This window comes from Oncorhynchus mykiss, chromosome 10 (assembly GCF_057628025.1).
Source record: "Oncorhynchus mykiss isolate SJ-2025 chromosome 10, ASM5762802v1, whole genome shotgun sequence".
Classification (NCBI taxonomy): Eukaryota; Metazoa; Chordata; class Actinopteri; order Salmoniformes; family Salmonidae; genus Oncorhynchus; species Oncorhynchus mykiss.
In genome coordinates, this window is record NC_143031.1 from 38,711,271 (window position 1) to 38,855,449 (window position 144,179).

General features: G+C 41.8%; 1 protein-coding gene across 3 annotated transcripts; it reads right to left on the minus strand.

The window, feature by feature from the left end:
• Positions 1 to 32,372: 32,372 nt before the first annotated feature.
• On the minus strand, positions 32,373 to 111,874 carry LOC110533842 (ephrin-B1). Of its 3 annotated transcripts, none has more exons than XM_021618384.3 (5): positions 110,708 to 111,874; positions 71,781 to 72,058; positions 43,305 to 43,397; positions 40,042 to 40,179; positions 32,373 to 37,305 (listed from the first exon to the last, which is right to left on the minus strand). In XM_021618384.3, the coding sequence occupies exons 1-5, from the start codon at positions 110,824 to 110,826 to the stop codon at positions 36,923 to 36,925; spliced, it is 1,011 nt and encodes a 336-aa protein (XP_021474059.1). In that variant the 5' UTR covers positions 110,827 to 111,874; the 3' UTR covers positions 32,373 to 36,922. The 3 variants fall into 3 exon arrangements, with proteins under 3 accessions (XP_021474059.1, XP_090042682.1, XP_090042683.1); XM_090186556.1 differs by having other exon boundaries at positions 111,463 to 111,855; XM_090186557.1 differs by lacking the exons at positions 71,781 to 72,058; positions 110,708 to 111,874 and adding an exon at positions 43,557 to 43,602.
• Between the last annotated feature and the right edge of the window lie 32,305 nt (positions 111,875 to 144,179).

Consider the following 144,179-nt stretch of genomic DNA (forward strand, 5'->3'; position numbering starts at 1 on the left):
GGGGGACGTCGCAACGGAAGAGCCTGTTGAAACCCCCTCGGATGGTTACGTCGGCAGACCAGTCGTGATGGATGGGCTGGGCTCCGTGTCAGCAGTAAAAGTGTCCAGGGCAATTGGCAAAATAGGTATTGTAGCCCAAGAATTGGCTGATGGACCTCTGCGGCTAGTCGGGAGATGTGCCTAGCTCGAGGCTAGCTGCAGGCTAACTGGTGTTTGCTTCGGGACAGAGACGTTAGCCAGGAGAAGCCAACCGGATAGCAGCTAGCTAGCTGCAATGATCCGGTGTAAAGGTTCAGAGCTTGCGGTAGGAATCTGGAGATGTGGTAGAGAAAAAGCAGTCCTATATGCTCTGGGTTGATATCGCGCTGTGCGGGCTGGCAGGAATTGACCAGGCTGAGGCTGGCTGATGTCCGAGTTAACAGTGATGGCCTCTAGCAGTGGCTAACTGACTACTTGTTACGGTGCGTGAATGAGGACCCAAAAGCGAATTAACTTAAACAGAGCTTCTTTAATTACCAAACATAGGTAGGCTCAGACGGACCGGCAGATTCCGACAGGACAAGACAAGGTTACAGCAAACATGACGACAGTCTGGTTCAGGCATGAAACACAACAAACAAGAATCCGACAAGGACAGGAACAAAAACAGAGAGAGATATAGGGGACTAATCAGAGGGAAAAAGGGAACAGGTGGGAAAAGGGGTGACGAGGTGGTTAGGAGGAGACAAGGCACAGCTGGGGGAAAGAGGGGGAGAAAAGGTAACCTAACAACGACCAGCAGAGGGAGACAGGGTGAAGGGAAAGGACAGAGACAAGACACAACATGACAGTACATGACAGTACCCCCCCACTCACCGAGCGCCTCCTGGCGCACTCGAGGAGGAAACCTGGCGGCAACGGAGGAAATCCTCGATCAGCGCACGGTCCAGCACGTCCCGAGAGGGAACCCAACTCCTCTCCTCAGGACCGTACCCCTCCCAATCTACGAGGTACTGGTGACCACGGCCCCGAGGACGCATGTCCAAAATTCTACGGACCCTGTAGATGGGTGCGCCCTCGACAAGGATGGGGGGGGGGGGGGAAGACGAGCGGGGGCGCGAAGGACGGGCTTGATGCAGGAGACATGGAAGACCGGGTGGACGCGACGAAGGTATCGCGGAAGAAGAAGTCGAACTGCGACAGGATTAATGACCCGAGAAATACGGAACGGACCAATGAACCGCGGGGTCAACTTGCGAGAAGCCGTCTTAAGGGGAAGGTTCTGAGTGGAGAGCCAAACTCTCTGACCGCGACAATATCTAGGACTCTTAGTTCTACGCTTATTAGCAGCCCTCACAGTCTGCGTCCTATAACGGCAAAGTGCAGACCTGACCCTCTTCCAGGTGCGCTCGCAACGTTGGACAAAAGCCTGAGCGGAGGGGACGCTGGACTCGGCGAACTGAGATGAGAACAGCGGAGGCTGGTACCCGAGGCTACTCTGAAAAGGAGATAGCCCGGTCGCAGACGAAGGAAGCGAGTTGTGGGCGTATTCTGCCCAGGGGAGCTGTTCTGACCAAGACGCAGGGTTACGAAAAGAAAGACTGCGTAAGATGCGACCAATAGTCTGATTGGCCCGTTCTGCTTGACCGTTAGACTGGGGGTGAAAGCCGGAAGAGAGACTGACGGAAGCCCCAATCAAACGGCAAAACTCCCTCCAAAATTGAGACGTGAATTGCGGACCTCTGTCCGAAACGACGTCTGACGGAAGGCCATGAATTCTGAAAACATTCTCGATGATGATTTGTGCCGTCTCTTTAGCAGAAGGAAGCTTAGCAAGGGGAATGAAATGAGCCGCCTTAGAGAACCTATCGACAACCGTAAGAATAACAGTCTTCCCCGCTGACGAAGGCAGTCCGGTGACAAAATCTAAGGCGATGTGAGACCACGGTCGAGAGGGAATAGGAAGCGGCCTGAGACGGCCGGCAGGAGGAGAGTTACCGGACTTAGTCTGCGCGCAGACCGAACAAGCAGCCACGAAACGACGCGTGTCATGCTCCCGGGTGGGCCACCAAAAACGCTGGCGAATGGAAGCAAGCGTACCCCGAACGCCAGGGTGGCCGGCTAACTTGGCAGAGTGAGCCCACTGAAGAACGGCCAGACGAGTAGGAACGGGAACGAAAAGAAGGTTCCTAGGACAAGCGCGCGGCGACGGAGTGTGAGTGAGCGCTTGTTTTACCTGCCTCTCAATTCCCCAGACAGTCAACCCGACAACACGCCCCTCAGGGAGAATCCCCTCGGGGTCAGTGGAGGCTACTGAAGAACTGAAGAGACGAGACAAAGCATCAGGCTTGGTGTTCTTAGAGCCCGGACGATAAGAAATCACGAACTCGAAACGAGCGAAAAACAGCGCCCAACGCGCCTGACGCGCATTAAGTCGTTTGGCAGAACGGATGTACTCAAGGTTCCTATGGTCAGTCCAAACGACAAAAGGAACGGTCGCCCCCTCCAACCACTGTCGCCATTCGCCTAGGGCTAACCGGATGGCGAGCAGTTCGCGGTTTCCCACATCATAGTTACGTTCCGACGGCGACAGGCGATGAGAAAAATACGCGCATGGGTGGACCTTGTCGTCAGAGAGGGAGCGCTGAGAAAGAATGGCTCCCACGCCCACCTCTGACGCGTCAACCTCGACAACGAACTGTCTAGAGACGTCAGGTGTAACAAGGATAGGAGCGGATGTAAAACGATTCTTGAGGAGATCAAAAGCTCCCTGGGCGGAAACGGACCACTTAAAGCACGTCTTGACAGAAGTAAGGGCTGTGAGAGGAGCTGCCACCTGACCGAAATTACGGATGAAACGACGATAGAAGTTCGCGAAGCCGAGAAAGCGCTGCAGCTCGACGCGTGACTTAGGGACGGGCCAATCAATGACAGCTTGGACCTTAGCGGGATCCATCTTAATGCCTTCAGCGGAAATAACAGAACCGAGAAATGTGACGGAGGGGGCATGAAAAGTGCACTTCTCAGCCTTCACAAAAAGACAATTCTCTAAAAGGCGCTGGAGGACACGTCGAACGTGCTGAACATGAATCTGGAGTGACGGTGAAAAAATCAGGATATCGTCAAGGTAAACGAAAACAAAGATGTTCAGCATGTCTCTCAGGACATCATTGACTAATGCCTGAAAGACAGCTGGAGCGTTAGCAAGGCCGAAAGGAAGAACCCGGTATTCAAAGTGCCCTAACGGAGTGTTAAACGCCGTCTTCCACTCGTCCCCCTCCCTGATGCGCACGAGATGGTAAGCGTTACGAAGGTCCAACTTAGTGAAAAACCTGGCTCCCTGCAGGATCTCGAAGGCTGAAGACATAAGAGGAAGCGGATAACGATTCTTCACTGTTATGTCATTCAGCCCTCGATAATCTATGCAGGGGCGCAGAGACCCGTCCTTCTTCTTGACAAAAAAAACCCCCGCTCCGGCGGGAGAGGAGGAGGGGACTATGGTACCGGCGTCAAGAGCTACAGACAAATAATCTTCGAGAGCCTTACGTTCGGGAGCCGACAGAGAGTATAGTCTACCCCGGGGGGGGGGTGGTTCCCGGAAGGAGATCAATACTACAATCATACGACCGGTGTGGAGGAAGAGAGGTGGCCCTGGACCGACTGAACACCGTGCGCAGATCGTGATATTCCTCCGGCACCCCTGTCAAATCACCAGGCTCCTCCTGTGAAGAAGAGACAGAGGAAACAGGAGGGATAGCAGACATTAAACATTTCACATGACAAGAGACGTTCCAGGAGAGGATAGAATTACTAGACCAATTAATGGAAGGATTATGACAAACTAGCCAGGGATGGCCCAAAACAACAGGTGTAAAAGGTGAACGAAAAATTAAAAAAGAAATGGTTTCACTATGATTACCAGAAACAGTGAGGGTTAAAGGTAGCGTCTCACGCTGAATCCTGGGGAGAGGACTACCATCCAGGGCGAACAAGGCCGTGGGCTCCTTTAACTGTCTGAGAGGAATGTCATGTTCCCGAGCCCAGGTCTCGTCCATAAAACAGCCCTCCGCCCCAGAGTCTATTAAGGCACTGCAGGAAGCTGACGAACCGGTCCAGCGTAGATGGACCGACAAGGTAGTGCAGGATCTTGAAGGAGAGACAGGAGTAGTAGCGCTCACCAGTAGCCCTCCGCTTACTGACGAGCTCTGGCCTTTTACTGGACATGAAGTGACAAAATGACCAGCGGAACCGCAATAGAGACAGAGGCGGTTGGTGATTCTCCGTTCCCTCTCCTTAGTCGAGATGCGGATACCTCCCAGCTGCCTGGGCTCAGCACCCGAGCCGGCAGAGGAAGATGGTAGTGATGCGGAGAGGGGGGCGACGGAGAGCGCGAGCTCCTTTCCACGAGCTCGGTGACGAAGATCAACCCGTCGCTCAATGCGAATAGCGAGTTCAATCAAGGAATCCACGCTGGAAGGAACCTCCCGGGAGAGAATCTCATCCTTTACCTCTGCGCGGAGACCCTCCAGAAGACGAGCGAGCAAGGCCGGCTCGTTCCAGCCACTGGAGACAGCAAGAGTGCGAAACTCAATAGAGTAGTCTGTTATGGATCGATTGCCTTGACATAGGGAAGACAGGGCCCTGGAAGCCTCCTCCCCAAAAACAGATCGATCAAAAACCCGTATCATCTCCTCCTTAAAGTCCTGATACTGGTTAGTACACTCAGCCCTTGCCTCCCAGATTGCCGTGCCCCACTCACGAGCCCGTCCAATAAGGAGAGATATGACGTAGGCGACACGAGCAGTGCTCCTGGAGTAAGTGTTGGGCTGGAGAGAAAACACAATATCACACTGGGTGAGGAACGAGCGGCATTCAGTGGGCTCCCCAGAGTAACACGGCGGGTTATTGATTCTGGGCTCCGGAGATTCGAAAGCCCTGGAAGTGGCCGGTGGATCGAGGCGGAGATGGTGAACCTGTTCTGTGAGGTTGGAGACTTGGGTGGCCAGGGTCTCAACGGCAGGTCGAGCAGCAGACACTTCCTGCTCGTGTCTGCCTAGCATCGCTCCCTGGATCCCGACGGCTGAGTGGAGAGGATCCGAAGTCGCTGGGTCCATTCTTGGTCGGATTCTTCTGTTACGGTGCGTGAATGAGGACCCAAAAGCGAATTAACTTAAACAGAGCTTCTTTAATTACCAAACATAGGTAGGCTCAGACGGACCGGCAGATTCCGACAGGACAAGACAAGGTTACAGCAAACATGACGACAGTCTGGTTCAGGCATGAAACACAACAAACAAGAATCCGACAAGGACAGGAACAAAAACAGAGAGAGATATAGGGGACTAATCAGAGGGAAAAAGGGAACAGGTGGGAAAAGGGGTGACGAGGTGGTTAGGAGGAGACAAGGCACAGCTGGGGGAAAGAGGGGGAGAAAAGGTAACCTAACAACGACCAGCAGAGGGAGACAGGGTGAAGGGAAAGGACAGAGACAAGACACAACATGACAGTACATGACACTACTAGCTAGTAGCTAGTTAGCTGGCTAGCTCCTGATGGGGGTTCCGGTAGCAGATCCATACCACATTGGGTGAGGTGGGTTGCAGGAGAGTATGTTCAGTCCTTAGATGGAAATTGAGATCAAAAATATAAAAAATATAGACGAAATATTGAATGAAGAAAACGATACATACAACGGATCGGACAGGACAAGACAAAGCAGATTTCCGACTGCTACGCCATCTTGGAACACACGTGGTCAGATTTGATTTTCCAATAAGGCTGAATGGATGCATTTTGATTGTTCTGCTATATCTCTGTTGTAAATGCATGAGGTTGCATCACTGGTTTTGTATGCTCTCTTATTATGACCTTTCCCTACCAACCAGGGAGAGCCAACACAATTGCTTCTAGGCCCATTCCATCAGGGAATGTTATTAATACACATGCTCTGTTATATCTCTTAGCAGGCTATTAGGAAAGAATGTATGTAGGTTTAATACTATCCATACATATGGGATAGTCATTTGTGTCCCATGCATGAGAGTCGGTAGAGCTTAAAGCTAAATGCAACAAAGCTGTCCTGGTCCTTCTCTTCCGCACCATAAAAACCCACGCTTCCTCCCTATACGTGCTCCTCTAACAGTCACGTCTCTCTCCATGACTCTGATGACTTTCTTGTGTTCTCGTCCTGAGACACACATCTAAGCCATTGTCTCCGACCATTCCTACACGCACTTCATCTTATGGATTCCTGAAACCTTTGCCAAGGATGTTTCTACCCGTCCTTCCGCTTGTTCTTGTGGCCATAGCTCACTTTAGATCCACATCTTGATCTGGAGACAAGGATCGTTATCCTCTCCTCCACTGGAGGGTTTGGTGTGAAGATGTCCACTTCATATAGCTGTAACTCTAGGTATTGTAGCCCAAGAATTGGCTGATGGACCTCTTCGGCTAGTCGGGAGATGTGCCTAGCTCGAGGCTTAGCTACAGGCTAACTGGTGCTTGCTTCGGGACAGAGACATTATCCAGGAGAAGCCAACCGGATAGCATGTTAACATATGACTGTTGTGTCATCATATACTACTGTATTTCCAAGCTACCCCAGTTTAAGCATGTCTACTCTTCTCTTACCATTCAAGTTCAAACATGAAGACTTTTTGCTGATTTTCTCCCCCACTGTGCAGCCAGAGCTTTTGGAGACTTTGCAGACTTGGCTTGCCTCTGGCCTCCTCCAGACTAGAACATTATTTATCACAGTGGTGGTGCCTGCAGGAGCTGCAGAGCTACATACGCTTCTTTTTAATTAGTGAATCGCCCCTGTAATGTGAGAGATAGGGAGTGTCCATTTCTGTGGGGCAAATAAACACAAATTGGTTTCTTGTGAATTTGTGTTGTTGTAACCATGAAAGACCATGAATACTGTGTCTGTACTGTAGCCTTTAGGACATTATGATGTTGACATGGCCGTTTCTAGCATTTTGGTGGCCCTAAGTGATATTTGGTTGCCGCCCACTCCCAACCCCCTCCACCGCTCCTCGTCGGCAAAACATTTTAATGGCCCCCTCTTGGCGTCGGAGAGAATAATATGCAGCTTTCAAGTTCATGTCCTGCAATTCTACGCATTTTTTCTATGGGGCAGAAATAAGATTTTGCAGTTTTAAAATGAATTACATGTGATTCTACTCCTTTTGCCATGGGCAGGAGAGAGAACTGCAATTTTAAAGCAAAATTCCTGCAATTCTACACATTTTGATACGGGTTAAAAAATGTAAATCCCTTTTTGAAGCAAATATTTTGCAGTTCTACACATTTAGCCTTGGGATGGAGAGAACATTTAGCCTTGGGATGGAGAGAACATTTAGCCTTGGGATGGAGAGAACATTTAGCCTTGGGATGGAGAGAACATTTAGCCTTGGGATGGAGAGAACATTTAGCCGTGGGATGGAGAGAACATTTAGCCGTGGGATGGAGAGAACATTTAGCCTTGGGATGGAGAGAACCTTTTGCAGTTTTAAAGCGAATTTCCTGCAATTCTACACATTTTGCAATGACTTATGCCATGTTTATATGATATCTGAGTGAGAGTGACTAACAAAATCAATGCGGGCTCCCTGGAGGGCAGGGCCCCTGGGCACGTGCCTTGCATGCCCCGTCAGTAATTTGGCCTTTATTACTACAATGTTTAGATAGCTGGCTGGACTAACTTACCTAGCAATATATGAAATGTTAGCTAATTGTCACTGTCAGTGACTGACATAACAAGAGTAAAAAAAAGTACTTATTTTGTACATCGTGTATTCTACTATCCTAACTAACATTAAGTTGAGACCACGACTGACTTCCTAAAAAAAATGTTTGGAGACCCCTAGCGGACGCACTTATGTCGCTTATGCCTAGAAACGGCACTGCCCTTGTATGTTGAAATTACATAGTGCTGTACGTGCAAAGTGTACAGAGTGCATAAGGAGTTTAAATATGACCAGCATATGTACAGTTGACACAATTTAGACTACAAACATGTGCTCACATGTGCGTGATTGTGTACAGTATGTGTGCACTGTAAATATATCTACATATTGTATGCACAGATGAACAAATCCTGTATGCAAACAACGTATCAACCCGATGCAGGTTTGTAGGTAATCCAATGATACATTTTCATGAAGGTGAGGTGTTAATTATCAAATTGAAGTAATTGTGGAAAACAATTCCACACAAGCCTTTGGTCTTGCCTCAAAAATGATCCTAATGAAAATAATGACTGTGGTTGTGAATTACGTCTGTGGTCATAATATGTGTGTGCCACATGAAGTTTGTGGAGAGACTCATAATAAATGCTCTTGGCACTTTCATCCACAGAGATTTATTAACAGCCTACTTTATGTGAAAAAAAATCCCATCTGTTGTTTCAAAGGTGGCAGTCTTAAAATGCCTTCCAGGGATGAGAATAAAATCTGTTCATATTCATCAATATTATATGAGTTAAAGCTCACTCTTTAATTTATCCCAAGTCAAACTACCGTATAAGGAATTCACTCATTCAGATACACACAGTCAAGGCTCATTCATTCATTCATTCAGTTGAGTGAGGCGCTTATGATTTTACTCACATCATTTGTGTTCATATGAGAATGAACCACTCATTTTATCTCACATTTACTTATATTCACTCTTATGGCTCCCTATTTTTTGAATGGAAAAAAATCAGAGCTCTGCACCAGTTCAGATGTTATCTGCTGGGTTGTGCACTGCAACTTCTAATGGGAGGGCTGCTAAAGTCATCATGTGTGATATGATATCACTTAATCTCAGCCACATGTTTTTTTAATTCCACCCCCTACTCTGCATCCAGGGCCTGAGTGCTCTGGGATTGATGTGTGAGTACTGTTCTATGAGTGCCAGAAACCCCTGATATGAAAACTTGCACTGTTGGATAGCAGAGCAATGTCGTATGCCACAGTCATTCTGATAACATACTTTAATACATTTATCTTACAGTAAGTAACTCATTTATCTTACAGAAAGCATTATGAGAAGAGGTTGGGAGTTTAAATGAATCTCATATCTTCAGATTTGCCCACTACAGTGATCTGAGGACGAACGAAAGGTTAAGTAATTTACACATTTTTAATGGCACTGTTTAATTTAGCAGCTACATAGAGAACAGTTTTGAAAGGATAATACTGTACATGGTACAGAAATATTTATCAGGTTTATCTGGTGACTAAAATTTAAGGAAATACCACGTTTTAGGGGGATTGCATGCCTGATAGACCGTCTCCAGAAATAATTCTGTAGCTTTCAACTAAGTCTCAGGAAGCCTCATGGCCAACAATTCAAACTATTCTGTTTTGATTTTGCTGGGCAGTAGAACATTAGAATGGCTTGGAGAAAAGATGGTGCTCCCCGCTGTATTTGGAACTGATCATGGATCATGCCAAGGCTTGACACAGTGGAAAGTAACACTTACTTGAGTTTAACTGGGAGCTATAAATCTTTTTGGGCATATATTTATTTATTGTGGTGGTTGACTCTTGAATTCCACCCATTTTATTTAATAAGGTCATAGTTAACATAGTACTAGTTCGCTTTGAAGAGGCATTTTGTGTCCATGTAAAACTGTCTGTGAACTTTAAAACCAAAGTGTCACTTTATACTCTCTATGTACTATCTGTTTGAAATGACAAACGGGTGGCATACATTTTTTGAATATTTTCACTAATAAAAGTACACTACTTACAGGAATATCCTCTCTAAGTTGATTTTCATACGTTACTTCTCAATATATGATATGGTATAAAAACATTTTAAAATGTTAATACATTTCACATGCTTTAAGCCTATCACCCCTAATAATCTATAATACTTGTGCTCCTTTTTATCTCTCCAAAGTAAAATAAAGATCTGGTGTTTGTTCTTGGAAGGCTATAAAATACTCTGGTCTCTCCTGCTGGTGTATAAAAAGTGGGAATCTATTTCTGGCTGATGTATATAGATCATTTAGAACACATGGTGACAGAAGGGGAGCAATTGTGACAGACCCTACACAAAGCATCCATCTTGGAGGAGGTGTGAGTTATGTTCTACATTATGGTATTTTGTTTACCTAAACACTACTATTGTCTTCAGCTAAGAAACAAGGACAGACAAAGAGCGACAGGAGAAATTAGGATGGGGCCTTGCTCAAGGGCACATTGGCAGATAGTTCAACTAATCAACTCTGGGATTTGAACCAGTGACCTTTCAGTTACTGGCCCAACGCTTTTAACCGCTGGGGTTGGGATATCATCCTCTGCCTCTGCTTGTGAAAGATCAGGAAAGATGCAGTAGCAGCAGGGGACACCCAAATGTTTTGAAGCCCCATATGGCCAGCACCCTGACAAACCAGAAAGGGCATACATTACAACTCCTACTTCTCTCTTACACACAGACACAAAAATGCACACATGTGCACCCAGAGAGAGCGAGAGAGAGAGATGAAAAGAGAGAACGATGCTAGTGTCCCAGCACGTCTGAGAACAGCTTAATTAAGTGTCATTCTGATCCTGCGTGGTAATCTGTGTTTTAATGTCATATGTACAAATTGGAAGGTGAAGCAATTTGGCTAAATCATGTGGTGGCATGTGGATGTCTATAATCCTGCCAATGCATCACCAGCCGGTGTGCTGTAGCTCACTAACCAGGATAAAGTACAGATTACATTATAATATGTGCAGACAGGGACCTCTGGAAATTATTGTGTGATACAGTGCAGCAATTTGTGGGCTGTGTCACAGTATTTCACACATTATGTGAATGTCCCAGATAAGCTGCTGTCTGTTGATTCAAGCAGGCAAGGTACAGACGAGAATGTTTATGGATCCTGTTCAATCTGATATGCATTGTAAAAGGATGTACTGTAGGTGAATAAAATATATTATAAGAAAGAAAGCTGTGAAAAACTGTGAAAGAATTTCACACTTATTACACACCCTGACATATTCATACACATGCACGTACACGCACAAACAGGCCTACTGAACAAGAAAGCTTGTTTTCCATCCCCTCAATTGTGGCTGAAAAAAATGGCAATTTGTTCTTGGTCATTTTTTGCTCTTTCTTCTCTGCCCATCGTTTCTCCAAAGGTCCCTGACAGACATATTTGTCTTAAGCCAAGGCTCTTTGGCTCCTGTCATGAGTAGGAAGGCAATATTAAATCTGACATTTCCAAACATCCTCCCTCCTCACTGTGTGTGTGTGTCTGTGTATGCACGTGTGTGCGACAGAGAGAGAGAGAGAGAGAAAGAAAGTGACACCGACAAACTTCATAATGCATTGGGGAGAAGGCTGTTAAGCAGGAAGACCAGGAGACTAAGATAACTAATGGGAACGTTTTCACACACTGGGACATTTAATGATGTGTGTACAGATGTATGATCTTAATTTGACCAGTACTGCGACAGCAAAAATAATTCTCCAGCATCAGAATTGTAATGTTTTTTTATTTGAACTTGCTTGACCGGTGGATAGGCTATTCGCTGGCTAAAATTAGGCTACATGAAAAGTGCAATACTGTTAATATAATTGCGTGTTAGTGCGGGTTTTCAGGGAATTTATGTAAATCACAAAGTCCATTTGCATTTCCTGCAAAGCAGGAAAATTCTCAGAAGCAACAGAGTGATCCAATTAAGATCATACACTTGTATTTGTTCTTTAAAAGTGTCAAAGCTTGCTTAATCGTAACAGGTGCTGGAGGGTTGAGTATGTGTTTCCTATAGCCTCAGGCTCTCTGCGGGGGAAAACTCTCATGAATAAGCTGTTTGAGGTTGGTTTTACTGCACAGAATAAGTATGGGATATTTAGCTACTGTACATAATTCCTCCCAAACCAGTGAGAAGCCTTGTAATTGATACCAAATGTTTGTGTGTAGAAAGGAATTGATTGAAATTGTGAGGTTTATTGAGCTGCTTGGCTCTGTGGCCTGGGAATGTCAGAGGTCAAGTCTAATTGTCTGCAGATGTATTCTTGATGCAGGGTTCAAAAACCAACTAAATGCCCTTGCTTTTTAGTTGCATTAAAATAATCTAACACTGCAGAGAGAGAGATAGAGAGAGAAACTGCAGTGTTAGTTGTTTATATGTGAACCCTAGAGGGAAACATTTGTGGTTTATTTAGGGTCATTCAAGGTTTATTATCTTCTCAAACGCTCACACATTCAGCCTTTAGGACTGTATAATGTAAGACCACACCTTAGCTAAAGGCTTGAGTAAACACTACTTGTATTTCTCAATGTCTGGTTGACTTACAGAAAAAGCATACTGTTCGGAGTAAATTGCCATTTGTTTAAATATTCTGAATAACATGACAGTCCGCTCTCTTGGCAGCGTTGATTTGATTTCTCAGGATGTGTACTTTATTGTCAGGGGATTTATATTGTACCATAAACACTGCCGTTCCACTGTCGTCTGCAAAGGACCTCCCATCTGCAAGTAACTTTAACACTAGTATTTAAGTTATGAATACAGTACATGGAGATTACTCAGAGCAGAGATTAATGGGACGTGGGACAGACTTGCTTTCTCTTTCCAACATGAATATTTACTTTATCTTCATTTTCAGGCAGAGTGGAGATGATACTGATGCTATCCTGACAGGGCTGCATATGGCTATTGTTACTTTCAAGTTTCAAATTGTATTAGCCGTATATACGGCATACGCATGGTATAGATTGTCCAACAAAATGTTTACTTGCAGGTTCCTTCTTGACAATGCAGCAACAATAATAAATAATAAAATATAAGAATATGAACATAAAGTAAATGGCTCAGTGGAATAGAATAATACATTTTAGCATAAGCATAATACAGGAAGGCACAATTTATAGTCCAAAATTGTACATGTGGGGCCTCCCGAATGGCACAGTGGTCTAAGCTGTGCCACTAGAGATCCTGGTTAGAGTCCAGGCTCTGTCATAGCCGGCCGCAACTGGGAGACCCATGGGGCGGTGCACAATTGGCCCAGCGTCATCTGGGTTAGGGGAGGGTTTGGCCGGCAGGGATGTTCTTGCCCCATTGCGCTCTAGTAACTCCTGCGGCAGGCCAGGAGCATGCACGCATGCATGGTTGCCAGGTGTACTGTGTTTCCTCCGACACATTGGTGGGGCTGGCTTCCGGGTTAAGCGGGCATTGTGTCAAGAAGCAGTGTGTCTTGGTTTGGTCATATTTCAGAACACGCACGGCTCTCGACCTTCGCCTCTCCGAGCCGTATGGGAGTTGCAGCGATGAGACAAGACTGTACTTGATACCAATTTGATACCACGAAATTGGGGAGAAAAAGGGGGTTAAACAAAATTTTATATATAAAAAATATATTTAAAAAATGTTAGGCAAAAAATTACAAAAAATGTAACCTAAAAATACTACAAATATAAACATTCATACAAAAAAACAATTGTACATGTGTATTGGGGAAGGTGGGGATGGTGGGCAAGTGTATAAATTGAGCAGTATAATAAGAGACTGGTATTTTGGGTATTTTGGGTATTTATTAGGATCCTTATTAGCTGTTGCAAAAGCAGCAGCTACTCTTCCTGGGGTCCACATGAAACATGACATAATACAGAACATTAATAGACAAGAACAGCTCAAGGACAGAACTACATAACAAAATAAATTAAAGGCACAAGTGGCATACATATCAATACATACAGACAAACTATCAAGGTCAAATAAGGGAAAGGTGTTGTGTTGTGAGTTGTTGCTTTATCTGCTTTGTGAAACCAGGTTTCTGTTCATTTGAGCAATATGTGAGGGAATGGAGTTCCATGCAATAATGGCTCGATATAATACTGTACTCTTTCTTGAATTTGTTCTGGATTTGGGGACTGTGAAAAGACCCCTAGTGGCATGTCTGGTGGGATATGTGTGTGTGTCAGAGATGTGTGTAAGTTGACTATGCAAACAATATGGGATTTCCAACACATTAACGTTTCTTATGAAAAGAAGAAGTGATGCAGTCAGAAGAAGTGATGCAGTCAGTCATTTAGTTACCTCAACTTGTTCAACAGCCACACCATTCATTACCAGATTTAGCTGAGGTCTAGAACTTAGGGAATGATTTGTACCAAATAGTTTTAGAGATGTTCAAGACCAGTTTATTACTGGACTGAAACTGTTTGTTACAGACTGAAACTGTTTGTTAAGGGTTTCTGTGACTTCATTAGCTGTGGTTCCTAATGCATATATGGTTGAATCATCAGCTTACATGGACACACATGCTTTGTTTAATGCAAGTGGCAGGTCCTTGGTAAAAAAGAGAAAAGAGTAGAGGGCCTAGAGAGCTGCCCTGCGGTACACCACACTTTAAATGTTTGCCAAAGAGAGGATTCCATTAAAGAAACCCCTTTGAGTTGTATTAGATAAATAGCTCAGAATCCAAGATATGGCAGAGGTTGTAAAGCCATAACATGTGTTTTTTCAACAACAGGTTATGGTCAATAATATGAAAGGCTGCACTGAAATCTAACAGTACAGCTCCCACAATATTCCTATTATCAATTTATTTCAACCAATCGTCAGTCATTTGAGTCTGTGCAGTACATGTTGAGTGCCCTGCTGAAAGTCTGTTGTTCATTTTTCTTCTAGGCTCAGATTAAAGATATGACAGAGTCAGCAATCATCATTAATAGTTTTCCATCTAAATTGTCAATGCCAGGGGGTTTGTCATTATTGATCGATATCAATAATGTTTCCACATCTCCCACACTAAATTTACAAAATTCAAACCTCCAAAGCATGTCTTTCATTATTAGTTTTTTTCTGCATGAATACGATGGCTCACTGTTTGTTGTTGGCATTTCCTGCCTAAGTTAGCCCACTTTGCCAATGAAGTAATCATTAAAATAATTGGCAACATCAAATGGTTTTGTGATGAATAAGCCATCTGATTTGATGAAAGTTGAATTTGTCTTTGTGCCCATAATTTCATTTAAAACATGTCTGTTCAATCTCTCTTTCATATCATCCGAGATCCCTTAAGATTGAAAGCTGCCGCGGTCATCCCCCTCTTCAAAGGGGGTGACACTCTAGACCCAAACTGTTATAGACCTATATCCATCCTGCCCTGCCTTTCTAAAGTCTTCGAAAGCCAAGTTAATAAACAGATCACTGACCATTTCGAATCCCACCGCACCTTCTCCGCTGTGCAATCCGGTTTCCGAGTTGGTCACGGGTGCACCTCAGCCACGCTCAAGGTACTAAACAATATCATAACCGCCATCGATAAAAGACAGTACTGTGCTGCCGTCTTCATCGACCTGGCCAAGGCTTTCGACTCTGTCAATCACCGTATTCTTATCGGCAGACTCAACGGCCTTGGTTTCTCTAATGACTGCCTCGCATGGTTCACCAACTACTTCTCAGACAGAGTTCAGTGTATCAAATCGGAGGGCCTGTTGTCCGGACCTCTGGCAGTCTCTATGGGGGTACCACAGGGTTCCATTCTCGGGCCGACTCTTTTCTCTGTATATATTAACGATGTCGCTTGTGCTGCTGGTGATTCCCTGATCCACCTCTACTCAGACGACACCATTCTGTATACATCTGGCCCTTCTTTGGACACTGTGTTAACTAACCTCCAAATGAGCTTCAATGCCATACAACACTCCTCCAACTGCTCTTAAACGCTAGTAAAACCAAATGCATGCTGTTACGTTCCCCAGTTTATGTGTTGTAGTTTATGTATTTGCATGTATGTATTTCAGGATATGGCTTCCTGAATTCTCCCCAAGCAGCTGATTGGTCAGCCCCGTTGATGATTGGAGCTGACCCTGCCCCCTCGTCAAGATGCAGCTGTCTCCAATTACCAATGCCTTCTGACACTATATAAAAGCCAGTGTTCTGTTCAGAAGAGAGATCATTGCTGGGAGGTCATTGCTGAGAGAAAGATCATTGCTGAGAGAGGAGGCTGATGGCTATGGGTGATATACTGTGTTGGTTGTTCTCAGAGGGAGATGATTAGTGTGTCCTGTATTGGTTGAGTGAGAGGGCTGATTGGTTATGTCTGTTGTGTGTCAATAGGACGCAGTGTTTTGATTATTGAAATTGTTTGTGTTATTCTGTTTCATTTGTTCCCAGGGGGAAGGGGAAGGCACCTAGGGAGTGCTTAGGCAAGAGGCCCGCGGGCATACTGTACATATACCCGTAGTATATTCACTGTCTAGGCACAATAGGTAAGACCTGGGCGAACCAAGCCCTATATTTTGGTTAGGGCACCAGGTGATGCTAAATTAGGTAAGTAGTGGGTGGGGAGGGGGCTTTGATATTTACTTTCTTTGCTTTGGTTCCATCCAGCCCCTTTTCCCCATATTGCCGCGTGACGGAATAAATTCCTTGTAAACGGTACCACTCTCTCTGCCTTTGTCATCCTTACTCGCACCTACAGTCCCAAACCTCTTTCACGTCATGGGGAGTTGAGTTGTAGCAGGGTTTTTGCGTTCCCTCTTCACAGAGGCGTGCGTAACACATGCTCTTCAACCGTTCGCTGCCCGCACCCGCCCGCCCGACTAGCATCACTACTCTGGATGGTTCTGACTTAGAATATGTGGACAACTACAAATACCTAGGTGTCTGGTTAGACTACAAACTCTCCTTCTAGACTCTTGTAACTAGGGGGCACTATTTTTATTTTTGGAAAAATAATGTTCCAAATGTAAACAGGCTATTTTGTCAGGACAAGATGCTAGAATATGCATATAATTGACAGCTTAGGATAGAAAACACTCTAAAGTTTCCAAAACTGTAAAAATATTGTCTGAGTATAACAGAACTGATATTGCAGGCAAAAGCCTGAGAAAAATCCAGTCAGGAAGTGACTCCTGTTTTGAAAGCTCTGCGTTCAATTCAAAATAGTGTCCCTATTGAGCAGTGAATGGGATATCAACCAGATTCTTTTTTCTACGTATTCCCCAAGGTGTCTACAGCATTTTGACCTAGTTTCACGCCTTCATGTTGAAGAATGAGCGTAAACGACTACATTGCGTAAGTGGCCGGCTGAGTGCTCTCAGAGTAATTATTGCGTAATAGACAGAGGTAGCTATTTTTCCTCCCGGTCTTGCTGAAAATACAGCTGTCCCGGTTGATATATTATCAAATAGATATTTGAAAAACACCTTGGATTGATTATAAACAACATTTGCCAAGTTTCTGTCGCTTTATTATGGAGCTAATTTGGAATATTTTTCGGCGTTGTCGTGACTGCAATTTCCGGTTGAATTCTCAGCCAAACGTGAAGAACTTAAGGAGCTATTTCGGCTACAAAAATAATCTTTATGGAAAAAGGAACATTTGCTATCTAACTGGGAGTCCCGTGAGTGAAAACATCTGAAGCTCATCAAAGGTAAACGATTTAATTGGATTGCTTATCTGATTTTCGTGACCAGGTTGCCTGCTGCTAGCTAGGCATAATGCTATGCTAGGCTATCGATAAACTTACACAAATGCTTGTCTTGCTTTGGCTGTAAAGTATAATTTCAAAATCTGAGATGACCGGGTGATTAACAAAAGGCTAAGCTGTGTTTCAATATATTTCACTTGTGATTTCATAAATATTTTCTAGTAATATTTTTTGTCCATTGCGTTATGCTAAATAGTGTCAGTTGATGACAATTCTCCCGGCTCCGGGAGCGGTAGTTCCTTCTCTAATCCAAAATTAAATCTAGAATCGGCTTCCTATTTCGGAACAAAGCCCCCTTCAATCACGCCGCCAAACATACCCTCGTAAAACTAACTATCCTACCGATCCTCGACTTCGGCAATGTCATTTGCAAAATAGCTTCCAATACTCTACTCAGCAACTCAGCAAACTGGATGCAGTCTATCACAGTGCCATCCGTTTTGTCAACAAAGCCCCTTATAGCACCCACCACTGCGACCTGTATGCTCTAGTCGGCTGGCCATTGCTACATATTCGTCGCCAGACCCACTGGCTCCAGGTCATCTATAAGTCTTTGCTAGGTAAAGCTCTGCCTCATCTCAGCTCACTGGTCACAATAACAACACCCACCCGTAGCACACGCTCCAGTAGGTATATCTCATTGGTCATCCCCAAAGCCAACACCTTTCTGCTCTTTTGCACACACATTTTTACTTGCACATCACCATCTGCTCATCTATCCCTCGGGTGTTAATTTGCTAAATTGTAATTACTTCGCCACTATGGCCTATTTATTGCCTTACCACCTCACGCCATTTACACACACTGTATATAGACTATTTTGTTTTCTATTGTGTTATTGACTGTACGCTTGTTTATTCCATGTGTAACTCTGTGTTTGTGTCACACTGCTTTGCTTTATCCTGGCCAGGTCGAAGTTGTAAATGAGAACTTGTTCTTAACTAGCTTACCTGGTTGTATAAAAGCACTCTTTTTTTCATAATTCTTTGTATCATTGATCTTGGATTCACAATACAGTTTATTCTTTTGTTGAGTTTAGTCACATAATTTCTCAATTTGCAGTAAGCCAGCTGTGTAACCAGACTTATTAGCCATTCCTTTCCCCCCATCTTTCAACCATAGTTTTTTAGCTTTAGAACAAAGTTATTCAGCATTAGTAAAAATGTGATCAATACATGTGGATGATCTTGTTCCTGTAGTGTTTGTAAACACTCTGGTAGGTTGATTAATAACCTGAACCAGATTACAGGTACTGGTTAGTGAGAAGCTTCCTCTTGAGTGGACAGCTTGATGAAAAGCACGCCAAAAGAAAATACTTCAGCAGTGCCAGGTTAACCTGAAACCACAGTTGAGTAACACTTGCCATAATCTTCTCTAAGTATTACTTCTGGGAGGGAGGATGGACAATGAGCCTGTCATAGCTGATGTAAGCAATATCCTCACGCGCTCTGGGCTTTCATGGCTGGGATAAGTTCTTTCCACTTCTGGTGCACATCTTCAGGATAGTCCTCATTGAGGAAGATATATGTTCCTCTCAAGTTCTTAGCTATTTTCAACACAGCTACCTTGTCCTTGAGCCTCAGGAACTTGACCACTATCGGCCTGTGCCTGTCACTTGGGCCGGTGGTGGGTTTTCCAGACCTGTGAGCGTGCTCCACCTCAATATTCCTGTGGTCCATCTTCAATCTCAGAGATCATTTCCATCACTTTGTCCTCAGACTCCTTCCAGGTCTCATGTGGAGATTCTGCAATTCCGTCCACAACCATGTTGTTCCGCCTTGATTGTCCCTGGAGAGTCTGATTTCTCCATAATTGTTATCATGGATTCACACACAGAACTGATGTCCTCTCTCAATGACTTACAGATTGCTGTCATCTTGCCGTTCTCCTATTTCAACTCATCGAGCTTACCCTGGGAGAACTACAAACTGTTCTTCAGGTCCTGGACCTCTCTGGTCAGGCTGTCCATTCCACCATTTTCTTGTGGTTGTAACAACTTGTAGAACTTGTTGTTTGTTTAAAAGATCCCTCAGGGCCTCCCGGGTGGCGCAGTGTTTAAGGGCGCTGTACTGCAGCGCCAGCTGTGCCACCAGACACTCTGGGTTCGCGCCTAGGCTCTGTTGTAACCGGCCGCGACCGGGAGGTCCGTGGGGCGACGTACAATTGGCTTAGCGTCGTCCGGGTTAGGGAGGGCTTGGCCGGTAGGGATATCCTTGTCTCATCGCTTACCAGCGACTCCTGTGGCGGGCTGCTAACCAAGGTTGCCAGGTGCACGGTGTTTCCTCCAACAAATTGGTGCTTCCGGGTTGGATGTGCGCTGTGTTAAGAAGCAGTGCAGTTGGGTTGGGTTGTGTATCGGAAGACGCATGACTTTCAACCTTTGTCTCTCCCGAGCCCATACGGGAGTTGTAGCGATGAGACAAGATAATAGCTACTAACAATTGGATACCACGAAAAAGGGGTAAAATTGAAAAAAATGAAAGATACCTCACATGTGATAGTGACACCACTGTGCTCAACGGTACTCCCGCCAGCTTTAGTCTTTGTAATGGTCGCTAGCAACCGCCGTTACTCCTCACAGTTCCAGACAGGGCAGGTCACAGGGAAGATTGAAAACAACAACAAACAGCAGGGATCTAGACAGTCACAAACTCGGGACAAACCGCAGTCCCAGCCACAATGGCTAACCGCATCTCGGGCTGTGTTCAAGCCATCAAGAAAACCCTACTAGCTTGATAGGCTACACCAAATAGCTCCTCAGACCCGACCTTGGTCGGCAGGATCACTAGACAGAGAGTAGCTGTCCCAGCAACTGATGCCAACTGCGTCATGGGATCCAAACTCAAAGGTTAGCTAGCTACTAAGAAACTTACCAATACACTTTCAAAACATCAAACTTTCCAAAACAACAAACCGAGCTCTCCCCTTGTAGCAGCAGTTGTGGTGTGGGTGTGTGTGTTATTAAGGACACTTTTTAAAAATGTTATCCTAAAATGACACCCAAATCTAACTGCCTGTAGCTCTGGACCTGAAGCAAGGTTATGCATATGCTTGATACCATTTGAATGGAAACACTTTGAAGTTTGTGGAAATGTGAAATTAATGTAGGATAATATAACACATTAGATCTGTTCAAAGATAATACAACAAAATTATGTTCCATCATCTTTGAAATGCAAGATAAAGGCCATAATATAATATTGCAGTTTAGATGCAATTTAGATTTCATCCACTAGATGACAGCAGTGTATGGGAAATGTCTCAGATTGATCCTGTGAAGCATTGCAATACTGGACAATATTTAGTGTCAAGTCTGCCCAAATGTGCTGAATTGGTCAATTGATACATTTTCAAGTACATAACTATGGTAATACAAAATGTAAGTTTACACTCTACCAGGAATGTCATACATGAAGGATCATTAGCTTATACACTAACTTTCACCCATCTAGATGACCGGGCAGGGTAGGTGTGGAGCAAGAGACAGCAGGAGTTCAAACTGTAGAACCCAGTTCCTACATTTGAATATAAAAATTGATATTATCCCAAGAAAACTATGTAACATTTTATATCTCAAACCCTCAGGATGACAAATTAGAGCAAGATTACTGAATATCAGTACATTATTTACCTTCAGAGGTGAATGTAACAAATCAGTTGCTGTGATAAGTGTGTTGTTGGTGTGCACTCTCCTCAAATAATAGCATGGACAGTTTTTCACTGTAATAGCTACTGTAAATTGGACAGTGCAGTTAGATTAACAAGAATTTAAGCTTTCTGCCCATATAAGACATGTCTATGTCCTGGAAAGTTTGCTGTTACTTACAACGTCATGCTAATCACATTAGTACAAGTTAGCTCAACCGTCCCGGTATAGGGACACCGATCCCGTAGTTAAGAGTGAGTGTATGCATGCAAGGTGCGGAGAATCAGAGCAGGTAGTCAGTCCAGTTCAAGTGTTCAGCAGTCTGATGGCTTATAGATAAACTGTCTTTTGGTATTAACATGCCTTCCTCAGGCACCATTTCGAGTAGATGTCCTGGATGGGTGGGAGCACGGTCCCAGTGACGCTCTCGATGCTGCATGAGTATTTGAAGAGGAGCCGTGGCGGCATGCTGAATTTCTTTAGCCGCCTTAGGATGTAGAGACGCTGTTTCAACCTCTTGCCAAGAGTTGTGGTGTTGTTGGTCCATGACAAGTCCTCAGTGATGTGGACACAGAGGAACTTAAAACGTGTGACTCTCTCTAATGCTGTTCCGTTGATGTGGATAAGGGTTTGTTCCCTTCTCTGCTTCCTGAAGTCTGCAATCAACTCCTTTGTTTTGCTGATGTTGAAGGAGAAGTTGCTTGATAGGAAACAAATTGTTTCTCAAATATTATAGTATATCAAGTCCGTCTTTACTCCCTCCCTCAATGCCAAGCAAGACACATGAAAAAAATCTGATATGAATTCTCTATATTCCTTTTTAAACAACAATATACTGTACACCTTGTTGTACAAAAAATACACTGTACTACTGATGGGGAACAGGTCATAAACACATGATGTATGCTTTTCACATTGCTATGTTCTTTGATCAGACCGTGACATTTTGTGTATGACTAATACAGCTATATTAAGAGTCAGAGGCCCCTTGCTCTGGCTCTGGGGTAGAGGCACCGTTGAATGGGCATCGGTCCAGGTCCTAAAGCCATGACTGTGCCTGATATTCAAATTACCAGTTCCCTCTGCTCTCTCTTAAGATTGTAGGATAGCATTGCTTGGTCTTAACCAAATCAACTAGCCCCCCTTGACAAAAAAGCACATGTACAAAATCCCTGACTAAATGATTCCAGTCTTACTGTAGAAAACATCCCAAAGGTAGATCCAAAATGTAAATAATAACATATTAAAGCCAGAGAATGGATTCTTTCTCTTCCTGCACAGAGACTTAAATTAGAAGCAATGATTCCAACCACAGGAAAATAAACCTCTGAAGAAGGATGGACAATCTCTGTGGTTTCCACTCATTGTCCAACATACTGTACCCATGTTTCCACTTTACTACGTATTTCTAAATGCAAATGAAGGTGTCACAATAGACTAAATAGTTAACCTTTTCCATCTAGATCTTGTGTGATGCCCGTCAGATATGGGTAATGTTGCCTTTGTGGCAGTGAGTGGGACTGCTGAGGTTGTTAGTGTTTAGATGGTATTACAGTCTACTTCGCCCCTGCCTCTGCCCCTACCGCCCCACTGTCTGCACATGGCTCCTAGATTTAGGTCATGTCTCAGATGGAGGGGCTGCCGCTCTGCACTTTTCACATGACACAATTGATAGTGAGTGAACTGAACTGTGCACTATGTACGAGGGTGAGTGGATTTCGGGAACAGTTATGCACTGCTCAGTCTATGAAGCGTAACAAGACCCCATCAAAGGCTTTTTATGAGTTTTGCAATGTTTTCTTTCAAACTTTACCACAGATAAAATATTGAATTAGTTATTGACATAGCATATGAACACATGTATATGCATTGCTTTTAAAAATGATGGGCATCTTTTATATCGGACCACTGCACTTAAGTGTTACCCAATGTCTGACTAACAATGACAAAAATAATGCCGTAAGTAGGCCTACAGTGAAACATGGAGAATCATGTAATCATTGGAATCATGAGACTAGCAGTTTAAATCATTTATCAAGTGCAATTTGAGATCAAGGGACAGGGATTAGAGCACATGTTTGTCCTTGTTGTCCTCAAAATATATTGAATATGTATTTTTTGAATACATCTTTAATCCTGTACCGTGATAAAGTAATCTAATAGGCAAAACTATTCCATCACAATTAAATATTTTATTTTATTGGTGTATTCAGTATGTTTGATTTCAGTATCGGGTGTGTTTTGGCTTGTATTGATATGCGGGAGGAATTCCAGGCATCCCGTAATTAAGGTAATAGTGTAAAACAAACCACAACCTGTCTTCGTCTCCACACTCATAAAAACAATCCTGTGGCTGTTCCAAACACGTATTTCAGCCAGCCTGTCATGTACCCAGTTATCAGATGGCCGGAGGAGGTACATGTAGCCAGCAAAGATTTGAAACTGGCAGAAAAATGTAATGCTCTCAGCCATGCACCTGAATACATGCCTGGTAATTTCCCAGGTTGTAGGAACATGAGCTGCCCCTGCTTTACTTATTTAGCTGTTTAATCTGCACCCCAATATGAATCTTTAACATGAGCATATCCTGTGTTGGTTGGTCTTCAGCCTATACAGTGACAGTGTGTGTTAGGATCCGGTCCGGTGCATTGCCCTAAATGTGGATTGGTCTGTTGAGGCTGTTTCCAGGGGAAATTAGCTCATCCGGAGCAGTGGAGCCTCAGACTTGCCTCCAATTGGTTCTCACCTGTGATGTTACTGGAGACACATTACTTGTCAGGAAATTACAGTAACTGCACTCATTACAACATCCTGTCCTGTGTATCTTGGATGTCTGTGTATCACAAGTATCCAGCACATGAAACGTTTAAATTGCAGTTGATGTATTCAGTTGCTGAAATGTTGGTTTAACTGACATAAAAGGGCAGTAATGCCAATATATAATTGTTTAGGAATCTCAAAGTACAATGTAATGGGGGTCAATGAGACTAATTTCCTAGTGGCATCACCATCAGTAAATTAAATGCATTTATTAAACCAGGAATGACTAATCATGACTGCATCTCTTTATTTAAAGACACCTCGGTTTGCTGTGTATGAGCGTGTTTTAAGATCACCCCTAGCATACAGATTGCTGAGTGATGTCAAGAGAGGGTGAAGGTCGAGAGTCGGCCCTTTTCATGTCACAGAAAGTGGTTTATTTTTCGTTCCAGTCGCAGCACAAACATTCATGATATGCATGCGAATTCACAGCGATGGGGAGATCAAACAGTCCGTCGTGAAGGAGAGAGGGGGAAACTACTTTTCCTCATGACAGTATGATGCACTGCAGAGTGTCTGCAACATAAACATGGCCCAGAAAAGTAATTTCACTCTGAATTTGAGCACCGGTCTGACAGCACAAGCCAGATAACCAGAATTTGTGGGCAGAGTGTTATCTCTGCAGGCAGTGTCAGGAAATTTACTGCTGAAAACGTTCAGCGGTAATCCATTTGTTGCTTACGGTCATTCCTAAAAGAGTGTTTCTCCCACCTCACTGACCATATCTCTGTCTCTCCACTTTGGCTTGATGCTCTCATCAAAGATGAAGAGAAATGTCATCTACACTATATATTACAGACATGATACAAAATCATGCATGCATGGCTTACAAGGTGAACAGTATATGAAAGTAATAATGTTTAAATAATAATAATAATGTTTAGTTTTCATTATTAAAGCTCTAATGTTAAAATAAATCAAATAAAACATTATTTGTCACATGCGCCGAATACAACAAGTGTAGACCTTACAGTGAAATGCTTACTTAAGCCCTTAATCAACGGTGCAGTTCAAGAAGAGTTCAGATAATATGTACCAAATAAACTAAAGAAAAAATAATAAAAAGTAACACAATAACATAACAATAACGAGGCTATATACATTGGGTACCGAGTTAGTGTTCAGGGGTACAGGTTAGAGGTGGACCGATTAATCGGAATGGCCGATTAATTAGGGCTGATTTCAAGTTTTCATAACATTCGGAAATCGGTGTTGGAGGCTGGCTGTTGTCGATGTGTTCCTGGTTCGAGCCCAGGTAGGGGCGAGTAGAGGGATGGAAGCTATAATGTTACACTGGCAATATTAAAGTGCCTATAAGAACATCCAATAGTCAAAGGCATATGAAATACAAATGGTATAGAGAGAAATAGTCCTATAATTCCTATAATAACTACAAGGAACTACCAGCTTTCATATGTTCTCATGTTCTGAGCAAGGAGCTTAAACGTTAGCTTTCTTACATGGCACATTGCACTTTTACTTTCTTCTCCAACACTTTGTTTTTGCATTATTTAACCAAATTGAACATGTTTCATTATTTATTTGAGGCTAAATTTATTTTATTGATGTATTATATTAAGTTAAAATAAGTGTTCATTCTGTATTGTTGTAATTGTCATTATTACAAATAAATTTAAAAAATCGTCTGATTAATTGGTTTCGGCTTTTTTGGTCCTCCAATAATTGGTACCGGCGTTGAAAAATCATAATCTGTCGAACTCTAGTGCAGGTTAGAGGTAATTGGTACATGTAGGTAGGGGTGAAGTGACTATGCATCGATAATAAACAGTGAGTAGCAACAGTGTACAAAACAAATGGAGAGGGGTCAATGTAATAGTCCGGTGGTCATTTGATTCATTGTTTAATTGGGGGTAGAAGCTGTTAAGGAGCCTTTTTGGTCCTAGACTTGGCGCTCTGGTACCTCTTGCCATGCGGTAGCAGAGAAAACAGTCTATGACTTGGGTGACTGGAGTCTCTGACAATTGTATGGGCTTTCCTCTGACACCGCCTATTAAATAGGTACTGGCAGAAGCAGGAAGCTTGGCCCCAGTGATGTACTGGGCAGTACGCACTACCCTCTGTAGCGCCTTACAGTCAGATGCTGAGCAGTTGCCATACCAGGCGGTGATGCACCCTTTTGAGGATCTGGGGACCCATGCCAAATCTTTTCAGTCTCCTGAAGGGGAAAAGGTTTTGTGCCCTCTTCATGACCGTCTTGGTATGTTTGGACCATGATAGATCGTTGGTAATGTGGACACCAAAGAACCTGAAACTTTCGACCCGCTCCACTACAGTCCCGTTGATGATAATGGGGGCCTGTTTGGCCCGCCTTTTCCTGTAGTCCACGATCAGCTCCTTTGTCTTGCTCACATTGAGAGAGAGGTTGTTGTCCTGGCACCACACTGCCAGTTCTCTGACCTGCTCCCTACAGGCTGTCTCATCATTGTCTGTCATTAGGCCTACCACTGTTGTGTCGTCAGCAAAATTAATGGTGGTGTTGGTGTCATGTTTGGCAACACAGTCATGGGTGAACAGTGAGTACAGGAGGGGACTAAGTACACACCCCTGAGGGACCCCAGTGTTGAGGATCAGTGTGGCAGACGTGTTGTTGCCTACTCTTACCACCTGGGGGCGGCCCATCAGGAACTCCAGGATCCAGTTGCAGAGGGAGGTGTTTATTCCCCGGGTCCTTAGCTTAGTGATGAGCACTATGGTGTTGACCGCTGAGCTGTAGTCAATGAACAGCATTCTCACATATGTGATTTTTTTGTCCAGGTGGGAAAGGGAAGTGTGGAGTGCGATTGAGATTGCGTCATCTGTGGATCTGTTGTTGCGGTATGCGAATTGGAGTGGGTCGAGGGTATCCAGGAGGATGTTGTTGATGTGAACCATGACCAGCCTTTCAAAGCACTTCATGGCTACCGACGTGAGTGCTACGGGCAGTAATCATTTAGGCAGGTTACCTTCGCTTCCTTGGGCGCAGGGACTATGGTGGCCTGCTTAAAACATGTACACTACTGTTCAAAAGTCTAGGGTCACTTAGAAATGTCCTTGTTTTTTAAAGAAAAGCACATTTTTTTGTCCATTAAAATAACATCAAATTGATCAGAAATACAGTGTAGACATTGTTAATGTTGTAAATGACTATTGTAGCTGGAAACGGCAGATTTGTTATGGAATATCTACATAGGCATACAGAGGCCCATTATCAGAAACCATCACTCCTGTGTTCCAATGGCACGTTGTGTTAGCTAATCCAAGTTTATCGTTTTAAAAGGCTAATTGATTGTTAGAAAATCCTTTTGCAAACATGTTAGTACAGCTGCAAACTGTTGTTCAGATTAAAGAAGCAATACAACTGGCCTTCTTTAGACTAGTTGAGTACCTGGAGCATCAGCATTTGTGGGTTCGATTACAGGCTAGGCCAGCATCCCGGAGTCGCCTCTTCACTGTTGAATATTGAGACTGGTGTTTTGCGGGTAATATTAAATGAAGCTGCCAGTTGAGGACTTGTGAGTTGTCTGTTACAGACTCATTCAGGGAGAGGTTGAAAATGTCAGTGAAGACACTTGCCAGTTGGTCTGAGAATTCTTTGAGTACACGTCCTGGTAATCGATCTGGCCCCACAGCTTTGTGAATGTTGACCTGTTCAAAGGTCTCGCTCACACCAGGTAACGAGAGCGTTATCACACAGTCATGCAGAACAGCTGGTGCTCTCATGCATGCTTCAGCGTCAGGGTAGCCTAGTGGTTAGAGTGTTGGACTAGTAACCGGAAGGTTGCAAGTTCAAACCCCCGAGCTAACAAGGTACAAATCTGTCGTTCTGCCCTGAACAGGCAGTTAACCCACTGTTCCTAGGCCGTCATTGAAAATAAGAATTTGTTCTTAACTGACTTGCCTGGTTAAATAAAGGTAAAATACAATTTAAAAAGTGTTGTTTGCCTCGAAGCAAGCATAAAAGGCATTTAGCTAGTCTGGTAGGCTCGCATCACTGGGCAGCTCGTGTCTAGGTTTCCTTTTGTAGTCTGTAATAGAATTCATGCCCTGACATATCCGACGAGCATCAGAGCCCGTGTAGTAGGCTAATCTTGCATTGACGCTTTGCTTGTTTGATGGTTAATTTGAGGGCATAGAGGGATTTCTTATACGCGTCCGGATTAGTGTCCCGCTCCTTGAAAGCAGCAGCTCTAGACATTAGTTAGATGTGGATTTTGTCTGTAATCCATGGCTTCTGGTTGGGATATGTACGTACGGTTACTGTGGGGACGTCGTCGTCGATGCACTTATTGATGAAGCCGATGACTGAGGTGGTATACTCCTCTGATACTTCCTGCTCCTGCTTGTAAGCAGGAATCAGGAGGATCGAATTATGGTCAGATTTGCCAAATGGAAGGTGAGGGACAGCTTGTATACATCTCTGTGTGTGGAGTAAAGGTGGTCTTGAGTTTTCTTTTCCTCTGGTTGCACATGTGACATGCTGGTAAATCTTTGGTAAAACTGATTTAAGTTTGCCTGCATTAAAGTCCCCGGCCACTAGGAGTGCCGCTTCTGGGTGAGCATTTTCTTGTTTGCTTATGGCCTTATAGAGTTGGTTGAGTGAGATCTTAGTGCCAGCCTCTGTCTGTGGTGGTAAATAGACAGCTACGAATAATGTACGTAGATGAGAACTCTCTTTGTAGATAGTGTGGTCTACTGCTTATCATAAGGTACTCTACCCACAGGCGAGCAATACCTTGAGACTTCTTTACTTTTTTAATATTAGACGTTGCGCACTAGCTGTTATTGACAAAAAGACACACACCCCACCCCTGGTCATAGCTTCTCTGTTCTGCAGATGCTTTGAAACTCCCTCGAGCTCTATATTGTCCATGTCGTCATTCAGCCACAACTCGGTGAAACATAGGATATTACAGTTCCTAATGTCCCATTGGTAGGATAAACAAAAAAAATGAACATATTGCACAATTGATTACGGCCATGTAAAACGTTGGCCATCTTCTTCAGCACCATTTTATTTAAATAATCAATTATTTAAATAATCAAAATAATCAACTTCTACCATCTTCTTTATGTTAGATGGGTTGCTTACTGCTTAACGTTGCTTATTGATTGTGCCATATAAAGGTTTGTACTTTTTCCCCTACTATGTTCAGCATGGAATACCACGTTGGTCTTCCTGTGAATTAAAAAACAAACAAACATTTTAACAGTAAAATCAGACCTTGATCTCATGAATGCAAGATAATGCGTGGCCCTCCTGAGGGTGAACAGCCTTGGTTAGATTTTTATGAACACATAGATCTCTATATTATAACTCTCACATTTAAGTGATGGGTTGGGATAGGTGGAACCCTTTATCTAATGGGAAGTCTGCTGCCTTACTGGGTCACATGGCCCAGCACTGCTTTCTAGCTCTGCTGTTCTGTTCCAAGAGGAACAAATTAAAGTTGCAGGGAGGAGAGGAAAGTTTCCAAAGTTAGCAGCGTTAGCATTCACTTTTCTCTTGAAGGCGGTGCATGTAATGATTTTTTCCCTCCAGACAGTTTTCTTTCACTCCATGAAGCAAATATGGAAAAGTTTATTTTTTTATATTTATGACAAGATATTTGCTGACAGTGGCACTTATGAAACTTTTTGAGAAGTCAAAGAAATATGTGCTGAATTTTCTTTCACAAACTGAGTGTCTGAAAGAGTTGAGGATGAAACATGTATTGGGGAGTGCCTGGAACATCTGTTTAAGAACCGATTCAATGCCTTATACAAACATTTAGCAAACCGTGTGAGAGACAGGATACTTCCAATTAATACCACCAAATACATGTGTTTGACTGAAATTCTGTTTGAAGTGACGACAACTAAGAGCTTGCTGTGGTTGTGTTTGAGATTAAAATGACCAGCAATATCTAAATAAATGATCGCTTTGAAGAGTTGAATTTCTATAAATTCTGGAGGACTTCAGGGAGCTAATAGGGATCACTGCAACAACACATGATTTGTTCATTTGGATCAATCGCCAGTTTGGATGTCAAAAAGCCAGGATGTCAAACACCAGGATGATTCAGCAGCAGAGATATCCACAGTTAGAGCTCAACCTGCAAATACACATGTATTACAAGACCTCCTGCACTAACTCCAGCCATGAGAGCAACATTTGCTCATTAGATGTGTGCTGGGAGCTGAGGCTCGGAACAAATGGATAGCATCAACAAAAAAGTCAATGGAGAAGAAATGTACAGTCGTGGCCAAAAGTTTTGAGAATGACACAAATATTAATTTTCACAAAGTCTGCTGCCTCAGTTTGTATGATAGCAATTTGCATATACTCCAGAATGTTATGAAGAGTGATCAGATGAATTGCAATTAATTGCAAAGTCCCTCTGCCATGCAAATGAACTGAATCCCCCCCCAAAAACATTTCCACGGCATTTGAGCCCTGCCACAAAAGGACCAGCTGACATCATGTCAGTGATTCTCTCGTTAACACATGTGTGAGTGTTGACGAGGACAAGGCTGGAGATCACTCTGTCATGCTGATTGAGATTGAATAACAGACTGGTGCTTGGAATCATTGTTCTTCCTCTGTCATCCATGGTTACCTGCAAGGAAACACGTGCCATCATCATTGCTTTGCACGAAAAGTGCTTCACAGCAAGGATATTGCTGCCAGTAAGATTGCACCTAAATCAACCATTTATCGGATCATCAAGAACTTCAAGGAGAGCGGTTCAATTGTTGTGAAGAAGGCTTTAGGGCGCCCAAGAAAGTCCAGCAAGTGTCTTGGTGTCAAGAATGGCAGCAAAGAAGCCACTTCTCTCCAGGAAAAACATCAGGGACAGATTGATATTCTGCAAAAGGTACAGGGATTGGACTGCTGAGGACTGGGGTAAAGTCATTTTCTCTGATGAATCCCCTTTCCGATTGTTTGGGGCATCCGGAAAAAAGCTTGTCTGGAGAAGACAAGGTGAGCGCTACCATCAGTCCTGTGTCATGCCAACAATAAAGCATCCCGATACCATTCATGTGTGGTGTTGCTTCTCAGCCAAGGGAGTGGGCTCACTCACAATTCTGCCAAAGAACATGAATAAAGAATGGTACCAACACATCCTCTGAGAGCAACTTCTCCCAACCATCCAGGAACAGTTCGGTGACGAACAATGCCTTTTCCAGCATGATGGAGCACCTTGCCATAAGGCAAAAGTGATAACTAAGTGGCTCGGGGAACAAAACATAGATTTTTTGGGTCCATGACCAGGAAACTCCCCAGACCTTAATCCCATTGAGAACTTGTGGTCAATCCTCAAGAGGCGGGTGGACAAACAAAACCCCACAAATTCTGACAAACTCCAAGCATTGATTATGCAAGAATGGGCTGCCATCAGTCAAGATGTGGCCCAGAAGTTAATTGACAGCATGCCGGGGCGGATTGCAGAGGTCTTGAAAAAGAAGGGTCAACACTGCAAATATTGACTCTTTGCATCAACTTCATGTAATTGTCAATAAAAGTCTTTGACACTTATGAAATGCTTGTAATTATACTTCAGTATTCCATAGTAACATCTGACAAAAATATCTAAAGACACTGAAGCAGCAAACTTTGTGAAAATTAATATTTGTGTCATTCTCAAAACTTTTGGCCATGACTGTACACTAAAACACCCAGTTTTTTTCTCTCTCTCTCTCTCTCTAAATCAAACTACCAAGTTCCAAACTGCCTCTGGAAGCAATATCAGCACAAGAACTGCTTGTCGGGAGCTTCATAAAATGGGTTTCCATGGCCGAGCAGCCTAAGATCACCATGGTTGATCATGGTTCGGGCTAGGCCCCTTCGTTCCAGTGAAGGGAAATCTTAATGCTACAGCAAACAATGACATTCTAGACGGTTCTGTACTCCTAACTTTGTGGCAACAGTTTGGAGGAAGACTCTTTCCTGTTTCAGAATGGCAATGCATGCATACGTGGACCCACGTGCATACGTGCATGCGTGCATATAGCGAGGTCCATACAGAAATGGTTTGTCGAGATCGGTGTGGAAGAACTTGACTGGCCTGCACAGAGCCCTGACCTCAACCCCATCGAACACCTTTAGGATGAATTGGAACACCAACTGAGAGCCAGGCCTAATCACCCAACCTCAGTGCCTGACCTCATTAATGCTCTTGTGGCTGAATGGAAGCAAGTCCCCGCAGCAATGTTCCAACATCTAGTGAAAAGCTTTCCCAGAAGAGGCTGTTTATAGCAGCATAAGGGGACCAACTCCATATTAATGTCCATGATTTTGGAATGAGATGTTCGACGAGCAGTGTCCACATACTTTTGGTCATGTAGTGTAGCTATACCACTACATTTATTTTGTTCAGCTAAGAAATGTGGCAGTCAAGATATACACTCTGAATTGCTTTTCAATAAAACCCATATCAGTGCTGCCTTGCGTAAGACACATTCTACTGTGCATGGTTCAATGCACCATCTGCTACATTTTGAAATAAAAGACACCAGATAAATTCCATAGGAAAAATTTATTTATCAATATGCAATATCAGGATTTCAAACTTGGCTCATGGAATTTCCATTCCATAGTAACTGGTTATGTTGAACATGGGTTGAAGCTGCGTGTGAATGAAAGGCGAAATATGAACGCGGAGCAGATACAAAAAACACAAATGCACTGGGATTGCATACATGTACATTGAAAATAATACTGTATCATGAACAGAAATAGAACAATGACAATAATGACACAGAGCAGGGAAAGTGAGCAACCAGTCAAACTGAACAAGCCAGTACTGTTTAAACTGTGATGAGCAGGAAAACCAAAACACTGTATTACTACTCTAATAACATGGAGCTGTATAAGTTCATGTACTGTACTTCCACTATCATGTCGCTAATCACTGCTCGAATATTTTCCTTTGTGAGCGGCCTGGCCACCACACACAGCACAGCAGAGTCTGGCTGAACTTGGCTGTGTGGCGGCTGATAGCTGAAGAAATGTCTGGGGCTTGAGCTGCTTTATCATTAAAGAGAGCCAGAGATAATATTGTGATCATCTGCAAAGGTCAAGAGAGCATCTCCATTTCACCTTGAGGGCTGACAAAGGAGTGAGATCGAGCCATGTATGCTGGCATTATTTATTTCCTAAAGTCGCAAGCTCAGCAGAGCTCCAAGCACGCAGCTCCCCCTTGGACTCTCACAACTAGAGATGGAATGACTGTATTTAGGGAAACTTGCCCAGAATAATATACTTCCAAAGAGATGCCCGGAATAATGTTCTGTTCATCTGAATATTTTATATCAGCATGGGTTTATTTATTTACCTATGGAGTATGTTATTATACTCAGATGAATCTTGATCAAGGCATTAGATATTTAACTGGTTGCTGACCCTCCCCTGTTTTACGTTCACTAACAGTTCCATTGATTTCAAGGGGTGACAGTCACAGAGAAAATTGATTACATGTATAGTAGAGTGTCTAGCCCTTCTCTAGGTTCTCAATCCAGCACCCACAAACAAACAATCTGGGACAGCTAGAATGAAACTAAGGGGGGGGGGGGGGGGGGGGGGGGAATCTCTCATGCTGAATGTATATGGTGAACCATGATACGATGTTCTTCTCTCCTTGCAATGCCTGACACTTAAACACTGTCTCTAAGAGATGTGTCATCTATTATCGGTCTCTAAAAAAAAATCAGGATTTATATGAAATGTATTTCCAAAAAGACACCTATTTACAAAATTCTGCATACAAAAAAAACAAATATGTTCATAAATGGGGCTCTATTAAATGTAACTTTTAAATTGATTTTGTTTCACATATTTACATTATTTTAGGCCACTGAACCAACCAAACAATAATAAACAAGCAGTAAATGTATGTCACTTCTAGGACCACATGGTGTTTGTGGTAGTGTTAATTGAAGACCATACAGTGGTGTAGACATTATCCTTCCAACATTTTGACGATTATCATTGTATTCAACTATACCTTTACCCAATGACAAACCACACACAATAACCACACAATGTTTGTTCAATATCTGAAGAATTTGGATTCTGTTGGTCACCAGTTTGTCATTGACTTCATCTGAGTTTTTTTTTTTTTTTATCACTTATTGAGTTGTGCCCTCGATAAAACTTAGTTACAGTATTGAACAAAATATGTTTAAAAAAATGTAATGCCAAATCATGATTACAGTCATTTTACATATGTTGTAAACAATGTATTTTTTCAATGTAGGTGTCAATGTACAAGACACTAGGAAGGCAATAGTACATTTTTTCTAGGTCCTTTTTAAGCCAAACAAATGTGAATGTATCAACATAAATCCAGACTGGGAAAAAATAAAATAAATGTTTTGTTATAAAAGAACAGGCAGTCTGCTATAGCCCTCAAAGCAAACAAATATGTCTGTGTACAGCACAGGAGGTTGGTGGCACCTTAAGAATCTGAAACAATGCCAACAAACTGGTCGCACATGTCCTGCTCTTGCTGCTATACTTCTTAATAACTTTAAATAATGTCAATGTTATCAGCATTAAAAATATGCCAGAATAACCTCTACTGTAAATACAGGACAGTATCTATCTTCTTTCACAATAAACACAGACAACTAAACAACGGGACAAACTTCAGAACATGGGGATAAGATATTGACACAGAAAATACTGTACGTGTAATGATTTGTGTTGAAAACTATTTGGTACCAGTGTAATCTTCCCTGGTCTTTGAGGTTGCCATGTGATAGGAATTGTAAGTCATTAGTTGTCCTCCTGAAGACACCAGAGATGTTTAAGCGCCACCCCGTTGCGGTGGTAATAACTCTTTAGGAATTAAAAAAGCCTTTTCATGAGCAAGAATAGTTTAAGATAAAAATGTTCTGTATTGCAATTACGTTTGTACAACCATTTGTAATGTAGAATCATTATTTACTTTAAGTGTCTACTCTGTGCCTCATCTGCGCTAAGTGATTTTGAAAGGTTTGGTTTTCCCACCATCGCACAGCTGAGGAGAATAGGGACTGGAGCTGGTTGCCAAACTCTTTCTATTATCATTTATTCTCCTGAAACTAGCTTTTATTGAGATGCACAACACACATGATTGACATTACCTGCACCCACTTCTCATTCTGAGCACATGACTGATCCAGGCACCATGTCTACAGTATGTGACTATGAATGAATTCAGATCCAAAAGAGAATGTGGAAAACAATAAAACCATCCTTAGCAACATCCCTATCCATTCCATTGTCTCCGGGTGCAGAACTAACACTACAAATGTCATACCATTCGGTGAACACCACTCATTCCCTCCAAAGCCATCCAATTCTTCTGAGAGCACGACCTTTAGGTAGGAGTGAAAGGTTTGATAACATCTTAATTGTGCCCACACTTTTTCTGCTCATACAAATCAGATCTTGTTATTATTTTTCACTGAAGGGAAAACTCAGGCCTAATTTAAGAGGAGCAAAACCCCTTGAGGCTTCAGATACAGAAGTGACTTGTCAATTTGAAACAACCTTTGTTTTCTTTTATTTCAGTCATGATGGCCTCTCACCATGATTGAGTATGAGCTATTTGTTTTTTATTCATTTATATCCAGGGTGAGGCAACTTCGTTGCTCGTTTTTTCCCGCCACAGTTGCATAACTGACTTTGCCTGTTCAGACAAGCTTAGAAAAGTAGAAGAGGAGACACTTATTTCACACAAGTATGTCACCTAGATGTGTGTTTTTTTTTAAATACAGTACCAGTCAAAAGTCTGGACACAACTACTCATTCAAGGGTTTTTCATATTTTTTAAAAATGTTCTATATTGTAGAATAATAGTAAAGACATCAAAACTATGAAATAACACATATGGAATCATGTAGTAACCAACAGGACAATGACCTAAAACACCTCCAGGCTGTGTAAGGGCCATTTGACCAAGAAGGAGAGTGATGGAGTGCTGTATTAGATTACCTGTCCTGCTCAACCACCCAACCTCAACCCAAGTGAGATGGTTTGGGATGAGTTGGACTGCAGAGTGAAGGAAAAGCAGCCAACAAGTGCTCAGCATATGTGGGAACTCCTTCAAGACTGTTGGAAAAGCATTCCAGGTGTAGCTGGTTGAGAGAATGCCAAGAGTGTGCAAAACTGTCATCAAGGCAAAGCGTGGCTACTTTGAAGAAAATATATTTTTATTTGTTTAACACTTTCTTGGTCACTACATGTGTTATTTCATAGTTTTGATGTCTTCACTATTATCCTACAATGTTGTAAATAGTAAAAAATTAAGAAAAACCCTGGGATACGTAGGTGTGTCCAAACTTTTGACTGGTACTGTGTGTGTGTGTGTGTGTGTGTATATGTATGTATGTATATGTATATATATATATATATATACACACTGTATATATATATATATATAAGAGAAAGAGTGGCAAAGTATCACTAAAGGACACATGAAAAATATTAATATTTACCATAATATTGTATGTATTAACTAGATATACAGTAGAAAATAAACAACGTTGAAGGAGCAGACATTGGTGAAGAGGGAGCTACTGTAGGTGACTGATAAAAAAGAATAGTGCAGGTAAAACATATTAAAGGGAAGTGTGTTATGCTATATCATCACACTGTGCCTTTTTCTGTCTCTGAGCAAACCATGAAGGCTTCATTACAGGAATAGAGCCCATGAGTGACAGCCCTATCGCGGGTCCTTTGTTTGTGTAGTATACCCTGTTTGCAACTTGTCTCCATTGTCAGAGCAAAGGCTTTTCTACTCCATAGGCTTGACCATCTTACAGTCCTCTCAGACACACAGAATAGCAAAACTTGGGTGAATTCAATTTCTAGCAAGAAGCAGGAAGAGAAGACGACACAAACCCTCCAAAACCTGCCCTTTGGCCTATCTGGAAACAAACAATTATTCAACTACCGTGTCCATGACAACCTGTTTTTTATTTCTGTTCTTGTGATGCTATTTTGAACATCAGATGGACAAGGTAGTAAAAGGTAGGCCAGAATTCTCCCCTACAAGCAAACATCCTAAAGATAGTCTTTGCTCAGACCTTGTAGTAGATGTTGGCTGGGCTTTGCGGGGGCATCTCCTGGACTATATAAACCGGATGGCCGTAGTCCCCGCTCACCTTCTCGTAATGGGGGCAGTAGTTGTTTTCTGTAGTCCGTAGAGGGATGATGATGTCACTGGGTTCTGAGCCAGCGTTCCCAGAGCACTTGGGGCTGGCCAGCGTGCTGAGTGACAGAGCGGTGGTCCGCTGCTGGGTGTGCTTGCGGTTCCTCTTCCTCAGCTTGATCAGCAGGACGATGAGGATGATGATGATCAGCAGGAAGATGACGCATCCCGCCCCGATGGCAGCAAACAGCGCTGGCTTGGAGGCAAAAATACCCTCTGCTGAGTTGGACTTGTTGTCCTGGTTCATGGTGTCTGTGGATGGAAAAATAAAGAAATCAGTTAGCAGCAGGGAATGAACAAGTGGTGGTCTGCTTGGCAGCCAAGTCAGACAAAGCTGTACTGTTGCTGATCAGGATAGAGGTGGAACCCTGCAAGGGTGCAAATGGGTTCTCAATGAGAAAAAGGCTTCTTCCATTATTTCTCTGAATTGACTGAGTAGCTAGGGGCTTCCTGACTGTGTGGCCTTTGTGAGCGTGTGGGGGTGTCCGTTTTCCACAGATGATAGCTCATTTCTTCTTGGCATGCATCCTGAGAGCGAGTGGAGGATTAAACTGTGTATGTTTAGCCATATGTTATAACTCCACATGAGGGGGTAAAGGAAGAGAAACTGTTTAAACGTATATAACCGGCTGCGAGGGAAAAGAAAACAACACCAGTCCCTCTATTAGACACAGAGGATGAGGATTGAGTCCAATTAGAGTGGCATGCCTATTTCCTGTGTGGTCCTGAAGCCTCCCTCCCTCCCTATCCCTTCCTCCCTTCACTATGTATACTTCACTGCATCCCAGCGCTGCCTGCCTGGGAGCACAGCTTCCGCCGCTGTCTGCCTGCCTGCCTGCCTGCCCAACGCTGCTGCTGCACTGTCAAATCAGAGGCTGCTAGCTGCATTTACACTGGGGGTAGAGGAATGGATTCCACAGTGATCCCAAACATAACCAAATCACCACTAGAATTATTCCCAGCTCTTATTATTTTCTTTCATTTTGCAGGGTAAGACGGCCCTGATGAAAGGGGAAGAAAATCCCATTTCAAAGTTGACAGATGGAAAACAGTCAACTATTGATCTTACACGAGACCATAGAGCCCAATGTGTGTTGAAGGCAATGGAGCTGATCAGTGTCTGTCAGTCCCCACTGCTTTTATTTTCCAGCATGTCGAGTGAACAGAAGACTAGTTTGTGAACAAAAGACTAGTTCGTTCTCGCTCATATTAATGAAGTCAAGACCACCTGCCGGTTAATGAGCATGAGGACGTTATCGTGACATGGAACATTAGCTTTCCTCAAGATCGTCTGAACGATTCTAAGACACTAGAATTATTCAAATTACTTCTGGGTGAACTCATTTTCACATTTGCACCTAACTGTAGACCCATGCCAACACTTCAGAATGTTCTGAATAATTTATAGAAATCTATTCTGGCCATCTCTCTACCCAGTTTAATTTAGATGCTGAGCATGAATGACTGTGAGTGTTATTATAATGTGCTTTCCTCACACTCTGCTGAGACCTTTTCTGCTTCCAAAGACCTTAATGGCTCAGGAAAAAAATGTGCATACAAATTAAAACGAGGTATTACCTCTTTGTATTACAGAGGCAAAACAACATTTGATCTTTCCACTGAATGAATGATAGGCAGAAGGAAGCAGCTTGATAAAAGCCTTTTTCTGCCATAATAAGCAGATACAGATAGTACCTGTGCTCCTCTGTCAAAGCTTCAACACCACAAAGGCAAAGCATTGTACCGGATATCTCAGTATATTTTCACTTTAGTGCAGAGGGATAAACCTCCCACCAGTATCTCTGACTGTTTAAATGCTGAAGTATTTGTAAATTGAAACGTATCATTTTGCTCCTGCTGGCAGCTCTGACAATAATCCCATGCATTTATTTTGTCTGTTGTCCTGATTGGCTTTGGATCAGTTGTGCCCATTTAGCCGCCGTTCAGCATTCAGCTGTGCATACAGGCATGATAAACTGTGCACCTTTATTACATTCCTCTTCACCTGTGGTATGAGAGAAGTCAGACGCAAAAGGTTGTTAGGCGGAGCTCTCATGTGCAGGTAAAGGAATAGGACAGAAACAAAAGTTCAAAGTAACACACCAAGAAAGATGACTGTCAAACCTTCACATTGAAAGAAAATCCCACTGTGGGAGACTTGGCAGCTCTCCAGGATGAGAGGGAAGGCCATTTTGTTTGTCCTGCAGCAGAGCCAGAACTCTAGGGCCCAAATGAATTTCTAAACCTATGTAAACTTTAGCATTTTCTGTCTCCCTGTGAAAAAAATACCATTCTGGTGACTGAAATCCAAGCAAAACAAACACAAATTGCTATATCTAATGTGCAGAAACCCTGCTGATGGATTTATTAGTCTCTGATAATTGTATCATCTGCGGCTAGATCTCAGCCGAGCAGATATGGTTTTAATTTTTCATTACCACACTTGAACACTGTGTCTATCTATCCACATTACTACTCAGCATAATTAAAAAAAGTAGATTAGTGTAGCTTTCTCAAACCAAAATGGAAAAATATAATACTTTTGTGCCTGTGTTTGTGCATGCATGTGAAACAGAGGATGCTGGTGGGTGGAGCTACAGTATAGCAGGACAGGCTTATTGTAATAGCTTGAATGGAATAAATGGAGCGGAGTCACACATGTGGTTCCCATACGTTTGATGTGTTTGTTAGTGTGCCCTTATTAGTTCTAGTCTTTACAATGAGCCAATCCTCCTATAGCTCCTCCCACCAGCCTCCCCTGGACTGAGAGAATATGTGTGTGGCAGACGTGGGGAAGCATTGTACTTAGAAAATGCAGTTACAAATGGTTTCACAATGTGGGATACAGTATTGGAAGTAAAACCATGACCTTTTGGCATTGAAGGTTACAGTCCAATCCACTGATAATGAGGACTAGAACACAAAACAGGGAAACAGGGCTCATACTGAGACAAATATTCCTTTTCCCACAAGTTTGAGCATCCTCACCTTTGTTGCCTGGCTCCACAGCCTCACCACTGCCCCCCTTTTTCTTATATGGGCTGGTGGTTGTCTCCTTCACAGTGTTGTCCTGGTCTTGGCGTGGCTTGTCTGTTATAACTGGGTCCGGTACAACTGTGTTTGGGTCTGCAATTTAGATGAAGAAAGTCAACAAAGTTAGATTCTAATGTGAATATTGTAAATTCTGTTGCTCTTTTTATAATTTTCCATTAAAGATTTGAAAATGGAGTTTGGAATGGGAGCCATATTTATCAGTTCCTTTGAACTCAATTTCTTCAAAGTAGTCGATGGCACACTTTTCAATTTAAAAACGGACAAGTTATGATGTCATATTTTGAGACATGCATGACAGTATCTGCTATACCTTGCCAAATTAAGATATAATAAATTATGTAACTTGTCTCCTGACAAAAATGCATTTGTTACTTTTTTCATGGTTCCCCTGAGTCTCAACAATGTCATGCAGAAGTCTACGGGGATACACTGGCATTAAGGGAGATTTCATTGACTGGAATATTATTGAAGTTTACTGCCCCTCCTTCCAAGAGAACTTAGAGCTCTTGGAATTATTTTACTGTAATAGTTTATAGAAAATATTCTAAATGTCCAATTGTTCTATTTTTAGAATGGCATTTTAAGAGCCCTAATGGTGGTGTTTTCTCTTTGGTTATTAACACAGTATTTATAAAGGCATAGCTACAGATATTCATTAATTTAAACCAGCTCATTTTGCTGCTACAGTGTGCTATGTATAACCTAAACTGCACCCTTAGTTTGTCTGTTTGATTACAGTTAAGAGAACTATTGTTCCAGACGCTTTGGTGGTGTGCAGTCTGCTACTGCTGAGTGCTAGTTTCTAATGTGCAACACAACAAATGGATATGTCAACAACCACTAAAGAATCTCCATCCCAAAGACAATATCACACATTTTAACATGACAGCTTGTTTTATAAAGACATTACACACCCCATACTAATATAAATGTGACCAATTCACCTGAGTTTCAAACATCGACAGGCTTGGCTCTTTCTCATTATACTAACATTTTGAAAGCTTTGTCTGCAGATAAGAGAGAGTCCATCAAAGCCATCAGCCTCCCTTTAAACTACCCAGCATACGGTGCCATACAATCTCATTTCATGGGTGAATAGTCATCTTATAATTGCATAAAATTCAATGTTCATATACAAATCAATAAATTAAATCTCATAGTGTGCAGTACTACAAGAGTGACTCAGTATGAGGAAGTGTATCAGCAGATTAACAGTCTACTATATATCCAGATATTGGTCATATGATCGTCTCCAATCATTGCCATTTATGTTAACAAAGGCATTTTGTTAGAGATAAAGTTCTCTCCATGAAAAATATAGGAATGACTTTAAAAAAAAAATTACAAAAGGGTTTATAGCTTACTGTATGTATCCTCTTCTGATAATATTACATTTGTTCATGTTGCTTTGTGTGTTGTTAACAATCATACTTTAGTGACCGTTGCCCTGGATGAGTCAGTGTAATAAAAGCAAAGAGACGATACCGTTTCTTCCTTCCTTTATTGTATGTAAACCGTTTCTCTGTGTCTACAATATTTGTGGCAACAGAGTTGCTATGACTCAGTGGCTGAAAATAGGACCCAATCCTTCAGCAAACACGCAGATGAATGTACTATGACCTAGGATCGGTAACGTCATTGCTCCAAATCTTAAAGAAATAAACCGTTGCATTCCAATCGTAACTACCTGCACAAGACAGCACAGTTAATGACATCTATAATCTTTTTACTTCCTAGCTTCTAACATAATGGGCATCTTGTGCATTAAACACAGATTTACGCAAACAAGTCTTGAGAAAGACAAAAGGAATGTCAAGCCAACTATGATAATTATTATCTAAGGTCAGCTATTCAAATAATCCCTATCTGTAGAATAAGAGTCTTATCGGCAGACCCTCCCTTTGTGGTTTGTTTGTTTTGGATGTGTGGACGCTGACTAGGGCAGTGATTAAGACTGACCCTGCCACTCCTAGCATGACGGCAGGCCAAGCAAAGGTCTCTTTAGAGACCTAGCTACACTCTTCGAAATAACCTAAAAGGGTTCTTCGGCTGTCCCCATAGCAGAACCCTTTTAAAGAACCCTTTCCAAGTTTAACTATTTTGGGTTCCATGAAGAACCCTATCCACAGAGGGTTCTACATGGAGCCAAAAAGGGTTCTCCTATGGGGAGAGCCTAAGAACCCTTTTGGAGCCCTGTGTAGATGAGTGGGCCAATATATCAGTGAGGATTTAAGGAGAGGGAGAGTGCATGTGCTGACTGATGCATATATATGGAGAACCTGGGTTTTTCCAGGGGTCTCATCTGTTCCACATGGCTGATGGTGCGTGTGGTAAACGTCTTTATTCCTTCATCACATTGATTTGTGTTGAATTGGTTTGTGTTGGCCTCATAATCCACTGTCAGAATCATTATGTATTGAGACAAATGCGTATACATGTTGCACAGTGTTATTTCTAAAAGCTAGTGGGGACATGCCATGGCAGATTAGACAGCCCACACCACACCAGTGTAGAATGCCTGGAAACTCTTGCCCCACTTATCTCAATACATTGACATTATGTTAAGGCTGCTGCCTCATTTGGAAAACAATGTTAACACTTATTTGAGTTTGTGACACTGTGAGAGACAAAGTTCAAATTTAAGAGTGACAGTGTGTGAGAAACCTGGGCTCTTCAGGCAAAGCAATCTCATTCATGTTAGACCAACAGACAGGTAGGATAGGACAACAGGTAGTCCATAACATGCTCTATGGAATGTCCTCTATGTTTTCCACAGCTTTAATTTGTCATTGTGTGAGTGAGTTCTTTTGGTATGTGTGAGAAAGTGTTTCAGTGTGTCCATCTGTATTTGCACAATAGCTTTTCTTTGTTTCATCTTTCCCTTCTCAAAAAAGAAAAGTAAAGAATGGAGTGAAATGTGATGTCTGAGGCCCTTATTTTATGAGGGATGAAGTCACTGGGCGACTCTCCACACACTGTGAGCAGCGGAGTATCCCACTGTAAAAACCCACGCCCGGGGTGTCTGGCTTTATGAACAATAGCTCATGAAACGCTCCTCTTGCACTGCAGTCATGACAGTCCCCATACAAAGCTTTCATTATCACTCATCCATACTTATATCCTGCCTGGCTCTATTGTGACTGCCTTTTACTACTTTTCTGGCATTCCTGCCAGCCCGCATCGAGATGCTTACTTACCCTGGCCCACTTTCATGACGATCTTCATGGAGAGGGTGTTGCAGACCCCTCCTTCCCTGTTCTCTAGACCCTCCAGGGTCCCATTCGACGTGGCTGTGATGAGACAGGAAACAGTGTTGGCACATAAATAATAATTACAGCCACTCAGAATTAATGTATGGCTTGATTGTTCATTCATGAAGAGAAAATATATTTGCTTCATAAGATACAATCTAAAATACTTTTTAACATCAAGCTGTAAATATTGCTTACAACAGGTTCATTTTCTAAACCGCACACTGGTAATGTCCGCTCAGGCTGTGGAACCATATAAAAACAAGGCTCTATTATTTTTGAAGGTGCTGCTTATATCTGCACATAGGGAAGGAAATGGATGATGAAAAGTGGTGTCTCCTCCTACTAAGACATGGCTGTGATAGTAATCTGATCCCAAGGGAATGTGGTGGCCTTCAAAACACTGCTGAAATCATACATGTGGAGAGAGGGAGGTGTGCACAGTGCACAGTCCAAAAATGTATATGTGGTAATCACTTTTACCCACTTCCTCCTCTATCTCTCATTCTCCTCTATAACACAGGTTTTTATTCTTTCCTTTTTGCTGAAGCAATGTACCAAACATTTGGCAAGGCATGTTATGCCAGAAGCAATTATCGCAAGCTGCAAATGCCAGGGGCTTAGCTTTCTCTTTCGGCATGTCCTGTAATTAGAGACTGGGTGGCACAATGGCCTGCAGCCCTTATCTCTGAGGGGCTTTCCTTCAAATCAATATCCACTGAGGGGAGCTGAGGAGGCCGGGGGACAGGGGAGGCCAATAGGATCTCTGTCGCCCTGTGTTGCTTCTGTCAGCTTCGCTTCCCAAGGACTTAAGTCACAGAAACGGGGCGCAATTGGCACTCTCTATTCTAAGTTGGGACAGAAAAGACCAAGGAGTGTGAATATGGATCGGGTTCTCAATAATGCTTTCAGCCCATATATACGAGGAGGTGGTTTCCATGCCAGTGAAAGCTGGGGCCCGCCCTGCCCTGTGTGATTCTTTTCAGACCTGCTCCGTGGGTATTTTTACCTCCAGAAACCTCCACTTTTTTCTCCATCTGCTCCATTCTCCCCCTCACATGGCACTGAAGGGACGGCCACCTTATTAGCTGGTCCAGATTCCTCTCTCATTAAGAGTCATGAATGAGTTGCCATGTAGGAGAGTGTTTGACTAATAAGGTCCCTCTCCAGGAGAATCAAAGCCCCTCTCAGTGGAGCCCAGGCACAATGGCGGTGGGCCGGTGAGAATGGGGCATGTGGCGCTGCTCCAGCAGAGGTATTCCACCACACCACTGGCTCAAATCACCAACCGCTCAACAACACAGAATGGGAGGCCTGTGAACCTGATTTCACTCTTTCTTTCCCACATTTTGTTTTTTCATTCTTCAAGGATGCAATTAGAAGACAGAGGACACACAAAACCGGGCTCATGACAAACATTTTGGATTAGCTATTTCTTCTTATGGAGCAGCCAGATAGAATAACATGAGAATTTGAATTATTTTGTTTTACAGGCAAAGCTTAAAGGAGCTTATATTGATGACATTTCACTAATGACACCCTGCATATACTGACAGCCGTACAGTATGGCCAATCAAGAGACATTATAATGGAAAGGGATTCATTAAGTTAAGGAGCTTGAGAAGTACAGCGAAAAGCCAATCTCATTGACTATTGGCCAATGCAGGGAATAAACGTGGAACCTAGCCTCGTCTACCTACAAGCCGCGACCTTAGCTGATTACATTACCTGACTGTCTCATTCACATTGCATGCTACATCATGCAGGGTACTTTCTGTAACTCTTTTACTACTACTACTACCACCAAATGAGACTTCTTTGTCAGTCGAGAGAGGCTCCAGCAAACTAATGTTGGGTTTAAATAAAAGTGACAAGCTAACCTTGAACGGTTTGATGGAGCAAGAGAAGCAAAACCCTAGACACAATTCATTAGTATTTTCTGATTGCATTAACCACCAAATAGACTTACCATGTTTCTCAAAAACCAACTGTCTCATACATCCTATATCTGTCCAGTATTCCACAAATAGAACCCCTCATTTGACAGATGCCTTTTTAAACTTTGTCGTTGAAAAAGTGGGCTTGTCTTATTAGGTTTTGAGCACTCATGAAATGAGAACGGATGTGAGAAAAACATGAGCAATCGATAGCTTACAGCACTTAACCCCAAGAACAAATTGCGTTACAAAAAAAATTGAACGGATCCTTAACGCTCTGTTAGTGGAAAGTTGAGGCAGTGAGTGGGAGAAAGCCCCGCTGCCGTGAATGATGTCACAACTATTAAGATGCATGGGCCTGGGAGAGGTGCCAGGCTCCGACCGAGTCGTCATGCACAATGTGAGCATGCCACCGTGCCCGCGAGAAGCAGGGCAGAGATACAGACAACTATCCAACAAGGCCTCCAATTATAGGCCACTATGTTGCCCATCAGAGAAACACTTAGATTCCAGGACAGGAAATGACGGCATCACTGAGAAAGGATAAGGGAATTTTATAACATGCATTGCAGTTGTCTGTTATTATTGTAAACACTGTATAATTGTTTGTCACTGCAATGAGTAAACTCATAGTTGGTTCCAGGACTGTCAAGGCCAACCTTTGAACTGGGAAAACATAATTTAACACAGGATATGAAGCAGGGTCATCAGCAGTCCCATCTCTTCCACAGCTGCTGAAACTGACTTCTGTTTTCAAGGGAACTGGGGGTCACGTTTCACAACTGATGGGGCTCTGAGATGTTGGAAAGATATCTTTACCTTGCAACAACACTGGTCTCTATCATTCAACTTCAACAAAGCTACTGCACTCGTTCCATGAAACGGAGTCTGGAAAATAGGTATTCCAATGTAAAAGTCTGAAATAATAGTCAACTCTAGAAAAATTCAAGGACAATACTCAAACTATTCCGTCTGGGGGGTACTAGGAAATTGTCTTTTTTTTGTCCCCAACTATACTGTAGTGTACCAAAAACATCTGGAGGACATCTTGAGATTTGAACCCAGCAGATTAGTTTAGGGACCGGGGATACTTTTTGCATGACAGCCTGTATCGACAAAAAGTTCCCTTCTTACCCAATAGATCAATGAGTTATGTTGATAAAAACACCTTTCGGGAAAGGGGGATACCTAGTCATTTGTACAACTGAATGCCTTCAACTGAAATGTGTATTCTGCATTTAACCCAACCCCTCTGAATCAGAGAGGTGTTATATGTAAGATTACCACCTCAAATTATCAGGGCAAATGTTTGTTCATTTCTAAAGAATGTGGATCATATAGTGCATAGTCCAGGTCTGAGAATTCTAACTTGTTCAATTCAAGGTATGTTTATAAGACTGAGATGGGACCTTTTGTTAATATACGGTGCTCAAAATATAAATGACTTACTGTATAGCTACCAATTATAAAAATCCCCTTGAGAAAGTGGAGCCTTTCTGTTTGAATCATAGCATGGTTGTTTGGAGCCTTACCACTGGGGGTAGGGAGCCAACAGACATTAGCACATAATTCATTTGGCAAGAATAAGCTCTATATGCTATAGTGTGTGGCTCTGAGGGAGGCTTCTCTGAGGGAGGCTTCATGACTAAAATAAATCTTGTGCCATTCTAGGTTTCTTCCTTTAGCACCTCTAATTAACTCCAACATGTTTCCTCTTGATTATGGTTTCTTTCTTTGCTCCAAGGACAAATAGCATGGTCTCGCAGGCCATCATACTTGTATGCAACTGCAACAGCACAGATACTGTGCTGCTTGTGTAAACATAAGCCAATCTGAAGGGAGTCTTATTCACTCATTGTAAGACATTGTGGGTGAGGATATGAAGCAAAACAGTTTGTTTTACAATTGACATTCTCTGTGGTTTGTCCTCATTTAGCTGACAAACAAAATGCAGACAGTATTTCCAAACTTAACTGTCATTTCAGTTTGTAGGACGCTATGGATGTTCCTCTGAGTGCAGCCAATACCACATCCCCACATACTCACCAATGCACACCATGTTTAGAACCAAACACGATTTGTCCAAAAAATTATTCTCTGTACTTAGATGAAATGACAAAGACATTCTCCAAAAACAAAAGACCAAGCGCATTCAATTTTAATTAATGTGCTCTGCAGCATGCTTCTGTAGAATGCGTAGACAATACCTTGTACACAGTCCTGTGCATGTGTTCACTGAGCAATAGCATGTACTTATGCATGCATGACTCAACATCTGACATACAAGGACCCTCTGTACTGTAATTAAACATGAGCAAAATCTATACTGTATACTCATTATTCATTTTTCAATTATATTTTATTACATATTGATTTAGCAGTATTACAGAACTTGCCAGTGTACACTACATCAGGCCCATAATGTTAATGCCACGGCTTCTGTATTCTTTCCCTGTAACTCACTGTAACTCCTAGTGGCATCTTTGCCCCAAACACCATCTGACATGTCTGAGCTTTGCCCCGTCTGACAAAAATTCATGTAATCTGTTTCAGTGGAGACAGAACCTTCCCTGACGCGCCACTTTAAAACCTTGGGACAAATGGTAAGAAAAAGGCACAGAGAAAACCACGCAAAGCACCTTTAAAAGGCCTTGATGAGTGATAGGCTTAGCGGGATAGAAAGGGTTGTTGTAAACTCAACTCCCAGATGAGCACTGATAACTGTGTTCCAAGGACTATGCCAGGTAGCCACCCTGACAGAAACTGGAGTGGGATTCAGCATTCTGAGACAAGGCCACAGCTACTCTCTGACCCACATCATTTAGACACACAGGGGACACTGGAGACATTGCAGCTAGCTATTCTGTCCATAATAGAAGGAAATTATAAAAGTCTTGAAAAGTAAGAAACTGTGGTATGTTAGACAGTTTAAAATTATATTTTGACAATGTCAATCGCTTGTGAAATAGAGAACATTTTGGACTCACTATCTTTAGCGAGAAACTGGGTTTGGTCTGTGTTTATGGTCAGTAAGATAATAAGATACAAAATATTTGGGTTAGGAATAGAAGCAGTTGTTTTAGGGATTCAAGGGAGAGTGGCTAAGTCCCAAGGCTGCCCCATCAGATCAGGCACAGTTGACCTGCCTGCTGACAAATTAAGCTGAGGGTCTGGAGTGGATATTTCAGCGCTGCTGCAAGATTACAGCACACTCAGCTCCGCCAATGATATTAAGAACAACCTTTAAATCCCGGGGGCCAGCTGCACCATGGGAGCTAAGAGTCTCAGAACAGGAGGGAGGGGGAACTCAGCCCAGCCGCCACCACTGTCTCCCACCTACCCACCTCACATCAGAATGAGACCACAGGCTCACTACACGACATCAGAACCAAAGCAAGGCTTTCACGAAAATGAAGGGAAACACATTTTTTATTTTTCTCCCACTGAACCTGTCAGCTCTGTGAGTGTCTCTGTGGATGCTAGGGTGGATGCCAACTCACAACATTGCGATTACGAAAATTGATTGCTCCTACAGACTGTGAGTCACGTGGCTGTGGCTTGATATATAAAGCAGGCAGACAGGCATCGAGGCATTCCGTTACTGTTCGATTGAACATTAGAATGGGCAAAACAAGTGACCCAAGTCTTTGAGAGTGGTATGACTGTCTGTGCCAGGCACGCCGGATCCACTATTTCAGAAAAGGCCGGCCTCCTGGGCTTTTCACGCACAACAGTGTCTAGGGTTTACCGAGAATGGTGCGACAAACAAAAAACATCCAGTCAGCGGCAGTCCTGTGGGTGATAAAAGCTAATTGATGAGAGGTTGAAGGAGAACGGCAAGAATTGTACAAGCTAAAAGGCGTGCCACAAACTGACAAATAATGGTGCTGTACAACAGTGGTGTGCAGAACGGCACCTCGCAACGCACAACTCCTCGATCCTTGTCACGGATGGGCTATCACAGCAGACGGTTCCACTCCTATCAGCTAAAAGAAGAGGCTTCAGTGGGCACGCAATCCCCAACACTGGACAATTGAGGAGTGGAAAAACTTTGTCTGGAACATAACAGTTAGTTCAGTTTACTTGAGTGTCCTCCACAGTCCCCAGACCTCAACCAAATAGAGTATCTTTGGGATGAGATGGAACAGGCTGTTCGCAGTATGAATGTACCGCCGTCTAATCTGCAGCAACTGCATGATGCCATTGCGTCAGCATGGACTAATATCCCTGTGGAACATTTCTGACACCTTGTAGAATGCCCCAAATAATTCAGGATGTTCTGGAGGCAAAGAGGGTGGTCCGACCAAGTACTATATGGGTGTACCTAATAAACGGTCCAGTGGGCACCTGAGAGGTTGCCTGTGGTTGAACAGACAATTAAATGTGGGTTATGAGTGGAGACACGTGCTCAATATTTACAAAACAGGGTTCTGTATTTCTACAACAAGATTCTGTAAACACTCCAGGGTGTAGCAATAATGAAAAGCCCTCAGATGTGTGTTTTGTGTAATGTAAATTGAAAAGTCAACATTTAATTCCGTTCCATATGACTTCATTAATGTATTGGGTTGGTTGCCTGAGCTTGACAGGGACCAGTAAATGACTAGTTTTACCCAAATCCCCAGTTTAATGGGCATAACTGTAATTATACACAGAGCACAGATCAAAGCTGTAACCCATGTTTAAAGATGATGCACAGGCACAGTAATTGTTTGTCTTTGGGGAAGCGGCGTTTCTGACAGAAATAGTGAGTTGAAAAGACCCCAGTCGACTCGTTCTGGGTCACTCCCTACCACTGTTCACAGAAACCTAAACTCTGGTCCCGCAGAGTGACAGAGGAGACGATGTCTGGAAGGCTCTGCCGGGATCTTCCTGCAAGCTGGGAGTATCTGATTTCACTCGAAGGAAACTACAGAGATAATATACAATCCTTCAATAGACACCAGAAGGGTTTTATTGGGAAACTACTGAGCTCAGGAAACAAACATTTGATATGCTGAATACCACTTTCAAAGATTCTTTATTCTCAAGGTCATGCTAAAAGAGGGATTAACAAAGAATACAATAGTTGAGAGGGGATGTCATTTTTTATTCTTGTTCAAACTGATTCACGTACAGTGGGATCAAATAGAATAGGATCAAAAGAGTTTCAGAAAGCAATTCAAACAAAAAGCTTGACTTGAAGAGGACGTAATGGTGACATGTTTATTTCAACTATTATTTTCTGTGCACATATTTTTATTTATGCTACATACTTTCAATGAAATCTCTCAAATTAAAAATGAAACAACCGGTTTTCAGATTTTTTTTAAGGGGGCAGAATTTAGGTATGCACAAGTACCCCTACACAGTCAAATCATAGGAGTTAATTCAACTCCTATGGATTCAAATGTAACAGTATTTTTGGATTTATATTGTCCCACCCCCATTTTGCTAAATCCCCTCTGGTCATGGTGTTTTTTTCTTATTTTTAACGACACTAAATGGAGTAAATATTCAACTCTCAGAGAGTTTCTCAAAATGAACTTAAATGACAATTTTACTCTTCTCAGTATTATTTTTAATCAACTCCCTTGCTATGTTACATTTGCCTGTGTTAACAATCAACTACAGCTTAGTACATTTTTATTTCAGTTTACCTCCTTTAAGGGTGTAAAGGGTGTATAAGCGTGTAATTTTGAGAGAAGAAAATGTATGTGTCACATTATGGTGGTTTGCAAAGTGATATCCAATCTCTGTTGGAAGCCAACTTGCTGGAAGAAATCCATCACTTTTACATCACTCACAACTTGCAATTAAAATCCCTATCAGGGTAGGGAAGAAAATATCATACATGAAGGCTACCTACACCCTTCAAACTCAACTATAGACCTCGAAGCGAGTTCCACATAATTTTTTATCGTTTGCCTCTAATCGGGGACTGATTTAGACCTGGGACATCAGGTGTGTGCAATTCATTATCAGGTAGAACAGAAAACCAGCATGCTCCAGACCTTGTAGGGTAAGAGTTGAGTACCCCTGACCGACACCATGTAAACTGGAACAACTATCTCACTAACTAACAGTTGCAATTAATCCAACCAGTTCCAGATTGGATTAGTTTAGAAAAATGTGTGTTTCTTATCTTTGTGTAGCAATAGATAAAAACAATAAAATGTAAATGCAAAAACACAGATATTGAAACAAACAATTTGAAAAATCAACCTGCAACAGAGCATGCTGGGAAATATGACAAGGCCCCTCCCACATATGTGGATAACTCAATAGATTTAACTGTCTCTGGTTACTCTTAATGGAGTTAAATGTACTCTGTCCCAATTAACCATAATTTATCAACATTAGGGAGCGTATCACTCCCTTGAGGGTTAAGATGATTCCCAGTAGAGTCAATTTAACCCACATTTTTTAACACTGATTTCAACTATCCTTGATTTACTTGATTTTATTTATTTTCCTGTAGAAATCTTGGTGTAAAGGTGGAAATTGCACATTACGAGAATGGTGTAGCCTCACATATCGCTTTTCTTCCAGAAGAGAAGCTTGCCAGCATTCCAACACTGGAACTGAACTGCTTTAATGTCCATCCATTCTCCCTCCCATAGGCAGATGTGATATTTAGTATACTGCCAGTTGGATTTTATACTATCTGAACTCTTTTTTTCATGGGGACAACTGACATTTTTCACCCCCCATCCTATATACAGCATGATGGTAGCGCCATCCTGTGATCATACAGCAGTTCATCTTTAGTACCATAAGGGGTGATACAAACATAAAAAGGATCCAGATTATTGTAGCTTTATCATAGACCTATATTGCTTTGGTACTAACTCAAACCCCTACAGTACTTCATCACAATCACACACACACACACACACACATTATCCACCGATATATGGGTTCTTCAAACGTTTGAGTTCTCCCTCCTTGTCTCCAGCTACTGTGCTGCAGAGTGTTTGTAATTCGATTTGAACTCTGGCAAATTGTTTGATGGGAAACACAAAAAAGTAATACGGTCCTGCACCCGGCAGGAGGTTCATTGAACCAATATACTCCACTAATTTTCATAGACAGCAGGCGGGGGGGGGGGGGGGGGGGCACAGTACAGGTGCATCAAAGCTGGGACCGCGAGACTGAAAAACAGCTTCAATCTCCAGGCCATCAGACTGTTAAATAGTCACCACTAGCCGGCCTCTGCCCAGTACCCTGCCCTGAAATTGAGTCACTCTCACAAGCCACCTACCACCCTGTACTCAACCCTGCACCTTAGAGACTGCTGCCCTTTGTACATAGTTATTGAACACTGGTCACTTTGACAATGTTTACATACTGTTTTACACAATTTATGTATACATTATACATCAAGGCTCACCCTATATAACTACTGCTGTTCACACCTTTTCTATTCATACACTGTCCATAAATGTCTATACACACCATCATATACAGTTGAAATCGGAAGTTTACATACACTTCTGTTGGAGTCATTAAAACTTGTTTTTCAACCACTCCACAAATTTCTTGTTAACAAACTATAGTTTTGGCAAGTCGTTTAGGACATCTACGTAATTTTCCCAACAATTGTTCACACACTAAATTGACTGAGCTTGGAAAATTACAGAAAATTATGTCATGGCTTTAGAAGCTTCTGATAGGCTAATTTATATAATTTGAGTCAATTGGAGGTGTACCTGTGGATGTATTTCAAGACCTACCTTCAAAATCAGTGCCTCTTTGCTTGACATCATGGGAAAATCTAAATAAATCAGCCAAGACCTCAGAAAAAAAATTGTAGACCTCCACAAGTCTGGTTCATCCTTGGGAGCAATTTCCAAATGCCTGAAGGTACCACGTTCATCTGTACAAACAATAGTACGCAAGTATAAACACCATGGGACCATGCAGCCGCCATGCCACTCAGGATGGAGACTCGTTCTGTCTCCTAGAGATGAACGTACTTTGGTGCAAAAAGTGAAAATCAATCACAGAACAACAGCAAATGACCTTGTGAAAATGCTGTAGGAAACAGGTACAAAAGTATCTATATCCACAGTAAAACAAGTCCTATATCGACATAACCTGAAAGGCCGCTCAGCAAGGAAGAAGCCATTGCTCCAAAACTGCCATAAAAAAGCCAGACTATGGTTTGCAACTGCACATGGGGACAAAGATGGTACTTTTTGGAGAAATGTCCTCTGGTCTGATGAAACAAAAATAGAACTGTTTGGCCATAATGACCATTGAAGGAAAAAGGGGGATGCTTGCAAGCCGAAGAACACCATCCCAACCGTGAAGCATGGGGTGGCAGCATCATGTTGTGGGGGTGCTTGCCGCAGGAAGGACTGGTGCACTTCACAAAATAGATGACATCATGAGGCAGGGAAATTATGTGGATATATTAAAACAACAGCTCAAGACATCAGTCAGAAAGTTCAAGCTTGGTCGCAAATGGGTCTTCCAAATGGACAATGACCACAAGCATACTTCCAAAGTTGTGGCAAAATGACCTAAGGACAACAAAGTCAAGGTATTGGAATGGCCATCTCAAAGCCCTGACCTCAATCCTATAGAAAATGTGTGGGCATAACTGAAAAAGCGTGTGCAAGAAAGGAGGCCTACAAACCTGACTCAGTTACACCAGCTCTGTCAGGAGGATTAGGCCAAAATTCACCCGCTTTGTGGGAAGCTTGTGGAAGGCTAACCGAAACGTTTGACCCAAGTTAAACTATTTAAAGGCAATGCTACCAAATACTAATTGAGTGTATGTAAACTTCTGACCCACTGGGTATGTGATAAAAGAAATAAAAGCTGAAATAAATAATTCTCTCTACTATCATTCTGACATTTCACATTCTTAAAATAAAGTGGTGATCCTAACTGTCAGGAATTGTGAAAAACTGAGTTTAAATGTATTTGGCTAAGATGTATGTAAACTTCCGACTTTAACTGTACATACAATGAGTGTCTTTCCAAGACAGACTGACCAGGTCAATCCAGGTGAAAGCTATTATTCCTTATTGACGTCACTGTTAAATTCACTTCAAAATCAGTGTAGATTAAGGGGAGGAGACTGGTTAAAGAAGGATTTTTAAGCCTTGAGACATTAATTGCGCAAGTGTGCAATTCAGTGGGTGAGTGGGCAAGACAAAATATTTAAATGCCTTTGAATGGGGTATGGTAGTACGTGCCAGGTGCACTGGTTTGAGTGTCAACAACTGCAACGCTTCTGGGTTTTTCACACTCAACAGTTTCCTGTGTGTATCAAGAATCGGACTCCACCCAAAGAACATCCATCCAACTTGACACAACGGTGGGAAGCATTGGAGACAACATGGGCCAGCATCCCTGTGGAATGATTTCGACACCTTGTAGAGTCCATGCCCAGACGAATTGAGGCTGTTCTGAGGGCAAAATGGGTTGCAACTCAATATTAGGAAGGTGTTCGTAATGTTTTGTACATTCAGTATTTATATTTATTTTCTGAACTCTGACATTGCTCATTCAAATATTTCTATATTTCTTAATAATTTTCTTGAAATGTTTTGGCTTCGCATGGATTGTTTTGACAGGTATTACTGCACTCTCGGTGCTAGGAACATAAGCATGTTGCTACACCCACTAGAACATTTGCTAAATATGTGTACGCGACCAATACTATTTCACAGCCTCCCAGCAGAGTGGTCCTGACTATCTCCTTATATTTTATTTATGTTAATTAATGGATGCTTAAAGGAGAAAAACGGCATCTTAACTTGCTCTCTAAAGTCTCACAATCCATTCTGTACAGGATTGACAGCACTGGGACTAAACAGCCTCCTAAAATCCAGTAGATGCCTGGATAATTTATGCATCAGTGCAATGAGATAGCAGTGGGACACAGAGGCAGATATTGCAAACCTTATCAGGCCTTTATACACTGGACAAGATGGAGCTGCTCCCAAACTGGTATAGGGAATTATTACATGATGTGTATAACCTACATTACATGGTTTGGAGGTGTGTGTATGTACATCTGTACTTGCTTGTGCGTGTTGGGTGGGCGTGATAGATATGTTTCACATTTGTTTCTCATTTTCCCCATGTTTTCTATTTCTAATAAAACAGTGCATTTTAAAGGACAAAGTAGCTGCTAGGGCTGATCCCATTTAGTAGACTGGTCGATTGTTTGGGCGATAAGAAATGTTGGCCGACCAACAGCCTTAGTCGAGCAGTAGCAAAAAATATAAAAACAGTACCAGTCAAAGGTTTGGACACACCTACTCATTCAAGTTTTTGTATTATTTTTATTTTTTTTACCATTTTCTACATTGTATAATAATAGTTAAGACATCAAAACTATGAAATAACATATATGGAATCATGTATTAACCAAAAAAGCATTAAACAAATCAAAATATATTTGATGTTTTTGAGATTCTTCAAAGTAGCCACCCTTTGCCTTGATGATAGATTTGCACACTCTTGACATTCTCTCAACCAGCTTCATGAAGTAGTCACCTGGAATGCATTTCAATTAACAGGTGTGCCTTGTTAACCCTTTCATGTGTGAGTTCCAAATATCTCTAACGGTTGCCCCAGCGTTATTTTTTTTTTATGCACATGATTTTAGAACGTTCTCTTCATTTCAGAATGTGATTGTTACGCAACAGTACATTTAATCCGCGCTGCCCTCAAACCAAGGAACTTAGCCTGTTTTTATTTATAGGCTGTTTCAACTTCAATTTCAAATGATTTTCTAACAAGTTTTATTTTCTAAGAACAGTTTGAATTGAGGTGTGTTCCACCTCCTCATTCATTGACATAAAAATAGTCCTTTTCACTTTTGCGGACAATTATGTTTTGGGACATTTTTGACCCAGACAAAATTCCCCAGGCACTTCCCAATTGTTTGCATGCATTACGATTATTGCATAGATTGTAATGGTCACATATTATGTGTGTAAAATACTTTTTTGAAGGTTGTACTGATTATGATGATCTAAGCTAATTCCAGCTGTGTGTAGCCATGTTTGTTGACAAACAATGCATTCTGGGTTTCACGTAATCGTCTGTTGGACCAAATATGTTATAACAAAATGAGGTGAGTAAGGGTTCACTAATTTTTTGAGTAAACTTCCGGAAATGAATGGTGGGATGTGAACGATGGTGGACGACACCCTCCCTTGAACATGCAAACTATAAACAGACCAAAAACATAGTCTCCTCTTATTATCTTTGGTTTCTGTGAGGGGAAAAAAGCATGGCAGCGCGCAGAAACTACCCATCTTCTAATTACTTTCAATTTCTAGAGAGTGTTTTACTCAATTATTTTGATCAATGGTGAGCTCACCTGTGATGTGATTAATTATAAACAGTCATTTCTATTAGCTAATTCATATTGTAGTTTGTCAGCGAGAGTTATACAAACATGACCGCTTGTGTTACGTCAATCTTTCCTCAGTTAGCGCTAGGACAAATGTAGCCTACATTTCTCCGGTTTGGATAATTGTGTTATGCTGTAGATACTTTTGTGAATGTCTGAACATTGCATCCAAAAATAAACTGCTCACATTTTGGACATAACTTTGTAAGGACTGTGTTTGTGCAAAATGGTTCTGAAAAATGTGTGGCCAGCTCAAATGCTGATTGTTGCGTCATTCGAAACTGGCTGTTCTAAATAAGTGTTCTAATCACAACAGTTTGATCGTACACTACAGGGCCCACTGTAGAACGATCACACCCGTGTGTTGGTACGTGTGAAAAGGTTAAAAGCTCATTTGTGGAATTTCTTTCCTTCTTAATGCGTTTGAGCCAATCACTTATGTTGTGACATGGTAGCGGTGGTATACAGAAGATAGCCCTCTGGGTCTTTCAGGAAAGGAAGAGTTATCTCTGCTGCAGAGGATAACTTCTTTAGAGTTAATTGCACCTCAGATTACAGCCCAAATAACTGCTTCAGAGTTCAAGTAACAGACACATCTCAACATCAACTCTTCAGAGGAGACTGTGTGAATCAAGCATTCATGGTCAAATTGCTGCAAAGAAACCACTACTAAATGTCACCATTATGAATAAGAGGCTTGCTTGGGCCAAGAAACACGAGCAATGGGCATTAGACCGGTGGAAATCTGTCCTTTGGTCTGATGAGTCCAAATGTGAGATTTTGGGATTTTTTGTGAGATGCAGAGTATGTGAATGGATGATCTCTGCATTTGTGGTTCCCACCGTGAAGCATGGAGGAGCAGGTGTGACGGAGTGGGGGTACTTTGCTGTTGACACTGTTGTTGATTTATTTAGAAGTCAAGGCGCACTTAACCAGCATGGCTACCACAGCATTCTGCAGCGATACGCCATCCCATCTGGTTTGCGCTTAGTGGGACTATCATTTGTTTTTCAACAGGACAATGACCCAAAACACACCTCCAGGCTGTGTAAGGGCTATTTGACCAAGACAGAGAGTGATGGAGTGCTGCATCAGATGATCTGGCCTCCACAATCACCTGACCTCAAGCCAATTGAGATGGTTTGAGATGAGTTGGACCGCAGAGTGAAGGAAAAGCAGCCAACAAGTGCTTAGCATGTGGGAACTCCTTCAAGACTGTTGGAAAAGCATTCCAGGTAAAGCTGGTTGAGAGAATGTGGCTACTTTGAAAAATCTAAAATTGCTTAACACTTTTTTGGTTATTACATGATTCCATATGTGCTATTTCAGTTTATTTCTTCACTATTATTCTACATTGAAGAAAATAGTACAGAATGAGTAGGTGTGTCCAAACTTCTGACCGGCACTGTTTCTCACAAATCTATTGTCCAAGGACATGCTATCATCTACTCTACAGGGATATTAAACACTTTGAATTATTGTTCCAAAAGGGACTCATATGATATCAACATATTTCTTTTTTACTCATATCATTGACATAGAAACCAAATCATGGCTCCAAGAAGCATGTCGTTTGTCATATTTCAGCAACATTTTTCTAATCTTAAACAATTCCTAGAAACAGCTTAATAGGATGAAAGGCAGAATGCCCACTGTGTTTGCTTACAGCTTTATCTCAGACATAATGAGAAAGGTAGACAACAGGAATATTTGTAAGGGCCCGTGGAGAGGCGTTGGAAATAAAAAAATTCAGAGCGACTAGCAATATCCATATTAGCACATTTATTTATTATAGAGCAACAATAGTTGTGGAGGAAAAACATCCTCCCAACGAACCTTCCTCCTGGTCTTTGATGTCTCAGCCAAGACAAATGGCAGTAGATTCGGGCGTGCCCTGTTTTCCTCACTGTACTCCCTGTCTATGATGGATCTGACAGTACCAACACCGACCTTTTCATAGTGCCCTTCTGATTTCATCGATTGAGGCATGGTTAAAGTCAACAGTGACTTATGAAACCCTACCACAAGAAATAATTTCCACAACTACCGATCCTTTGGCCAGGACTGAGATGGATGGTTTACAAAAGAGGGCTTTCACATCCAGCTTGAAATCCCATTGGCAGCAACACTTTTCTCTGGTCTGATAATGATTGCTCTCATTTATTTTAATGATGTACACTGAGTGCACAAAATATTAAAAACAACTTCCTAATATTGAGTTGCACCCCACCCTTTCGCTCTCAGAACAGCATCAATTCATATTGGCATGGACTCTACAAGGTGTCGAAAGCGTTCCACAGGGATTCTGGCCCATGTTGACTCCAATGCTTCACACAGTTGTGTCAAGTTGGCTGGACGTCCTTTGGGTGATGGACCATTCTTGACACATGGGAAACTTGAGCGTGAAAAACCCAGCAGCGTAGCAGTTCTTGACACAAACCGGGGCGCCTGGCATCTACTACCATACCCCATTCAAAAAGCACGTAAATATTTTGTCTTACCCATTCACCCTCTGAGGTACACATACACATTCCATGTCTCAATTGTCTCAAGGCCTAAAAATCCTTCTTTAACCTGTCTCTTCCCCTTCATCTAAACTGATTGAAGTGGATTTAACAAGTGACATCAATAAAGGATCATACTGTCGCTTCACCTGGTCAGTCTATGTCATTCATGTTTTGTACACTCAGTGTATAAGTGAACACAACTTCTGCAGTCATTTTCAAATGTCTGATTAAAAAGTCCACTATTGTTCAAAATTAGATTATTGCAAAATAGTGCAGTGTAACCTACCATTTACAATGGCGGAGCGTGTTCTAAGACCTGTCCAAGCAATTTTATTTAAATGGAAAAAATCATGATCCAGGATTGTAGGACAGTTCGTTGGAACTGCAAGCTTGATCTGACACTGCGAGATTTCTGAAAGAGCATCAACTTAACTACAATCTCTCCTCAGGGATGTGAGAAAGTCCCTGAAAGCATTAATTGGTGTAAAATTGGTCTTAGTTTCTGCTGTACGCACAGGGAGCGGACTCATTACCCTACATAACACACATCACTACATCCCATCATGCCTCACTCTATGGCCCCCAAAGGTCAAGGTGACTACCTTAGGGATATTGCTATGGCAACAGGTGGAGGATCTGATCCATGTGGGGGCTCAGATGGTTCAGTGTTTGAATAAGCAGAGGCTGACCAATGACTGAAAAAACAGCTACACTCTGAGAAGGCAAAGGTCAACTTTAATCATCTCCACAGCTCCCCACAGGAATCTCATAAAAAAGTTACACAAGTTCATTCTCATCTCCACCCCTACAAAAGAGAAAGGTGAGAAGAGATTAAAAGTATTTATCTAAAACAGTATTTAACCCTCTGAAAACTGATATAAAGACTAGTAAGTCATATTGAAAGTAGTTTGCTGATTGGGCACTTTGTAAGAAGTTAATAAAAACTTAAAATAAAACGAGCTAAGATTGGATATTTACCAAGAAACAAAAGGAAAGCTTTGCCTACGATCTCGACAGCACCTAGTTAAATAAGATAAAAAATCTAAAGCATATGCTTTGTTGGAACTCCAAAGCCTGCGATTAAATGTGTTGTCTGCAGAGCGAACAATTAATATGCTTCTAAGCCTAAGCGCTCATTACATTCACATCAAGGCAGTAAACAAGTCTACAAAAACAAGAAAATGCAGATACAGTAGATATACAGTACATTACTGTACTGTGGTATGCAGCATACCACCCTGCATACCACTGCTGGCTTGCTTCTGAAGCTAAGCAGGGTTGGTCCTGGTCAGTTCCTGGATGGGAGACCAGATGTTGCTGGAAGTGGTGTTGGAGGGCCAGTAGGAGGCACTCTTTCCTCTGGTCTAAAAAAGAATGTCCCAATTCCCCATGGCAGTGATTGGGGACACTGCCCTGTGTAGGGTGCTGACTTTCGGATGGGATGTTAAACGGGTGTCCTGACTCTCTGAGGTCATTAAAGATCCCATGGCACTTATTGTAAGAGTAGGGGTGTTAACCCTGGTGTCCTGGCTAAATTCCCAATCTGGCCCTCAAACCATCACAGTCACCTAATAATCCCCAGTTTATAATTGGCTCATTCATATCCCTCCTTTCCCCTGTAACTATTCCCCAGGTTGTTGCTGCAAATGAGAATGTGTTCTCAGTCAACTTACCTGGTAAAATAACAAATAAATACATTACTATGTAACACACTTTTAAACTTTTCACACTATCTTTTATGAGACAACTGCAGGGTGGAATGCTGGTATGCTGCATACCACAGTTTAAGGCGTTTCATGTCACAGACTCCTCTACGACTGATTTCTATTTTCAGTTTATTCACCACACACTGCTTCTGTCGATAAATCAAGCCTTTGACACTGTGGGTCACACAGAGATTTATGAGTTTAGTCACCACCTCACACCATTTGAATAAACCTCTGAATAGGATGTTCTTCACACTATACTAGCGACCACTGTGGAAAGCCCCTTGGTCCCCACCTCAGGGAAACGTGACCCTTCTGAAATGGCAGCCACTACGAAACAAAAAATGAACCTGGTAATTATAATTTTTCATCTGTGGCATATGAAAAATGTTTGCTCAGGCCGGCTCCAAAAGCTGTGGCTGCACTGCGGTACATCAAAGCCAGGGATATGTCCTCAAAATCAGAATCATATGTTCTTTATTCCAAAGTGACCGGCTATTCAACTTCCTTATGCATTCTAGTCAGCTCCGGCTCCGATCTCACCCTCAAGGTGCAGTCTAGGCCAGCGACGACTATCAATAAATAATCAGAGGCACTTTTAGAATGAACCAGGCCCTAGATTAGCATTTCCCAAACTACACAGCTGATTTAAATAATAAACTCATCATCAAGCTTTGATTATTTGAATCAGCTGTGTAGTGCAGCGGAAATGCTGCCCTAGATAACTAAGCCATGCGCAAAGGTTCTACACTCCAGTGCCATTGTTGTGATATGTGCAACACAATACACTTGATAGGCCTTACATTTTTCATTATGCCTTCTCAATTGAAAATGTGGATCTATTCCTGATGAAACAAACCATTAGGGGTATCCAGGGACCAGTTGAACTAGTGATAAAAAGAGAACCTTTCAACTGTACATTTCCTGATCTTCGTTTTTCAGTCTGTTCCAGATTTATAATACTTCTCTAGAGAGGATGACACTAGTTTCCAGGATCATGTTTTTCACATTATCTTCTCTTAGACAATACCAGGCCCTTTTTTATTTATTCTCAGGCATGTTTCTTTCCAGATTTACGCTTTTAAAAAATTAAAAGCAAAGCCAATTCATTTGACGCCAGATTCATTGTGAGCCAAATCACGGTTACTACACTGTATGTGACCTGACACATAACCACAAGTTTCACAAAATAAACATATTCTGCATATTCTTCCATAGCCTTCAGTCCGCACTGTATGCATATGAATACTGGCCCAGTTGTTTCTCTCTCGGTGCATCTCGACTCGTGTGCAATGAGAGACTAATTGGAAGGTCTTAAACCGACTCGTAGACGATGGAGATGTCGTGGTGTGTCAAAAGGTAAGATGGAGCGCGGCAGATGACATCGTTCCTGGGGCTGTGCTGAAGATTAGAGAGTCAGCTGTCCGAGGGAGCCTCCATGACAAATCTCCCCATTCCCCTCCTGCATCCACTGTGCTCAAGGGGGGAACGTTGCTATATCTGGCCCAATTACACTGTGATTCCATCCTCCTCAGTGACAAGGCTCCTGCAGCTCTCTGCCTGCTTCCTGATTAACCTGATATGAAGGAGACCTCCAGAGGGGGTTAACGCCCGGGCATGGAAGGTAGCAGAGAAAAATCAAGAGGAATCAGGACAATAGAAGAGAGGCAACATGGGGAATATACAATCGGACAGATCGGTGCGGTCGGTCATAAAGATGGAGTAATGCCTGAGCAGCTGTTTGGCTGTGTTTGTGTTTCACATCCATTTGAATTACTAGAGGAAGGCTTTTGAGTCAAGCTCAGTTAGCGACCTTGACCAGTAACAGAGACCAGTTAACTGGATACACAAGTAAGATTTGACTAGTCAGCGTGTTGAACCAATGACTATGCATCAGTGATGTTCCGCTTGAAGTGTAATTTTTGTGCAATGCATTCCAATGTTGCGAGTCCTATAATCAAGGTTCCCACTGTAACATTTTAGAGAAGTTATGTCAGTGAGAGACGATGCTAGCGGAACACGATGAAAGAGTTTAATTGTTATCGGGCCCAGGATTGAAGATTTTCAAAGCTACAGTGGATTCTGCAGACGCAGTGCTTTATGAGCTGAATCTAGCAGAGGGAGATTATGGGAGAAGTAAATGCACTACACATGGTGTGGGAGAGCCATGGAAGCAACACCTCCTGAAAGACGCTGCCTGCAAAGGCTTTGTTGTGTTTTGCTGTAACAGCATGGGCCAGATCAAATGACTTGGGAGACATAATGGGATAACTAGTCACATTTGAATGCTGAAAAACATTTAAACAGTTTGTTAGCTTGAAATGGTACTCATTATTTCATGTAATTTGTTCAAATCTATCAGTCTTTGAAAATCTTCATGTATTTCTTCCACAATACCTCTCATGAAAAATATTTGCCTTTATTGAACTTACACTCACGGTTATCTTTTCTTACCAGCACTAACTTTGTTGATAGCTACTTTGAGAATAAATGTACTTATTACTATGACTGATGTTTGATTGTTTCACCTAACTATTTTAAGATGAATGCACTTCAAATTGCTCTGGATTAGAACGTCTGCTAAATTACTCTAATATAATGTAAAATGTATGTATACTACACTGCCCTGCAAAGGAAAAACTTTGATCTGTTGTAATCTGATTAGTGTGGTATTTAGTTTCCTGAGACAAGAATGAGCCAGTTGATCAGAACATATCATGGAATATCAGAAATGACTATGTCTAGATGGAAAAATACTTCGAATTCAGATTTTGCAGTAACAATAATTACATAGTTACTGTGTTTTGCCTTTGTAGGGCAGTACAGTTAAAAAAAGGTATTGTTTATATTATCTTGTAGCATCTCCTTACTCAGCTTTTCTTGCACAAATGTCCTCGTCTGCCCCTGCAATACACTGGATGGAAATTCAGGCTGTGGTGCCAATCAGATCAGTTTCCAGAGACATTTAGTGGATTATGTCCATTTCCTGCCAACAGCCCACCCAACACACACACACACACACACACACAAGAACAAAAAAAACACATACGCATGCAGACTTACATACTGTATGTGATCAAGCCCCCCCCCCACACACACACACACAGACAAAAATCCCCAATCCCCCAACCCAATTGGAGTGGCAGCTGTCAAAATGCGTCACCATCAGGCATGGCGGGTTACAGGGAATCAGTGTGTAGCTGACAACACAGCCAGACTGGTTTAGTGCAGGCTAAAAAAATTATCCCTCTCCCAATAAATAACCTACTGTACATAGACATACACATCGTTCATAGCAGGGGATGTGTTGTCTTCTGAAAAGAGAACAAGATAAATTGCATGGAAGAACTCCATGCTAAGATGGATTTTTGTTTGGAGGATTGTTTTCTTCTCTGGGAGTATAATCACTCCAGTATGTCTGTTTCTTTCTCCTGCAGTTCTGTGGCCCTGCTGCCAAATGGTGGTCAGGTTGGAGTTGACATCAGTGGGTTATTACTGACACCCCTCCTGCTGAGACTCGATGACCCTCTGCACAGGGGCACATGGGAAAAGACCCACACCACAGGGGGAGGGTGTCGGTGACCACCACAGGCCACCACAGTCACTCTGTTTACTATGGGGCTGAACTATGCAGTGCAGCCAGCGCAAGAACTGACTCCCAACACACAACATGTGTACGAACTATACCAGTGTGCATACAGTCAACAAAGATAATCCTCTCCATGTCAGTGTAAACACGAGGGAACTATGCCAACGAATCAGTTGGATGGGCATTTGATTTCAAAACGCGGGCATGTTTTTTATTTTTCTACACGGGACATTTTTTTAAAGGATGTTACAGTAAAGACCATAAGCGGCATCTGAGTTTCAAGTTTGGGGAAGCTTACAATTTATACATTTATACTGATCTGAATGCCAGGTAAGAGTTCCATATGTGCATTTTTGTGGAACTGTCATTTCATGAATAAAGTTTTTTTGTTTTTCAAAATCATTGTCAGGTGTTTAATCATAAAAATCTTAACTAAAATGATACAATTCTAAAAGTAAAAATGAAACTATACGAGAGCACCAGCCTCTGCCATATGGACACTGATAAACTGTGATCCGTTGGCAGCTAAAGAAATGAGCGCATGGAACTCCGAGATAGTTGATGATGCATTGGCCTATAGGCTAAGTAAAATACATACAGTACATTCGGAAAGTATTCAGACTCCTTGACTTTTTACAAATTTTGTTAGGTTACAGCATTATTCTAAAGTAATGACATTGTTTCCCCCCCCCTGATCAATCTACACACAATAACCCATAATGACAAAGCAAAAACAGTTTTTTTATTCAGAATAAAAACTGAAATATCACGTTTACATAAGTATTCAGACCCTTTACACAGTACTTTGTTGAATCACCTTTGGTAGCGATTACAGCCTCGAGTCTTCTTGGGTATGACGCTACAAGCTTGACACAGCTGTATTTGGGGAGTTTCTCACATTCTTCTCTGCAGATAGAAGAGCAGGTAGCCTAGTCGTTAGAGTGTTGGACTTGTAACCGAAAGGTCGCAAGATCGAATCCCCGTGCTGACAAGGTAAAAACAATCTGTCATTCTGCCTCTGAACAAGGCAAGTTAACTAACCACTGTTCCTAGGCTGTCACTGAAAATAAGAATTTGTTCTAAATAAATAAAGGTTAAAAAAAATGATCCTCTCAAGCTCTTTCTAGTTGGATGGGTTCTGGCTGGGCCACTCAAGGACATTCAGAGACTTATCCTGAAGCCACTCCTGTGTTGTCTTGGCTGTGTGCTTAGGGTTGTTGTCCTGTGGGAAGGTGAACATTTGCCCCAGTCTGAGGTCCTGAGTGCTCTGGAGCAGGTTTTCATCAAGGAACTCTCTGTACTTTTCCCCGTTCATCTCTCCCTATAGCCTGACTAGTCTCCAAGTCCTTGCCGCTGAAAAACATCCACACAGCATGATTCTGCCACCACCATGCTTCACCGTAGGGATGGTGCCAGGTTTCCTCCAGACGTGACCTTGGCATTCAGGCCAAAGAGTTCAATCTTGGTTTCATCAGACCATAGTCAGAGAACCTTAGGTGCCTTTTGGCAAACTCCAAGAGTGGTGTCATGTGAATTTTACTGTGGCTTCCATTTGGCCACTACCATAAAGGCCTGATTGGTGGAGTGCTGCAGAGATGGTTGTCCTTCTGGAAGCTTCTCCCATCTCCACAGAGGAACTCTGGAGCTCTGTCAGGGTTCTTGGTCACCTCCCTGACCAAAGCCCTTCTCCCTTGGTTGCTCAGTGTGGCCGGGCGGCCAGCTCTAGGATGAGTCTGGGTTGTTCCAAACTTCTTCCATTTAAGAATGGAGGCAACTGTGTTCTCGGGGTCCTTCAATGCTGCATAAATGTTTTGGTACCCTGACCCAGATCTGTGCCCTGACAAAATCCTGTCTCTGAGCTCTACGGACAATTCCTTCGACCTCATGGCTTGTTTTTTGTTGTTGTTGCATGCACTGTCAACTGTGGGACCTTATATAGACAGGTGTGTGCTTTTCCAAATCATGTCCAATCAATTTAATTTACCACAGGTGGATTCCAATCAAGTTGTATAAACATCAAGGATGATTAATGGAAACAGGATGCACCTGAGCTCAATTTTGAGTCTCATAGCAAAGGGTCTGAAAAATTATATAAATAAGACTTATATTTGCAAACATTTCTAAAAACCTGTTTTCGCTTTGTCATTATGGGATATTGTGTGTAGATTGATGAGGATTTTGTATTTATTTAATCAATTTTAGAATAAGGCTGTAACTTTACAAAATGTAGAAAAGGGGAAGGGGTCTGAATACTTTCCGAATGCACTGTAAGCCTAAAGCCAACAATTAAAAACAGAAAATATCCTGATACAGTCATGTACTTTCAATCACATTCATCTCTCTTCTCTGCCTCCCTTTTAATCTGTCTGATTTGAGCTATCACTAGTAAAGTGCAACATTGTATCAAATCAATCAACTGGGTGTGGCCCAAAGCTGTAGCTAGCGAACTTGTAACATTGTAACTAGCCTATTCCGGGCCCTCAGTTTCCAGCGCCAGTGAGCTCAGGACAGAAAGCTATTTTTGAGTAAGGGAAAAAACATCAGGTACTTTATTTTAAGGCATTTCCACTGGATATATGGGATCATCAGATCATGATGTTTTGCTCTTTCACACTGAGGCTTGGTGATTATCAAGGCCGGTGAGGAACTATTATAATTCGAAACGGATGTTAAAAAACATACTCCATTGACTTAGGCTACTGTGTGAGGTGAAGAAAAATGACTGAGTAGCTCAGGTTATAAGTGGTGGATGTGGTGAGTTAAGACAAACAGAAATCAGACATCCCCAGATGGGCATTTTCCTACATTTGCGCGCAGCAGGTCAGGTACTTCTATGCATGCTCACACGCAGCTCGCCCTCAACATTATCAGAACAGATACACCAGATTCATGCTCATTGTTCACATGGAGCACTCCAAACAAAAGACAATAAAGAAATTATATACAAATTTGACATTGCCGTGTATTTTACCAATAAAATAGTCAGACGGTGAAGTGGACATTCTCTGTATTCATATCCTGAAAGAAAGAAATTCTCACTACAATACATTTTTATAGAAAGTTAGACAAATTAGACAAGATGTTGCTACCTTGGAAAGGACAACACCAGTCCATTTGTGGAAAAATCACCCTGATTAATTCTTTAGTCATATTCCCGTTTACCTATTTACTTATTGCCCTGCCTACACCTAATGACTTGCTTTTTAAATTATGTGAGAAAAAAAATCTATGTGCCTATTTGGGTAGGAACTATATCTTGTGGAAGGATGAAATAGTATGAATACATTTTTTAAAATGAAAATATGTCAATCATTATGTCAATCAACGGTAACCCGTTGTATAAGACTGATAATGGAGGATATATTGGCACGATTTGCCGGCCCGAGACGTATACTTCAAACACCAACTTCTCTGGCATTATCACTTTAATATGAATTCAGAAGGCAGAAATTATTAAATATTAAAGCATTGGGCCTCTCACTAAAGGCTTCAGTCATACATAAACTAGATTTAAATCCAAACTGGTTCTCTAGCAGATTAGTACAACCTCTCACTTTCGGTTATTTCAAAATGAAATCTCCAAAATATTGCTATTTTTAAAACAAGCCATAGAAAGCTGGTTGCAATTTCAATTTAATCCACCAGAAAAGACAGAACAAATATTAGAAAAAATATATATTTCCGTTATATAAACGGTAAGGAACTTGTCTGTCGGCCCTGCATTAAAATTGTGCTAAATAAAAGTATACCAGTTTCATTTAAGGACCAAAAAATGTATAGCTGCACCATACAGGTTGCAAAATAGTTTGGAGGAGATTACTGATGTACTGATACACAAAATGTTTTAAAATGTAAATTATTATACAGAATTCTTGCAACCAATAGAATGTTAAATATATTAGATTACTTGTTTTGGTACTGCCCATACTGTGTGTAGCTTGTTTTTGGTCACAGGTTTGGGAATGGCTGAAAAATCTCACTTAAATTCATTTTAAATTCAGTCTAACACAACAAAATGTTGAAAAAGTCAAGGGGTGTGAATACTTTCTGAAGGCACTGTAGCTCTATGTGTTTGATTTTTGAAACAATCCACAGCAAATTATTTAAAGAAACTAGTGATCCTCTGTGGCTAAGTCATGCTCTCTGGTGAAGTGCTTTGAATTTTTTTATTTTGGAGTAATGATATAATACTGGCAAAACATACATTTATTTTAGGTAAAGCCAGCATCTGAGCAGTGCACTGTTCAGTTGACAAGCTTAGGTCTTTCCTTTCCAATTCGCAAGAGACTGCTTGAAACCAGAGAACTGTATATAATGAAGAGATGCTCATGTCTCCGCCCTAACAATGGGAGTCGTTGTCCCAAAGGCGAGAATGCAGTTGACAAGCTCAGGTCTGCATATTAAGCCCATAGAAACGCACAGAGGTTATTCTGGACAGATTTTGGCAAGAGTGAGCCTCTTTCGCTTCGTCTCTCTGCTTAAACTCTCTCACCGGAGAAAACATCGGAGCGAGTGAAACAGCGCCACTCTGTCTTACTATATGTAGCCCATGTATCTGATGCTATCTGGTCAAAAAGAGTATGGCATCAGATACATGGGCTACACATACAGAGACAGAGGGGCACTGTTTCGCTCGCTCGGATGCTTTATCTGAGATTGATGCGTCTGTCTGTCGGCATGCGTCTCTGTCAAATAAATTAAAAATATTTATATATTTTACTTGGATGGGCAAGGAGGTAAGGTGGGGTGGGCCAAGCCCCCTAAGGCCCGCCCATAATGCCGGCCCTGTATGCCAGAGCATATATTTTTATTCTTAGGAGGGAGTTAAAAGTTAATGCTAGCCTTCTCTGTGTACTGTATTATCCACCAATCACTGGAGCTAATTAGAGGCATTATCTCTGGTCAGATGATGTTTACAGAGCAGTATACAAATCTTTGATGAAGCCTTACGGCTACTTTGCCACAGATCAGTAAAACAAGCACAGTTTGTCATAAAGCCACAGTTATTCTGAGAGAGAGAGTCAAAGTGCACACAAAGCTGGACCAGCTGTGTCCCATTGCCTCGAGACAATATTAAAGTGCCAGGGAAGTTTCATCTGATCAATGGAGTGATACCTAATAGAAAAATTGTTATCACAGAGTTAGATTGAGACAATTTGGCATACCAATTGAAAAAAGTGTATGATTAATCTGTACTGTCTGAGGAATGTTCATGGTCAGTTGTTTTGAGTCAAAGGAAACAAAGATCTGACCTCAACAGGGAAACTCTTCGAGGCACTTTATTTTCCCTAATGTCATAAAAACTACTTGGACCCATAAAACAGCTTTTATACGCCCTTAGTACACTCTAAATGTAACCCCTAGGATCTCTGCCAATTTTCTGAAAATGAGGTTTCAATACACCAACAAGTAAACTAATTACATATGTTCTAATATGGACATATTGTATAACAGATTATATTGTCAATGGCTTACGAACATATATATTTTATTTCTTGTCTGTGTCTGACATACACTGAGTGTACAAAACATTAAGAACACCTGCTCTTTCCATGACATAGACTGACCAGGTGAATCCAGGTGAAAGCTATGATTCCTTAATGATATCACTTGTAAAATCCACTTCAATCAGTGTAGATGAAGGGGAGGAGACTGGTTAAAGAAGGATTGTTAAGTCTTGAGACAACTGAGACTTGGATTGTGTATGTGTGCCATTCAGATGGTGAGTGGGTACAACAAAAGATTTAAGTGCATTTGAATGTGGTATGGTAGTAGGTTTGTGTCAAGAACTGCAACGATGCTGGGATTTTCACGCTCAACAGTTTCCCTTGTATATCAAGAAGGGTCCACCACCCAAGGGGGTGAGCAACTCAATATTAGGAAGGTGTTCTTAATGTATTGAAATATAGAAGTTGACCACTATTGATCAGATCATCAAAGACACAAAGTCAGTAAGATCTCAGAGAGACTCACACTGACAGCAGCACTCTTGGCAATAGACGTCCTGCGTTGTATTAAACCATACTTTGATTTACGAGGAAACAATTGAATCAGCAGTGTAGAGTGCACTCTGCCTCGCCTCTCGTCTTCATCACTAATCCATCACTACTCAGAAAGCTACAGAGTTCACTAATTAAACAAGCACTTGAGCTCATTTCCCCTATATCAAGGGTGTTTAAACAAACAAAAAAAGCCACTGCTTTTCAAATGGATGTCAAAAGGATACTGGATACCTGATCCAACATACTGTACATGTGTGGCTGGGACACCTCTTACACATTCAGTGTGCACACGTTTTGATAAATGTGGCCCATTTACTCGCGAAACCACATAAATCGTTCTTTTGGAACAAGACTAAAGAACATGAGAAAAATATACTGACTGCTTTCAAGGATAGTCGAAAATGTAATCGGTTTGTGGCAAATATGCAATATGTTTGCTTTCCTCACAGGGAAGTATCAAAACTGCAAGCCTTTTTTTTTCATGCTTCACCAGTCATTCAGAATGTTTTGATAGGTCATTCACGTTGGGTTGGAAGACATTAGTGAGACTGGACATTATGGTGTCATTGATGTTCTATTGCTAGATCTCTGAGAGGATAGGACAATAGCAGAGTACCTTCCCCAGCCAGCCACCAGTGATTGTCTAAAGACATACCATGTGGATTAGAGGGTTAAAGAAAAGCAGCCGTGGGCCTGTGGAGTCAGTTGAAGTCGATTATGTGCTGGTGTTAGGATGTCAGAGCCAATGGGCCCGGCTCAGCGATGTGTAACAGAACAAATCAGGCCTGCTTGACTGGAGCTGACCCCTCTGCCACTGAGTTTTAGTGTTATTGCAACTGACCGGATCTGACAGAAACGATTTTGCCTCAAAAAATTTAAGTGCCTTGTGAATCCTTTGTATTCCATGTCAGGACTGTATTAAAGGAATACTTCGGGATTTTGGCAAGGATGGCCCTTATCTTCTTCCCCAGTGTCAGAGTTTTATGTATTTACTATGAAGGAAGTTAGAGATAGTTTCGTGAGCCAATGCTAGCTAGCGTTAGCACAATGACTGGAAGTGTATGGGTATCTGCTAACATGGATACCCATAGACATCCAGTCATCCAGTCAACTCTAGTACTTAGTTCAAACTGCACTCAGTCATAAAAAATGGTATCCACAAGTTCATCGGACTCTGGGGAAGTAGTTCAAAAATCCCAAATGATCCCTTTAAACTATGAACAATAAATGAACAATTATGTTGTAATTTGTAAGCATAAATAAAATGTTTATAGATGGTGTAAAATAAGATACAGTAAGGTAAAACGCCAGATACTCACATGTGATGAAGTAGTTGATGTTCTTTTTGAACTCCAGGCCCATGTAGTTTGGACTGAACTCCTGAAACTTGATGGTGAATTTGATGTCCTTCTCAGGTTTATTGCAGTTGACCAACACATTGGGGTCCATGACCGTGCTGCACTGGTCTGCCTGGTCCTTCTTCACCAGGTACAGTTTGTAAAACTCATATGGCCGCCCCATGTCTGCCTTTGGGCAGATAATGTCCAGCTTGTCCCCTATCTCTGGGTAGATCACCAAGCCCTTCCCATACTGAAATCTGAAACAGACAAAATATGACAGAGAAATCTTAGAATATTTCAAATATTCTAATAACCATACATGCAACGTTTGGGCATACATCACATTAATTGTGTAAGTGTGTAATAACACTGTAAAATGCCATTCTTCGCTTCACACAAGTGTTTTTTTTTTTCTGTGTCTGGCTGAACAGCGATTAAGGGGGCATTCACACCAAATTGGTTTGGAGTGTTTTTTCCGAACTCTGGTGCATTAATCCCCCTAGTTCGGTTCATTTGGACTGGTCTACGCACTAAACAAAGCATCGTGGTTCGTTCAAAAAGGGTGGTCTCGGTCCGATTCAATTCAGATAGTGGTGGTGTGGTTCTTTGCAGGTGAGAACGCAGTCCAGACCAAACACAGGAAAAAAGAACCAGAGTTGCGTAGTCATATTAGTTTGTTAAGTGCGAGCATAATTTGATATCTTTGAAACATTGTGAGAGTTGATGCATTTAGGAGCACATCCAATGCAGACGGGGGCGATACCGGGAATATAGGCTACTGAATATAGCATATTCACTACGCAGTTAGAGCGGCAATTGCGCTGTTTCCTCCCGCATGTTGTTGAAAAACCAAAGTAATATGAAGATTGGGAAACAAAAGTGATGCTTTATAATAATCATGGATGGACATTTTTGTCCAAAAAACAAATGACTTGCATGGGCACGTGGTTTTGTTTAGGAATTTTTGTTTGTTTGACATTTGGAAATGTGAAACCAACCGGGCCAAGTGAAAGAAATGCAAAGAATCATACTATTCTAACCGATTTGAACTATAGCTCAAAACTGTGTGAAAACGCTCAAATATAGAGTAGATTGTTTGTTATTTCACTTCACTTAAAGCCGGTGCAAAATAAATCATGAGTGAATTCATTGCAAGGAACAGGTTAAGGGAAGCAGGGGCGGGTATTTACAACATCAAACACACAGATAACAACCGAGAGCCCAAGCAGATATACGGTAAACACATGCATTCATTTACATGAATTCCCTTTGATTTAAAACACTGTAAACAAAGCAAACATACAGCACATTGCCAGGGTAGATGTCAATAGGAAATCAGTATGACAGAGGGCTGCAGGGGTCCTGACTGAGCTTAATCTGCGCCCGGCGAGGGAGAGTATAGATAAACACACAGCACTGTGATGGTCAGATGGCATGCATGCCTTATCGAGATGCTCCACGCCTTATCTTTCACATTCATTTTGATATCTTCTCTCTAACTCAAAGCAACAGACACTGCTGAATTCTATTTGAGGATTTGGACCCGCTGATTGCCTTTGGTGTGTGATACTTTGAGTGGTTTCATTTCCTTTTTGCCTTCTTGATAAGAACCCTTAGGTCTGCCGACATGCTTAATCCACACAATTCATTATAAAAGAAGAGCTGATGTAGGCAATATTTGATCTGGTACTGTAAGAAGTCAAACAAATCTGTGTTGAATGTATTTTTGTTCAGCTTAAAGTCTAAACAACCTTGTCCTAGTAACCAGAGTGACGTTGCTCAATTTGATAATGACGTATTTGGTTACGGTGGAGACGGAAAGGGACAATCTGATCCTTATTTACATTTGATTTGCATATACACTCTTCCAGACCAGTTAAATTAGTTAAATAAAGGTAATAAAACATATACTGAAGCAGAACTGGCATACTATTACCATACTGTACATAAAGACCAAGCAGAGTGCACAGTCTGGAGTCAGCACAGTTTGCCTGGCCCTGCGGTTAGCTTGGTGTTGTCTTTGTTTCTCAGACAGTGGGTCCTCTGTTTGGCTTCTCAAACTCGTTTGATTTGCCCTTATCCTCAGGCTTCTTCAGAGACTGATCAAATGTCTGGCTTTAGTTTTCATATTGTCTACAATGTGTTTCTGAGCCAAAGGAAATGCATTCTTCAACGTGTGTAGGCTACATAATGCAGCTCTGTTAGCTAACTTTCTCAAACTAAAGACTTTCGCATGCTTCGGTTCGGTTGGCACCTAGCCGAGAACGCAACGAGTGTGCTCGCATACGCCTTTAAAATACCTTTGCTTGAGCAACAAAAACAAAGCGTCAATAGTACCGTTTGTCCATCTTGAGACTCCGTAGCCAGTATACACTTCCTCAAAAGTCTAAAATAACTCAAGAAATCTGTCATTAATTTTTACGTTTTTGTCAAGGAGATCTTAGTCGTGCAATTTTACTCCTAACTAAGATGTTTGGAGCAGTATTTCTCAAGTGATTTTCTTTTCTTCATGGAAACGATTCATCTCTTATTGAATGACAACAAACACGTCATTAAAGAATCCCTACTATTGACCAATCACCGGAGACCAAAACGAACAAAAACTGTTCTGAACTGTTTCGGATGGGAAGCATGCAGATGCCTTAACATTCAAACCTCCACAAAGCAGAAATGCTCTCTCTGCTATAATCCTCTGTATTTGCGATCATGGGACCCTGAGAGGATAAGGTAAACGGCCACGGGCCAGCACAAAGTAATGCGGCTAACAAAGGGTTCACTGCATTTGCGGTAACCGTCAACTAGCAACATACTGTATAAAAAAAGAAACCAAACCAACTGTTTTTCAAACTAAAGTGACCAACACATAATTCATAGCTGTCTACAAATCCGACACTGATTGTCTCATTCTGTAGTCTCTCAGCAGTAGCCCCTTCTTCAGTTCACTTTTATGGCTTCACACAAGCATCTCAAAATGGAGTACTTCAACAGACAAATATGACAAAAACCATGTTAGATATCTCTCTATACACTGGCAGAGCAATTGCTGTTGATAGTTGGCCGACTCTGCGTGGGCCAACAAAAATAGAGAATAGTACATGTACAAAAACACCAACAATAAATGCCCCAAACCTGACTAAATGAACAACAGAGTGTAGATGGCAGAGAAGGATATAACTCAAGGATAACTTTAAAACCACGTAATACCATGTCTGCTGCTGCTCTGTGCTGATTAGGATGTCTCAGGTTTTGTGACGCTTCTTTGCCTGCCTATTATTACTATTATTAACAATTTTACAAGTAGATGTCCAAACAGATTCTCCATTCCCTTTGTATTGATCCAACAGGACTGATGCTCAGAAGAGCTAAGAGGCCGAGCAAAAGACTGTTCAGATTCAAGACTGAACACTGGAAATTACAGGTCATCTTCACGATTAAGGCTTTAAGCTCTGAATATCCTCCCACTACTCTAGTTTCCATAGGAAATGTGGTTTAAAGAGTGACAATTTAACATGGCAAGCAGGAGTTTATATTTTTATTCATCACTATTATTTTCAGGGACAGATATCAGCAGAGACAGTGGGGTATTATGTGTGTTTTAAAGTGGAATGAATATGAATGAGATTGATTGGCATATTCATCAGGAGTGCTCAATGGTTGCCATTTCATTCAGTTTGCCCGTCATACAAATCCTTTCATGTCTTTTCAATGGTCATTTTTCATCAGAAGAAGACAGGTATTATTACAGCTCTCCACAGTCAGTGGGGTTTTAAAGTGCTGTTATCTGCACGTGCAGCGAGCACACCAGGATCCTTTTCAGTTTAGGATGCATGGTGATCCTCAAATAAAATGCATTATATAGAATATGGGTACAAGCATGTTCAAATCACCATCATTCATTGTTACAACATAGAGATGTTTTACTCAAGGTCTTAAAAAAGGCAGAATCAAACAAGTAACTTACATTTACATAAACGATCACAGACAATAGTGGGGGAAAAACAATGAATGGTCAGTCTCATTCTGGATAGTGATACAATGACAATAAGCAAAATAGCTATCAGCATAATAACATCTGCAACTATTGACTTGAAATTCAATTGTCAAGGTCTTCCAGGGCAGGGAAAAATAGCAATGTTGCACTGAGTGCATTTGTGAAAACAGATTAAAAAAAGATTGGATTTGATTTCAATATTGAGCTAATCCTCCATGACCAGGTTGCCTCTCCTCCTGCTGCACGTTGCCACCCTGGGCCTGATGCTGCCTCCGCTTCGAGGCCCCTGAGATCCTGTTTAACATAATTAGGTACCAGGTCAACCCCTTATCACAGCCTCACATGCAAAATAAAATTAACTGGGGTCCAGCAGAGACACAATATGGTGACTGCTGCTCTCAATCTCAAGACACAGCCCCTCAAAGTCAATAATCTAATAAACATTAGAAAAACACCCAGTTTAAACCGTGGGGGAATTATTGCTTATAGATAAGCGGCTGCTAGATTAAGCCAGCTTCTGTTAACATTTTACAGCATAGTTATCTTAATGTTTGATCATTCTAAAAACATTGAGTGAGTGACAAGTTAAATTAACACTCCTTTAAGACAAACTTTGATTGTTCTCCTTGCTCTGAAATCAAAGCATAAAAATTAAGTCAATATTTTGTTTGAATGTTAAATTGATGTTTTAGGAGTCAACATATTTGCATTAAAATATACTTCCCAAGGCTACAACCTCAGGCGGACATTTGGCTCCATTATGGTCAAACACTGAATCACAGACATTCAATCAGCCTGTCAATGAAGATGTCAACTTCTGTGAACCATCACTGATACATGCCTCTGGTTGAACAAACCAAGCAGACATCTAATCAAATAAAAACACAAATGTCCCAGTATCTTTCCCACTGCTAGCAAAACTACTTAATCAAATACGTGTCAAATACACCAGGTGCAAGGGGACAAACTCAAGCAATATGGGCAAAGTTGAAGAAGCAAACTGATCTCCATTGTCTGCGCTGCTCATTATCAAACTGTGGAAAGACTGAAAAATAGCCCTCCTTTGTTCTTCACTCATTTGGGCCTCCTACACACTTAGAGCCTAGGCAGTTCCATTCAGGCTTTGGAGGAGACAAGGCCTCATTCTCTCGCCAATCGGATTTACAAGATGCACCATTAGGGCATAAACAAGTTGCCATGGAAACATTATGGTTTTTGCACAATCTGTCCCTTTTCCTCTCCCTTCTTCCCCCCCATCCTCTCTGATTGAAAATGATTAAACAATATACAGCTGTAGGGAGGGAAAATATGTTATCTTATTCAAAATGAAGGTAAAGACTTACATGTACTTTCGTCTGTGACTAATATGTGAAGTCAATTTATTCAAAGCCAGGAAAATAATATAAAATATAGGTTTGAAGTTACATTGTATGCGATACAACCCCACCCCCAGAGTGACAAATGATAAACTTCATAGGACATCATTATCACAGTGTTCTGCTTTTCTCATTTTAACATGAAGCACCCAGGTTCTCTCTCTCTCTTTACCAATTAAAGAGCTACAATTCGTAGTCCATGCAAATGAAGTTTATTCATTCACATGCTCTCACAATGCTACTGAGCTCTTCTCACAGCCAAGGGGGAAAAGGAGCTCTCATAAGTGGCATCGCCACACTCTCCTCCCCCCTTCATACATTCCAAGGGGGAATTCAAGCACATGACTTGGCAGACCCCTCCATCCCACAATGCCTCTCTGCTGGAGGATTTAGGCTATCCAATGGAATATCAGAGAGCAGTGCAACTAGTCTGACACTCTAAAGCAGTCACCATTCATACAACACTCTCAATAGGCCTCGGGCTAGCTAGAAGGCAGGATACACTCTACATTCAAACATGCACTTTGCATACTTAGTTATTTAATATATAGATATAATGATCAGTACATTTGAGTTGAAGACACAATTGACTATGCAAACTTGCTGTTGACTACTTTTCTTTTGCAGTTGAAGGATGTTGGGCTCTCCAAAAGAAACTTTTCTTTATTTCACCATAAGTAGTTTTCCCCTAGTCCTATTTTCAATGTTGGCTAAAAATGGAGATTGGCAGGTATAGTTTTCCTTCATGCCTGCAAATCATTAACTAACAGAAAAACATCTTCTTGCTCTGACAGTAATTTGAGGGTAAGGGAACCACAGCCCAAATGAGCTGTTATGCAGAGAGGGAAGAAAAACAAATGCCTCAAAAAAGAAAATCAACATACATCAAATCTTAAAAACATTTCCTGCAAGTCTGTGATTGTGTTAAAATACTGAAAAAAAATATAAACACAACATGTAAAGTGTTAGTCCTTATGTTCCATGAGCAATTTTCCAAAAAGCTTTATTTCTCTCAAATTTTGTGCACAAATGTATATACATCCCTGTTAGTGAGCATTTCTCCTTTGCCAAGTAATCCATCTACATGACAGGTGTGGCATTTCAAGAAGCTGAATAAACAGCACAATAATTACACAGGTTCACCTTGTGCTGGGGACAATAAAAGGCCACTCTAAATTGTGCAGTTTTGTCACACAAATAAATGCCACAGATGTCTAGTTTTGAGGGAGCATGCAAACGGCATGCTGACTGTATGAATGTCCACCAGAGCGGTTGCCAGAGAATTGAATGTTCATTTCTCTACCATAAGCAGCCTCTGTCGTTTTAGAGAATTTGGCAGTACATCCAACCGGCTTCACAACCGCAGACTACATGTAACCACGCCAGCCCAGGACCTCCACATCCGGCTTCTTCACCTGCGGGATCGTCTGAGACCAGCCACCCGGACAGCTGATGAAACTGAGGAGTATTTCTGTCTGTAATAAAGCCCTTTTGTGTGGAAAAACTCCTTCTGATTACCTGGGCCTGGCTCCCCAGTGGGTGGGCCTGGCTCCTAAGTGGGCGGGCCTATGTCCTCCAAGGCCCACCCATGGCTGCGCCCCTGCCCAGTCACATGAAATCCATAGATTAGAGCCTAATTTATTTATTTAAATTGACTGATTTCCTTCAAGTAACTGTAACTGAGTAAAATGGTTGAAATTGTTGCATGTTACATTTATATTTTTGTTTCGGTATATATTTCAGATATGGATGTTGCTTTCCTGTTCAAAAGACTGCATCTGAAACAGTTAGTACTGGTCAATAAATTATTACTGTAGCGTTATAAAAACGATTGCCATATTGTACACATTTTCTGTTTGTTTTGCTTTAGGTTGATTCTGTTTGTACTTCATATAATTGCCAAGCGGAACATATCATGTAAACAGAAATGTACAGCCATTCATGGGGTCGAGTATAAAAAGGCCTGTGATACCATTCACCCCTAAACCAATTCCTTGGTTAAGGTTGCTCAAATACAGACTGGTCATTGATTAGAGTTCAGTGTGGAATAATGGCTTTTGTGTCAATGGGCTATACTGTGGTTTACAGAGGCCCTCGTGCATCACTTAAGTATCACAGCAATTTCAACGAACCAAGAAATTTTGCCCTCAACAAGGATTTGTAAAGCAGATGGCCAGTTCGTGTCCAGTGGTGGAAAAGGTACCCAATTGTCATACTTGAGTAAAAGTAAAAAGGTACATTAAAAGGGGCTCCCGAGTGGCGCAGCGGTCTAAGGCACTGCTCCTCAGAGCAAGAGGCGTCACTACAGTCCCTAGTTTAGAGTTTCATAGGGCTGCACATAATTGGCCCGGGTTTGGCCGGGGTAGGCCGTCATTGTAAATAAGAATTTGTTCTTAACTGACTTGCCTGGTAAAATAAATAGAAAATAACAAGCAAAAGTGAAATTCACCCAGAAAAATACTACTTTGGTAAAAGTCTAAAAGTATCTGGGGTTTGAATGTATGGTGGAAGTGGTGGAAAAGTGGTGGAAAGGGTACTGAATTGTCATACTTGAGTAAAAAGTAAAAGCTATACATCAAATTCATTATATTAAGCAAACCAGATGGCACAAAGGTTATTTTTTATATATTTTTCCCGAGATAGCCAGGGGCACACTCCAACCCTCAGACATCATTTACAAACGCAGTATTTGTGTTTAGTGAGTCGGTGCGTGAATTGGACCATATTTCTGTCCTGCCTGAACATTTAAAATGTAACGAGTACTCTTGGGTGTCAGGGAAAATGTATGGGAGTAAAAAGTACATATTTCCTTTAGGAATGTCATGGAGTAAAAGTAGTCAGAAATATAAATAGTTAAGTACAGATACCCCCAAAAAATGACTTAAGTACCACTTCAAACTATGTTGACTTAGTTACAGAGGATCAGGCACAGAGATGTCATGCCCATAGGGGGCACAGGGCTCCTTATGTTCTCCCGAGTGAAGCAGCGGTGAAAGGCACTGCATCTTAGAGCAAGAGGCGTCACTGCCGTCCCTGGTTCGAATCCAGGCTGCATCACATCTAGCTGTGATTGGGAGTCCCATAGGGTGGAGCACAATTGGTCTGGGGTAGGCTGTCATTGTAAATAGAATTTGTTCTTAACTGACTTGCCTAGTTAAATAAAAAGAATAGGGGCACATGTCCTCTCAGACTTGTCCTGCAAAAGAAACATTGCCACTTAGCAATTGTATGAAGTTGGCTTTAGCTAGTCCAGATTGGGAACCTATCTACCAACCTCATAACTAGCTGTCAAGAAGCCATTTGAGGCTATCAATCACGTTAGAGTAGCCAACTATCTTAGCTGACAAGGTTGGTAGACTAAATGTACTACATGTAAGCAAGCATTAACTGACTAAGTGTCACATTCCTTTCAATCTTTTACCCAGATTTTAGCAGAAATGCAGAGAAGCATATTTAGTTTCTTTAAACAAGAACCACCAGTCAGGAGGATACAGACATATTTTTTTTTTACATAGATTTATGCACAATTATTAAGGCTCTTGCAGGAATTGCAGGAAAAGGCTGTTTCGGACCACACCCCAGCCATCCTCACGTATTGTGTGCCCCCTCAGATTTTTGGGGTGCATGATGCCCCTGATCAAGCACAGTTAAACAGCTAGAGGGCTGGTAATGTGTTATCATAAAGTTGCCATACCCTCACTGAAATGTTCAAATACATATCGAAGAAGGAAGGGTAAACCCTGGAGCAACAGATGCCCCCAACAGGCGGAGAGAGATAATCACCCTCCTTACTAAATTTGCTTTCTGGTCTCCAGCGCATGGAGCTGCCTGAGATTACAGTGATACAGTAATTGGCAACATGGCTGTGACTCTTCCAGATCAAGAGCCCAGTTTGGAGTATATACGTTCTTGTGGGCTGAAGACTGAAGCCCAAGGCTGGCTGTGTGAATTATCGAATGATCCCAATTACCTTCAAGCAGGCTAAGGATTCTGCAAAAGGCCAGTGGCAGTATGAAGAGTTGTCACTATGACTGGGGTTTGATTCAGTGTAGTAACACCCTCCTACACATCGAACAGTGACCAATGGCTAAACCTAATAACTCACTGGACAATTATCAGTCACATCATAGAAGTGCACAGCAGACAAGTTGAATGCTGAGAAATCATATCTGTCTACTACACAGTGCTTAAACACATATAAATGTGTATAAAACACGCACACATATCCACGCTATAAACACTTGATATCAGACACAGAAGCAGAAAAGTGCCTGCTGTATGACTAATTTAGACATTTCCTTTTCAACTGAAAATCTTTCCACACCTCCTTCTTGTCATATGCGTAAATGTGTCCCAGCTTATGCTGTAAAATACAAACAGGATTTCTAAATGATAAATTCCACCTAGAAGTGAGAGTGGGATTCACCACATAAAATTCACCACCATAAAAATACAACTCGGCAACTGAGGCAAGCATGAACATCAACTGGACTTTTAAAGCCTACATCTGAGGGGTGGTAACTCTTTTAAACAGCTATGCCACTCTGACCACAAGGGCCTCGTACCAAAAACTTTGTTTAAATATTTGTTTTCTGAGATGTGGAAATACTGACTTATCTACACTCTTAAATCTAAATACAAAAATGAGTACAGTAAATAAAATCTAGGCCCTTTCTAAGCAGGTTGGAGACAGAGGCAGTCCAGGGTCACTGTGGTCCTGAGAGACACGTTTTCAGTCCTGGAGGAAGCCCAACCCCAGATGGACTCTGATCTGCTTCACAAGGAAACCGGCTACAGGCTGTAGACCCAGGGGGCCTAGTGGCAGCCCAGCAGACCAGGCCTGATCTGAACGGTGGCCAAAACACACTGAGTGATAGAAGAGCGCTCCATACCACAAGGTCCTCAGGATGCTCCTTAAATTTGTTTTTTTTTAGGCGTCTGCCTCTGACTGTGATATGTGCTTCTAATGAGGAGATATCCGGGTGGCCTCATGGAGACAGGGATGACATGATGAGACATGCTGTGTTATAATATGCAGGGGTAAACAGACTATTACCTGGGATCGGAGAGGAAGGTGACATCCATACCCTGCTACTCGATAAGAGGGGGAGATTTTCTGTTCAGTATCAAAAGGGCTTTGACAACATTTCTCTGTGATGTGTTTCTGAGGCAGGTGCCCTGGATAACATACCAGGAATATATTTGGCTGCATGGCACATGGAAATAAATATATCACATATTTACCACAGGAGACTACTAGCTAGCACTTGCTATGGACATACATTTGAATCAGAGGTATTTACAGTATACAAAATGGTCAACCACTCAGTGTTTTTATTGTTTGGGTTTATGTATCTTTCTGTGATAGCAAAGAAGGGAAAAAAAAGACAACCTAATTTCAATATCCTCCAACACAGACCAATGCAAAACTAAAACCACCATAAAGATGTTCAGATAGTGCCTCTTCTGTTGTTGCATCCCTTCAAGGGTACTAGGAAAAGTGTATAGAAAGAAATGTATACAAATCAATGGGGCATATAAAAAGCAGAACTTTTTAAACTTATTTTTAAAAGTTGCCTCAACACTGCTTACACAACTCGTGTTCTCTGCTTTTTTCTCAGTTTTGCCTTGGTTTGGGGAAGGTAATTAGCTACTTTGAGTCCAGCAAGGCAGCATAATTTGTCTTGCTCACGCCCGGCAAAACAGAAGCAAGTCATTGCTGATAATAAGTCTGAAGAACGCATTTGACCTTAGGACTGTTCCCATATGCAAAAGCATGGCAACAGTAGCTCAGGACAAAACCTGACAGGCAGGCAATATTCATAATGCAACTGAACAAACTATAAGGGGTCTAATGTTTTTTTTAAACATTTGTAACAGTGTTCAATATTTATCTTTCTTTGCTAGGAAATGGCCCATCACAACTATTGTTCAAGCCTCAATTGGACAAGCAAAGCATTCCTGGGGCAGGTTCCCCAGATATGTTCATGACTTTTGCCCACATTCCCATCGCTTTGGTTAGGAGGAGAGAATGCCACAGGTCAGAGGAATGAGACGATGAGGCTGGCTCCTTTCTTCCCCCTTCAGGTTTGACATGGAATACGTGATTGGCAGCTCTCTTTACTTTCCCCCAGTCAGAAAAATATCTCAATAATACAATCTGACTCCGACCAGTCCACTGGCAACAAGTACATATGATTCTAAATAAGAACTTTCTCCAAATTATTTTGAGGTAATGCATTAGCAATGTACATACAGCTTTAAGATGTATTTGTCAACAAATATGATTCATAGTATTTCCAAATGTTACCCTCGCTACATTTCCTATCTGAGAGACTGCAGTCTTGCTTGAGGCGAAAACAAACCTTTCAGTGGATGTAGAATATTGCTCACTGACATTCCCAGGCAGCATTTGATGTGAGTGAGGGTGATCTGAATTCAGCGGGAATGTTCATAACTGTACTGTTACAGGAAGGACTTAAATCAGTGGTTTTAAGTACTTCAGTAAAAATACTTTAAAGTACTACTTAAGTATACTGAGCAAAAATGTAAATGCAACATGTAAAGTGTTGGTCCCATGTTCAATGAGCTGAAATAACAGATCCCAGAAATGTTTCATACGCACAAAAAGCGTATTTAACAAAATACATTAAAAAAAGTGCACAAATTTGTTTACAAACTTGTTAGTGAGCATTTATCCTTTTCCAAGATAATCCATCCACCTGACAGGTGTGGCATATTAAGAAACTAATTAAACAGCATTATCATTACACAGGTGCACCTTGTGCTGGGGACAATAAAAGTCCACTCTAAAATGTGCAGTTTGTCACACAATGCAACAGATGTCTCAAGTTTTGTAGGAGTGTGCAATTGGCATGCTGACTGCATGTCCACCCAAGCTGTTGCCAGAGAATTCAATTTTAATTTCTCTACCATAAGCCACATCCAAAGTCATTTTAGAGAATTTGGCAGAACGTCCAACCAGCCTCACAACCGGGCAGATGGCAGACAACGTGTATGGTGTTGTGTGGTTGAGCGGTTTGCTGATGTCAAAGTTGTGAACAGAGTGCCCTACGGTGGCGGTGGGTTTATGGTATGGGCAGACATAAGCTACGGACAATGAACACAATTTAATTTGAAAGATGGCATTTTATATGCACAGAGATACCGTGACAACGAGATCCTGAGGCCCATTGTCGTGCCATTCATCCGCCACCATCACCTCATATTTCAGTATGATAATGCACAGCCACATGTCGCAGGGATCTGTACACAATTCTTGGAAGCTGACAATGTCCCCAGTTCTTCCATGGCTTGCATACACACCAGACATGTCACGCATTGAGCATGTTTGGGATGCTCTGGATCGACGTGTATGACAGCATGATCAGGTTCCCGCCAATATCCAGCAACTTCACACAGCCATTGAAGATGAGTGGGACAACATTCCATTGGCCACAACCAACAGCCTGATCAACCCTATGTGAAGGAGATGTCGCACTACATAAGGAAATGATGGTCACACCAGATATTGACTGGTTATCTGATCCACGGCCCTACATTTTTTTCAAGATATCTGTATCCAACAGATGCATATCTGTATTTCCAGTCATGTGAAATCCATAGAGTAGGGCCTAATGAATTTATTTCAATTGACTGATTTTCTTATATGAACTGTAAATATACTATTTATATTTTTTACAACTAACTTTTACTCCACTAGATTCCTAAAGAAAATATATGTACTTTTTACTCACATACAGTTTCCCTGACACCCAAAAGTACTTGTTACATTTTGAGTGCTTAGCAGGACAGGAAAATGGTCCAATTCACGCACTTATCAGGAGCACATCCCTGGTCATCCATACTGTCGCTGATCTGGTGGACTCACTAAACACAAATGCTTTGTTTGTGCCGTCTGGTTTGATAAGGAATGTGAAATTATTTATACTTTTGGTACTTACAGTGGGGCGAAAAAGTATTTAGTCAGCCACCAATTGTGCAAGTTCTCCCACTTAAAAAGATGAGAGAGGCCTATAATTTTCATCATAGGTACACTTCAACTATGACAGACAAAATGAGAAAACAAAATCCAGAGAATCACATTGTAGGATTTTTAATGAATTTATTTGCAAATTATGGTGGAAAATAAGTATTTGGTCAATAACAAAAGTTTATCTCAATACTTTGTTATATACCCTTTGTGGGCAATGACAGAGGTCAAACATTTTCTGTAAGTCTTCACAAGGTTTTCACACACTGTTGCTGGTATTTTGGCCCATTCCTCCATGCAGATCTCCTCTAGAGCAGTGATGTTTTGGGGCTGTTGATGGGCAACACGGACTTTCAACTCCCTCCAAAGATTTTCTATGGGGTTGAGATCTGGAGACTGGCTAGGCCACTCCAGGACCTTGAAATGCTTCTTACGAAGCCACTCCTTCGTTGCCCGGGCGGTGTGTTTGGGATCATTGTCATGCTGAAAGACCCAGCCCAACGTTTCATCTTCAATGCCCTTGCTGATGGAAGGAGGTTTTCACTCAAAATCTCACGATACATGGCCCCATTTATTCTTCCTTTACACGGATCAGTCGTCCTGGTCCCTTTGCAGAAAAAAGTAGGTATGATGTTCTTTGGATGCATCTCAGCATTCTTTGTCCTCCAAACACGACGAGTTGAGTTTTTACCAAAATGTTCTATTTTGGTTTCATCTGACCATATGACATTCTCCCAATCTTCTTCTGGATCATCCAAATGCTCTCTAGCAAACTTCAGACGAGCCTGGACATGTACTGGCTTAAGCAGGGGTACACGTCTGGCACTGCAGGATTTGAGTCCCTGGCGGCGTAGTGTGTTACTGATGGTAGGCTTTGTTACTTTGGTCCCAGCTCTCTGCAGGTCATTCACTAGGTCCCCCCCGTGTGGTTCTGGGATTTTTGCTCACCGTTCTTGTGATCATTTTGACCCCACGGGGTGAGATCTTGCGTGGAGCCCTGGATCGAGGGAGATTATCAGTGGTCTTGTATGTCTTCCATTTCCTAATAATTGCTCCCACAGTTGATTTCTTCAAACCAAGCTGCTAACCTATTGCAGATTCAGTCTTCCCAGCCTGGTGCAGGTCTACAATTTTGTTTCTAGTGTCCTTTGACAGCTCTTTGGTCTTGGCCATAGTGGAGTTTGGAGTGTGACTGTTTGAGGTTGTGGACAGGTGTCTTTTATACTGATAACAAGTTCAAACAGGTGCCATTAATACAGGTAACATGTGGAGGACAGAGGAGCCTCTTAAAAAAGAAGTTACAGGTCTGTGAGAGGCAGAAATCTTGCTTGTTTGTAGGTGACCAAATACATATTTTCCACCATAATTTGCAAATAAATTCATTAAAAATCCTACAATGTGATTTTCTGGATTTTTTTTCTCATTTTGTCTGTCATAGTTGAAGTGTACCTATGATGAAAATTACAGGCCTCTCTCATCTTTTTAAGTGGGAGAACATGCACAATTGGTGGCTGAGTAAATACTTTTTTGCCCCACTGTATGTATATTTGAGCAATTACATTTACTTTTGATACGTAACTATACTTCAAACCAAATATTTAGACTTTTACTAGTATTTTACTGGGTGACTGTCACTTTTACTTTAGTCACTTTCAAGTAAGGAAACTTTACTTTTACTCAAGTATGAAAATGAGGTACTTTTCCCACCACTTGGACTAAATGAGGATCTGGCACCGTGTTGGTGTTGCTGATCAGGTTACACACAGAACTGATTACCCTCTGCCCAATAAACCAGCAAATAAACAGGTTTTACTTGGCAAACTAGAAGAATGGATAACCTGAGTAGCCTGAGAGACCCATGTCAATTATTATAATATAAATTCCATTAAGGTGAATAAAAAAAGTCCCTAGCCTTGGATTTAAGACAGACGGGTAATGTGATCAATTGATTTGCTCAATGAGCTGCGTTGGCATGAATGATGTCTTCTATCCTAGAAGAGGCATCTGTAGCACTAATTCACCATTAGAGAAGCCAGAACTAAATCATTTGGCAGTAATAGCTGATATTGAAGCTGCTAACACCTCTTCCAGGAAAAAAAACTTGGTAGGCTCACAAAACACCTGGTTCAGTGCAAGTTGAAACATCTATGACACAACAGCCATTTGATTGTCAAGGCCTGTCTCAGGAACATGGAAAGACTGCAATAAATCCATATAAAAGCACAGATCATTTTCTATAGGAGCATTACACCACTTTACATGTTGAGCCCTGCACAACCGAAAAGTATTATCTAATGTGTTTAACCAAAACCCACCAAATGCACACATAACATCAAAGTAAGTACATGTCTTGGCCTGACCAGATTTGTGTCTGATGGCCCTCTCGTCCCCGTATTAACTACCAAACCAAAGAGACTCCTTTCAGAGTCAAGCCAGGGATGAGAAAATAACATGGGGTAATTGTACACAAGGGAACAAAAAGGAGCCCAGCCTGTCATTGGGAAAGACAACTCAATCTCATATTGGTTACTTGAGAGTAACACAATGTAACAATTCCACTGTGGGGATCACAGTCAACTTACGTATGTATGTTTGATTAGAGGGCATAGCTTGTGATCATATCAACATCTAAAATGGACCTTCTTTGTATCACAATGCTGGTCTGTCTTGTATAACCAGGTGACATCTATATAAATGCATATAGGATCTCCACCCAACACGTGGGAACATTCTGTTCACTGTCGAGAGGAAACAAGGTTAAAACGTTAAAACAACTTATTGACCTTTTCAGCACTTTGTGTGATTCTTTGTCACACTGGTTGTGAACAAGTTAGACCCCAAAGCAATGACATACATTTGCTGTCTATCTGCCTATTAACAGTGATACACAGGAGGGACTTTACAGAAACAGCCGACCACAGAATAATGTTAATAAGGGGGGATAATTGTATATTATTTGACACAATGTAATCTCAATCTCCTCAACACACTCAATGGAAAGGTAAACCAGTAAACTAAAATATAGGTTAACAGTAAGACTAGACAGATGTGTATGGAACATACTACATTTGCTAATGCACCATTTCATTTGAATAGCTAATTAGAAAAAGAGTTTCAACATTAGCTGACAGGAGTCAGAAGAAACAGGAGCAGTCTAAACAAAGCTGTTGTGATAGGGTTGGAACAGGTCTCCTTTAGTGCCTGGGGTGTGTATTACAGCTCTGGTCTGACAGACAGAAAGTTGACAGTCCTGTTCTTTCGTTGTTGTTTCAGTAGGGTTGTTCCCTTTTTAATTATAGTCTTCTCAAGAAACAATTTGTTTTTGTTTTTGAGGAACAGCTGGCTAATAGCTTAAGACAGCAGGGGGAAAGACACGCTATTAGGGAAGCTATATTATCACCATTAGTACCATCTGCAACAGATACTGGGCCTTAATCTCACTGAGATCGGCCACATTGACACCGGAGCCTTCCTCTACCCAACAAGTCTTCCCTTTTTTGGAGACAGCTGCAACCTTGCCTTGCAATGTGACTGTGGGCACGCACTGTTCTTCTAGCACTTGACCAGAACACGGATACAAAGTGATAACTGTGCTTAAGCAGACAATGCCAAATGCAGAAGACCACCACAGCCATAATGTCCGATCACAAAGCAAGTTCTATTTGGCTACTTTTTTCCCCCAGGAATGTCTTAATGAAATATTGCATAAGACTAGTTCATCCTCTTTATTAAGATGTAGAAATTAAACTCATATGTGATGTCTTCTACATGTTTGATTCTTGGAGATTTGATTCTTCCCTGGTTCTGCTTTCAACACACAGAGAACAATAAATGTATTAAAAATCCTGAAAATACTTTTTGTGTGCTAAGCCAGGCTATTTTACAAACCTCGCTCTGAGGGGGTAAATGCTGACACACTATAATAGCACTTGTCACGCAGCTGGCAATCTTAATGCCAGCACAATGTATCAGAGGACTGCTGTTTTCTGAGCTTCTTCCTACCCTCTTCTTTCAGCAGACAATTCAGTCCGACTAAATTTGGGAACATTGGAATCATTGCACAGCAGCTCCCCTAATATGGCAGAGATAATTTTGATGCGTGGATATTGTTCCCTGTATCAAATAACTATTAGGATTTGGGCATGTGTGTTAGTTGCTTTGGTATGGCAGATGTTGAGCTAACGGAGCTGTTTGAGGTGTCAACTGCTCAAACTCTCCCCTCTCTTCAAAAACACAGCAGTCAACCGTGAAAATAATTGTTCCTTTGTGTAAGGAGTCCATCGAGTTACTTGCCTTTTCCTTAGACTTACAATACATCTGTCAGTTTATATAATAAAGTTTAATTTCCCCTACAGCTACGCATGTGCACCAACCAGCCTGCACTCATGACAAATGCACCAAGACTAATTGCTCTAAGTTTTAGTGTGGAGAAAATTCTAACTCAAAAAGTAGGTTAAATCAGTCACTGGAGCATACATTTCTTTACACAGAATCTCAAATCAGTAAATCAGCTTCCCACCATTACTGTAACATTCGATGTCCCTCCTAACAATGGTTGTCAAGCAATCAAGTTCCAGCCAATACAGTCAGAGGATAACCATGACCACTCTATTGAAACAACTTGCTTGAAAACTCAGAATTGAAATGTTTTGTGCTTATTACTGTTTACGTTACAAGCATTACTGAGGCAAGATGAAATAACGTGCATATATTTTGCTGCTATTATGCAAAACAGGCTTCAAAGATGCATAGCCTGGGGTTTCTCAGTCATATTTTACTTCAGAGTGCCTTTAAAAGTTTTTAATCTGCCAGATCCATAAAGGCCATTCTGTTGGGAGGAAGCTGTGGCTTGTGTCACAGCCTCATCATCAGTCAGAGCCTTGGCGCGGTGACTTGCAGCCACACTGTAACCTCACTGCAGGCAGACAATGACCCATTCCCCCAGAGGAGTACCTGTTCTCCAGACAATGTCATTCATTTTAATGTGAAAGGCCACACTGGGAGGAATTTCAATATGGCTTTGTGTGGACTTCATTGTCCCCTTTTCTTTCTGAAACTTTAACCTGACAGCTCACCGCCTCTTCTCAAAACAAATGCTTTTGTTTGCAGGATTAATTCTCTATTGGTATGCCTGCATTGTCTTCAATATTTTCCAATTTCCCTGACTGTCAGGCAGTGTTGGGGAGTAGTGAACTACATGTAGTTCAACTAGTAATGTAATTACATTTTGCAGTAGCTTGGTGGTGGTTGAACTAAATTCAAATCTCTGTATTGTTTTTTAGTATTTACATGACATTTTTGCAATGTAGTGGTGTAGCTAACTACTGGAACTACACACCATATTTTTGCTAAGAGAATTGAAAATATGGATAAAGTAGGGAAGAATGTTTTATTTTTCGGCATCAGACCTGCCTAAATCTCACCGGAATCGTCGTTTTTGTGTTTAATAGGCCAAATTACATATTCTGTTAACATCTGACACCAGAGTGACCTGTTCTTGCAATTTGTAGTGAATGATAATTTTTCACAGATCTCCAAGAATCAAAAATGTGTTTGAATACTTTGACCTTGAAGTGTATATATTTAAGGATAACTTCAGTGTAGCTTAACTTCTTTCAGTCTGAAGTAATTGGTAGCTTGGTAAACTATATTTTCAGAGTAGCTAACACAACACTGCAGTTAGGTAATATACAGTGCCTTGCGAAAGTATTCGGCCCCTTTGAACTTTGCAACCTTTTGCCACATTTCAGGCTTCAAACATAAAGATATAAAACTGTATTTTTTTGTGAAGAATCAACAACAAGTGGGACACAATCATGAAGTGGAACGACATTTATTGGATATTTCAAACTTTTTTAACAAATCAAAAACTGAAAAATTGGGCGTGCAAAATTATTCAGCCCCTTTACTTTCAGTGCAGCAAACTCTATCCAGAAGTTCAGTGAGGATCTCTGAATGATCCAATGTTGACCTAAATGACTAATGATGATAAATACAATCCACCTGTGTGTAATCAAGTCTCCGTATAAATGCACCTGCACTGTGATAGTCTCAGAGGTCCGATAAAAGCGCAGAGAGCATCATGAAGAACAAGGAACACACCAGGCAGGTCCGAGATACTGTTATGAAGAAGTTTAAAGCCGGATTTGGATACAAAAAGATTTCCCAAGCTTTAAACATTCCAAGGAGCACTGTGCAAGCGATAATATTGAAATGGAAGGAGTATCAGACCACTGCAAATCTACCAAGACCTGGCCGTCCCTCTAAACTTTCAGCTCATACAAGGACTGATCAGAGATGCAGCCAAGAGGCCCATGATCACTCTGGATGAACTACAGAGATCTACAGCTGAGGTGGGAGACTCTGTCCATAGGACAACAATCAGTCGTATATTGCACAAATCTGGCCTTTATGGAAGAGTGGCAAGAAGAAAGCCATTTCTTAAAGATATCCATAAAAAGTGTTGTTTAAAGTTTGCCACAAGCCACCTGGGAGACACACCAAACATGTGGAAGAAGGTGCTCTGGTCAGATTAAACCAAAATTGAACTTTTTGGCAACAATGCAAGATGTTATGTTTGGCGTAAAAGCAACACAGCTCATCACCCTGAACACACCATCCCCACTGTCAAACATGGTGGTGGTAGCATCATGGTTTGGGCCTGCTTTTCTTCAGCAGGGACAGGGAAGATGGTTAAAATTGATGGGAAGATGGATGGAGCCAAATACAGGACCATTCTGGAAGAACCTGATGGAGTCTGCAAAAGACCTGAGACTGGGACGGAGATTTGTCTTCCAACAAGACAATGATCCAAAACATAAAGCAAAATCTGCAATGGAATGGTTCAAAAATAAACATATCCAGGTGTTAGAATGGCCAAGTCAAAGTCCAGACCTGAATCCAATCGAGAATCTGTGGAAAGAACTGAAAACTGCTGTTCACAAATGCTCTCCATCCAACCTCACTGAGCTCGAGCTGTTTTGCAAGGAGGAATGGGAAAAAATTTCAGTCTCTCGATGTGCAAAACTGATAGAGACATACCCCGAGCGACTTACAGCTGTAATCGCAGCAAAAGGTGGCGCTACAAAGTATTAATTTAAGGGGGCTGAATAATTTTGCACGCCCAATTTTTCAGTTTTTGATTTGTTAAAAAAGTTTGAAATATCCAATAAATGTCGTTCCACTTCATGATTGTGTCCCACTTGTTGTTGATTCTTCACAAAAAAATACAGTTTTATATCTTTATGTTTGAAGCCTGAAATGTGGCAAAAGGTCGCAAAGTTCAAGGGGGCCGAATACTTTCGCAAGGCACTGTAATTACATCAGAGTCATAAAAAGAGAACTTGCCGAAAATCAGACTTTTTCCATCAATCAAAAATAATTCATTAAATGGACCTCAAATCCCACTTGCTTTAAGCCACTAAGGATATAACTGAAGCCTAACAGAATGTGTATGAAGCTCAAAACCACTATTCTCAGAATGTAAAAAAATATATATATATATTTATATATAACACACCTCACCTCACAACTCATTCAAGGGTTTTTCTTTATTTTTACTATTTTCTACATTGTAAGGAGGAATGGGAAAAAATTTCAGTCTCTCGATGTGCAAGGAGGAATGCCTTGATGACAGCTTTGCACACTCTTGTCATTCTCTCAACCAGCTTCATGAGGTAGTCACCTGGAATGCATTTAAATTAAAATGTGTGCCTTGTGAAAAGTTAATTTGTGAAATGTCTTTCCTTCTTAATGCTTTTGAGCCAATCAGTTAAGTTGTGATAAGGTAGGGTTGGTATACAGAAGATAGCCCTATTTGGTAAAAGACCAAGTCCAAATTATGGCAAGAACAGCTCAAATAAACAAAGAGAAATGACAGTCCATCATTACTTTAATACATGAAGGTCAGTCAATCCGGAACATTAAGAACTTTGAAAGTTTTTTCAAGTGCAGTCGCAAAAACCATGAAGCTGGCTCTCATAAGAAACGCCACAGGAAAAGAAGACCCAGAGTTACCTCTGCTGCAGAGGATAAGTTCACTAGAGTTAATTGCACCTCAGATTGCAGCCCAAATAAAGTTCAAATAGAGTTCAAGTAACAGACACATCTCAACATCAGCTGTTCAGAGGAGACTGCGTGAATCAAGCCTTCATGGTCGAACTGCTGCAAAGAAACCACTACTAAAGGACACAAATAATAAGAAGAGACTTGCTTGGGCCAAGAAACACAAGCAATGGCATTAGACTGGTGGAAATCTGTCCTTTGGTCTGATGAGTCCAAATTTGAGATTTTTGGTTCCAACCTCCATGTCTTTGTGAGACGCAGAGTTGGTGAACGGATGATGTCATTTTGTGTGGTTCCCACCGTGAAGCATAGAAGAGGAGGTTTGATGTTGTGGGGGTTCTTTGCTGGCGACACTGTTGTTGATTTATTTAGAAGTCAAGGCACAATTAACCAGCATGGCTACTACAGCATTCTGCAGCAATACGCCATCCCATCTGGTTTGCGCTTTGTGGGACTAACATTTGTTTTTCAACAGGACAATGACTCAGAACACCTCCAGGCTGTGTAAAGGCTATTTGACCAAGAAGGAGAGTGATGGAGTGCTGCATCAGATGACCTGGACTCCACAATCACCCGATCTCAACCCAATTGAAATGGTTTGGGATGAGTTGGACCACAGAGTGAAGGAAAAGCAGCCAACAGGTGCTCAGCATAGACTGTTGGAAAAGCCTTCCAGGTGAAGCTGGTTGAGAGAATTCAAAGCTGTCATCAAGTGTGCAAAGCTGTCATCAAGAAGAATCTAAAATATATTTTGATTTGTTTAACACTTTTTCTAGTTACTACATGATTCCATGTGTTATTTCATAGTTTTGATGGTCTTCACTATTATTCTAAAATGTAGAAAATAGTAAACAAAGAAAAACCCTTGAATAAGTAGGTGTTTCCACACTTTCCACACATCCACATGGTCAAAAGTTATATGCACTACAAATCACCTGCTATTGGCCCTCTATAGTTTTCCGAAAATTTGTCAAAAATGGGAGAAAAGGGGATAGTTTTTTCTCTGTGTATGCGCAGATTCCTTAGCAGCCTCCTATAAAGAGTGGGAGAGAATGCTTCCAGGCGTGGGGCTATTGAGCTGGCCTCTCCAGCTGCCAGGGCACTCGGCGGTTTGAGGGTCCGCCAATCCTAGGGAGCTGTGGCGTTAACAGCGTGACTTTTAATCCCCCCCCCCCCCCCCCCAACTCTGTGCAGTGGACTAGGGAATCCTTTCATGCTGGTCATTCACATAGCAACGCCTCGAGAGGGCTTTGAGGAGCCCCAGTAGAATGGGTTAAAGGTGGCATGGAGAAAGCCCTGGCTTACAGACACATTGGATCACTAGCCTTTGTAGAGCTGGACGGACAGACAAAGGAGAGAGGAAAACCTCAGCGTAGCTCAAGATGGCTCCCATCTGATGTGTACACTCAGAGCGGGAGAAAAATCAGGTTTATGAAATGTGAACGATATGGCTATTTGTCACTGTCAGGGCCTATGGTTATAATCACTATGTCTGTGTTACGCAATTTCTGCTGTGTAATTTCTCTCATTACACACAGTGGAAATTAAAGGGTCTGTTTCATAATTAATAATAAAATGTATTCTAGCAAAAAAGTACATCTGGCGCAGCGACACACTTACAGAGGACTAGGCCCAGCAGGCCCATGGCATCAGCCATTTAGTTAAATCTGCTTTGAAACGCCGGTTCTAATGGGCTTTGAACTGGCTGTCACACCCATCCGTTCCAGAGCCAGGGACTAGATCTGGAATGCAGCGAGACACAAGGGTTTCCCTACTGTTGTCTTCTCCATGAAGGAGATCAAACCACTCTTTGGGATCCTGCTCATCACATAGGTGTAACTAATGGAGAAAGATCCAATCAGAGTCTTTGTCTGTGTGTGTGTGCTCTCCGAAGTATTGAGGATATAACAACGTTGATCCTAAGATAAAAGATAACACAAGAAGAGACATAGCATGTCTACACATTACCATACCTTTAGTCGTCCTTATTACGAAACGATTCAAAGCATGTTTTAAGAAAACCTCTGTACACTATTAACACAGACCACCTGTTGCAAACTGTGATACTGCTGCAAACTGTGAATGCAAAAACGATTATATTGTTGAAGCCCTCAGAGACAGAGAGCACATTGTTAGGGGAGCCATATGCATTTATGGACAGCAATATCTGGATCCAAATCTCACAGTTGGTTGGGGCGATATGTGTACTGAGTTTCAAGGAGAGTGTGTCTGGTGGAATACCCATTTGTGTGACCTATGCCTCTGATATCTAACATCTGTTCCTCTCTCCTTGTGCTACACAATCCTCATTCTGTACAGAAACCTCTCCGCCATTGTTGGTGCAAGCATGAGCTAGGCATGTAGAGCTGACCCCCCCCCCCCCCCCAACCCCCATATCCCAAGCCCTTGATTATTTAGTAGAGTCCCATGAATGTTGTAGTTAACTTAGGAATGGTCATGGATCGAGTGTGCCAAACAATGGCATTCTTGTGGTGTTCAACAATGACTCAGCCTACTCTGCCAATAAATATAAACTCAATGGCTTTGAGTCAACTGTATGTAACGGCTGTGTCAAGAGATAGAAAAATACATGCATCCATTTTCTCATGAAACAAAATGTCAGTAATGAAAAATATAACCTTTCTGGCTATTTTCTTTCATTTTATATGGCTACCAATAATGTACTACACTTCTGAATTTGCCTTTCAAATGTAGTCCAGGTGCTGTTTACATATGAGCACCTATGTAATGGTAACTGCTTTAGGGTCCAATCTAATGACGGATGTGCAACTATAGGACATTAACAGACAGCATTAATTATTAGTTGTCCCTTAAGCATTTGGGTATCTTTCGTTGCATTGGAGAGCTCAGTATTTCATTAAGAGGGCTGTATGCATGAGTCACTGCTAAGGAACTTTACAGCCAGACTGTCGACAGATTCCTAAAAGGATTCTGCACATACAAGTCGCCACGTGAAAAAAAATAATTGTAACAGCTAGAAAATACATATTTACTGCAAGAGATTTGGGTTGTCCATTAACAGTTAATTTGTCTGTAAATCTCACTCCCCAGTGTAGCCCTGAGAAAACCCGGTGTAGCCCTGAGAAAACCCGGTGTAGCCCTGAGAAAACATGTTGTAAAACATTCCCCTGAATATTCCCTTTTCATGTATTGATTTAAATAAGTAACGAGAAGGGAAAAGGCCACTTAGAGTGACCTGATCGGTCAGCTAGACTAGAGCACTCAGATACGAGAATGTGGCTCACATGAGAATGAAGCATCAATGTTCTCATAGACATAAGATGTAGGAACAGTTTATGGATTTTGTATGTATTCATTTCAAAATGTCTAAAACCATATCTAACAAAGGCTTTACTCAGGATCTCAGTTGCTCAGAATCAAGCCATCGATGGCTGCAAAAGGAAGCCTCAGACAACTGTCTAGACCAGAAGCTCCAGTGCATTCTAAAAGTAGAATATTAGAGTGCCTAATAACCAGTGTTTGTATTTATTAAGGATCCCCATTAAGGATCCCTGGGGTCCAGCAACATTAAAGCAGTTATATACAATTTAAAATATTACATGACATTACATTCCATAACACTTTTCACAACACATTAAGTGTGTTCCCTCCGATTTTCCCTTTTTGTGGCACCTGACCACAAGACTGAACAGTAGTCCAAGTGCTACAAAACAAGAGCCTGTAGGTCATGCCTTGTTGATAGTGTTGTTAAAAAGGCAGACCAGCGCTTTACTATGGACAGACTTCTCCCCATCCTAGCTACCATTGTATCAACATGTTTTGACCATGATAGTTTACAATCCAGGGTTACTCCAAGCCGTTTAGTTACCTCAACTTACAATATTACCAATATTACAATATTTAGGTTTAGTGAATGATTTGTCCTAAATACAATGCTTTTAGTTTTTGAAATATTTAGGACTAACCTAATCCTTGCCTCCTATTCTGAAACTAACTGCAGCTCTTTGTTAAGTGTTGCAGTGATTTCATAAAATTTGATTAGATTTTATACACATCAGCTACTACAGTGAGTGAAATCACTGCAACACTTAACAAAGAGCTGCAATTAGTTTCAGAATAGGAGGCAAGGATTAGGAAATACAACCTTACCGTGAAATGCTTACTTACAAGCCCTTAACCAACAATACAGTTCAAGAAAGAGTAAAAAAGTTTGAAAAAATGTAAATCAATCAAAAAGTAACATCAAAAAAGTAACAAACATTTACATAACAATAATGAGGATATATCAGGTGGTACAGGTTAGTCAAGGTAATTTGTAAAGTGACTATGCATAGATAATAAACTGTGAGTAGCAACAGTGTAAAAACAAGGAGGGGGGTCAATATAAATAGTCTGGGTGGCCATTTGATTTGGCCATTAGTGCCGTGCTTGTTGAACGTTCTTCCCTGTAAGCATGCTGAAAGTCTTGTCAATTTGTTTACAGTAAAATGGCATTGTATCTGGTCAAACACCATTTTTTCCTACTGTTTACTAATGGTTGGTAACGAGCTGATTGGTTGGCTATTTGAGCCAGTTAAGGGGGCTTTACTATTCTTGGGTAGTGGAATTACTTTTGCTTCCCTCCAGGCCTGAGGGCACACACTTTCTAGTAGGCTTCGATTGAAGATATGGCAAATAGGAATGGCAATATCGTCCGCTATTATCCTCAGTAATTTTACATCCAAGTTGTCAGACCCCGGTGGCTTGTCATTGTTGAACAACAAAAAATGACCTCTTCCACACTCACTTTACAGAATTCAAAATTACATTGCTTGTCTTTCATAATTGTATCAGTTATACTTGGATGTGTAGTGTCAGCGTTTGTTGCTGGCATGTCATGCCTAAGTTTGCTAATCTTGCCAATGAAAAAAGCATTAAAGTAATTGGTAATATCAGTTGGTTTTGTGATGAATGAGCCATCTGATTCAATTAATGATAGAGCTGAGTTTGCCTTTTTGGCCAACATTTCATGTAAGGTGCTCCAAAGCTTTTTTACTATAATTCTTTATATCATACATCTTTGTTTCATTGTATAGTTTCTTATTCTTTTTATTCAGTTTAGTTACATGATTTCTCAATTTGCAGTACATTTGCCAATCGGTTGTGCAGCCAGACTTATTTGCCATTCCTTTTGCCTCATCCTTCTCAACCATACATTTTTTAAATTCCTCATCAATCCACAGGGATTTAACAGTTTGTCAAGTAATTTTCTTAATGGGTGCATGCTTATTAGTAACTGGAATAAGCAATTTCATAAATGTGTCGAGTGCAGCGTCTGGTTGCTCCTCATTACACACCACAGACCAACAAATATTTTTAACAACAACATAGGAATCATTACAAAACTTCTTGTATAACCTCTTATATACTATATTAGCCCCCAGCCTTTGGAACTTTGTCTTTCCTAGATATGGCTACTCCTGTAGATTGTGATCACTACATCAAATGGATTTGCATACTACTTAAATCTTTTCACGAGTGAGTTTCAAATATCTCTAACGGTCACCCCAACGTGAGTTGATTTAAGCATGTGATGTCAGAATTCACTCATTGTTCCAAAATGTGATTGTTAAGAAAAAGGACAGTTAACACGCACTGCCTCATTATCTACAGTGGGGCAAAAAAGTATTTAGTCAGCCACCAATTGTGCAAGTTCTCCCACTTAAAAACTCAACTCGTCGTGTTTGGAGGACAAAGAATGCTGAGATGCATCCAAAGAACACCATACCTACTTTTTTCTGCAAAGGGACCAGGACGACTGATCCGTGTAAAGGGAGAATAAATGGGGCCATGTATCGTGAGATTTTGAGTGAAAACCTCCTTCCATCAGCAAGGGCATTGAAGATGAAACGTGGCTGGGTCTTTCAGCATGACAATGATCCCAAACACACCGCCCGGGCAACGAAGGAGTGGCTTCGTAAGAAGCATTTCAAGGTCCTGGAGTGGCCTAGCCAGTCTCCAGATCTCAACCCCATAGAAAATCTTTGGAGGGAGTTGAAAGTCCGTGTTGCCCATCAACAGCCCCAAAACATCACTGCTCTAGAGGAGATCTGCATGGAGGAATGGGCCAAAATACCAGCAACAGTGTGTGAAAACCTTGTGAAGACTTACAGAAAATGTTTGACCTCTGTCATTGCCCACAAAGGGTATATAACAAAGTATTGAGATAAACTTTTGTTATTGACCAAATACTTATTTTCCACCATAATTTGCAAATAAATTCATTAAAAATCCTACAATGTGATTCTCTGGATTTTGTTTTCTCATTTTGTCTGTCATAGTTGAAGTGTACCTATGATGAAAATTACAGGCCTCTCTCATCTTTTTAAGTGGGAGAACTTGCACAATTGGTGACTGACTAAATACTTTTTTGCCCCACTGTATGTTTTTCAACTTGTCCATTTCAAATTATTTTCTTTAAAAAACAACAGTTTGAATTGAGGTGTGTTCCGCCTCATTAATTCACATAGAATTAGCCCATTTCACTGTTGCGGACAATTTAGGTTTGATGCTTTACTGAGCCGGACAAACTTCTCTCTTCGAGGAGAACCCAAGCATTTCCCCAGTGTTTCTGACAGATCAAGTATACATTTGCATGAACTGGCACATTTTCTATCTGGCGCTCGCATTGCCTTCATTGTTGTTTTCCTTACAAATAATTCATTTGGACATGTGTGCGTTCCTATCCAAGTCAGTGCCTTATTTTATGTATATCATGTTGTCGTTTCTACTGTAGCATACAGTAGGTATGGAGCATGATGTATTTACAGATTTATTCACATGTTTTCAAGTACTGGTGGCAAATGCATTCCAATTATTGCATAGATTTTAATAGACACTTATGATGTGTGTAAAATACTTTTTTGAAGGTTGTACTGATTATGATGAGCTAATGCTAAGCTATTTGCCAGCTACATGTGGTACCATGCTTGTTGACATTATACAATGCATTCTGGGTGCCACGTAAAGTCTGTCAGACCAAAGATGTTATAATGAGGTGACGGAATGGTTCACTCATCTTTCGAGTAAACTTACGGAAGTGAATGAAGGGAAGTGAATGATCGTAGATGACACACTCCCTTCAACATACATACTTCAAACAGACCAAACTCGTCTCCTCTTCTTATCTTTGGTTGACGCGAAAAAACAAAACATGGTGGCGCACATAAACTACCCATTGTCAGATTACTTTCTGGATACTATAAAGTGTTCTCCTCAATTATTTAGATTAATGGGGAGCTCACCCATGATGTAATGAATTGTAAATAGTAATTGCTATAAGCTAATTCATATTGTGGTTTCTGTCAGCCAAGAGTTTGTCAGCCAAGCTAAGTATGACCACTTGTGTTACATCAATCTTTCCTCAGTTAGCGCTAGGACTAACGTAACCTACATTTTCCAGTTTGGATGATTGCGTTATGCTGTCACTACTTCTGTGAATGTCTGAACATTGCATCTAAAAATTAACTGGTCACATTCAGGACAGAAATTTACAAGGACTGTGTTTGTACAAAATGTTTCTGTGAAAAGAAAGTGTCCAACTCAAACGCTGACTGTTGCGTCAATCGAAACTGGACGTTCTATATCAGCGTTCTAATCACACCGGTTTGAGTGTATGCTGCAGGGATCACTATGTTGGTACGTGTCAAAGTCTTAAAGTAAATTTGTGCAGAATTAGTAAAGATGTGATCAATATATATTTATGATTTCATTCCTGTGCTGTTTGTAACTACCCTGGTAGGTTGATTGATAACCTGAACCAGGTTGCAGTAACTAGTTACAGTTTGAAGCTTTTCCTTGAGTGGGGAGCTTGATGAAAGCCAGTCAATATTTCAATCACCCAGAAAATATACTTCTGTTGATATCACATATATTATCAAGCATTTCACATGTTATCCAGATACTGACTTTTAGCACTTGGTGGTCTACAGCAGCTTCCTACAATAGTGGGCTTGAGGTGAGGCAGATTAACCTGTAGCCATATTACTTCAACTGTATTTAACATGAGATCCTCTCTAAGCTTAACAGGAATGTGGTTCTGAATATAAACAGCCACACCTCCACCTTTGGCATTTCTGTATTTTCTGTAGATCTTATAACGATGTATTGCTACCACTGTATCATCAAAGGTATTATCTGAGTTTCAGATATTGTCAGAATATTAATGTCATCTGTTACTAGCAAATTATTGATTTCATGAACCTTGTTTCTTAAGCTACATATGTTAACCTGGGCTATTTTTACCACTTTTTTTGTGATGCCTTATTGTTTTTATTGCTTTACTGGAAAGTGTGGCAGAAGCAGACATGATCTTGTTATTTATGTTTGTGCAGGTTGAGCTGCACACAGTGGACTTCCTACTAGGGACACTGCCTCAGTGGTTCATAGGCACATGATTACTGCATACATTAGCTGTTGGATCAGCAGAGGCATTCAGGGCAGTTAGAGGGACATACATTTGGTTGCTTACATTTTGTCTTCCAACACCCCTGGGATAATGTACATTTGCTGAAGCATTATGACAACTCAGTGCCTTATAAAGCTAAGAAAGGATCCAGGGTGGATCCCATCCTCCTTGTCACGTTCTGACCTTTATTTTCCGTTGTTTTGTCTTTATTTAGTATTATCTTTATTTACCTTGTCAGCTCAGGGATTCAATCTTGCAACCTTACGGTTAACTAGTCCAACGCTCTAACCACCTGCCTCACGAGGAGCCTGCCTGTTACGCGAATGCAGTAAGAAGCCAAGGTAAGTTGCTAGCTAGCATTAAACCTATCTTATAAAAAACAATTAATCAATCATAATCACTAGTTATACACATGGTTGATGATATTACTAGTTTATCTAGCGTGTCCTGCGTTGCATATAATCGATGCGGTGCGCATCCGCAAAAAAGGACTGTCGTTGCTCCAACGTGTACCTAACCATAAACATCAATGCCTTTCTTAAAATCAATACACAGAAGTATATATTTTTAAACCTGCCTATGTAGCTAAAAGAAATCCAGGTTAGCAGGCAATATTAACCAGGTGTAATTGTGTCACTTCCCTTGCGTTCATTGCACGCAGAGTCAGGGTATATGCAACAGTTTGGCAGAACTGGGTATATGCAACTAATTTTCCAGAATTTTATGTAATTATGACATAATATTGAAGGTTGTGCAATGTAACAGCAATATTTAGACTTAGGGATGCCATCCGTTAGATAAAATACGGAACGGTTCCATATTTCGCTGAAAGAATAAACGTTTTGTTTTCAAAATGATAGTTTCCAGATTCGACCATATTAATGACCTAAGGCTCGTATTTCTGTGTGTTATTATGTTATAATTACGTCTATGATTTGATAGAGCAGTCTGACTGAGCAATGGTAGGCATCAGCAGGCTCGTAAGCATTCATTCAAACAGCACTTTCGTGCATTTTGCCAGCAGCTCTTCGCAATGCTTCAAGCATTGCGCTGTTTATGACTTTAAGCCTATCAACTCCCAAGATTAGGCTGGTGTAACCGATGTGAAATGGCTAGCTAGTTAGCAGGGTGCGCGCTAATAGCGTTTCAAACGTCACTCGCTCTGAGACTTGGAGTAGTTGTTCCCCTTGCTCTGCATGGGTAACGCTGCTTTGAGGGTGGCTGTTGTCGATGTGTTCCTAGTTCGAGCCCAGGTAGGGGCGAGGAGAGGGATGGAAGCTATAATGTTACACTGGCAATACTAAAGTGCCTATAAGAACATCCAATAGTCAAAGGTATTGAAATACAAATCGTATAGAGAGAAATAGTCCTATAATTCCTATAATAACTACAACCTAAAACTTCTAACTGGGAATATTGAAGACTCATGTTAAAAGGAACCACCAGCTTTCATATGTTCTCATGTTCTGAGCAAGGAACTTAAACGTTAGCTTTTTTACATGGCACATTGCACTTTTACTTTCTTCTCCAACACGTTGTTTTTGCATTATTTAAACCAAATTGAACATGTTTCATTATTTATTTGAGGCTAAATTTATTTTATTGATGTATTATATTTAGTTAAAATAAGTGTTCATTCAGTATTGTTGTAATTGTCATTATGAATAAATAAAAATCGGCCGATTATTCGGTATCGGCTTTTTTTGGTCCTCCAATAAATCGGCATCGGCATTGAAAAATCATAATCGGTCGACCTCTAATAAAAATAGCTTTGTTTGCAGAAGGTATCAAAATTGTCAATGAATGTTACACATACAGAGCTGCAGTAGTCACATAACTGCCAGTTATGGAGGGCTAAAAGTCTGCTGAAACATTCAATGCTACAATTTAGGGAGGGCACAGGGACATATATTATGGGGAGTTTGTTGGTGTCAAGCAGAGATCCAATCAGTTATTTAAAATCCATCTTCAGCTGTTCTGAGCTGCCCTTAATGTAATTGAATCAGAGTCAATTTCCTGATGCAGGTTTAAATTGTTTGGGAGCAGTTTACTGATGTCCTGTACTCGTGCTCCTGGATAGCACAAAGTTTTGCTCCAAGAACTGAGACATTTCTCACCATTGAACTGCCCAATACAACAGACCGAGAAGGGGTTGAAGAAATCTGCTCATTCCTACACCTCACAAAATTTGTGGAACCTTTCACAGGCCCACAAGAAGCAGGATAGCATATGCCCGCAGCTCCCGGGCAATAGGTCCAGACCTCCCACAGCAGGCAGTGACCTGATAGATCCAGAGAGAAGGAAAGGAGCTGAACTTGCTGCTGGATTCAGCCTAGTAGGAGTCAGCGCAGCCGTCGCAGACATAGGTAGTCCCAGCGGTGAAGGCGCAGTTAGATCAGGCACCAGGGCGGCAAAGCTATTCCTCATGTCAATCTGCGCCAGACCTCTCGCAGGCATTCCAGTCCGCTTAGCAGCATGCCGCTGCCTTCGTTTTCCACGACTTGTGACATGCGACCAGTGCTGATTGGAACAATCCTCTTGCTGTTCTCCGTCTACTCCACTGCAAGATGGAAGAGGAGAAGCAGATGGAGACGACTTCCTTGGCAGGTAAGTTACAGGTAGCATAGGCCATTCGGATAGGGACAGATGACAACGTGGGGATACATCCATTAAGCCCGAGTGGCGTCCAGCCACAGGAGTTGAGAGAGAAAAAGTTCCAATTTGCGTTTTCCCCCATAAGTTCACACAGAATTGACATTTGCTTGCTAAGGATAGCCACCTCATTCCGCAAGCAAACAACTGCTTCATTGAAACTCCGGATTGTCAATATTGTCCCGGAAAAGAGCGTAATAAACACAGCTGCTACAGCGCTGGAGACGTTCGTTGGCTATTCCAGGCGAAGCAGGCTCCATTGCAACCTAGCTAGCTGGCTAGTAAGTAGCAGATGTTGCAGGCCTGGGCAACTCCAGTCCTCGGGGGCCTGATTGGTGTCACACTTTTGCTCCAGCCCCAGCTAACACACCTGACTCCAATAATCAACTAATCATGATCTTTAGTTAAAAATGCAATTAGTATAAAAGCAGGTGTGTTTGCTAGGGATAGGGGAAAAGTGTAACACCAATCAGGCTCCCGAGGACTACTGAAATTGCCCAGACCTGTAAGAGGGTTGGGGTTGTTACTCCAACAAGGTCATATTATCTATTACTCATTACTTATTTTAACAGTAACAAATTACTTTACTTATCACTTCATGGGAAAAGTGATTAGTTACAATACTCTTTATATTACTTTTGCCTTACACCCCAAAAGGTTGCTCAATGTAAACAACATTACAGAGGTAGGATCTTAATTTGTGCCAGTTTGCTACAGCAGTAATATAATTCTGCAGAAACAGGAAAATATAATTATTATGTGGATTATAATTTATGGACATTTGTGTAAAGGTTGATAGATTTTGTTGTTAGGGCAAATCAAGTCTGAAATTTCAAAGTGGAACTTTATAAGCCTTTTTAAAACTCAAAAACACTCAAATGTTGCATTTCCTGTGTGCAGTAAAATTCTCAGCATCAAAAAAATGATCAAATTAAGATCCTACATCTCTACATTATGTAGGACTATTCTACCATGGATAAGGGCAGAATTTCCTCTACAACATACCCAGTTACAAGCTTGTTCAGCTCCCCCCGGGTTACAGCCTGTCCTCCAGAACTATTCAAATCAAACCTTGGTTGTTTGGATGAGGTAGGCCTAAAGACATCTTCAGCAGCAGTGGTCAGGCCTCAGGGATCTTTTCGCTACAAGTTTTGTCTTGCTTTTGCAGGTGCTTCAAAAGATTTGGAAGTTGTGTTTCTAGCAGTGGAGAGCACAGTTTATATTTCACAGTTATATTCTTGTAATTTTATCCTCCTACCAAATCAAAGTAATGGGAGTACTTCCACGCTGAGAAACCCAACGCTTCTGCCATGTTTAATCTCCCTCACTAAAGCAGTTAGTAGTAATGTGTGAGTGTTAACAGGAACTTGGTGAGAGGACATCAAACTCAGGTTGAAAACAATGAGAATCGGGGGCGGGGGATTTTTAAATATTGTGCCAACAGAGAGGGAATAATAATCTTCAAAAATATTTATTTGGATCAATAACTAATAGGAAGGGAATGATAACAAAAGTAACAATGAACTATCTGTGATCAGTAACTGTAATATTATTACTCAAATTGGAACAGTACTCCATTATATTACTTGTTACCACAAAAACATATATTATTTCTGTAACGGGTTACTTTGTAACGCGTTAACCCCGACACTGCTAATGACTGACTGCTTTTACTTTCCTTTCATTCTTGAACTAAGCCGCCCTGAGGTGGCTCTAAGTCTCTCCTCTTTGTGATGGGGTCTGGGTTTCTGTGAAACGTTATCAAAACCAGCGTGAAGGGATGAGGCCAGGAGGAGAACAAAACCACTCCTGTGACACTTCTCAAAGGAATCTCTTTCTTGTGTAAACTACGGCTGAAACCTAGGGAGCAGGGGCATGGGTGGGTTTATTAAAGGCTGGAGGGTTGGCACAGCCTATTTAAACAGTGACAGAGTTAATCTCTAGACTGTCACTTTTAATCACAGGAGCATTGATCATGATGGCACAGTCAGGCAAAGCTCGAGCTACTTCACTTGGCTCTAATGCATTAAACACACAGGCCACTCGATATTTGCTCAATTTATCATACACTGCTGAATCTTCCGACCAAGCTAGATCTGTAATTGTCTGTATGGAAGGCCATGTGACTTTGTGGGAACAATTAAAACACAAATCAATATCAATTTTCTCTCCCGTTTTACAATGTGATGTCAAACTGTTGACATAACCATAGACCAGTCACTGCAGACAGTCCCTCGTCTCGGTCTTCACAGAGTGAGAATTCCGAGGTTTCACCCCTCTTAAAGATAACTTCAATAACACATGAGCTGAGTGGTTAAAACATTAACTGACTGGTGTCTCCCTTCTCTTTTTTTGTCTCCACTTGTTTTTCCTTGAGGAATTAAATCAGGGATTTGTTGAATTACCTAAAGCTGAAGGGTCTTATTTCAAGATTGCGCAAACAAAAATAATACTCCCTGGCTTTAACAGGCAAAGATCATTTCTGAATCATTGGCAACAGTATAATTATGGTATGAAGTGCACCATCAAATGGAATGAAACTGCTTTCAAACATATTTTTTTCTTAACAGCTATCTTCGTGTTGTCCTATCATAACCTCTGTGAGAAGACCTTTCAGAAAATGCCCTCATGAAGATATTATAAAACTATTACTGTTTGCATGTAAGTGCAAGTTGTCTAAAAGCTTACCATTGCCTGTAATTCACATGTGCCAATGGTTAAACACAACAAATATAGTCTCTTGACGACATACAGTAGGCCTGACTGAACACCACCTGCTTGGGTCTGTCAGACACCGAACTCATAATCTTGGAAATTACAAGGCCAGAATTACATTACAAGACCAGAATTACATTACAAGGCCAGAATTACATATTGTTCTCACAAGGGAGAGAGATGGCTGGGTGAATGTATGAGATTTAGCAGAGATGGGTCTCAAAAGCTGATAGATTTACTACATGTAGGATGCTTTAAGTGACAAATGACTATATTCTTTCTCAATGTTTTTGTGAGATACCAGTTCCAGCCCAACATGGGAATTGCTATACCACACTATATTATAAGATGACAAATATGATATCAAGTATTTTTTCTAAGGCTATCACATGCATAACAAAATAAATACAAGTTTGTCATAATATATCAAAAAAATAATGGTAGATCTGTAGTAAATGCAAGTAAATCTATATTAAGTTAATAGTGAGCTCAATTGAGATTTTCAATTACCGCATTTTATTCCACCCTGAGAAATTAGAGAGAAGCAGGTTTGTTCAATATCAATAAATCCAATTACAGCTATTTCCCCCTTGCAAACACTCCATTTAGCTGCTGTCTCAGAAGAGAGAAAAAGCTCAAATAATATATTCGGTTATCTATCCTTCTTGCAGAAGAAACAGCAGGTTGCTATCTAGCTAGCTAGATAGCTAACATGACTAGCTAGCTAAACAATGTTTGTTATCAAATCAGAAAATAGAGTGTCACGAGTAGTTTAAAACGGCCCGTGACAGGCGCACGAATCAACGGCAGAAAGAAAAAGCATAACTCTGGTAATATTGGGCATAACTTTCACATGCTTTTGGTTAGAGGCACACAGTCTTCAGCTATGTAAAGGAGCAAGCAAGCATTGACTAGCTGTGTTCCATGTTGTGTTCTGCACTTAAAACGGTCAGTGTGGAAATGTGCACTTAATATGGTTATGTGCGTTGAAGAAATGGAGATGCGATTAACAGCGGCAAAGAAATGATGGTGGTAAACATGTCAAGCGTTAACTTTGACAGACGTAATTTGAATGTTTAAATTAGAAGTCTGCAAGAAACAACATGTCCAAAATGTTAACAGTATCTTAAAATGTTGGCTTGTGACCAAAGAACAACAGCTTTTAAGTGCATTCATCTTTGTATTCTGTCTAGAGTTCACACTTTTAAGCATTCTGTCAATTTCCTTGGTCTACCACAAGCTTTTCCTCATGTGCTCAATCACCATCTCTGCTTTTTATGATGTACAAGTTTGGTCTCTGCATCTAAGTAGGCCTATCTACATGTTTCAGTGTGACTTCATGATTCATGTGATTAAATGAAAGGAATGCTCTTCTTAAGTTTATAGCTGTAACGGTGTGGGCTAGCCAAGCCAGAGGTCTGGTACTGGTGAGAATTCAGCAGACAGTGTGGCTGAAGTGTATAAGACTCAATGTGGTAGACCGTCTGCATAACTTTAATAAGGCAAAATAATAAAGAGCCGGAGAAGGGAATGGTGGCAACCCAAAAACATTTCTGTTAGTCTGTTAATCTGAACAAGCAAAAGAAATACTGAGTGCCAAAGTAAAAGACCATTTGAGTGAACATTGACAGAGAAGTGAAGTATCCCATTGAGAAAAATGTGTAAATCATAAAATCATACAATATAATAATTAATGTAATAACCATTGCTTACATACTAACAGCCAATATTTTATACCAAGGGCATTTGCATGAATGTGTTTATCTTTTTTGGGGGGGGGGCTTCAGCTTCTCTGAAAATACTTGCTTTGGCCTTTTTGTTATTAGGCAATATAAAACACTTGAGACAATGTCTTCTTCAACAAACATGTGTGGGCTCTGCTCATCATCTGAGAACTGAAGTTTGAGTTTATATCCACACTGGAACTAATCCCAACTACTGACAACTTTGACATACAATATCTTGATACAAAATGGCTGCTGCATTACAATTCAAACACTACAGCTGCAGTTGGAGCAAACTTAGTCTGCACCAATTCAGCAAAATAAACGTTGTGCCTCTGTATAAAATTAATTATTTTAGTTCATACATTGGAAAGACAATCTATATTTTATGTTTTGTGGTAAGATTCTCTGGTGGTGCAGTCCTGCATTTGTTTGTGTGAATTCAATTTATAACAAATCAACAACAAAAAAATGTTATGCCTTTATGAACATGAACATGTCCTCATGTCCAGATAGATCTGTAATCAGCTTTTAAGGGCCTGTCTGCACTCTCGATGACCTAACTACAAGCATTGTAGAGGTAGGAAGAGCAAAGCATTACCCCTTGGTGGGGTAAGTAAACAAACATTAACTTACTTGAGAAAACAGCCACCAACTGTTTTAAAACAACAGTCTTTATTTTAACAAATGGTTAACGGCAATTGAAGTCTTGTCTTTTACGTTGTTCAGTGTCGTGACTTCTTTTAGACTGTGTACTGATGAGTGAACAAGGCCAGGACTAGGCCACTTCACTTGTCTACATCCACAGCTGGTGTTTAAATCCTGAATATTGAGTCCCTTGGTAACTCCTTTCAATAATAATAGAGATGTGTTCTGAACATTTCACATTTTGAAGAGATTATTATAAAATGTGTGATTCACCTTATCAGCCCATATACTGTATACTTATATGCACAACTTTTGAAATGTTTAATTGAAGGGATTTTGCCAAAAGGTTTTATATATATATATGTATGTATGTATGTGTGTATGTGTGTGTGTGTATGTATATATATATATATATATATATGTATGTATATATATGTGTGTGTTATTTTCTACACTGTAGACAGACAGAGACCACAACAGCGAAACACTTAATATAATCTATTGAAGACGAGGTCATATTAATAATTCCAGGACTAACTTGGATTGAAATACAAATATATAGACATTTGATATATATTAATCTAGATCAAATAACCAAATAACATTTAAAGGCCTACATATTCTAAAAGCAACGTGTCTACCTTCAAAGCCAGAAAGATATTGATTAAACTTGAAAAACACACTTATAAATGTGTCATTCCAGCCAGAGGAGAGCACCTGAAAACACATATGAGAACACACACACCAACAGCAGTTGCTGCCTCTCCCTTGATTGTAGAGACCACTCTGCAGTAGAGATGCAGGCTACCCGTAAATGATGGGGCCTGGTTGATTCTAGCTGAAATTGGCACCTCATAAATGTTGGTTGGAAGTTGATTAATAGCAAACACGAGTTAATGAATCCTATCAAAAATAACCTATATGAAAGACATTTACCACAACATGTAGAAATCTGTTAATGACTCACTAGGCAGAACTGAATGCTTATTGTTGTATTGTTTAAACTATGGCCTATATGATACATGCTATCAAACAATGTACGGCTTTTTCCTATGATGCCTTCTTTCATATTGTTTTACAGCATGCTGTTTCATTCAACACTGTGTGAGTCTTCAGAGCCAGCACATCACAGAGTCCTGAATGTCATTCAGCGCAAACAGTAGTCGAAAACATGTCCTGGCGTCAATGCATATTTATTTCCATTAGCAAGCTTTACGCATGCTAATAGAATAACATAAGTATTCAGTGTTTTTTTCAATGCATGGTAATACAGTTTACGTCTTCTATAGGCTAGATTAGCAAATTTAACACTTACTTGGGGTTTTGCGAGTTCCAAATCACCGATTCCAATGATTTGGCATAGGGCAACAGCGACCTGCACAAGACTGTCAAAATCCAAAGGTAGTACTTCCAATTGGAACCGGAGCCTGCCATTTCCACGCTTATTCAGTCAGGCAAATTAGTCAACGGCACAATGAAATCATTCGAAAATGTGGATACAGTGTAAATCTCGCACAATTCTAGATCCCATTCACTAGTGTCGCATGTAGCCTAGCCTAGATTATACGTAAATCTACGTTGACGATAGACAAATATTAACCAGCAATGAATATAATATATGAAATCCTATTTTCCCGTTTCGTGCAGGCTATGCAAGCAGAACAAGAGTATCTTGCAGGTGAGTGAGTCAATGTTCTGGATTCTTTATCTCATCACCTTACCGGTGTCGAATATATTTCTAAGGTAGGATATGCGCACGTTTAAACGCATTGATAGAACAAGTTTCTTGTTACTGGTCAGAAAATAATGTTGAATCCGGTAACAAGTGGAGTCTTCACCCACGAACCCGTACGCTGGAGTGCGTTTTGCCGTTGTTGATGCACATTTAACAAGCAGACTACAATAAATGTGACTCTTTTGTTATTGCTTCTTCAGTAAACATCTGTTTTGTCCAGTTGGTGCAACTGTGTCTTCTTTGTATGGTGAAGCCGTTGTCTATAGATACATCCATTTAATTTTTAGCGACTATTAAAAAAAAAAAAACGCTCTGACAGAAAATATTTTGCGTACCTCCAAAGTAGCCTACTCCATCAGTGTAGCAGCAGACTCAAAAACAGTCGCGATAAAATGCGTAAAATCCTTATTTCAGGTGGACATTAGGCTCCGATGCATTGAATTTAGAATCCACTTGAAATGTTACAGTCTGCCTGTATATTGTGGACACCAACTCATGTTCGAAGTCCGCGCTGAACTGCTTCTTCCAAAGGGCATGAATAGTCTCTTAAACATCACGTCATTGATACGAGTGAGTAATCCAGTTCAGTCTCTAAAAAAAAAACAGTTTGTAAATAAAGTTAAATATTGTGCCTATTTAACTTGAACTCGCAATGAATTTTAGCTGTGAAGGTTCCAGCGTACAGTGCACACCAAACTAGCATTCGATACTCATTTTTCGCACACACTGCTGAGTACGTAATGCAACGCTTAGATAGCCCTGGCCTCCTAACCAATCAAGGAAGCTTGGCGAAGTCCTCTCATTATTCAGTTGGTCAACATTCTCTTGACTGAAGATATTCAGCCATAGTGCAGCCTGGGTCTTTACAGTGAATGCATTATAATTAAGAGATAATTATCTTTCTCAACATATGCACGGACTATGTTGTATAAATATGAATTCATTAGATATGGTGGCCTAGACTTGTCTCCACAATCAACAGGTAATATAGTATGCCTACATACGTTTTAACGTAGCAGTGCATGGTAAATGTATTATCAGATCTTGCTCACTACATGGGCTACTTATAAGATGTTTTGATAGAATCCAAAACATATATTTTTAAAGTTTCGTCGATTCTCCCATTACATATGGTAGTCTATTCTATGTGACTCTTGTAGGTCTAAGATGGCTTGCAATACTCATTTGACAATGTTGCCCTCTATTGGAATGGGTGGAAACGTTGTGGGAAAACAGAAAGCATTATCACGAGTGGATCTTGCTGGATCTATTCTGTTTCTATTCTATTATAGGCCTATTATGTTATATAATAAAACGTTTCCCTGCTTGTAATATATTTGATGCCTTTGAAGTGAAATGATGTTTAATATCAACGTTATGGCAGCCTATTGTAAAGTCATTACTTGGTTATAGTCCGGCTTGCTCTTTCAAAACGTATTAACCAACTTTTTTACCAGTTATAATGTGTATTTAACATTTGCTATTGATTAATAAATATCTCGATATGGTTCCAATGTAAACTATTTCTTGTTAAATCACATTTCAACACAAGCCTTAACCAAAGCTACCTAGTAAGATTGTGCTTATACACCAAAAAACTAACTAATTCTAAAAATGTAAAGTTAGAGCACAACTGTTTTCATAGTTGTGTTTCATGCCATGGTTAGCGGTAGATGCATCTCTACAAAGTCAGGAATATGTGACCTTTTCATATTGCTGTAACTTCATCTATGGCAGGTCTCTAAAAATAACTCATTGCTCTAAACTAGATGTTTGATTGGTGACCTACTTAGGATAGACACCTATAGCAACTTTACATTGCAGTTTGCTTATTTGAGATAACCTGATATCATGGCATGAGAGTAGACTATGTAGAAGTTTCTCCAACCTCCTTAACAAGGCATTTATTTCAACCTTTGGAATAAGGGAGGAAAAGACAAATAGGTCTTCATTTGAATATGACACTCATTGAAAATACCATTCAGGCATGTAGTGAAATGCTCCAGGAATCCAGCGGTATGATGTAGCAGACGATTGGCATGTGGCCAGGTTTAATTCCCAGATGTGGACACTACTGTTTTGTCCTTGAGAAAGGCACAGCTTCACTGAATATAATCAGCTGTATAGTTCTGTGTCAAGTATGACATGCAGAGTTACTCTCAGATTGCAATTGCCATCAACCAGACACATATTATAAATTGTTGTTTGTATGCATTTCAAGTCATGTTTGCCACCCAGTAAGAGGGAGATGGATGCAGCTAGTTGTCATCATTATATCTTTTTTTTATTGAACCTTTATTTAACTAGGCAAGTCAGTTAAGAACAAATTCTTATTTACAATGACGGCCTACCCCGGCCAAACCCGGACAACGCTGGGCCAATTGTGCGACGCCCTATGGGACTTCCAATCACGGCCGGATGTGATACATCCTTGATTCGAACCAGGGACTGTAGTGACACCTCTTGTGCTGAGATGCAGTGCCTTAGACCGCTGCGCCACAGGGGAAAATGAGTTTATTGATAAAAGATGGACTACTTTTTAGTACTAAGAGGTGTGTTTGGACAGTTTTATTTTAGAGCTGACTGTTTAGACTGATGTTATAAATACATATCCAATGAATGGCAGCCACTGTGGCGAGATTTTCATTTAGATCATTCTTGGCTATGGATTTCCCCTTGTGTTTTTACTGGTTATGGACTTAGACAGATGACCTCAACAACTGTCTGACAGTACAGTCATGGCCAAAATTTTTGAGAATTACACAAATATTAATTTCCACAAAGTTTGCTGCTTCAGTGTCTTTAGATATTTTTGTCCAATACTGAAGTATAATTACAAGCATTTCATAAGTGTCAAAGGCTTTTATTGACAATTACTTGAAGTTGATGCAAAAAGTCTATTTGCAGTGTTGACCCTTATTTTTCAAGACCTCTGCAATCCGCCCTGGCATGCTGTCAATTAACTTCTGGGCCACATCCAGACTGATGGCAGCCAATTCTTTTATAATCAATGCTTGGAGTTTGTCAGAATTTGTGGGTGTTTGTTTGTCCACTCGCCTCTTGAGGATTGACCACAAGTTCTCAATGAGATTAAGGTCTGGGGAGTTTCCTGGCCATGGACCCAAAATATCGATGTTTTGTTCCCTGAGCCACTTAGTTATCACTTTTGCCTAATGGCAAGGTGCTCCATCATGCTGGAAAAGGCATTGTTCGTCACCAAACTGTTCCTGGATGGTTGGGAGAAGTTGCTCTCAGAGGATGTGTTGGTACCATTCTTTATTCATGGCTGTGTTCTTAGGCAAAATTGTGAGTGAACCCACTCCCTTGGCTTAGAAGCAACACCACACATGAATGGTCTCAGGATGCTTTACTGTTGGCATGACACAGGACTGAAGGTAGCGCTCACCTTGTCTTCTCCGGACAAGCTTTTTCCCGGATGCCCCAAACAATCGTAAAGGGAATTCATCAGAGAAAATGACTTTACCCCAGTCCTCAGCTGTCCAATCTCTGTACCTTTTGCAGAATATCAGTCTGTCCCTGATGTTTTTCCTGGAGAGAAGTGGCTTTCCTGGAGAGAAGTGGCTTTTTTGCTGTCTTCTTGACACCAGGCCATCCTCCAAAAGTCTTCGCCTCACTGTGCGTGCAGATGCACTCACACCTGCCTGCTGCCATTCCTGAGCAAGCACTGTACTCGTGGTGCCCCGATCCCACAGCTGAATCAACTTCAGGAGATGGTCCTGGTGCTTGCTGGACTTTCTTGGGCACCCTGAAGCCTTCTTCACAACAATTGAACCGCTCTCCTTGAATTTCTTGATGATCCGATAAATGGTTGATTTAGGTGCAATCTTACTGGCAGCAATGTCCTTGCCTGTGAAGCCCTTTTTGTGCAAAGCAATGATGATGGCACGTGTTTACTTGCAGGTAACCATGGTTGACAGAGGAAGAACAATGATTCTAAGCACCACCCTCATTTTGAAGCTTCCAGTCTGTTATTCAAACTCAATCAGCATGACAGAGTGATCTCCAGCTTTGTCCTCGTCAACACTCACACCTGTGTTAACGAGAGAAACACTGACATGATGTCAGCTGGTCCTTTTGTGGCAGGGCTGAAATGCATTGGAAATGTTTTTTGGGGGATTCAGTTAATTTACATGGCAAAGAGGGACTTCGCAATTAATTGCAATTAATCTGATCACTCTTCATAACATTCTGGAGTATATGCAAATTGCCATCATACAAACTGAGGCAGCAGATTTTGTGAAAATGAATATTTGTGTCATTCTCAAAACATTTGGTCACGACTGTAGATCAATACCATAATAAATGGTCTAATAGAAAATATAGTTTCTGAACATTAACATTTGTTTGGCCATCTTGTACCTGCTGATGTCATACTGTACCTTTACTGTAAAATTAGTGATATCGGAATTACATTCTTACATTCCCCTTACATTGCTGCATCGCTGTACCAATTTAGACTATGAAAAAGAAGTGCTACTGTTGTTAGAAATTATGTGTGTTAATTAGCTCTAAAAGGGGTTCTCTATCTAAAGTACATTGTCTATATACAATGCATTCCAAAAGTATTCAGACCCATTTACTTTTTCCACATTTTTTTTTATTTTTCTAAAATGGATTAAATTGTTTTTTTTCCCCTCGTCAATCTACAGAAATTTATTTTAAAAACAAACAAACTGAAATATCAATTTACTTAAGTATTCAGACCCTTTACTCAGTACTTTGTTGAATGACCTTTGGCAGCGATTACAGCTTCGAGTCTTCTTGGGTATGATGCTAAAAACTTGGCACACCTGAATTTGGGGAGTTTCTCCCATTCATCTCTGCAGATCCTCTCAAGCGCTGTCAGGTTCGATGGGGAGCATTGCTACACAGCTATTTTCAAGATTCTCCAGAGATGTTCGATCAGGCTCAAGTCCAGACTCTGTCTGGGCCACTCAAGGACATTCAGAGACTTGAACCGAAGCCACTCCTGTGTTGTCTTGGATGTGTGCTTAGGGTCGTTGTTCTGTTGAAAGGTGAACTTTTGCCCCAGTCTGAGGTCCTGAGCGCTCTGGAGCAGGTTTTCATCAAGGACCTCTCTGTACTTTGCTCCGTTCATCTCTCCCTCGATCCTGACTAGTCTCCCACTCCCTGCTGCTGAAAAACATCGCACAGCATTAGATAGCCCTGGCCTCCTAACCAATCAATGAACCTTGGCGAAGTCCTCTCATTATTCAGTTGGTCAACATTCTCTTGACTGAAGAGAACACAGCACCACCATGCTTCACCGTAGGGATGGTGCCAGGTTTCCTCCAGACGTGACGCTTGGCATTCAGGCCAAAGTGTTCAATCTTGGTTTCATCAGACAAGATAATCTTATTTCTCATGGCCTGGGAGTCCTTTAGGTGCCTTTTGTCAAACTCCAAGTGGGCTGTCATGTACCTTTTACTGAGGAGTGGCTTCCATCTGGCCACTCTACCATAAAGGCCTGAATGCTAGAGTGCTGCAGAGATGGTTGTCCGTCTGGAAGGTTCTCCCATCTCCACAGAGGAACTCTGGAGCTCTATCAGAGTGACCATAGAGTTGTTGGTCATCTTCCTGATTGCTCAGTTTGGTCAGGCTGCCAGCTCTAGGAATAGTCTTGGTGGTTCCAAACTTCTTCCATTTAAGAATGATGGAGGCCACTGTGTTCTTGGGGAACTTCAATGCTGCAGACCCTTCTCCATATCTGTGCTTTGACACAATCCTGTTTCGGAGCTCTATGGACAATTCCTTCGACCTCATGACTTGGTTTTTGCTCTGACATGCACTGCCAACTGTGGGACCTTATATAGACAGGTGTGTGCCTTTCCAAATCACGTCCAATCAATTTAATTTACCACAGGTGTTGTAGAAACAACTCAAGGAAGATCAATGGAACCGGATGCACCTGAGCTCAATTTCGAGTCTCATAGCAAAGGGTCTGAATACTTATGTAAATAAGGTATTTCTGTTTATTTTTAATAATTTTGCAAACATTTCTAGAAAACAGTTTTCGCTTTGTCATTACAGGGTATTCAAATCAAATCAAAGATTATTTGTCACGTGCGCCGAATACAACAGATGTAGACCTTAGTGAAATGCATACTTACAGGCTCTAACCAATAGTGCAAAAATGGTATTTGGTGAACAATAGGTAGGTAAAGAAATATAACAACAGTAAAAAGACAGGCTATATACTGTAGCGAGGCTACATACAGACAGGCTGATTGAGATAGTATGTATATGTAGCCATGGTTTTAGTGACTATGCATATATGATGAACAGAGAGTAGAAGTAGCGTAAAAGAGGGGTTGGCGGGTGGTGGGTGTGCGGGAGCACTTGTTGGTCGGCCCAATTGAGGTAGTATGTACATGAATGTATAGTTAAAGTAGCTATGCATATATGATAAACAGAGAGTAGCAGCAGCATAAAAAGAGGGGTTGGGGGGATAGTGGGGCACACAATGCAAATACCTTTTCAGAAGTCTTATGGCTTGGGGGTAAAAACTGTTGAGGCCTTTTTATCCTAGACTTGGCACTCCGGTACCGCTTGCCATGCGGTAGTAGAGAGAACAGTCTATGACTGGGGTGGCTGGGGTCTTTGACAATTTTTAGGGCCTTCCTCTGACACCGCCTGGTGTAGAGGTCCTGGATGGTAGGCAGCTTAGCCCCAGTGATGTACTGGGCCATACGCACCACCCTCTGTAGTGCCTTGCGGTCAGAGGCCGAGCAATTGCCATACCAGGCAGTGATGCAACCAGTCAGGATGCTCTCGATGTTGCAGCTGTAGAACATTTTGAGGATCTCAGGACCCATGTCAAATCATTTTAGTTTCCTAAGGGGGAATAGGCTTTGTAGTGCCCCCTTCACGACTGTCTTGGTGTGTTTGGACCATGTTAGTTTGTAAACTTGAAGCTCTCAACCTGCTCCAATACAGCCCCGTCGATGAGAATGGGGGTGTTCTCGGTCCTCCTTTTCCTGTAGTCCGCAATCATCTCCTTAGTCTTGGTTATGTTGAGGGAGAGGTTGTTATTCTGGCACCACCCGGCCAGGTCTCTGACCTCCTCCCTATAGGCTGTCTTGTCGGTTGCATAACCCCGGTTCTCTGATAATATAGGTGAGGTATCTCCCTATGGGGAATGCACTTTGAGGCGATGACCACAAGGAAACTCTAATCACCCAACATAGACAGACAGGAAGTGTGGCCAATAGTGGGGAACCCCACTCCTTATAAGGTGCCATGATCCCGCCCTCTAGCCATTATCAAGAATATGTTTTCTTTGATATTCATAGCATGAAGGGAAACATAGTTATATTCCTCACTCATAATATTAGAGTACGCAAAGTAACCGTAAGTTGTTTTTCAAATACTTATTTTGGTATTTCACTGTGGAGATATAGCCAACTCCCGTAGCGCTCATATACTCTCCGAAGCTAAATAGTCTCAAGAGCATCACCCCTCAAAGGCCTTGACACTGAGCACTGTATGCGCCAACGAAGTCCAGTCGGTAGAACCGCATTACAGATCTCTCTAAAAGAGATGCCATTGAACAATGCCCATGACACAGCCCAACCTCTGGTGGGGTGAGCTCTCAAGCCCTCCGGAGGTGGTAACCCCTCTCTATTATAAGCCACTATAATAGCCTCCACTATCCAGTAGGATAGGCACTGACGAGAAATGGGCCTGTCCGTAATAGGGAGGTGTCCAAGAGACGAGAGCCCTACGTCCTGTCCATGAAGACACGTAAGGCGTACACAAGACACAAGGGATGGAGATGCTCTTCTATCGTAGAGGGAAAGGGCGGTGAGTGAAAGACTAACAGCTCTAACATGAGCACTGCTGACTTTAGGCACAAAATCAGGGTGAGGCTGTAAGGTAACCTTGGATAACCCCAGGGCCAAATTGCAGGCACATGTGGTGGACTGACAGTGCATGCAGCTCACTCATCCGCTTTGCAGATGTAATGGCTATAAGTAAAGCAGTTTTAAATGAGAGATGTCTTATTCCAACGCTTTCCAGTGGCTTGAACGGCTGCTGTGAAATGGCCTCAAGCACAATAGATAGGGGACTTAAGGCTTGGACGCAGGCTGTAAGCAATGTAAGCCCTCAAAGAGAAATTGGGGGGGTCACACTGTGTTATTGTCGAAGCCTGTATGACAGGCAGAGATGGCAGCCAGGGACACCTTTACAAAGATCCTGTAAAAAGCATAGCACCTCTGAAATGGAGCATTGGAAGGGAATTCTCTTTTTCTGCTCACACCATCCCTCAAACCCATGCCACTTATTGTCATAGTGAGCGTGTAGAAAGGGCCTTTTCGCTCTGAATAGTCTCAACGACTGAGCAGTAGGCCTGTTGCATTAAGATTCATCCTCTCATGGGCCAGGCCCAAAGAGATAGAATATCTGGATGAGGATAGAAAATCTCTCCGTCTGCTTGGGTCAACAGATCCCTGCACAACGGCAGCTGACAGGGCTGGCCATAAAAAGCAATGAAATTATCTCCACTAGCCACAGCTGTCCTGGTCATCGAGGTGCTATAAGAATGAAGAATGACGTTCACACGTGTGCCAGCGTGTCCACCCCTAGTGGCACATTGCTGCTTGCTAATGCAAAGAAAAGTGGACAGTGTGTGTCTTTGCGTGATGCGAAGAGATCTATGGACACTTGTCTGTATTTCTCCCACACTTTGGCCACCACTTGGGGATGGAGTCTCCTGTCCCTATATAGGGGATTCCTTCTGTGTTCATTAGGTCTGGGACATGAGTTGCACGTAAAGAGAGAAGATGTGCGCTGCTCCAGAGAATAAGCTTGTGGGCTAGTCTGCACAGTTGAAGAGATCACGTGCAGTATTGGGGAAGCTACTCTGAAAATATAGTTTACCAAGCTACCAATTACATCACACTGGAAGAAGTTAAGCTACACTAACGCTAACCTTAAGAAAAAAGTTGTTTAGTTAACAACAATTACTATGAAAAAGTAGTTCCCTCCATCCTAACTACTTTGTGAAAAATTATCACATGTAAATCTGAAATCCCATTGACTACAAATTGCAAGAATAGATCACATTGGGGTCATATATTAGTTAACTGTAAGTGTAATTTAGCCTATTAAATACAAAAAATGTTTCAAGTGAAAATTGGGCAGGTCTGATGTGGAAAAACAAAATAAATTATTGCCTACCTCACTCATATAAAAAAATGTTTTGTTTTGCAAAAATAAGTATTGTGTTGTTCCAGTAGTTAGCTACATGGCAAAAAAAAACAAATGAACTACTGAAAACACTACCTAGATTTGAATTTGGTTCAACTACCACCAAGCTACTGCAAAATGTAGTGTAAATGACTAGTAGTGAACTAAATGTAGTTCACTACTCCCCAACCCTGATCGGGTGCCACCCTGGCGGTTGATGTATGCCACCACAGTCATATTGTCAGTACTGACCAGAATGTGACAATTCTGAAGAAAAGGTAAAAAATGCGTATGTAAGCACTGTAAGCAACTCGAGGTAATTTACAGCTGTTCACTGCTCTGCCCTCATGGACTGCGCTCCACCCTGTGAGACATGTCTGTCCTTACTACTATCCTCGCAGACACTACCCCATGGAAGGCTGCTAAATAGAATTCATGGACACTGCACTGTTGTATCGTGAGCCCACGAGTGGAGTCACTCAGGGTGTGGGATGGAGGACAGATGTTCACAAGATCCCACATTCCGGGCCAAGATTCAGTCCTGAGTGCCTTAACCTGCGGCAGCATTTTCACGTTTGGATGAAAAGCGTGCCCAGAGTAAACAGCCTGCTACTCAGGCCCAGTTGCTAATTCATGCATATTATTAGTAGATTTGGATAGAAAACACTCTGAAGTTTCTAAAACTGTTTGAATGATGTCTGTGATTATAACAAAACTCATATGGCAGGCGAAAACCTGAGAACAATCCAATCGGGAAGTGGGAAATATATCGAATATACAGTGTCTATGGGGTCAAATTGCATTTCCTAAGGCTTCCACTAGATGTCAACAGTCTTTAGAACCTTGTTTGACGCTTCTACTATGGAGGAGGGGGGAATGGGAGCTGAATGAGTCAGTGGTCTGCCAGAGTGGCATGAGCTGGTCATGTGCGTTCACGTGAGAGTTAGCTTGCGTTCCATTGCCATTGGACATAAATGGTGGACTTTATCGTGGAACTGGGATTCCTGGGAGTGCATTCTGATGAAGAATCATCAAAGGTAAGTGAATATTTATAATGCTATTTCTGACTTCTGTTGACTCCAACATGGCGGATATCTGTATGGCTTGATTTGTTGTCTGAGCTCCGTACTCAGATTATTGCATGGTTTGCTTTTTCCGTAAAGTTTTTTTTAAATCTGACACAGCGGTTGCATTAAGGAGAAGTATATCTCTAATTCTGTACATAACACTTGTATCTTGTATTAATGTTTATGATGACTATTTCTGTATATTTATTTGGCTCTCTGCAAAATCACTGGATGTTTTGGAAGCAAAACATTACTGAACGTAACGCGCCAATGTAAACTGAGATTCTTGGATATAAATATGCACTTTATCGAACAAAACATACATGTATTGTGTAACATGAAGTCCTATGGGTGTCATCTGATGAAGATCATCAATGGTTAGTGATTAATTTTATCTCTATTTCTGCTTTTTGTGACTCCTCTCTTTGGCTGGAAAATGGATGTATGTGTTTTTGTGACTAGGCTCTGACCTAACATAATCATATGTTGTGCTTTCGCTGTAAAGCCTTTTTAAAATCGGACATGATGGGTAGATTAACAAGAAGTTTAGCTTTAATGTGATATATTGCACTTGTGAATGTAGGAAAGTTACATATTTCTACAAAATATTTTTGAATTTCGCACACTGCCTTTTCAGCGGAATGTTGTCGAGCCAGCCTAGCCATTAAACATGCCTTAACAAGCTCTCATTGGACTGAACAAAATTAGAACTTAACTGAGAGAGCCTATGCTTGAGCTCTGACAAGGGCCTTTGACCGAAAGCTCCAACACCAGGACCACTGACCCTTTTCCCTGTGTACCACTCTGTCATAATGGAAACTCACCTGAACCAGACAACACTCAAATTCACGTAAGTACTTTGTTGCATTTAATTTCCCTTCTGTGTGACGCTGCTTCTGTGTGAAGGTGGTGTCAGTAACTGATTATTGTAAGTCTTAATTACATGTCATGATAAATACTGTTGCTGCGCTGTCCACATTCGGATGTGAACTGATAGCCTAGCCTTCTGGTAGATGAACCTATAATATCACTGTTATGAAGCTATGCTGCGCAGAGCACAAGCAAAGTGCTTCAACATCGTCAAATATAAGACCAGAACATTATCCGGGTCCACAGGAGAGATTATTTTGCAGAAAATAATGTTCCTTGAGTTTAGAGTGACGGAAGTAGCTAGTTTATAACTAATTGCTCTCTGTGTCATTATTGAGCAGAACAGCAAACAGAGGCGTTGCTATGGATACTCACACAAGCAGAGCCATGCACATAGCACATGCAGCGTGAGCAGCGCAGACAGCAAGGGACCGAAAGATGAGCAGCTAATGGATACTAACGGAGAAAGTTATTTCTGATTTTGGGTTTGGCAGGCCCGGGCAGAGATCAATCAGGCCTGGGTAGGGTAGTGCCTGAGCTTCGTGAGCAAAGTAGGGCTTGGGTTTAAAATTCATACACATGCAGGTCTTTACTACAGAGGGTAATGTGTATGGCCCAGTACATCACTGTGACTGAGCTCCATGTCATACAATACCAGGCGATACCATACTAGGCGGTTTCAAAGGAAGACCCTAAAAATTGTCAAAGACTCAAGCCACCCAAGTCATAGACTGACCTCTCTGCTACCGCACAGCAAGCGATACCAATGCACCAAGTCTAGAACCAACAGGACCCTGAACAGCTTCTAACCCCAAGCTATACGATTTATAAATACATAGTTAAATAGTTAACCAAATAGATACCCGGACTATCTGCATTGACCCTTTTTGCACTCATTTTGTTTGACTCATCACATATGCTGCTGCTACGGTTTATTATCTGTCACTATATTCCTAGTCAAATGCACATACAGTGCATTCGGAAAGTATTCTACCCACTTGACTTTCTCCAAATTTTGTTACGTTACAGCCTTACTCTAAAATGGATCAAATTGTTTATTTCCCCTCCAATCTACACACAATAGCCCATAATGACAAAGCAAAAACAGGTTTTCAGAAATGTTGGCAAATTTGTTACAAATAACAAATGGAAATATCACATTTACGTAAGTATTCAGACCCTTTACTCAGTACTTTGTTGAAGCAGTTTTGGCAGCGATTACAGCCTCGAGTCTTCTTAGGTATGATGCTACAAGCTTGGCACACCTGTATTTGGGGAGTTTCACCCATTCTTCTCTGCAGATCATGTTGGATGGGGAGCTGCACAGCTATTTTCAGGTCTCTCCAGAGATGTTTGACCGAGTTCAAGTCGGGGCTCTGGCTGGGCCACTCAAGGACATTCCGAGACTCCCGATGCCACTCCTGTGTTGTCTTGGCTGTGTGCTTAGGGTCATTGTCCTGTTGGCAGGTTAACCTTCGCCCAAGTCTGAGGTCCAGAGAGCCCTGGAGCAGGTTTTCAACAAAGATCTCTCTGTACCTTGCTCCGTTCATCTTTCCCTCAATCATGACTAGTCTCTTAGACCCTGCCGCCACCATGCTTCACCGTAGGGATGATATTAGACAGGTGATGAGAGGTGCCTGGTTTCCTCCAGGCGTGACTCTTGGCATTCAGGCCAGATAATCTTGTTTCTCAGAGGAACTCTGGAACTCTGTCAGAGTGACCATCGGGTTCTTGGTCACCTCCCTGACCAAGGCCCTTCTCCCCCGATTGCTCAGTTTGGCCAGACGACCTGCTCTAGGAAGAGTCTTGGTGGTTCCAAACGTCTTCCATTTAAGAATAATGGAAGCCACTGTGTTTTTGGGGACCTTCAATGCTGCAGAAATGTTTTGGTACCCTTCCCCAGATCTGTGCCTCTACACAATCCTGTCTAGGAGCTCTACGGATAATTCCTTTGACCTCATGACTTGGTTTTTGCTCTGACATGCACTGTCACCTGTGAGACCTTATATAGACAGGTGTGTGCCTTTTCTAAACCATGTCCAATCAATTGAATTTACCACAGTTGGACTTCAATCAAGTTGTAGGAACATCTCATGGATGATCAATGGAAACAGGATGCACCTGGGCTCAATTTAGAGTGTTATAGCAAATGTTCTGAATACTTATGTAAATAAGTTATTTCTGTTGTTTTTTTTAAACCTGTTTTCGCTTCATCATTATGGGGTATTGCGTGTAGATTGATGAGGAACATTTTGTGTGTACTCTATTTTAGAATAAGGTTTTAACGTAACAAAATGTGGAAAAAGTGAATACTTTCCAAATACACTGTATCTACCTCTATTCCATCGTATCCCTGCACATTGACTCAATACTGGTACATGTACAGTTGAAGTCGGAAGTTTACATACACTTAGGTTGGAGTCATTAAAACAAATTTTTCCACCACTCCACAAATGTCTTGTTAACAAACTATAGTTTTGGCTAGTCGGTTAGGACATCTACTTTGTGCATGACACAAGTCATTTTTCAACAATTGTTTACAGACATATTATTTCACGTATAATTCACTGTATCACAATTCCAGGCGGTCAGAAGTTTACATAAACTAAGTTGACTGGGCCTTGAAGCAGTTTGTAAAATTTCAAAAAATTATATCTTGGCTTTAGAAGCTTCTGATGGGCTAATTGACATCATTTGAGTCAATTGGAGGTGTACCTGTGGATGTATCTCAAGGCCTACCTTCAAACTCAGTGCCTCTTTGCTTGACATCATAGGAATATCAAAAGAAATCAGTTAAAGTACTCAGAAAACAATTGTAGACCTCCACAAGTCTGGTTCATCCTTGGGAGCAATTTCCAAATGCCTGAAGGTACCACGTTCATCTGTACAAACAATAGTACGCAAGTGTAAATGCCATGGGACCAAGCAGCCGTCATACCGCTCAGGAAGGAGAAGCATTCTGTCTCCTAGAGATGAACGTACTTTGGTGTGCGAAAACTGCAAGTCATTCCCAGAACAACAGCAAAGGACCTTGTGAAGATGCTGGAGGAAACGGGTACAAAAGTATCTATATCCACAGTAAAACAAGTCCTATATCGACATAACCTGAAAGGCCGCTCAGCAAGGAAGAAGCCACTGCTCCAAAACTGCCATAAAAAATACAGACTACGGTTTGCAACTGCACATGGGGACAAAGATTGTACTTTTTGAAGAAATGTCCTCGGGTCTGATGAAACAAAAATAGAACTGTTTGGCCATAATGACCATCGTTATGTTTGGTGGAAAAAAGGGGGAGGCTTGCAAGCCGAAGAACACCATCCCATCCGTGAAGCAAAGGGGTGGCAGCATCTTGTTGTGGGGGTGTTTGCTGCAGGAGGGACGGGTGCACTTCACAAAATAGATGGCATCATGAGGCAGGAAAATTATGTGGCTATATTGAAGCAACAGCTCAAGACATCAGTCAGGAAGTTAAAGCTTGGTCACAAATGGGTCTTCCAAATGGACAATGACCCCAAGCATTCTTCCAAAGTTGTGCCAAAATGGCTTAAGGACAACAAAGTCAAGGTATTGGAGTGGCCATCACAAAGCCCTGTCCTCAAACCTATAGAACATTTGCGGGCAGAACTGAAGAAAACGTGTGCAAGTAAGGAGGCCTACAAACCTGACTCAGTTACACCAGCTCTGTCAGGAGGAATGGGCCAAAATTCACCCAACTTATTGAGGGAAGCTTGTGGAAGGCTGCCCGAAATGTTTGACCCAAGTTAAACTATTTAAAGGCAATGCTACCAAATACTAATTGAGTGTATGTAAACTTCTGACCCACTGGGAATGTGATGAAATAAATAAAAGCTGAAATAATTAATTATCTTTACTGTTATTCTGACATTTCACATTCTTAATACAAAGTAGTGATCCTAACTGACCTAAGACGGGGAATTTTTACAAGGATTAAATGTCAGGAATTGTGAAAAACTGAGTTTAAATGTATTTGGCTAAGGTGTATGTAAACTTCCGACTTCAACTGTATATAGCCAGGTTATTGTTACTCATTGTGTGTTTATTTTTACGTTTTACTTTTCTATTATTTCTCTATTTTCTTTCCATCTGCATTGTTGGGAAGAGCCTGTAAGCATTTCACTATTAAGTTAGCAAGCGAACAGAGACAGCAAGGGGTTAGAGATTGGTTTATTTCTGGAGGCAAAAAAAACAGTACTGAGGGGGAGCTTTAGCTTGGAAGGCACTTGTGCACAGAACACACCGTGTTTTATCCCAGTTTCAGCTACTGGTTATAAAGATGAGCCTTGACATGGCTGGCTGACTTTTAGAGTCTCTTGGACTGGAGTACCGTGTAGGTGGGACCTGTTAAGTAAGCAAGATGACCAACTCAGCTCAGGTGAACTATGCAAGATAGCTAAGCTAGCCTTGTGCCAGCTGAGGTAAGCTGTGGGACCATTTAAGCCTACCTTAGGTTAGCAGTTGGTTCTCAGTAATGCCGTACAATACTCGCAGGACTACCTGAGCATGTTAACCGAGTAATGCGCTTAGCTGTGAGCTTCTCATAATTGGCTAGCTAGTGTTCGTTAGCTAGCTAGTGTTCACCCAGTGGGCTACTTTTCTAGCTAATGCTAGCACTGTGTCAGCCAAAGAAAACAGCGTAAATTATGTGCTCTTCGTTCTTGAGAGCCTCTTTTAACCTTAGTACCATGCGGTGTAACCAGTCAAAGTAGCCGGAGCTAGTAATTCCAGGAATTTGAGTGCTTGGCTTAGTTCGCCTAGTAAGGGGAAAGCAGTAGCCATAACTCTGAGAGAGATGGTTTTGTCAGCCAGGTTATATGCGTGCTACTCAAAGCCTAACCGTGAGGTCTGTTCAGCTTAGCTAACGAGTAGCAGTCTTGTGGGCTAAAGCGTAGCTGTAGTTAGCACTTTGTTACCAAGAGAGCACTACATGGTGGTGTTGCTCCACAGGCTGAAAAAAAAACACGACCGTAGTGCCGAGCGTGTGCTAGATTGGTTTTACCTTGCAACGTGGGCTAACCAAATCTAAAAAGTATATTTTCTCTCTTCCACCGTGGTGTGAAAAAGCTCTTGGAGGTGAGTTCTAGCGGGTCACCTGTTCCCAGTTAAGCAGAAAAAAGCAGTAAGTCATGCTGAGGGGAGTTGGTGAGAGTTTATGATCTCCGTAAGGGGAGAAAACAATAACGACTAGTGGGCGGGATTGTGGCACCTTATACGGTTCCCCACTATTCGCCACACTTCCTTTCTGTCTACGACAGATGTTGTGTGATTGGAGCTTCATTGTGGTCAATGCATCGAAGGGCTTCCCCATCATGAGATACCGAAACAAGTATTTGAAAGAGAACCACATTTGCAAAACACTCTCAGAAATAGATAGACATGGAGAGAGGGAAAGAGAGAGGTGACTAATGGCCCTCATGTTAGCAGCACTTTAGAGATGCTGAAAGCCATAGATGTGCCTCTGATGGCATTAGAAACCTCGCCTACTGGAATGCAGCCAACCTTTGGTGCAGTCAACTCTGATAAATCATTGATGATACAATATACAACTTAGATAAGTGAAAGAGACTGCAAAGATATAATGTGTCTACAGATTTTGTTTTCAAAACAGTGGTTTTGTCTTTCTAAATTAATAAGAGGTTCTATGTGGAAAAATGTATAAGTCCAAAGAGCAACTGAAAAGCACATAACGCAAGAAGAGCGCATAACTCAGTGTGTGTCAAGCAAAGGAAAGAGTGGTGCTGTTTTGGATAGGAGTTGAAGTGGCTAAAACTTCAGGGCTTACTGCAGTGTGGGGCATGTGTAATTATAGGGTCTAAAATGTGTCATCAATTATTTAATGGCGCCAGAGAAGAAGGCAGACGTTTTACGTGTCCCCTCTTATTTTTGTTAGTTTATTTGCGTTGTTTTGTAACTTATTTTTTTACTTATTTTGTACATAATGTTGTCGCTACCGTCTCTCATGACCGAAAGTAACTTCTGGACATCAGGACTGCGATTACTCACCACGGACTAGCAGAATCCTTTTTTTCCTTTAACGAGTCTGACGAGCCCGACGCAAACGATATACTGCTTTCTTGGGAACAGGCCCAGATCCCCGTGATTTGCTTGGAGAGGAGAAGGAGAAAAAGGGGCCAGAAGGCGGGCTTACTTCTGAGAATTCGTAGGCGACCGAATAAACCCCCACTTCCTTCCATTCTGCTAGCAAACTTGCAATCTTTGGAGAATAAAATTGATGACCTACACACAAGATTATACTACCAACTGGACATTAAAACTGTAATATCTTATGCTTCACGGAGTCGTGGCTGAACGACGACACTATCAACATACAGCTAGCTGGTTATACGCTGTACCGGCAGGATAGAACAGTGGCGTCTGGTAAGACAAGGGGCGGCGGACTATGTATTTTTGTAAATAACAGCTGGTGCACGATATCTAAGGAAGTCTCGAGCTATTGCTCACCTGAGGTAGAGTATCTCATGATAAGCTGTAAACCACACTATCTACCTAGAGAGTTTTCATCTGTATTTTTCGTAGCTGTTTAAATACCACCACAGTCAGAGGCTGGCACCAAGACAGCATTGAATGAACTGTATTCCTCTATAAGCAAACAAGAAAATGCTCACCCAGGGGCGGTGCTCCTATTAGCCAGGGACTTTAATGCAGGGAAACTTAAATCCTTTTTACCAAATTTCTGTCAGCATGTTAAATGATCAACCAGAGGGAAAAAAAACTCTGGACCATCTTTACTCCACACACAGAGACGCATACAAAGCTCTCCCTCACCCTCCATTTGGCAAATCTGACCATAATTCTATCCTCCTGATTCCTGCTTACAAGCAAAGATTAAAGCAGGAAGCACCAGTGAATAGATCAATAAAAAAGTGGTCAGATGAAGCACATGCTAAGCTACAGGACTGTTTTGCTAGCACAGACTGGAATATGTTCCGGGATTCCTCCGATGGCATTGAGGAGTACATCAAATTGAGGAGGCTTCATCAATAAGTGCCTCGATGACATCGTGACCGTACGTACATACCCCAACCAGAAGCCATGCATTACAGGCAACATCTGCACTGAGCTAAAGGCTAGAGCTGCTGCTTTCAAGAAGAGGGACTCTAACCCGGAAGCTTATAAGAAATCCTGCTATGCCCTCAGATGAACCATCAAACAGGTAAAGTGTCAATACAGGACTATGATCGAATCAGACTACTAAGAACACTAACCAGCCTAAATGACTAACGACCCGTAGCACTCACATCTGTGGCCATGAAGTGCTTTGAAAGACTGGTCATGGCTCACATCCAAGAAACCCTAGACCCACTCCAATTTGCATACCACACCAGCAGATCCACAGAGGATGCAATCTCTATTGCACTCCACACTGCACTTTCCCACCTGGACAAAAGGAACACCTATGTGAGAATGCTATTCATTGACTCCAGCTCATCGTTCAACACCATAGTGCCCTCAAAGCTCATCAATAAGTTAAGGACTCTGGGACTAAACACCTCCCTCTGCAACTGGATCCTGGACTTCCTGACAGACCACCCCCAGGTGTTAAGGGTAGGTAACAACACATCCGCCACGCTGATCCTCAACACAGGGGCTCCTCAGGGGTGCATGCTAAGTCCCCTCCTGTACTCCCTGTTCACTCATGACTGCATGGCCAGGAACGACTCCAACACCATCATTAAGTTTGCCGATGTCACAACAGTGGTAGGCCTGATTACCGACAACTACGAGACAGCCTATAGGGAGGAGGTCAGACACCTGGCTGTGTGGTGGCAGGACAACAACCTCTCCCTCAGCGTGATCAAGACAGAGGAGATGATTGTGGACTACAGGAAAAAGAGAACCGAGCACGCCCCCATTCTCATCTACGGGGCTGCAGTGGAGCAGGTTGAGACCTTCTTGTTCCTTGGTGTCCATATCACCAACAAACTGACATGGTCCAAGCACACCAAGACAGTCGTAACGAGGGCACAACCAAACCTATTCCCCCTGAGAAGTCTGAAAAGATTTGGCATGGGTCCTCAGATCCTCAAATGTTTCTACAGCTGCACCATCGAGAGTATGGTTGCATCACTGCCTGGTATGGCAACTGCTCGGCCACGACCACAAGGCACTACAAAGGGTTGTGTTCTCTATGCTACCACACGGCAAGCAGTACCGGAGCACCAAGTCTACCCAAAGCCATAAGACTCCTGAACACCTAATCAAATGGCTTTCCAGACTACTTGCACCCCCCCATTTACACCGCTGCTACTCTCTGTTGTCATCATCTATGCATAGTCACTTTAATAACTCTACCTACATGTACATTACCTCAATTAACCGGTGCCCCCACATATTGACTTTGTACTGGTACCCCCCTGTATATGGTCTCCCTATTGTTATTTTACTGCTGCTCTTTAATTACTTGTTACTTTTATTTATTATTCTTATCTGTATTTTTTTAAACTGCATTGTTGGTTAGGGGCTCGTAAGTAAGCGTTTTACCTGTTCTGTTCGGCACATGTGACTTATACATTTTGATTTGATTATAAAACACATTTTCTTGTCATCCAATATTGTAACGTCTGTTGTCGGGAGAAGGAGAAGACCAAGGTGCAGCGTGGTAAGTATTCATAATACCTTTTAATCAATATGAATACTTGAACATGAAAAACGACAAACGAACAGTTCTGCAAGGTGCAATACACAAAACGGAAAACAACTACCCACAAACACAGGTGGGAACAGGCTAACTAAGTATGGTTCTCAATCAGCGACAACGATTGACAGCTGCCTCTGATTGGGAACCATACCAGGCCAAACACATAGAAATACAACACACAGAACAAAACAGACTGAAAAACATAGAATGCCCAACCCAATTCACACCCTGACCAAACCAAAATAGAGACATAAAAAAGGAACTAAGGTCAGAACGTGACAAATATTTAAATGTTGCTTCAAAGGAAGCCATTGAGTCCCTCTAATGTTTGGCTTTCAAGAAAGATTTAACAATAACAAGACAACAGCATTATAGAATCAATGACGGAATTGTTTATTGGGATTTTTATGGATCTACAGGAACAATTATGGTTGCTTTTGTGTTTATTTGCTATGACAGTAGAGGCTAGCATTTCTCTCAACGAGCCAGCCTATTGCTGAATATGCATAACCCACAATAGGAGAGAGGACGAGAGGGCCCCCTGAGTACTCTCAGGGTTGTGAGAATGGAACAATACTAACTTAAAAACACTTTATTTAAACTGCTCTCCAGAAACTACTCTGCCTTGGAATATTATAAATCAGCCATGGCTAGATGAGACAGGGGAAATGGCTATCGACTCATGGGACAGAATAAGTCAATTGAATTAAAAGACTGTTGCACAATGAGGAATATTTCCTCTCAACTTTTGTCAGGCAATTTCCTTGCCATTTTGACTTATCTCAGCAGATATTAGATTTTCCTACTAAAATAAAGTTGCAGGAGTTGATAATACAATTATATCTAGGTCATGCACTTCTAGGAATGTATTAAGACTATTCTTTGGGATTGTCCTTCATTGCCTTCAGCTACCTTGGCGTGGTCTGACTCTGATCTCTGATTAACACTTATCATTTCATGATGTGCCAGAAACATTCTGGGGGGATTCAAAAACCTCCAATAAAAAGCAGCTGCTCCTGGTGCAGCTGCTGCATGAGGGATGTGGACATGGCTGGATCGCATGACTGTCATGAACCTGCATATGTAGGCTACAGTACAGTATGATTTCTATGGGAAAGCGGTAAAGCTGATGGATGATCAGACAGTCGCAAGGGCATGTGAGCTTGGAAAGCACATTTTGCTACACCAAAGAAAACCAGTACAAACACTGCCACTATAGCATAGTGCAGACCAACATGACCGGCCCTAAGTGACATAGGCAGACACCTGGGGCCACCGGCAACTAAGGGGCCGCTGACCAGAAAAGGGGTCTTGACTTACTGTTGAGCTGTTAATAGTACAATACACAAGGTGCAATTTCTTAATTTGTTTGTGCATCAGCAGTTTTCTTCTTCTTGTTAGGTGTCCTGACCTCCAGGGGGTCTGTCATGCCAAATAGTGTCCCTCCACCAAAAAGTGTCCCCCCCTGCTTCACAGTGGGATTCGCTAAGCTATTAAGTGTCCGTTGCTATATAGATGGTATGATGAGCTAATGCATTGACTTTTGGAGATCATTACAGCCTAAATGACGTTCTTTTCATCCCCACAATGCAAGCAAAGCTGAGTTCTGCGACAATTTCGCTGTTTAAACTAGTTTTGCTTAGCTAATAAGATGAAACCATTACTTCAAACTACTTTTCGGTAGCTTGTTAACATTTCAACAACATGAAGTCCATGTCATAAACGCTGCTACGTTTCGGAAATAGCAAAGCAAATGTTTAATCTGCTTGACACGTCAATGTTACTGTCACACCCTGACCATAGTTTACTTTGTATATTTCTATGTTGTGGTTGGTCAGGGTGTGATCTGAGTGGGCATTCTATGTTACATGTCTAGTTTGTCCAGTTCTATGTTCGGCCTGATATGGTTCTCAATCAGAGGCAGGTGTTCGTCATTGTCTCTGATTGGGAACCATATTTAGGTAGCCTGGGTTTCACTGTGTGTTGGTGGGTGATTGTTCCTGTCTATGTGTTTTTCACCAGATAGGCTGTTTTAGGTTTTCGTTACGTTCATCACGTTCTTTATTTTGTAGTGTTTGCATTGATTCGTGTTTTACGTTTGTTCATTAAAACATGGATCGCAATCTACACGCTGCATTTTGGTCCGACTCTCCTTCTCATCAAGAAAACCGTTACAGAATCACCCACCCCAAAAGGACCAAGCAGCGTGTCAACAGGCAGGAGCAGCGCGAGGAGACGCGCAATAAGGATTTCTGGACATGGGAGGAAATCCTCGACGGGAGAGGACCCTGGGCTAAACCAGGGGAGTGTAGCCGCCCAAAGGTGCAGCGGGAGAAGAAACAACAGGAGCAGCCCAAAGAGGAGTACAGTATGGAGTATACGACTTGGGAGGAGATCGACAGGTGGGCGGCCGACCCAGGGAGAGTGCCGGAGCCCGCCTGGGATTCGATGGAGCAGTGCGCGGAAGGTTATCAGAGAATGGAGTTGGCGAAGCAGGCACGGCGGCGCGGAAGGAAGCCCGAGAGGCAGCCCCAAAAATGTATTGGGGGGGGGCTAACAGGGAGTATGGCTACGCCAGGTAGGAGACCTGGGCAGACTCCCTGTGCTTACCGGGGGGCTAGAGAGACCGGACAGGCACCGTGTTATGCAGTGGTGCGCACGGTGTCTCCAGTGCGGGTGCATAGCCCGGTGCGGTATATTCCAGCTCCGCGTGTCGGCCGGGCTAGATTGAGCGTCGAGCCTAATGCCATGAAGCCGGCTCTACGCAGCTGGTCCCCAGTGCGTCTCCTTGGGCCGGCTTACATGGCACCAGCCTTGCGCTCGGTGTCTCCGGTTCGCCTGCATAGCCCAGTGCGGGCTATTCCACCTCGCCGCACTGGCAGGGCGACCGTGAGCATTCAACCAGGTAAGGTTGGGCAGGCTCGGTGCTCAAGAGCTCCAGTGCACCTGCACGGTCCGGTTTTTCCAGTACCACCTCCACACCCCAGCCCTCCGGTAGCAGCTCCCCGCACCAGGCTTCCTGTGCGTGTCCTCGGCCCAGTACCACCAGTGCCAGCACCACGCATCAGGCCTACAGTGCGCCTCGCCTGTCCAGCGCTGCCAGAGCCTTCCTCCTCTCCAGCGCTGTCGGAGTCTCCCGCCTGTTTAGCGCTGTTAGAGCCTTCCTTCTCTACAGCGCTGCCGGAGTCTCCCGCCTGTTCAGAACTGCCAGTCTGCATAGAGCTGCCAGTCTGCATAGAGCTGCCAGTCTGCATAGAGCTGCCAGTCTGCAAGGAGCTGCCAGTCTGCAAGGAGCTGCCAGTCTGCAAGGAGCTGCCAGTCTGCAAGGAGCTGCCAGTCTGCAAGGAGCTGCCAGTCTGCATAGAGCTGCCAGTCTGCAAGGAGCTGCCAGTCTGCAAGGAGCCGCCAGAGCTGCCTTTCTGCAGGATGCCGCCAAAGCTGCCAGTCTGCAAGGAGCCGCCAGAGCTGCCAGTCTGCAAGGAGCAGCCAGAGCTGCCAGTTAGCATGGAGCAGCCAGAGCCGCCAGTCAGCATGGAGCAGCCAGGGCCGCCAGTCAGCATGGAGCAGCCAGGGCCGCCAGTCAGCATGGAGCAGCCAGTCAGCATGGAGCAGCCGGAGCAGCCAGTCAGCATGGAGCAGCCAGAGCAGCCAGTCAGCATGGAGCAGCCAGAGCTGCCAGTCAGCATGGAGCAGCCAGTCAGCATGGAGCAGCCAGAGCTGCCAGTCAGCATGGAGCAGCCAGTCAGCACGGAGCAGCCAGAGCTGCCAGTCGACCAGACTCTTCCAGATCTGCCAGTCGACCAGACTCTTCCAGATCTGCCAGTCGACCAGACTCTTCCAGATCTGCCAGTCGACCAGACTCTTCCAGATCTGCCAGTCGACCAGACTCTGCCAGATCTGCCAGTCAGCCAGGATCTGCCAGAACCGCCAGTCAGCCAGGATCTGCCAGAACCGCCAGCCGGCCAGGTTCTGCCGGATTCAACTACCTGCCTGGGCTTCCTCTCAGTGCTGAGCTTCCTCTCAGTGCTGAGCTTCCTCTCAGTGCTGAGCTACCCATCAGTCCCGAGCTACCTCTGTCCCGAGCTGTCCCTCTGTCCCGAGCGGTCATTAAGGAGGGTAACCTATCTAGGGACGCTAAGGAGGTGGACTAAAACGATTATGGAGTGGGGTCCACGTCCAGCGCCAGAGCCGCCACCGCGGACAGATGCCCACCCAGACCCTCCCCTATAGGTTCAGGTTTTGCGGCCGGAGTCCGCACCTTGGGGGGGGGGTACTGTCACACCCTGACCATAGTTTACTTTGTATATTTCTATGTTGTGGTTGGTCAGGGTGTGATCTGAGTGGGCATTCTATGTTACATGTCTAGTTTGTCCAGTTCTATGTTCGGCCTGATATGGTTCTCAATCAGAGGCAGGTGTTCGTCATTGTCTCTGATTGGGAACCATATTTAGGTAGCCTGGGTTTCACTGTGTGTTGGTGGGTGATTGTTCCTGTCTATGTGTTTTTCACCAGATAGGCTGTTTTAGGTTTTCGTTACGTTCATCACGTTCTTTATTTTGTAGTGTTTGCATTGATTCGTGTTTTACGTTTGTTCATTAAAACATGGATCGCAATCTACACGCTGCATTTTGGTCCGACTCTCCTTCTCATCAAGAAAACCGTTACAGTTACTTACCTTACAGATCACAAAGTCAGCGAATTTCTGCTCCATTCATATGCAAATCCGTTTGATTCATACACTGGCTTGTCTGGCTGCCATGTTTTTTATTTCAACCTGCCCTTCCCTTATCTACAGTGAAACAATATTATTTCAGTCCTCTATTATAATTCATTTCTTTCTATCTCGCATAGCTCATTAGTACACCTTTGTGGTTGAATAAATATGTATCTATTGTAGGTCCTAGGATACAGCAATGAATAATGTTGAACTAACAAATACCATCAAGGGATACCTTATCATTTACAACAATGAACACCTTATGAAACAGCTGTGAAAACCAACCTGGCAACATTTAAATCTATTTTAACTTTTTTTGGTACAGGTGTGGCATTCCTTTATTTTCACAGATTTTTTGTACACTCACATGGTAATCATAGACTGCAATACAAAATGTTGGTGTGTGTAATAGAGAAGAGGTCACTTCTGTGTGCGTGGGAGGTTCTGCCTGTCACTTATTCTCAACAGGCAGCCAGTCTCGGAAGGAGGACTCAAAGAGAGAGACTGCCAAGTCCAGGCACTGCTGCTTTCTTTGTTCTGAGTGTCTGCAGTGCTAGTGTTTTTAGTTAATCTGTGTATCTCACATATTATGTGCCCAGTATGATAGAGCAAGAAAACTTTCTTAGCAGATAATGACAACATGACAATAACAGAAGCTGTATATTATGTAATGAAAAGTTGGAGGGTGGTTGGAAATTGAGAAAATCAGGTTGACATCAGGTCATGACCCCCCAAAAGTCCTCCATCTGGCCACAGAGAGTAGCTGGCCTTACTTGCCCCCGTTGGACACTAGTGACAAGAACCTGAATAGTGTCTTCTAGTCCAGTGACTGGACTTACCTGCCCCTGTTCCTCCAGTCGACACAAGCCACCTGTGAGAACATTTGAAGGATTAGTGCAGTTTTATGAAGGATGTACTTTTCAACCGTTTTTGAAGGTATTGCCTACCTCAAGCTGGTCCCCCTCCGAGCACAGAGAATCATCAGACTGATCCGAACTCACTGGCTCTGGTAGATGGTATACCTCATGGGTGGCTCGGACAGTCAATGGTCCTAAAGTCATTTGGAGAGGTCAATTGTAGAGGTATATTTTGTAAGCTCAGCATAACTACCATTTCTTGCTTTCTTAAATGTCAACCAAAGCTTAACATACTTTGTCTCATGGACTTCACCGAAGTGTAGGCCGTCAGGGCTTTCAGTGGTCAACCATCCGACTGTTCCAACTGGAGAAGATTGTTGGCTTCCAGCAATGTAACCCAAGGAAAACAAAGAAAAATATAATTGAAACTAAACAAGACTAAAACTAGCTTCAGGTTATTTTGTTTGCAAATGCAAATTGTTATTATCTGAGATTTTTATATTCACCTTAACATATGGTGAACCCCGCTAGGAGTGAAAAAGCATGGTTTTCCAGGTCTCGCCTTCATTTCCTCCTTCTTCCAAACCAAGTCACTTGACCGGATGTCGAAGCACTTGGTCCCTTTCTTGATTTTCCTCCGGTAGCTCTCCTTCTGTTTCTCCTGCGCCTTGTCAATGTTCAGTCTCACCTTGATTGATAATAGAAATGCAATTATATTTCATATTATTACAATTATACTGTATCTCTTACATATCTCTTGGAAAGACAGAATTGTTTTACTTGGTCAATAACGAAAATATATTTTTGGTTCAAATCACCCTTTTTTATGGGATACAGAAGGGAATTTAGAGTTGAGCACATGCTCTTCCTTTACTGAATTTAAAGGGAATTGCCTCCACCCACTTGGTAAAGTTGCCGTCAGACACCAGCTGTTTCCATTCGTGGATTTCGTAAAGGGTCTAATGAGGTCCACCCCTAACATTTAAAGTGTTAGAGAGAAGATTACTTAATTCTTAACTGTATCTGTGTAATACAGTATGCAGCTTTTCATATTTGTAAGGATACTGACACACACACACATTCTATAATATTGAACTCTGCTATGGTCAAATAAAGCAACCATTACAAAACAACAATCAGGGCAAAGTTTTTGACACTTACCGATCATGTGCCATGGTGAAACAACTGATGGATTTCAACTCCGGCGCCACAGTCTCTCAAACTTCTGGGAGACCAGGTACTGACCATTAATCACAAAGAGACAAATTGAAACATTGTGTGCTCTCTGATATCACATTCATTGAAATCATAATAATTTCAGATATAATAGAATGTGAATGATAAACTGGTTATTTCATTTGCCCAGCTGTCCACATCCTTGACAATCCCATGCCAGAAGAAGCGTAGGTTGATTTTGGCCATCAGCGCTTCACTCCGAAATGGCCAACATGCATGTTGGTCAGCACGGCCTCCTTCTCCTCAGTGAAAATCACCCTCCATAGGTACATGCTCTCTTTCTCTCTCTTTTACTCTCTCTCCCCCATCTCTCTCTCTGTCTTTCACTCTCTTCCCACCTCTCTCCCTTTCATCCTTTATTTATCACTTTCTCCCCTGTCTGTCTGTCTGTCTGTCTGTGACACCGAGTTAAGGGTAGTTGGAATTACCATAATTGCTTACACCTGTCCATTTGATTTATCAGGGTTAACTTATAGCTACATACCTCAATCAGCAGTTAGTCCCCGTCAGAGCGATTCTGAGGTAATCATTTTGTGCGAACTGAGCGAGAGCTTATGAGGTGGAATAGAACTAGACTTCCGCGACACCAACGAGGACAAATAGTGCCAGGAAACCAGCATAGCAATAGATGCTTTGGTTCATTACATAGGCCAGTCAGAATTTTGCAAGTTCTAGCAACAACCCTAGAAATGGAAGCTGGACCTCATCGAAACCCCTCCCTCCTTTCAGCAAATCTGAACACAACTCCATTTTAATCCTCCCTCCCTATAGGCAGAAACTCAAACAGGAAGTACCCGTGATAAGGACTATTCAATGCTGGTCTGATCAATCGGAATCCACACTTCAAGATTGTTCTGATCACGCGGACTGGGATATGTTCCGGGTAGCTTCCGAGAATAATATTGAGGAATTCACTCAAACGGTAAATGAGTTTATCAGGAAGTGTATTTGGAGATGTTGTACCCACTGTGACTATTAGAACCTACCCTAACCAGAAACCGTGGATAGATGGCAGCATTTGCGCAAAACTGAAAGTGCGAACCACCACATTTAAACGTGGCAAGGTGACTGGGAATATGGAAGAATAAAACAGAGTAGTCATTCCTTCCGCAAGGCAATCAAACAGGCAAAACATCAGTATAGAGACAAAGTGGAGTCGCAATTCAACGGCTCATACACGAGACATATGTGTTAGGGTCTACAGACAATCACGGACTACAAAAGGAAAACAGTTGGTGTCCAGGCACGTCATGGACACCAACGTCTTGCTTCCCTGAACAAGCTTAACACGTTCTTTGCCCGCTTCAAGGATAACAAAGTGCCACCTACGCGGCCCGCTACCAAGGACTGTGGGCTTTCCTTCTTCATGGCCGAAGTGAGTAAGACATTTAAATGTGTTAACCCTTGCAAGACTGCCAGCCCAGACAGCCTCCCTAGCCGTGTCCTCAGAGCACTTCAATTTTCTTACCGCCCCAATATGTCCACAGATGATGCAGTCGCCATCACACTACACACCGCCATATTCCATCTGGACAAGAGGAATACCTATGTAAGAATGCTGTTCATTGACTATAGCTCAGCATTCAACACCATAGTACCCTCCAAGCTCATTATTAAGCTTGAGGCCCTGGGTCTGAACCCCTCCCTGTGCAATTGGATTCCGGACTTCCTGACCGGCCGCCCCCAGGTCGTGAAGGTAGGAAACAACACCTCCACTTCGCTGATCTTCAACACTGGGGCCCCACAAGGGTGCGTCCTCAGTCCCCTCCTTTACTCCCTGTTCACCCATGACTGCGGGGCCAAGCACGCCTCCAACTCAATCATCAAGTTTTCAGATGACACAACAGTAGTAGGATTGATTACCAACAATGACGAGACAACCTACATGGAGGAGGTGAGGGCTCCACACGACGCATCAGCAAGGGCAAACTACCTGCCCTCCATGACACATACAGCACCCAATGTCACAAGAAGGCCAAAAAGATCAACAAAAAGACAACAACCACTCGAGCCACTGCCTTTTGACCCCGCTATCATCCAGAAGGCGTGGTCAGTACAGGTGCATCAAAGCTGGGACTACTGTATCACAGTCTATGCCGCTCTGACATTGCTCATCCATATATTTATAAATTCTTCATTCCATTCCTTACTTAGATTTGTGTGTATTGGGTATATGTTGTCTAATTGTTAGATATTACTTGTTAGATATTGTTGCACTGTTGGAACTAGAAGCACAAGCATTTAGCTACATCCGCAATAACATCTGCTAAGCACATGTATGTAACCAATAAAATTTTATTTGACGCACAGGAGGGCGGGGCACTTTTTGTCAGGGGGCACTATTTGGCATGACAGTCCCCCATAGATTTTGCTAGTCACTCTTAATCAGATATAATTTTAACATGGCATAAGTCATCGCAAAATGTGTTACATTTCAGTACATCTGCTTTAAAAGTGCAAAAATTTCTCTCCACCCTATGGCAAAATATGTAGAATTGCAGGAAACTTGCTGTAAAACTGCTAATTTTCTCTCCGCCCCATGCCAAAACGAGTACAATTGCATGAAATTAGTTATACAATTGAAAAATTGTCTCTACCCCATTGCAAAAGGAGTAGAATTGCAGAAAATGTACTTTAAAACTTCAAATTGTTCTCTCTGCTGTCAGGCGGGGGGCCATTAAAATGTTTTTTCAGCCTGACGGCCTACCCCAGCCAAACCTGGACGACGCTGGGCCAATTGTGCGTCGCCCTATGGGACTCCCAATCACGGCCGGTTGTGATACAGCCTGGAATCGAACCAGAATCTGTAGTGATGCCTCTAGCACTGAGATGCAGTGCCTTAGAATGTTGTGCTACTTGGGAGCCTGGCTAGGGCTGGTCCTACTGACCAAAGTCGATTTATTAAAGTTTTGAACACCCTTAATATGAACGAATGAGTGCCAGCAACCATCATACCTTCATACACATCATACATACAGAAACGGATAAACCACAGCGATACAAGCTACATCAGGTTATGTTTGTATCATAAGAAAAGAAAAAGCTGCACACTCTTGGAGCTCTGATGCAATAACGTATTTTTTTTTACCAACGTTTCGACAGTCAAGCTGTCTTCATCAGGGTAGCATTACATCCATCATGTGGTTCAGAAGCCTCGTCTCCCAGACTGTTCACATTCAGTAAACTCTCATGTTTATCCGCAGTGCATTAGATTGTGCATTAGCTAGTTAGAGAATTATCCACTCAACATGGCTTAGTCTCCACTTGTCTTTATCATGAGACCAAGGGCTGAGAAAAAAAGGTTAATCAAGATCTTTCTTCACTCCTCTTCATCATGAGACCAAGCACTGAGAAACAATCAAGGTACAGCAAGGTCTTTTTTGTGATTACTTAAGCAACCCCTTATCAGTGTTAGGGAAACTACTCTGAAAACATAGTTTACCAAGCTACCAATTACTTCACACTAAAATAAGTTACACTAAAGCTACCCTTAATAAAAAATATCGTTTTTTTAAACTAAGGTTACTTTCAAAAAGTAGTTCTCTGCTTCCAAATTAGGCTCCTTCATGAAACATGATCATATGTACATTTGAAATTTCAAAGACTACAAATTGCAAAATTGGCATCATAGTGTAACAGAATATTAAATTTAGCCTATTAAACACGAAAACATTGTTGTGAGAGTCAAGGAGATCTGATGCCGAAAAATAATATTTAGGGATTCAAGCCAGCAAAGCTGGGTGAAACCCAGCGGTCTAAGGCACTGCATTTCAGTGCAAGAGGCGTCATTACAGTCCCTGGTTCAAATCCAGGCTGTACCACATCCGACTGTGATTTGGAGTCTCGTAGTGCAATGCACAATTGACCCAGTGTCATCCAGGTTTGGCCGGGGTTGGCCATCATTGTAAATAAGAATTTGTTCTTAACTGACTTGCCTAATTAAATAAAGGTTAAAAATATAATAAACGTATTGTATTTGTTGGTATTCATTATTATATATTCTTGTTCGGGTTCTTCCATCAATTTTGTGAGGAAAATACACATTCCTGTGGCATGGTAAGGCCTAGGAGGTTGCAACCTTGCTTAATGATAAAGGGCCACACCCTCTCATGCAATGTCATGCCAATTGGCCACATGGTGGCGCTATAAAAAGCGATGGAAATTGCAAACGTTGAAAGGTCAAGCCCCTCACCCCGTGTGACCTTGAGTCCTAAAATGAGGTACATAGGTCCCTCTCTTCACAAGGAGCAAATTTGCCTCAAGGACTCTAAAGGTCCGCCATGATGGATTTTACACAATTTTGAATTTTGTGAAACACTTAAAACGCTACTCTTCTGGCACTGAATGAGCGATCTGCACAAAACTTGGCATCTATGGGTACATGGCATCTATGGACCAAGCACTCACATTTCAAACAACATGGCCGCTACTAAACAAACTTTCACATGGGCATGGTCTGGCACATAAAAGCATTACTCTGACACAGATATTCGTATTGTAACAAAACTTGGTACACATGTTCCAAACACTGTCAAGACTCAATATTTCTATATACTGTACATTCAGAACAACCACACAGTGGTGTATAATGCGGACATGTTAATATCTCTTGATTTGACTCACAGTGATGAAATTTGGCACATATGCTCAGGGATATGAGTCTAGCTAACTTGGTTGAGTTTGGACACATGGTGGCGCTGTTGGACAGGAAAACACATTCACGCAAGCTGGTTTATAACTGCCCATGTTATTTGAATTATAGGCTTTGAAAATGTTGTTTAAAGATGAGTTTATAGATGCTATATACCAAATTTGGTGCCGATTGGTCAAGCGGTTCTAGAGTAGAAGAATCAAGTCAACAGAATAAAATAAAAATCCTAAATCCATCAAAAGCATATTGCATGATCTGTTCGATTTTGAGTTCTGATATTTGGCAAAAGTGGTAAGAAGTACAGAAGTAGCTCATCCAAGGGCAATGTGTCCAATTATCTTGATGGTGGAGCTGTGGGGCCAAAGCTTGAACCCCGGCATGGCTGCTAAAAAGTACTGTGTAGTCCATTCCAGTAGTTAGCTGCACTGCTACATGGAAAAAAGTATATTAACTACTGAAAACACTACCTAAATGTCGATTTGAATTTAGTTAAACTACCGCCAAGCTACTGCCAAATGTAGTTAAATTAATAGTTGAAATAGAATATCTCAATCTGTTGCATGTTTCTTTCACATTAACTCCACCTGGCTCAGCTATCTCATAGCTTAGCCTCAATGCTATGTTGCCACAACTTGATTGATAGGCATTCTGATTCTGACTTTCTTTGTTGCTCTCAATTTCGAATCTTAAATAAATGTAGCGTGCTTTCAGAGACATGTACAGTATCACAAATTAGTTAAGTGTATCCACTTGAAGGCCCAATGCAGTTAAAAACGTGATTTTCCTGTGTTTTATAAGTACAGCATTTCCACAATACAATATTTAAATAATACTGTTAAATTGTGAAAATATTGATAATGGCCCTTTAGTGTAAGAGCTGTTTGAAAAAAACAGCTTTACATTTCTGCCGGTTTTGGTGGGATGGAGTTTTTGGTGACATGACCAGGTGGTAAATTAGTTAATGCACCAATAAAAAAAGAGAGTTCCAAACCGCAATAACAGCTAATTATCTGTTTTCCCCTCCCCAATCTGACCACTCGCAGACAGTCCTAGAATAATTATTGATTGAGAAATGGCTCTTTACTAAGAAGTTTTTTTTTTACCATATTAATTCAAAACAATCACAATAAGGTACTTAACTGTTACCCAATTATTTGATATTGAGGTAAAAATGGCTGCATTGAACCTTTAAAGCACCGCATGTCTTCAACACCTTTTGACAGGCTTTTCAGAAGGTAATGATGATTCAGACCATGACTCATGTGATTCAGTGTGAGCTCATAACTCACTGTCGGGTGGTGGTTTAAAAATAAAGAATTCGAGGAAGCCCTCTAACATTTATCTTGACCCTGCAGGCTCTCACATCAGTTTGCCTTCCGCATCTATAATTGTGAGCCCATGATCCCTGCACTGGTATCCCTGTGTGTAACAATGCTTTCAAGTTTCCTCCCTGATTAGACGTCTCCCTACTCGTGTTGAGGTTGGGCATGGTCCAACACTGCCATCAAACAATTCAGACCTGAAATAGCAAGTTGTGGGAATATATTGTAGAAAGTATAGATGTAAGAGATAAGCAAGAAGATAATTGAGTTGTAAAAGACTGTTTAATTAGCATGTTTATTCTCTGTGATGTGTTGTTTATTTAATCTGCTACCTAGTAATTAACCCGGGGAATTTACAGTCCATTGAGACCAAGGCGATGGATCCCATGAAGAATTACTTATTCATAGTTTGTGAAGTGGAAAAACATCAAAGCACAAGGGCCTT

Excerpts from the sequence above, each read along its gene's own strand:
- LOC110533842 (XM_021618384.3), bottom strand. The coding sequence starts at position 110,826 with ATGGCAGGCTCCGGTTCCAATTGGAAGTACTACCTTTGGATTTTGACA. Across the intron at positions 72,059-110,707 it reads TGGAACTCGCAAAACCCCAA|ATTTCAGTATGGGAAGGGCT; the intron begins GTAAGTGTTAAA and ends TGTCTGTTTCAG. Across the intron at positions 40,180-43,304 it reads CGTCATGAAAGTGGGCCAGG|ACCCAAACACAGTTGTACCG; the intron begins GTAAGTAAGCAT and ends TCTAAATTGCAG.